This window comes from Heterocephalus glaber, unplaced genomic scaffold, assembly GCF_053883595.1.
Source record: "Heterocephalus glaber isolate CG9 unplaced genomic scaffold, H.glaber_assembly_v1.0 deba00001428, whole genome shotgun sequence".
NCBI classification, from domain to species: domain Eukaryota; kingdom Metazoa; phylum Chordata; class Mammalia; order Rodentia; family Bathyergidae; genus Heterocephalus; species Heterocephalus glaber.
Genome location: NW_028258293.1, coordinates 17528924 through 17635098, shown reverse-complemented (window position 1 = coordinate 17635098; position 106175 = coordinate 17528924). Strand labels below are relative to the sequence as shown.

Genomic DNA, 106175 nt, shown 5'->3' with positions numbered 1-106175 from the left:
CTTCAAAAGGGTGCCAAAAATACATAAAGGGGAAAAATAGTCTTCAACAAATGCTGTTGGGAAACTATGTGTCCACCTGCAAAAGGGTGAGTTTGGACCCTCTTCTTACAATGCTAACAAAAATTAACTCGAAACGGACTACTTAAGTATAAGACCTGAAACTATATAACTCCTAGAAGAAAACCTAAGAGAAAATCTCCTTGACATTGGTCTTGGAAAAGATACTTTTATATGATACCAAAAGCACAGTCAACAAAAACAAAAATAAACAGGACTACCTAAAACTAAAATGCAAGCAGACAATCAAAAAAATGAAAAAGTAATCTATGGAATGAGAAAAAACATTTTCAGACCATATATCTGATAAGGGGTAAACACCCAAAATATGTCTGTAAAGAGCACGTGTAACTGAATATCAAGATTCCTCAAATAATTGAATTTTAATGTACACAACGGTACCAAATACATATTTTTTCAAAAGAAGACATATGAATGGCCAACAGATACATAAAAAGGTGCTCAACATCACTAAACATCATAGAAATGCTAATGAAAACCATAATGAGATAGCACTTCACACTTGTGAGGATAACTCTTGCCAAAGAAGGAGTAAGAAGTAAGTGCTGATGACAGTGTGGAAGAAAAAGAACCTGGTATGTTGTTGCTGGGGATGTAAATTAATGCAGCCATTATGGAAAAGGGTAGAGAGATTCCCTTAAAAATTAAAAATAGGGCCGGGAATTTAGCTCAGTGGTTCCACCACTTGCCTTGCAAGCACAAGGTCCTGAGTCCAATCCCCGGTACAAAAAAAAAAATTAAAAATAGAACTACAATGTGATCCAGCCAGTCCACCTCTGACTTTATACCTAAAGGAGATGGAATCAGCATATTGATCAGGTATCTGTACACATATGTTCATTGCAGCACTATGCTAATAGCCAACACATGGAAACCATTCTAAACAATCCATCGGTGGATGAATAAAGAAAAATAGACTACTATTTACCCGTAAAAAAGAAAGAAATTCTGCTATTTGTGACAATGTGGAAGAAGCTGGAAGATATTATACTAAGCGAAAAGTCAGCCAGATGCAGAAAGACAAATACTGTGTGCTCTCACTTATATGTGGAGTCTAAAAACGTTGAACTCATAGAAACAGAGTGCAGAATGGTGATCACCAGGAGCTGGGGGAGATGGAAATGTTGACTGAAGAGTACCAACTTTCAGTTGCTGATGAGTAAGCTCTGGGGATGGAGTGGACAGCATGATGACTATAGCTAATAACAGTGTGTTGTGTATTTGAAAACCACTGACAGGTCTTATGTGTTCTTACTGCCCACACATGTGTGTACATGCACACAAATAATGGTAACTATGTGAGGTAATGGTTTATTAACTAACTCAATTGTGTTAATCACTTTGCAATGCATGTGCATGTCAGATCATTACATTTTACACCTTAAATATGTTCAATTTTACTTGTCAGTTATACCTAAATACAGGTGGAGGAAAAGAAAATACAATAAGCAACAAATGTTGCTATGGACCATTCTCCAAGAAATACAGGCAAATGGGGATATATACAAGATGCTGGTCATCCTGATTATCTCTGGGGAGGGGATTAGTAACAGAGAGACAAGGGAAGGAAAATTTCATTTTCATCACCTAATTTTTGAACACTTTCATTTTGGTGCTTTGTTTCACTCATATGCCCAATAATTAATTTTTCCATAAGTATATTTAGGATCTAATCTGAAGAAAAAAGATAGTCAAACTAGCCATATAAAGGAAACAATTATAAGCCGTTTCATGTGCTGAGCATTAATTTCTATTTGCCTCTATCATGCTGTTAGACACTTATTTAATCTGATTTTCTCCTCGGAGCAGCCCTATGAAGTAGACTTCACCATCTCCAATTAAGAAACAAGGACACTGTGACTCAAAGTGTCTAGGAAACTTGCCCGTGGTTACACAATCCACATCAGGGTACACTGGGATTCAAATCCAGGTCAGGCTAACTTTTTCCACGGGCCCCGGGGATCAAGCCCTCTCTGAGACTGTATCTTCTTTCTTCCTCTCTGCCTAGGGTCGGGTGGAATGCTGGGCCCATAGAAGGTGCCTAATGTATGCTGAACAAACAGTAAACAGAAAGCAAACTGGTGAGTGAGACTGGCCAATAACTCCCTTAAAGGATTTGGGGAGGGGGGTGTACTGGGGATCGAACTCAGGACCTTGTGCTTGTGAGGCAGGTGGTGGCACCACTGAGCTAAACTCCCAGCCCCCCTTAAAGGATCTGGACGTCCCTTGGAGCATCATGGAGGAAATGCCACAAGCCCACTGACATTACTTGGAGGGAACCCTTTCTTTGGAAGGCTGTATCCGATGTAGCTGCTTTAAAAAAATAATTAGTCCCATTGCTTTTAGTCACACCTCCCAAACCCTCATTACTTCAAACTGCCTTTCTGATGGAGGGCGACTTCATAATAAATCTGAGAATGTGGTTTTCATTCGGCTACCTTCAAATCAGAGTTGTTTTTCCAGATGGGATCATATGAATACATAAATACTTCTCCTTTGTTTTAATATCTGCTTTACTTCAGACTTGTTGGAAAAGTCCAACAAGCTTGGTGATCCCTCTCAGGGTGAGTTCGGGGTCCCAAAGAGTTAAGCAAAGCGGCCAACTTGGCCTGGTCGCAGCCTCCCAGCCAAGCAGATGAATGGAATGCACAGAGGTCGCCTGGCAGGCGGCCACATTCCTATGGGAACGTTGCAGCAGGGAGTGCTCTGGGACATTAAGAAGCAAATGTGTGGGAGTTTCCAAAGTCCTGGAAAAATGCATGGAGTCTCTCTGGCCCAGCAATACTCCTCAGAAACACCAGCGTTTCTGCCCTTGTTCAAATTCAGGTTAGGGATAGAAACTGGCACCTGCCGGGCCACTTCCAGAACGCTATGGCATGGAGTCCATCCGAAGCTGAGGACTCCTCTCCTTTGGGAGATCTTGCGCTCTTTCTTTTATGGAGCATACTCAGAGAAATTAGACAAACTGCCCAGTCCTCTTCCTTTCACCCTCCCTCCCTGGCACTTTCTCTGGCCTTCACCTGAAAAAGGACTTAGACCCACGGCACTTCCATTTTGAAAGACTTCCTCCTGTCCTGACAAAGTCACTCTAAAGCCTAGCGGAATGCACTGAAGTTCTTCATCGCCAAGTCCTTCTAACTTTTAGAAAAGGCTTTGAGGGTGCTGGGTACAGTGGCCCACAACTGTAATCCTAACTACTCAGGAGGCTGAGGCAAGAGGAAGGTAAGTTCGAGGTCAGCCTGGGAAACTTAGCAAGGCTCTGTCTCAACAGTTTTTTTAAAAAGAGAGAGAAAGTCTACGTGGCATTTGATGATAGTGTTAGAAGTTGGATTTTCAAATTAAATTAGAAGCTGTGAACTTCACATGTTTTCTCCCTAAGAGGAGCTCATAAGTTCCTTTGCCACCAATTTAAAAAAAGAAACTCAAGCCTAGAATTGTCCAACTAATCAGAGACCTCCAGGTCTACATCAGATATCCCTTGCGCCAGTCATCCTGGGAAACACTACCTGTTTGAGGAGGCATCCCTGTGCTCCAATTTACTTTCCCAGTAGGTGGCAAAGATGCCTGGGAATTCTAAGCACTCTGACAGTCTTTGTAACTCTGGCTGTAGCCACTTTCAACTAGCGCCATTAGGGTAGGATGCAGCAGAGTGGAGCCATTTGAAGCTCTGAAGTTTATTTTTCTCTGCTTCATGTTATCTGTGCTTGCAAAAAGACACACTTCCATCCCAAAGGCTAAGAAATGAATAAGTAGGTTGCTGGCTTTGTTCAAGGAGCCCTGACTGAGGGATACCCCATTGGAAAATGAGGAGCTTCTCCAAGGCCACCAAGCCAGGCCGAGAAGCCTACAAGGAAGCTAACATCTGGGGAGAAACTGTAGTTTCTTAGGGAGAGAAAGGATGTCCTGGTTTATTGGTACCACCGGGCATCAAAACCCTATGCACCTTTTGATCCAAAACAAAAATAAAGAGAATAACACAGTATGGAAATGACATCTGTGAACCACGAAGATGAAGTCCCTTGGCCAGCCCATAGTCCACCTTCCTGAGCAGCTGCATTCCTTTAGCCACAAAAGCAGCCCAGGAGCAATATCTGTACATAGACCCCACTCCCAGCCCAGCCAGTTGATCATGAGTGTACGCATAAGCCAAGGAGAACTCAGATTCTCCTCCCCACAGTTTAGATTTGGACCTAAAGATGTTGGTTGTCCCTGGGGGTCACTTGAGATAAAGAGCTGAGATTTGGCACAGTGTGTGGTCATCTTTTGTTCTAGGCAGAGAACCTGGAATCCCCTCTGCAGAGGGAGAAGAAGAGACATGAGCTGATCAGGTGAACAGAACACACATGGAGAAACCACATCAGGCCAGACACAGTTGAGCCCCTGTCCCTGGCTCCCAAGGGCAAACTTGTTCAGACGTGATCACAGAATAAGCCCTTAGGTTCTGCCATCACCAATTATTCTTATAATAAATTCCTCCACCAACCTTTTTTATTAACTTAATATAAATATTTTTCTGATACATGCAACAAAGAACATCAGCTAAGGCAGAAGCACAAGAAGGTCCACAGGCCAGGGTCTGAACAGAGGGAGTTCAGGCAAGGTTTGGAAGGGAGAATTATCTACCTGGGCCTCAGGATGGGACTCACTAGGCAGGGCTGCCCTCCTCCTCAAACCCTGAAGGGTTGGTTGTTGCTGTGTTGTACAAGTCATAGTGAAGTTTCAAACAATATGAAAGTACACAGAACAAATACAGAAGTGTCTCACCATTCTTAGGTAATCACAGATCCTACCTCCCAGATAACCCTTGCTATTGCCATGTGTTGTCCAATCTGAGACACCATGGATTGTAAGACCCATCCCACCTTTGGCAATAATGTAAGGTGAAAGGGGATGCAGTAGCCTGCTGGGTATCTGTCTGAATATCTTTCTTGGCATTCCACATGCCCATAGTTTTGGGCATAGCTACTCATTTTGATCATTAATAGACTCATTCTAGGCACATTGTTTTGCAACTGCTTCTTAACATTTCCTGGAGCATTTTCCTGTTCAGTAGAAGATTCTGTTCTATCCATCACTGCATCTCCAGCTCTAAAATAGGGCCTGACACATAGAAGACACTCAGTGAAGAAAGAGACCCATGAATGTATTATTCTTTTTAGTTCTCCTAATGCTTACATGGTCTTTAATTTACTTATTTAATTTCCCCATTTAAAGAAACTATTTTGATTATTTCCCCCACTGTACTCCTGGTACTGGGGATTGAACCCAGGGTCTTTACATGAGCCCTCTAAAATTTTTTTTTGAGACAGGGTCTCACTAAGTCACTAAGTTGCACAGGCTGGGTTTAAACTTGCAATCCTCCAGGGGCCAGGGATTTAGCTCAGTGGTTCTGCCACCTGCCTCGCAAGCTCAAGGTCCCAAGTTTGATCCCTAGTACCAAAAAACAACAACAACAACAACTTGCAATCCTTCAGCCTCAGTCTTTCAGAGTGCTGGAATTATAGGTGTGCGCCACCATACCTAGGTATTTTTTCATCCTTATAAACAATGCTGAAGTATGTCCAAGCTCCACTGTGTTTATGTAACAGAAAAGTTACCATCATTGAGCATTCATTGTGTTGCAGATGCTAATCGAAGTATTACATGTATGCATTTAATATTCCATCGGCCATCTGAGGTGAGTGCGGTTACCAACCCCACTTTTCAGATGACGAAACTGAGAAAGCAATTCAACACTTGCAATAGTGGGAAATAAATTCATTAGCAAGCATCCCTGCTCAAAGGCCAGCTGCACATGCTTGCACTCTTGTTTGGATGGATATCTTGACACTGAACTATATTATGGCAGTAGAAAAGAAAACAGAACTTCAAAAATGCTGCTTCCATTTCATTCATCTGTCAGTTTCAGGGAGTTCCTGCTTCCCAGTCCCCTTGCCAATAATGAATATTATCAGTTTTTAAATCATCTTAAAACATAGGCTAAGAATGATATTTCATTGCCCGTTTAATTTGTATCTACTGCTTATGTGGGACATTGAGCTTCTTTCCATTGATCATTTGTCTTTTTCCTATAAATGCCTGCTCACTTTCTTTGCTCATTTTTTTCTATTGGGTCTTTTAATTATTGATTTTTAGGAATACTGCATACTGTTCTAAATGTGGCAAAAAGTTTCATATAAGGTCTTTTATATAGTTTGTCATTCAACAGTTTAAAAATGTATTGTAATCAAATTCACCAATGTTCTCCTACATATGGTTTCTGAGTTTTGTGTCCTTTCCTACCCACAATGATAAAATGTTGCATTTTTTTCCTTCCATTCTTCTATTTGTATGTTTAACTCTATACTCTATTTGGAATCTACTTGGAGATGTAACCTGGGGTCTAACTTTTCAACAAAAACCCAGGGTTCTCACCACGATTCTTTGATAAACTATGTTTATCATAATATTACATTCCTACAAATACAAGGGTTGATTTCTAGACTTTTCATCATGTTTTATTGCCCCAATTGTTTACTCCTGTACCACAACAAGTACATAAAGCACCAGGGAGCTAAGCAGGGTGACCCAGACCTGTTATCCCAACACTCTGGGAGGTTGAAGCAAGGAGAATCATGAGTTTAAGTCCAGCTTAGATAATTTAGCAACCTAGCAAGATTATGTCACAAATTTTAAAAAAAATAAAAGGGGCTGGGGATGTAGCTCATTATAAAGGCCTTAGGTTCAACTCAGTCCCTGGTACCATCAAAGAAGAGAGACATTCAGAGAGAGAGACAAAGAGAGAGAGAGAGGGAGAAAGAAAGACAGAGAGAGAGAGAGAGCAGGAGCCAAAGTCAGCACATGATCAGTGTCAGCTTCCTCTATTCTTTTCCTTCCATAGTTTCAAACTACAGAATCGTGCTCGTGTTATCTTTTGCCTATTTAGAATCCTTCACCCTGAATTCTAGGGTACACATCCAAGTATCCTCATGTCTAATGAAATGAGAGGAGAAGGTCACTTGACTAAATCATTTCTATAGATTTTTAGCTATATGTAATATGGCTTCTTCCCAATCCTATTAAACCAGCCACTCTTGCTTATTGATTGGAATTAAGAAACAGTTGAATTTCTTCAGGTTGTTTGGAGATGAAATCATTCACAAAGCTGCTTGTCAATCATTCTGGTGTTAGCAGAGACCTGGGATTTGGGGAACAGGTCAGAAAAAAGCCTCCCCGTGGTGGCTATAGTTGCCACTTGTGCCTTTTCTTTGGGTCAGGGCAGGAGGGCATCATTCAGTATCTCTCACAGCTATGTGCCTGCCATCCCTACCCCATCTTATTAAACAAAGTGACTCTTCTGTCACATATCCCTGTCCAGTTCCAGTCTCCACGGGAGCAGCTAGATTCTCCTCAATAATGAGGAATCACCGCGATTTTTTTCCTGAAAGCTACCCATTTTCTACATGTGGATGTTTCATATTTGGAGCCATGATACTCTATCCAGATCTTGTCCCGACTGCTTCTCCATGTAACACATGTGGTTAAGAGCTTGTCGTTTGCAGTAACATTTATGGAACTGGAGAGTATCATTCTAATTGAAATATGTCAAGTGCAGAGAGACAAATGCAGCATATTCTCGCTTAGAGATGGAAGCTAAAATGTTGTTCTCATAGAAGTAGAGAGTAGAATAGTGGTCACCAGAGTTCAGGAAGGGTGTAGAGGAGAGGATGAACAGAGGAGGGGTCATGGGCCCAGGGATGTGTTTGGATAGGAGGAATAATTTCTAATGTTCTATACAGCATTGTAGGATAACTGGTTGACAACAATCACTGTAACTGGATATTTCAAAACAGCGAGTAGTGAGCCTTTTGAATGTTACCAGCACAAATAAATCCCAAATGTTTGAAGTGATAAATATGCCAATTACCCTTGTCAAATGAGTACACATTGTGTCATGTACTGAAATGTCACAATGTACTCCATACTCCATGAGTATGTGGAACTACCAGTGAGGAGATTTTATATATATGGAGAGCGAGAGAGAGACTGTCAAAAAATAGGTACACACTACTTCAGGAAAGAAAAAGAGTATGATATTTTCTCAATAGATGGTGTTACCCTCATATGGGGGACCCTAGAGGATGTCATATATCACGGAAAACCCACTACACTGCCAGCCCTTAGAGAAGAAATTGAAAATGCATATGCAGCAAACTCAATGAACAAGTTTACCCAAGCAGCAGCTTGCCATATTAATAAATGTCTGGAAGCTAATGGCCACCACTATGAGCACCTCTTGTGATTGTAGAGGTCAAGGATAACATATTAATTTTATGATGTATAAATATCTTAATAGCAAATTTATTGAGACAAGTTTTTCTTTTCCTGAAAGAATATACATTTTTGGCAGATTTGTGAGTGTGTGTGTGTGTGTGTGTGTGTGTGTGTGTGGAGAAAGAGAGAGAGAGAAATACTGGCCCTAAAACCAATCCCAATTTGTTGTGTCTGAATCCCAGCTCCTCCCCCAGCCCCAAACAAATCAGCTTTGCAAACTCAAGTCAATATCTACCTCAGTTCCTTCATTTGTAACATGGGGGTGAGGATGATATAATTATCTTATAATGTGTAATGATGATATAAGTATCTTATATGATTGTTGTGAGACTAAATGAGTACAGTGGTACCTTGGTTCATGAACTTAATTCTTTCCATGATTCTGATCGCAGAATTCATTCCATGATTCTGGTTGCAACTGAATTGTAGGCATATTCTTGAAAATATTCTTTAATAACTAAGTTCAGAAATATGCATTTTTTCCCATCTTCCATGAAACCCTACAGATTTCAATGAGATTGATGGTCTCATAGAAATAATAGTAGTTGAGGTAGTGAAATTATTATTAAAGGAATGTGCAGTATGAAGAAAACTTTTAAACTCTCCTGAAGGCTACAAAAAACAAACCACATTTGTAGGTAAAAAGACTTAACACTATAAATGTCAATTACTCCTGAATTCATTTGAAAATTAGCTTAAAAAACACCCAGACATTTTTCAGAATTAGTCAAGGTGATTCTGAAGTTTATGTGGAAGACAAGAACAAAAATATCCAAGAAAGTACATATCCCTGGCTCTAGCTATATATCTCCAGGAAAACTTTGAAAAATAAATGCAGAAGATTTGCAGATTTTATTTTTTTTTATAAAGCCTCCATAATTAAAGCACAGTAGTCCTGGTGTGTGAGTTCATAGACTGACAGTGGAACAGAATAGGAAGCTTTTAGGGTATGATGAACGCATCATTTCAAATCAGTGGGGAAAGATGGATTATTTAAGTGATTGTATCAGGGCAGCTAGATAACTATCTTTATGAAACATACACAGTGGCTTCTCATTATCAGTAGTAGTTCTTGAACAGAGAATTAGTAAATACCAAGCCATTGCTGCCAGGAGAAATGCAAGATTATGTTTCTTGAAGCCTCTGGTCACAATATTTTCATCAACTGATCAATACATAACCCTGTTTGATATGTGTTTCTGTTCAGTGACACCTTATTTTATATACATTATTGATTTGTGAACACTGAGCTCGTGCCAACAGCACTATAACTCATCCCTGAACAAAGCTTATCTAAGATATATTTTTCTATAAAGCACATTGTAGCTTTCTTCGGATTGAGGACACCTGATAGCATTCTAGCACCATTCTTGGGCATCAACAAACAGCATGAAAATGTGAGAAAAAAATATGGTACTAGATTAAGAGAAAGACATTTGTTTATAGCACTAGAGCTGGGACCAAAAGGCTTCTTCGTCCTTACTTGGGAACATGTACATGTTGGGCATCCCAAGTTCTTTGTCAATCCTTTTACAGCTGAGGATGACTGCAAAAGTGCTACAAAACATTGATTTGATTTAGGGGTAATAGATAAATGTTAGCAAATAAATCTGTAAATATAGAATCTGTGAATAATGAAGATGGGATAGACTATAGTTAGGTTCAAACCTTACTTGGTGAACCAGAATTGATTCCAAAGCATTCAATCTGGAAACATGAAATAAAATAATTATAAAGCAGTGAACTAGTGGAGAATTTTCTTTATGGCCTTGGAATGGGGAAGACTTTTACCTAAAACAAAATTGTTATGGGCGCTTGTTTGCATATACATATGAAATCAATGAAAATATTGCTAGGAAACTAAAAGCAGCAGTCACCTATTGCAAGGACTGAGCAAATATAAGAATGAGATGGGATGGAGATTGTTTTAGAATCCTTGATAGTTGACACCTGGGAATGTATCCCATATTCAAAAACTTAAATAGATTTTTTTGTATTTAAACATGGAAGCTGGATGTATTTGATTATAGCATAAAAGCACATTACCTGTTTACCAACACAAAAATAGAAAGGTAATTAGAAAGTATAGAAAGAGAGAGAAAGAAGGCATACACAAGAAAGTAGTGGTAATTTTAAAAAAAGAAAAGAAAGAAGAGGAGGAGGAAGAAGAAAGTGTTGGACCAAACTGGAAGCAAAGTAAAATTTACCGTGATTTCTGTAAATGGCATGTCACCACAAAGAGGGTCCACTGAATGTTGGTAGCCACTTGAGAGGGTTTCACTCAAGAGCCATCTGTTCCGAGTCCCAGAATCCTGAGTGGTGCAGTCAAGTGGGAGGGTTCCCTATAACCCCTGCTGCCCCCTTGATGAAACCAAGACCAAAGACATTTGAGGCAGCCAGTGGAAGTTGTTTTCTTTTTTTTTTTTGGTACCAGGGATCGAACTCCAGACCTCGCACTTGCAAGGCAGCCAGCAGCACCACTGAGCTAAATCCCAGGTCCAGGACATTTAAAAGGAAACATAATGCTGCAAAATCACTCTATGTTTCAGCTACCTTGTCTTTCTATAAAATAACTGCTAAACTACTAAAATGAAAATTAACCAAATACTATTTAAAATTTTTCTTTAAAACATCCACACTTCTCTGACATATAAACTTAACTTTTTTTTTTGGTCATTCTCCCAGCCCCACCAGGCTCTAGGAAGACAAGCACACTTCAGAAAGTCAATGAAACAGTCTAATTGTCTTAGGAAAAGCTAATGCCAACATTGCTTAGCTTTTCTTTGCATTCAGTCTGTGACAAGAAGTGGAGAGCTGTGTACCGGAGAGTTCCAACTCGTTTTCTCTACTCTCCTGGAGTTCCAAGAGTGGCTAGCCAGACTAGACTCTCTCTACCCGACACAATGACTGAGGCTTCCATGTGTACAAAGGAAGCCTTTGTTTATGGAGACGTCTGTATGATCATGGCATTTCATCACAGAATAGACTCAAAAGCGAGAGTCAGCAAACTCCAGCTCCCGGAACAAGTCTGTTCTAATAAACACAGTGTATTCAAACAGAGCCGCACCAATTCATCTACATACTGTTTATGGTCACTTTCATACTACAACAGCAGAGTTCAATAGCTGCAACACAGACCATACTGCCTGCAAAGCCAAAACTAGTTGCTATGCATCCCTTTACAGGAAAATGTTTGCTGAACTTAACCCTGCTCAACAGTGTCCTAACCAGAATCCAGCTAATTCCCACATCTGATATGGTGTCACATATAGCCTGAGTCCTCCTCACTAAAACCCTTTGAGGTATATACACATAGACATATCTAATGAGATATAGTATCCAATTCTTACCACAAAGTGACAGTAACTTCAAGAACAAAAAGTTCATTCAGAAAAAGACCATAATAATCTCACTTTCATTCTTTCTCTCAAGAATCCTATATGGGGGGCCAAGGATTTAGCTCAGTGGCTCTGCCGCCTGCCCGGGAAGTGCAAGGACCTGAGTTCGATCCCCAGTGGCAAAAAAAAAAAAAAAAAAAAGAATCCTATATGGTTTACACACCTGAGGGAGGGAGCATAATTTAATGGAAAGAACAAGCACTTCTAAATCAGATGGACCCAATTAAAGCCAACTCTCTCATATTCTGCTTGTGGAACCCTGAGTGAGTCATTTTAATAAACATAAAATATAAATGTTTTTATAATAATATAAAAATATATAAAGTGCATTTCCATGTTTTATATTTTATAAATATTTTAAATATATAGAAATCTTCCAGGCAACTACATCTTTTCCTCCTATACATATAAAAATGTACTTTTATATATAAAATCGTATATGTACACCTATGGAAACTGGCTCTGAAATTCCTACAGGAAGGGAAGAAAATGCGTTTCCATAATCTAGGGATTTGGGTGTCTACACCCAGGGGAGAACAGAAAAACCCTACGTAATACCACAAGTTGGAACTGAGACATCTACACAAAGCTTGGCACCTTCCCAGAGGTGAAAAAAAATTAACCATTGGTACCCAAGGATTGTGAGGAGATTCATCTATCTTTTCTTAGACTCTGGACTGAAAATGTCTCACTGGCCAGTTAGCAGGCTTGGGTTTAAACTCTGACTTTACACTCTACCTGTGATCTGAGAAATATCTAATGCTCACAACGATTGTTTCATGTATTTTGTGAGCTCATCTTCAATGGGCTTTATCTATGGGATTCTGTGCAATTGAGGAATTAACATAATCTGGTAGACAGAAAAATAAAACTACTCCTGAGGGACACGCCCTCAGGATGAACAGGATTCTGACAAGAAAAAAATGCAGATGATGAGCTAACAATAAAAATGATATTGTTAAGGCCCGGGGATTTAGCTCAGTGGCTTCACTGCCTGCTGCGCAAGCGCAAGGACCCGAGTTCAGTCCTCGGTACCAGAAAAAAAAGGGGGGGGGGATAATATCGTCAAACCTGTGACAAAATAATTTATCATGAGCAAAAACTTAACATACACCACATAGAACACAATGTAACCAGCAAGAATCTTCGATAGAGCCTGCATCCATAAAACTGATGCTTTACAGCCATTAAAGATAAAGACTTCTTCTTTGGGACAATATAGTATAACAAAGACTGGGTTTGCCTTCCCATCTAAAACAACCAAAAGCAGGATGAATGAATTGAAAAATTACTTTCAGATGGTGAACATCAGGCAGTTCCAGAGTGTTACCCCAACGTAACTGCCTCAGATTGATTATTGTTAGGGGGAGTTTCTGGCCATAACACAAAAAGGGAGAACCCAGGCAGAGGCTAACAGTCTCCTCGTGAGAGGAGAGAACACAGCACTGGGAGATGGGAGGCTGCTAATAGCAGTCAGACCTAGACACACACACACACTCACACACACATACACACCCCCAATATACAATATATATGTGATCAAAGATAACTCACCAGAGGGCCGGGGATTTAGCTCAGTGGTTCTAGTGCCTGCCTCGAAAGTGCAAGGTCCCAAGTTTGATCCCCAGTACCAAACAAACAAAAAAAAAGATAACTCACCAGAACCAATGCAAATAAGAATACAACAGACCGCATGTTTAAAATACTGAAAGAAGGGCTGGGGATTTAGCTCAGTGGTTCTGTCTCCTGTCCCACAAGCACAAGGACCAGAGTTCAATCCTCGGTACTAAAAAAAAAAAAAAAAAGAAAGAAAAAAAAAAGAAAATACTGAAAGAAAACAAGGTTTTGGCTGAGATTTCTATACCCAGCAAAAATATCTTTCAAAAACAAAAGAAAAAAAAAAAAAGGTGTGGGCTGGATATTTGGCTCAGGAGATGACTTGTTTAGCACATGCAAGGCCCTGAGTCTGATCTGCAATACCACATGCATACACACAAACAGAAACAAAAAGGTGAAATAGCTTTTTCAAATATACAAACATTGAAAGAATTCAACAAGCAAATCCACACTATAAGAAATATGGAGATGCAGAAGCCAAGAGACCTACACAAAGAAAGAAGGCACACTGGAAATGGAAATAGAGAGGTAAATATCTGAGTATTTTTGCTATATAAATGCCTATAAAGGTAATTTTTTGCAGTGCTGGGGATCAAACCCAGAGCCTTGTGCATGAAAGGTAAGTACTCTATCATTGAGCTATATACTCCCAGCCCTAAAATGGTTCTTTAAACAAAGCAATAACTAATGTGGGTTTCATAACACATGTAAAAGTAAATGTATGATACAACACAAAGCTTAGGAAGAAACACAAATTCACTATTGGAAGTATCCTATACTCTATATGAAGAGGTATAATATTACTGGAAGATAGAATGTGATAAGTTAAAGAAGTGCCTTATAAACCCTAAAGCAACTTCTAAAATAAAGTGTTACAGCTAATAATCCAACAGAAGATACAACAGAATCATTCGATTAGTGCAAAAGAAGTTAGGGAGGATAAAAGGAAGACTAGACAAGACCAGTTTTTTAAAATAGATGATAGATTTAAACCTAATCATATCAATATTCATATTAAATGTAAATAAATACATAAATGTAAGTGCTATAATTAAAAGGCAAGATTTGTCAGACTGTAAAAAAAGTATGAGGTCCAACTATGTACTGTCTGTAAGAAATGTCACTGAAATGTAATATACAAAGTAAAAGGTTGGGCAAATATATACCAGGTAAACATTAATTCACAGTCAGATAATTGGAATGGCTATAGTATCAGACAGAATGGAATATTTTTAGGAATAAATAAGGTTACTTTTCATAGTGGTTCTATGGATTACAGTATACATGACTAACCTTTCATGGCATCCTTAGAATAAATATTTTACCATAGTAGGTAAAATGAAGATGTCCTTCATAACATAGTTTCTCGACCCTTCTCGAGGGTCTTACATAGTTATACATATTATGTTCAGAATCAACAAAAATCCTACCAAATAATTTTATATTTGCTTTCAACAGTGAGACATATTTTAAAGAACTTAAGAAAAATAATCTGTTACATATATCCAGATGCCTGCCATTCTGTTACTCTTCTTTCATTCCTAAAATTTTGTCCTCTGGTGTCACTTTTCTCTGCAGAATTTTCTTTAACATTTCTTGAAAATGAAGTTTGTGGACGATTAATTCTTTTTGTTTTTCTTCATCTATAAGTGCCCTCATTATTTTGCCTGGGTATAGAATTCTGGAATAACAATTCTCCTTCTTTGAAGATTTTTATGCTACTGTCCTTTAGTCTCCAAGCTGCTAATAAGAAATCCACAGCCATAAATGTCACTGTCCCCCTCCATGCCATGTGCCATTTTTCTCTAGAGGCTTTCAATATTTATTCCCTTTGGGTTTTATAAGTTTTGCTGTGAGCATGGTGGTACATGCATGTAATCCCAGCACTCTGGGGGCTGGGGCAAGAGGGTTATCACAAGTTCGAGGCCAGCCTAGACTAGTAAGGCCAGCCTGAACTACATAGTGAGACCCTGTCTCAAAAATACAAAAAAAATTGATCCCCGGTACCAAAAAAAACATTTAAAGAAGTTTTGCTATGATGAACAAAATGGGGTTTGTTTTGTTTGGGGTTCAGAGATCTTAAAATATAAACTTATGCTTGCCTTTCAAGGCCATTATTGCTCTATTTTTTAAATCTATCTCTTTCCTGTCTGATTCTTGGACTCCAATGGCATCAATATCAGATCTTTCAATATTATCCTGTAGATCCCTGGATCCCTGGTCTCTTCCTTCTAGATACTGCATTTTCCAGTTTCAGAATTTCCAATTTATTCATCTTGTAATTTCCATTTCTATTTTGGAGACTTTTATCTTCTATTCACTTCAAGTTATCAATAGCTGTTATAAGTCTTCGGTAATTCTAACGTCTGGATCACTGTGGAATTAGCATTTATTATATGTCCTATTGAGAACTGACCACATTTTCCTGGTGCTTTGTATGCCAAGTGTCTTGGTTACTTTCCTCCTCCCTGACACACAATACCCAACACTCACAACTTAAAGGAGAAAAGGTTTGTTTTACCCTCACAGTTTCAGTTCATGGTTGGCTCTAAGGTGGAAATGGCAAGAGGACATAGTGGAAGAATGCTGCTCACATCATGGTGCCCAGGAAGCAGAGAGGAAAGAGAGAAGAGGGGCCAAGAATACACCCTACCAGGTCACACCCTCAGGGACCCACCTCCAACCAGGTCCTACCTCCTAACAGCACACTCAGCTGTTGAACTCCTTAGTGGATGAATCCACTGCTGAGTACAGCATAGTACCCCTGATCCAATCATCTAAAGGTCCCACTTCTGGACACATAAGCCTTGGGGGGGGCACTCTAGATCTAAACTATAACATCAAGTAAGATTGAATTACATCCTGGCCAATTTGAACGCTGTAATGAAACTCCAAGTGCTGTTATAATCCCACAGAGAAGGCTGATTTGGGCTGTAAACCTGTTTAGATTCAGGTTATAATTCAGCTTTGTTTTCTACATCTGTGTTTCTAATGTCAAGTGAATTTGTAAAGACTTTGCTACACTTCACTGGGTTTGCAAGCAACACTCATAAAGGCCAGATTTGGGATGTGGATTATATCCCAGTTCAGCCCTCAGAGCCCTTGTTATCCTTATTTGGGTCTGTTTGCCTCATGCCCTGCTGGGGAATGATCAGGGGATGATAATTAGAAGATTCCCTTCTGTAGTTCTCTTTCAGACTTCTTCCACAGCTTCCAGGTAGGAATTTCTTCCACACTTTCCAAACTTTCCAAATCTCCTCATTTCAGTAGTCAGAAATCTGTTACGTACATCCAACTACCTATCAATTTTCTTTCTGACTTTTAGCTTTCTGTGCTCTCACACAGTTTCCCGTGAGGGGGGCCACACCTAGAGTGAAGCCACTGGGTAAATCAGAGGGAGTTTTCCCAGCTCTCGAATCACAAGAACATTGTCTTCCAGTTCTTGTGGCCACAGAGATCGGTTTTCTCACAAGGTCTTAAGCACATGTGCCATCACCACCACTGATACTGCAGGGCAGCTTCTCAGGTGGGGTAGCCTTGGGCCGCCCTTTTCCAGCAGGTAAAAAAAGATAAAAAAACAACTAGGATTCTCCCCTGGCTTGCAGGGGTCTCCTCTTTAGCTTCAGGTCAGAAGGAACAGATTTTTTCTCAGTTTTTGCTTCTGTAAATATTCTGCACAACAGCTGCAGTAGGAGCTGCCCTTGAGTTAAAGCTGGGAGGCAAAGAAGGAAGCAAAACTAGGAAATTCATTCCCATACTGGTTATTCTTCAAGATTTGACTTCCTTCCCCAATGTAATTACTATTGGTTATTTTTCAGTCTTTTTTTTTTTTCATTCTATTCAGTTATTCATTGTAATCTGTGGGTAAGAAAGGCAGCTGTAGATTGTTGCCCAGCACCAGAAGTTACAAATAAATTGCTAAGGCAAGGAAAAGTTGTGAATATACATTTGACATGATAAACTCATGGAAATGCATTGACCTTCATTTATAATCAGGAAGTGGAAGTTAATGTGACAAAGTTTGACAAAATTTTATTATCTGAGAACATCAAGAGTAGAAGACAATGCAAGGAAACAGAGGTAAGGAAATATTTTTATATTTCAGGTGGAATTGTAAATTGGTATAGCTAATTCTAACCAAAGACATAATAGAGATTAAAAGAATTAAGAGAATATCACATTCAGTTCCATAGTCATAAATCTTAAACCCTATAGGAAATAATTTTCTAACAAAATTAAAATTATCAACATTAATCCAAGAAGCAGTATAAGGGTTCAATAAAGCAATTATAAAATCTGTTGTAGAATGACAAGAAATCTACTAATGAAAATGGCATAAAGTCCAAGTGGGTTTAGAATTGAGCTTTATCTAAACTATCAGATGAATTATTAGAATATTTGTATTACTTTAAGATGCATAAAAATATGGAAACCTCAACTAATTTGAGAATGAAACATTTAATTAACCAAATTGGCTGAAGATAATACAAAAACAGAAAATGAAGCTCATCCATGTACTTAACAAAGAAAAGTTCTAAGCAAAGTATTAGCAAAAAATTAAGCAGTATGCAAAATACTAAAACAATCTGACCAAATGTGGTTTGTTGCAAAGATTCAAGGATGGTACAATAATGAGATTGATCAACAATCTGTTATATAAAGAAGCCACAGGATAAAAACTGTAGCATTACTCACTTGTCATCATCTGTCAAGTTGTTCAAGATTAAAAAGCAGAGTTGAGAGACATTTTCTAATTATCATTTAAGTCCCTGAATTCTAGTTGTGTATGATTAGCACTTCATTTGTTCTTCTTAATTACGTAAACCAGCACAGTTTCTTATTTTCCTAAGCTAGCTTGAGTTGAAGTGCTGTTACTTGCAATTGAAAATATATAATATAAGCATCAACACAAAAACTACTAGGTAATACAACATTATCCTATTAAGTAGTCATGTATAAAATAAATATTTTTAAATCAATAAAGAGCCCCTATAGATTGCTGGTGGGAATGTAAAGTGCTAAGGGCACTTGGGAAAACAGTTTGGCAGTTTCTCAAAAGTTAACATCAAATTACCATACAACCCAATAATTCTACTAGGATCTACTCAAGAGAAATGAAAACATGTCTACAGAAAGACTTCATATGAGGGCATAAGCCTAGCGAGCATAAGACCTTAGGTTCAATTCCAAGCATCAGAAAAACAAAAGACTTCATATGAATGTTCATAGTAATATTATTCACAATGGTCCCAAACTGGAAATAAACTAAATGTCCATCATTAGTGAATGGATAGAAAAAATACAGTACAACCACTCAGTAGCATACTATTCAGCAGTAAAAAAAGCAAACTACTCTTACATGCTATCTTACAGGTGAAACTTGAAAAACATGCTAAGAAAGCCAAACACAGAGACTGCATATTACAAGATTTCATTTATATGGATTGTTCCAAAAAATTCATACAGACAAATGTAGAGTGGTATTGACCTGGGAAAAGATGAGGAATGGGATTAAGTATAAATAACTATGAAAGATCTTATCAGGGAATGAAAATACTCTAAAACTAGTTTATCATTACCATTACACGCCAGGGTTTTAGCTCAGTGGTTTCACCGCCTGCTGTGCAAGCACAAGGACCCAAGTTGATCCCCGGTACCAAAAAAAAAAAGACATTAAAATGAATTCAATACTATAAGACAGCTCTATAAAATTGTTAAAAATAAAGTAATAGCCAGGGATTTAGCTTAGTGGCACCGCGCCTGCCTTGCAAGCACGAGGTCCTGAGTTCGACCCCTGGTACTGTAAAAAAATAAAAAAAATTAAAAAGTAAAAGATTCCTGACATACAAACCCTAATCGAGTGAAATAATGATGGAAGAAAACATTTCATTCACAAATATAGAAATACATAAAACATGCACAAATAATATATCAAGAAATGTTTAGTGTTTATAGAAAACTATAAAATTATACTAATGAATATTAAATCTTGAATAAATGAAGAGAGACCTTGTTTTTAAAAATTATATTTCATTACTATAAATTTTTCCCACATTAAACCGTAAACTTGGGCCAGGGCTTTAGCTCAGAGGTTCCAGCACCTGCCTTGCAAGCGCAAGGTCCCGAGTTCGATCCCTGATACCAAAAAAAAAAACAAATCGTAAACTTATTGTATTCATAATAAAAATTCCAATAGGATCGTTTTTAGGAGAAAGAACTTGAAAGATGATTCTTAATTTCATCTAAAATTATCAATTTAAAGATAACCAAGAAAGTCCTTCAAAGAAAAGGAAGAGCAAGAAATGGAAACACGCCCTAAATACTTTATTATCATGAAGCGGTCACCCTTGCACTGTTACAACAGCATTTGCAGATCCATCAGTGGAACAGAAAAGTTAACAGATTAGCAAATAGATGTGTACACTTAATGTACTATAAATCAAATTTCAAAGCAAAAGGAGTACTATGAAGTTCTCAATCTGTGGTATTTGAACTGGTCTCAAGTCATTTGGAAAAACATAAAGCATGATTCTGACCTCACTTCTTACATCAAAATAAAATCCAGATGGATTCTATTTTTATAATAGCTGAGTGGGGAAGACTTCTCTAAGCATTTCACAAAGACCAGTGTCTGTAAGCCAAAAAAATATTTGAAACTGAATTGCCTTTCAGCTAATAGTATTTGAGAGCTTGCTCCACATGGGCCCTTTTCTAAGCATCTGATTCAATCTAAGATTTGATACAAAAAACATATGAAATTGATACCACAACCCCATGACACAAGCGCTGCGAGTAGCCTCATCAAGTGTCCCCTCTTCTGCACCTCCTTGGGTCTCTGGGCTTCACGTGGGCCCTGGATGCAGCCATTCGCTCTGCCTCGTCACCACCTCAGCCAAAGGACATGTGGCCCTGCTGCTCCACACTGATCAACCACTTAGCTGAACTCTCTGGCCCCTCCCACAACCTCCTCACTCACACGAAATGTCCTTTGCATGGTAGAGACAATGGCCAGGGTAGTATGGCTCTCCCCACATTCCTTCCCATAGTTCCCTGCCTCCCTTTCCTCTTCACTCATTCTTGCTGCCCTGGGGTTACATTTCTCACCTGAAGCATTAGTACTTACTCTTCATCCTAGCTGTCTGCTTATTATGGAATCTAGAGTAGGACATTCCTTTTTTCTGATCAGGACACTAATGCACAAAAAGATAAAGTTGCTAGTGATCATTCCACCCATTCATTCATGAAGCTAGTCTTTGAGTACAAAAAAAATATTAATCTTATATAGTTCAACTACAAAGATAAAAAGCCAATTATACCTACCTTATCATTGAATTACTAAACGCCATTTTTAGGATTGGGAGTATATTAGGTAGCTTTCCACCACTATGATAAAATGCCACAGGCAATTAACATAAAGAGAAAAGGTTTATTTTGGTTCATGGTTCTGGAAGTTCCAGTTCAAGAAGTAGTGGCTCGTTTGCTTTGGGCCATTCGAGAGGGCAGCACATCATGGTGGGAGTACACAGCAGAGCAGACTGCTCACCGCCTGAGGCAGGAAACAAAGAGCAAGAGACTATGGTTTTGCAGTCACCTCCAAAGGCACGCCCCCAATGACTGTCCAACAAATCCCTACCTCCTAAAACTTCCACTACCTCTCAATAGTGCCGCCTGGGCACCAGGCAGTTAACACATTGCTCAAAGCATAACGGCAAAACTGATATTATTGACAGATGTTATGCCTGAATATATAGAAAAAATTTAAATCTACAAGTAAACTGTTTGTAGTAATAAGCTTAAATAAATTGCTGGTGAGTACAAGGGCAATATATAAATCTCAGTTATTTTTTATATACAGTACTAGCAAATTAAACACAAAGATACAAATAGCTCTTTTCATACCCTAAACATATCCAGAAATGAGTCTTACAGAAAATATGCAAGAATTCACAAAATTATAAAATATTATCTAGAGAAATTAAGGAATCCAAAATGGAGACACAGATCACATTACTGGATTGAGACACAATATCATTATGATATCATTTCTCTTCAGATTGAATGCAATCCTAATCAAAGTCCTACCAATTTGGGGGGTTTTCTGAGGAGGAGAGGAGGGATTTTTGAGTTTGTAATAAATGTTTTCAAAGAGCCAATAAAAACCACAATGCCCTTGAAGAAAGACTTGCTATAGCAGATGTTAAGCTGCATGAAATTCAGTACAATACTGGTACCAAAGTTGACAAATAATGGAAAAGAAAGAAATAGGTCATAAGAAAAAATATGTTTTTTGATTATATCCCATATCTAAACTCAACTGAATCACACTGAAGATGAAATGAGAAGGGCAAAATTATATGAGTTTTAGGAAATAACATGTCATCATTTTCTCACAGCTGGGAAGGGCTTTAAGATGCACAAAAGAAAAAATCATAAAGAAATAAGTGGATAAGTCTGACTGAATTTAAACATCAATCAAAAGTAACTTTAAACAGAGGGAAAAGTCAAGCTACAAATTGATAGCAACTATTTGCAACACACATAACTAGAAAAGGTCTTTTACCTAGACTGTCATACTTTTTGTTTCCATAACCGTTTTCCACATTTTACTATAATGGAAATTGAGGTCCATACCATGATCAATAGCAGTTTATAACTTAATTGATAAAGATTTTTTCTTAACATAACAAAATAATGGTAGTTTTTAATCAATGAGATTTTAGATTTAAGGAGAAAACTGCATATAATGAACACTGGCGAATCATTAAACAAAAAATGACTCAAGACCAAAAGTGAACAAATGACTTGAATAGACACTTCACCAATGAGAAAACCAAAACTGTCACTATGTATATGAAGAAACTTAGTTTCCTTAGGAATTAGTAAATGCAAATTAAAATTCCAATGTTACAGAGAGGCAAAATGTTTTAATTCTGATGAAAAGTACTATTGGCAAAGATATGAAGAAGCAGGACCTCTCATCCACTGTGAATGGACAGCAAGTTGGTAAAACCACTTTGGAATATAATTTACATTACCTAGTACAATGAATGCATGCAAATCCTATGATCCCACCATCCTTTTCCTCATTACACATCATAGAAAAACTTACATTCTCACCAGAAGATAAGTGTACAATTATTTAAAATACTATTATTCAGAATATCAAAAAACTGGAAAAAACACAAAAAACCCATTAGTAGTTTAAGAGATAAACAAATAGATTTCTACCCATGCAACGGAATACTATATATCAATGAAAATGAATGAACAACAGTTACTTGCAGTAATATAAATATCATTAATGTTGAAGAAAATCACAGAAAATGAATTAACTATGATGTCTTTCATATAAAGTTCAAAATAGTCAAAACTAAACACAAGATTATTTAAGGATTAATAGATAGATGATGCAAGTACAAACAGAAGCCAGATTTTCACAAAAAATCAAGGTCACGGTTTCATATGGAAAAGAGAAATATTTGATTACGAAGCGGCACAGGCAACTTCTAAGATGCAGGCAACTTTTTGTGTGTTAACCTGAATAGAGAATACACCAGTGTCCAATTATAATTCATTAAAATGTACACCTCTATCTATATAATCTTCTATATTTTCACATATTACATCATTTAAAAATGAGCAAAAAAGCAGGTTATAGAGAAAAACTATCTCACTTAATTTTCATATTTATATATGTTAAGTGTAAATCAGTAGCAAAATTCTAGGATATGTAAAAGTGTTTTATGGGGTGTTACCTCAAGGTTTTAAGTTGTGAGTCATAAGATATTCACAGTCTATGCTATTTGAATTTTTACAATAAGCACATATACTTTGTAATTAATTAAAGCAAGTAAGACTTTATACAACCAGAAAAGATGTGCCAGGAAAAACACCAGATATTTAGGTTAGCCAACTCTGTCCAAATAATTCAAATGAAACATTTCCTTAAAATTTCATATTCTTTGCCATATTACCTTGTTGCTCAGAGTCAGATTTCAAAATTAATGCCTTTAATGAAAACCTATAAGCACAACCAAAATTCAGGTGTTGGCTGGAAGTCTAAGTACCATTCCACTATCACATTTTGTCACAATTAGCTCTTTACCTCTTAAAACAATTCTCAGCATCTTTAGACAACATTATAGACCCTCTGCAAAATTTTCACAAACATTTTGCAGTTTTCTGTAGCCACAGATGAAGCATAGTGGGGCAGGAGTAGGGTGCAACAAGTGTCAAATTTATAAACATTTATAAACCTCACACATCACTTCCAAGTTTAATTAGAACTAGAAGAAAACATAATGCCATCATCCCATCTGTAACTACTTAACATACTAACGGGATTTCCTATTCCCTAAAACCTTTTATCAATTGGATTTATAATACTGTATTACTACCTCATGACTACATTCTCACCAGCCTTTTTCTTTCCTTTTTTAACCAAAGGATACCCACCCTGAACTTGCACGTTTGCCAGGGGTTAAACAAGTGGGGGGCCGACAAATGTCCAGCGATCAGCTTTCACTAGAGCAGAGTGGTCTGCAGCACTTGCCCATTTCCGTGGTGTAAATGCTCCACCACAGCCAATGTCAAGCTGCTCATGTGATGTCATTAAACACAGAGTTGGAGAAGGTGCACAGAAGTGTACTGCTGTACAGTATTCTCACATCTCGAGAGCATAGAACGGTAAAATGTAATAAAAATAATTAAAAATAGTAAGTTCAGGGTATTGGTTACCATTGATTTTAATGCAATTTTAAGTTTATAAAATTTAATTTTCAATGACTGCACCCAATAATTGGCTACAAAATTCCTGAGTGTAAGTCAGGTCTTGTGAGTGGCACAGCACTAGATTCAACCTGACAAACTTTCTTAAGGTCCCAACTGGGACTTAACTTCCACTGCAACCTCCTGTGGCTCTGTGTAGCACACGGATGGATACACGGCTTGCTGGGACTCTTGGGGGGGGGGGGCTGCCACGCCCCTGCTTTGCTTACCTTTGTCCAGACGAGTACATTGCCTGAAGGGTTTCCACTATTCATGCTTTGGATCTTCTCTTTCTTTCTCCTTTAAGTTAGAAACAGAAAAAAAAAAAATGCTTACTAAATTTAACTTAACACTAGTGATTTACAAATTATAAAATTTAGTTACAGTGGACCCTCAAGTTATGACTGCTGACATATGAACAATTTGGGTTATGACCAGAATTTTAGTTTTTAACTTACGGACAAAGTCTTGAGTTACAACCTGAAAGCCTGCCACTTGTGCTTCCAGACACAGATTTAACCCTTAAAGAGTTCTGGAAGGAGCATTACAACACCCTTTCCTGTGTGGGGTTGAGAAATCCTGGGCCATTGTCTCTTTCAGGACACTCAGATCTGCCTGGTTACAGGAGAGAGATTTTGAAGGCTGTGCACAGGAGCTTAAGCCTTCAATTGACCAACTTGAGTTACAACCAGCCTTCGGGAACACAGTGAGTTCATAAGTTAAGGGCCCACAGTAGATTGGTAAACACAAAACTCCATTGGTCTCATCCTTGCTCTACTACATATGAGTTCCAAAGCATCATTCAACTTCTCTGAGTTTTAGGTCTTGGTTAGTAAAATGGGAGTAACAACCATTTGGTAGGTGATTATGAAGATTAAATAATGTCTTATAAAAGAGCACAGTGTCTGGCATGGGATGTGTTCAACAAATGGTGGCTGTTATTTTCTGTTTGTCAAGGCCACTTTTATGTAGTTCCACGTATGATATAGCTTATAAATATAATAATATCAACTCCTGATTGACCAGCTCTTTATCAAAGTAAATTACCCTCTTTTGCACCAAAATGCTAAATCACATTTTGTGTGCATGTATGTGTGTGGTTCTGGGCACTGAACTCAGGGCTACATCCCTGGCCTCTTTCATGGTTTTTTTTTAAATTTTTTATTAAATTCTTTTATTGATACATTGTAGGTATACAACACAATTAATTTCTCATTGGGTACATAATGCATCTTGGTTCTTATTTTTTCCCCATTCCTAGCCCTCCCTGCACCCCCTCCACCCTTCCCTATTTACAAAGACTTTATTTCCATTTTTTCCATTTCTCAGCATTTTTTCTTTCCCTTCTTTCCTTTCCCCTGCCCCTCCCACTACCCCTACCCCTTTGGAACTTTTCTTCCTATTTTACATTTTGATTATTCATTCTAATCATTGGTACATTTTAGGTATACAATATAATGACATTCATCATTGGAAATCTGCACCTTTACATAGTCTCTCTTGGTTCTTATTTTTCACCCTTGCCCAGCCCTCCCTTCAACCCCTCCAGTCCTCCCTATTTACAAAGATTTTGTTCCTATTTTTCCATTTTCTCATATTAATCCCATTCCCTTCTATCCTTTCCCCTAGCCCTCCCACTTCCTTCCCCTTTGCCCCTTTTCTTCCTATTTCACATTACCTATTATACATTTTAGTCCTTATTTACACTTTCAGTTTCTCACACCAGAGAAACTACTCAGTATTTATACATGTGTGTCCTATTTATTTCACTTAAGAATATCGCCTCAATGTGCATCCACTTAGCTATAAATGTCTCTAATTTCTCATTTTTTATGGCTGAGTAGTACTCCATTTTATTAAAAAACCACATTTTCTTTATCCAGTCTCCAGTTGATGGACATTTGGGCTGTTTCCAAGTTTTAGCTATTACAAACTGTGCTGCTATGAATATGGGTGCACATATATCACTGTGGTATGATTCTTTTAATTCTTTGGGGAAGATACCCAGCAGGGGAATAGTGGGGTCAAATGGGACTTCCAGTCCTAGTTCTTTGAGGTATCTCCATACTGATTTCCACAGTGGTTGCACCAGTCTACACTCCCACCAGCAGTGGAGCAGGGTTCCTCTTTCCCCACAGCCCCACCAGCATTGGTTATTGGTTGATTTCATGATAGCAGCCATTCTTTCTGGAGTGAAGTGGAATCTCAGCGTTGTTTTCATTTGCATCTCTCGAATGACCAGTGATGTTGAACATTTTTTCATGTATTTATTTGCTATTTCTAGTTCTCTGTCTGAGAAATGTCTGTTCATTTCAGATGCCCATTTTTGGATTGGGTCTTTAAATTTGGGAGGTCTGATCTTTTTAAGTTCTTTATAGATTGGAGATAGTAGACCTTTGTCTGAGGAAGAGCAGGTGAAGATTTTTTCCCACATTGTGGGTTGTCTCTTCACACTGCTGGTCGTTTCTCTTGCTGTGCAGAAGCTTTTTAATAAGAAGAGATCCCATTTGTTGATTGTTTGTGCTAGTTCACAGGCAACTGAGGTTTTGTTCATAAAATCTTTTCCTACACCGATGTCTTCAAGGGTTCTATCTAACCTCTGTTCCAACTGGTTCAGAGTTTCTATTTTAATATTTAGATCTTTAATCCATTTTGATTTTAGTTTAGTGCATGGTGAGAGATACAGGTCTAGTTTTAATCTTTGGCAAGTTGAAGCCCAATTTTTCCAGCACCATTTATTAAAGAGGCTATCTTTCCTCCAGTGAGGGGGTTTGGCTCTTTTGTCGAAGATGAGATGGCTGAGTGTATCTGGCGTTGTTTCTGCATCTTCTAATCTATTCCACTGGTCCTCAAGTCTGTGTTCTTTGCCAGTACCATGCTGTTTTTATCACAGTAGCTTTGTAGTAGAGTTGCAGGTTGGGGATTGTGATAGCCCCTGCCATGTCTCTGTTACCTAGAATTGCTTTTGCTATTCTGGGTCACTTCTTGTTCCAAATGAATTTTTGGATTGTTTTCTCAAGGTCCATGAAGTATGCTGCTGAGATCTAATTGCATTAAATCTATATAGCAGTTTTGGAAGTATGGCCATTTTCACTATATTAATCCTTCCTACCCAGGAGCAGGGGATGTCTGTCCATTTTCTGATATCATCTCCAATCTCTCTTTTCAGAGTGCCATAGTTTTCAGAGAAGAGGTCTTTGATTTCTTTCATTAGGTTGATTCCTAGGTATTTCAGTTTTTTGGATGCTATTGTGAAAGGAATTATTTGCCCTATTTCTCTCTCAGTGAGTCTGTCATTGGTGTAGAGGAAAGCTATTGATTTTTGTGTGTTGACCTTGGAACCAGCTACTTGACTGAATTTGGTTATTAAGTCTAGAAGGCTTTTGGTGGAGTTCTTGGGGTCTTCTATATAGAGTATCATGTCATCTGCAAATAATGACAATTTGACTTCTTCATTTCCTATCTTTATTCCTTTTCTTTCTCTTGTCTAATTGCCGTGGCTAATGTTTCCAAAACTATATTGAACAGGAGTGGTGATAGTGGACATCTTTGTCCTGTTCCTGATTTTAGTGTGAAGGATTTCAGTTTTTGACCATTTAGTATGATATTGGCTGTTGGTTTTTCATAGATGGCTTCTATCAGTTTGAGGTAGAGACCATCTATTCCAATTTTTTGTAGGGTTTTTATCATAAATGCATGTTGGATTTTGTCAAATGCTTTTTCTGTGTCTATGGAGATAATCATATGGTTTTTGTCCTTGGCTCTATTGATATAGTGTATTACATTGATTGATTTTCGTATATTGAACCATCCCTGCATCCCTGGGATGAATCCCACTTGATCAGGGTGTATGATCTTCTTGATGATCTTCTGCATTCTGTTTGCCACTATCTTATTAAGGATTTTTGCATCTATGTTCATTAGTGAGATTGGCCTATACTTCTCTTTTTCAGTTGGGTCTTTCTCTGCTTTGGGGATCAAGGTGATGCTTGCTTCCAGGAATGAATTTGGTAGTAGTGCTTCCCTTTCAATTTCATTGAAGAGTTTCAACAGTAGTGGCAGCAGTGCCTCTCTAAATGTCTTGTAGAATTCAGCAGTGAAGCCATCAGGGCCCGGGCTTTTCTTAGGTGATAAGTTTTTAATTACATTTTCAATTTCATTGGTTGATATTGGTTTGTTCAGAATTTTTAGGTCTTCTTCGTTCAACTTTGGTAATTCATATGTATCTAGGAATCTGTCCATTTCTTCTGTGTTGTCCATCTTATTGGCATATAGGTTCTGGAAGTAGGTATTGATGATCCTCTGGATTTCTGCTGGGTCTGTTGTAATTTCAGTCTTTTCGTTCCTAATTGCATGGATTTGGGCCTTTCCTTTCCTTTTTCTGACAAGGTTGGCTAAGGGTTTGTCAATTTTGTTGATTCTTTCAAAGAACCAACTCTTGGCTTCATTGATTTTTTTGTATCATTCTCTTAGTCTCCATTGCATTGATTTCTCCTCTGATATTTATAATTTCCTCCCTTGTTTGAGCTTTGGGGTTGTCCTGCTCTTCTTTTTCTAGAAGCTTGATGTTCAGCATCAGGTTGTTTAATTGGGCTCGTTCTGTTTTCCTAATATGCATATTCACTGCTATGAATTTCCCTCATAAGACTGCTTTCATTGTGTCCCATAGATTCCGATATGTTGTATTGTCATTATCATTTAATTGAAGGAACTGTCTGATTTCTTCTTTAATTTCCTCTGTGACCCACTGGTTATTCAGAAGTGTGTTGTTCAATTTCCATGTGTCAATGAAAATTTTTGAGTTTCTTTTGCTATGGATCTCCAATTTCATCGCATTATGGTCTGATAATATACAAGGGATAACTTCAATTCCTTTGCACTTCAACATGTTCTATGTGTGAGTATGTGGTCTATTTTGGAGAATGACCCTTGTGCAGCTGAGAAGAATGTGTATTCTGATTTTGTGGGGTGGAAGACTCTGTAAACATCTGTTAAGTTCATTTGTTCAAGAGTTCGATTGAGTTCTAGTATTTCATTACTTATTTTTTGTCTAGTTGATCTATCTATTTGTGACGTCCCCCACTACAATTGTATTAGTGCATATATGACTTTTCATGTCCATTAGTATTTGTTTTCTATAGTTGGGTGCACTAGTGTTTGGTGGATAGATATTTATGATTGTCATCTCTTCCTCTTGGATTCTTCCCTTTACAAGGATGTAGTGTCCTTCTTCATCTCTCTTAATCAGTATTGGTTTGAAATCTACTTGATCTGCAAAGAGGATAGCTACTCCTGCTTTTTTTCGGGTTCCTGTTGCATGGAGTATTGTTTTCCACCCTTTAACTTTCAGTCTATGAGTTTCCTTTTGAATTAAGTGTGTTTCTTGTATGCAGCATATTGTTGGATTTTGCTTCTTGACCCATTCTGCCAGTCTATTTCTTTTGATTGGTGAATTGAGACCATTAACATTGATGGTTATAACTGAAACGTATTGACTTGTCGTTGCCATGAGTTTTTCTTTTTGTTGGGTTCTCCCCCTTTACATTTAATTTCTTGTCATGCCAGATGTGTTCATTCTGTTTTGCTTCCTGGGGTTGTGATCCTCAATGTCTGTTCCTAGGATATTGTGTAAAATTCTTTGGAGTGCTGGTTTGGTATTCACAAAGTTCCTCAGGTGCTCTTTGTCATGAAAGTATCTTATTTCTCCTTCAATTTTGAAAGATACTTTTGCAGGGTACATCAATCTGGGTTGGAGGCTGTTTTCTTTTAGGGCTTGGAATATGTCACTCCAAGCTCTTCTTGCCTTGATGGTTTGTGTTGAGAAGTCTGCTGTGATTCTGATGGGCTTTCCTTTGTATGTGATTTGTTTCTTTTCTCTCACTGCTTGGAGAACTTTGTTCTTCTGTTGTGTTTCTGGAATCTTAACAATTATATGCCTATGTGTAGATTTTTTTTGATCAAGGCTATTTGGAGTCCTATATGGCTCACTTATCTGTATGTCAAGTTCTTTTCCCCTGCTTGGGAAGTTTTCTGCCATTATTTCTATGAAGAGATTTTTTATGTCATCTCCACTCTCCTGTTTCTTCATTGAGTCTAATCAGTCTTATGTTATTCTTCTTTGCATCATCTAGCAGCTGCTGGATTGATTTCTCATGGTCCCTTATAATTTTGAAGCAATTTTTCTTTTCCTGGTCACTAATTGTAATCTTATCTTCTATATCTGAAATTCTGTCCTCACATTGGCTCATTCTGCTATGTAGACTTTCAGTGGAATTTTTCATGTCCTGGAAATCTATTTGCATCTGTTTTATGGATTCCATTTGTTTCCTATGTTAGGATTCCATCATGTTCCTCAGCTCCTCTCTAGATTTATTAATCATGTCTTGCACTAGGGGCACAATTTCTCCTGTTATCTGAAAAATTATTTCTGATTTCATTTTTTCCAGATCGCCTTTTATTGCCAGTTCAGTGGATCCAGGTGGTTGAGTATCAGAGTGTTCCATCTCATTTCCCTTTGGGGTTGCTGTAGGTGATCTGGAAGTCTGGTTTTGAGACTTATTTATGTGTTTTCTCATTTCGACTGGGGCAGGGGGCTGTTAGCACCTGCACGGATTACCTCCTCTGAGCTGGGTGAGGTGGGACAGGGGCCACGAGGAGAGGTAGGGATGGTGGCCCCAAAGCCCTTTCCTGTGGGCTGGGAGCAGTGGGAGGGATGGTGGCCAGGAAGCCCCTTCCTCTGGACCAGGAGCAGTGTGATGGCAGCTCAGAAGCCCCTACCTCTGGGCCGGGAGTGGTGGGAGGGATGGTGGCCTGGAAGCCCCTTCCTCTGGGCCGGGAGCAGTGGGACTCAGTACCGTGGTCTGGTGGTCTGGTGTCCTCTGTGTCTTTGTAGTGTGGAACCAGGTGGCTGCCTGTCTGCAGTGGGGTGATTCGGCGTCTTCTGCGCAACTCGGGACCTCAGTAGGGCGTGCACAGACCTGCCTGTCTGCAGCGGGCTGCCTCTTTCATGTTTTATGTGAGGACAGTCTCCACAAGTTGCCCAGGCAGGACTCAAACTTGTGATTCTCCGGAAGCTGGGGTCAGTGAGGACACAGAGTGCATGGGAGAAGGCAGCTTCAGCTGCATTAATAGGAGAAACTTGCTAAAGATCAGAGGTTAGAAGGAGGGGAGAAGCCAGGATGTCAATCCTGCAGCACTCTACTTCTGCCCCTGGGTCTCCAGCAGCAGTTTTTTCTCTCTGGGATCTCAGATCTTACCAGGCAACCATTTCCTCCTCAGTCTCAGCCCCCATGTGGAAGTCCAGGCCATTTTGCTAGCTGCCACCACACAAGACTGACGTCTTCTCCCTGTGTTCCTTCAGCCTTATGGAAAGCTGTGGCTTCCTGCTCCTGCTCTTCTCTGGTTTCCCCAACCTACCCTCTTTCCTGACTATTCAAAAAGTGGCTCAGGGACCAGCGGCACTGGCTAGATCTGAGAACATCTTTAAAAATGCCAAATCTCTGACTCCACAACAAACCTACAGAATTTGAATCTGTATTTTTAAAAGATCCAGAATAGGTAGGCTGTAGCTCAATGGTAGAGTGATTGCCTAGCATTTGTAAAGCCCTGAGTTTGGGGCCCAACACCAAAAATAAAATAAAATGAAATAATGCCAGTTGCTTTGAATATGAAATTGAAACCCATTTTGTAAGTAATAAATACCCTGTATTAAATTCCCCATTTGAACTATCTGTTTTCTGACCTGTTTTTATGTTCACATGCTCACCTATCTACAGTACTTATCTATTCTATTGTATTTCAATGTAAGATTCTTGAATTTAGATTTTTCCCTCACTTCTCTGACCAATTTTTAATTCATATTTTCCTTCAAAACTATGCAGTACTTGGGCTATATTTTCAATGTTGCCAAGGAGAAATCTGACTTCTGTTCCTTCATAGATAATCTATTATTGTTGCTTTTGTTTTTGTGTTTTTTTAAAAAAAAAAAACACAGATTCTTACAAAATTCTTTTGTTCTCCTTAAAATTTTAAAACTGTCACCTAGAATAAATATTGCTACCTGGAACATACCAAACCATACTAATCTCCAAACACTGGCCTTTTGTTCCACAAAAGAAGTTTCTTTATTAAAACTTAAGTATTTATTTTTGTTTTGCTCTAATCTTCTCTTCAGGAACAATTCGGCTTCATAAAACCATGTCCAATGTTGACATTAATACTGGCCTTGCTTTTGGAGTCAGCTTGCGGGCTCCTTTTTCATCTCATGCCACCTTTGTCTGAGGCTCCCTTATCCTTTCTCAGGGAGATCATGACTTCTTCCATCTTACTGAAAACAACAGGCAAATGTCTTCCAAATAATTTTCTGACTTTTAGTACTGTTTAGGATTATGATTTTCCTCTGAGCCTAGAGGATAATTTTCCATTTCCTTTTTGTTATGGTAATTTTATAGGGCATTTGTTCTTTTTTTAACTGTTGACTTATCCTTGAATAAAACCCAATTTATGCCAACATATAGAGGTCATGGGATTTCCTTGGTTTCTCTTCCTGCCTCTGTGGGTGCTGAAATATTCTTTAAAAAGCTAGACAAGAGTAAGAGAGGAGGGGCATGGCCTAGGCCAGTGGTGGTGAACCTTTTAGAGCTTCAGTGATAACAAACAGCTGGCCACAACACATGCCATTGGTTTGCCACCACTGGTCTAAGCCTAGGCCTAGACTGGGCAGTGAATCATCTTGCTTGACTGAGCAGGGCTGAGGTGAACTATCCTCCTGCTGACTTTTGGGTCAGATGCACTTAGTAGCTCTTACATCAGATGAGGCATAAAAGACCACATCCTTTTCTCTTGTCTCTTCCTCTATTGCTACCCATCTCTACCACCACACTGTTCCCAGAACCCTACCTTCTGCCAAAATGTTTTTCCATGGATAGCTACTAATTTCAGGGTATAATGCAGCATATATCCCGATAACTGCAGTTTCTGAATATGTATGAAGTAGAATTTTTTGGAAATTAGGACCATTTCTATTGAGCTCAAAAAAGAATCCCCAGGTCTGGGGATTTAGCTCAGTGGTTCCGCTGCCTGCCTCACAAGCACAAGGACCTGAGTTCAATCCCTGGTACCAAAAAAAAGAAACCCCAAATGCAAAAGGGATGTAGCTAAAGTTTGTTGATTTTTGAGATCATTTTAAAGCCCTTCTTGTTGAAAGCAATTCTCTGATTTCTAAAGAACATCAGGTATCTTTATCAACACAACAGCTGGAAGAAATTCCTTCCGGGCATGTGAGCTTTTCTTTAGCATCCAGAGTTTGAACTTACAGAAATCTTCATGGATAATGGGAAGATATTAAACAACATATAGGAACCTGATGATCCGCTACTATAGCGTGCTTACTATGGCCAGATGCTGTGCCTCACATTTAATCTTAACAACTCTTTACTTTAGGTGTAGGAGGCAACGTTCCTCTTGGGCTTCATGTTTCCATGTGGAATGAAGGGTCTCTGCTACAATGCAACTCAGCCTCCTTCCTGCCTGCTGTTTTCCCTGGGGAGAGTCACTCATCCCACTGCTTACTTGGAAAGAAGAAACTAGACACACGTGGACCATTCTTTGGTCTGCCTTTCTAGAGAAGGCAGGCATGCTGGGCTGCTACCTGGTCTCACACTAGGCTCTGGGGAACAATGCAACTCCCACCCTCATTTCCATTTCTGCCTGGGCCTCCTGAGCACAGTGCTGGGATGCAGGATTAGAAAGCCCTTCATTTCTAAGCATCCACATTTTCCGTACAGCTTTATTTGCATTAAAATGACATTTTCACATTCACCCATCTAGGTTCTGTACTCTCAATTAGTTCCAAGCCTAAATGGGGATGATGAGAAATACTGTGTTGATCCCTTTAAAATCTCCAAAGTGCTTATCAACCGCTGGTGTTTATATTTAAGTTATGTAAACTAGTATTTTAAGTTAAGTAAGCACAAGCAATGAGCCAACCTATTCAACATTCTTCAGCTTATCAACCCACAGAGATGGCTTCTCCATTCTGTCTAGATAGAGAATACTTGACCAGTATCCCGCAGTAATCAGAACTTTCTACTTCCCACTACTGATATTCATAAAATCTCATCACATCATTTGTTTTTCAAGACAAAGTCTTGCTATGTTGGTTGGTCTTGAAATTTTTATGCAGCCCAGGCTTGCCTGGAATTCACAGTCCTCCTGCCTCAGCCTCCTGAGCATGCACCAGAATTACAGGCATGCACCACTATGCCTGGCTTTCTCACATCTTTGAGAGTTATTGTTAAGAACATTACAGGAAAACCTGAGCTATCCTTCAAGACTCTTCTGTGCATCCTTTCCTAATTCTGCCAGCAATCAGCGACTCCTCCTCAGGGTTCTTTATACGGTCTACTGTGGAAGAACAAAGATTCCCTCAGTACTGACTCATTCATTTATCTAAGCTTTGAACTTAACAAAGCCTAGGTGCCAGTTCAATTTTTGTGTAAGTCTAGTCACAGGAATAAATGAATACCAAATTGTCCAAAGCAATCCTTTTAAGCACAAGGTCTCCACCAATTCCAGCGGGGGTAAAGTCACCGTCCAGCAACATTTAAGTTACACAGCCTGCCTTTGTTTCATTGAAGGTTTTATTTCATTGTTCTTTCTGTGTGTGTGTTTTTTTTAACTTCCCTTGCTTTCAGAAGATGCTGTGTGGAAAGCAGTTGACTGCTGACATATCTACTATCTGTTAGCATAATCTACGGCATGCCCATGTCTCATTCAATCTTACCCTGAATTGCTACAGGAACCCATAATAATTACAACCTTAATAGAACATAACACCAACGATGCCTATCACATATCAAGCACCTGCCATGTACTCAACACCACGCCAACGGTCATACCTCGAAGATGCTCACCAGGTCAGCATCATTATTCCCACTTTACAAATGGGAAGACTGCGGCCCAGTGAAATGAAGACATTTGGCCACTTCCACACCCCAGAGCAAAAACTAAACCAGTGCAGCCTGGCTGGAGCTGGATCTCTTTCCTTCATTCAGTGCCCTCCGGAATATACAGCAGCTGTTGCGACGATTAGAAAAGATAATGGGTAGGAAAGTGCTTGGAAAACTCCACAGAGAACCAAGCATGTAAGAGATTATGAAGACTTGTTGAGAGCTTTGGCAAGGGCACTGTGATAATAGCTCCGGGGAGGGGAACAAATTGATCTGGCTGGAGTTTAGGGACATTGCCTATTATGTAAGCACTCTGAGTTCAGTATTTGTGGGATAGCGGAGCTTCGGCCCCTCTCTCTGTGTGCCGCAGTCCCCACCTCTGAGAACAAAGACAGGAGAGGCTAGCTTGGCTTCCGCTGGTTGTTTCCTCTCCAGACAAATGAGAGGGTGAGAGCTGACAGGCGGGTTATCCGCTCGCTTGCTCACTGTTGGGTCCTAGACACTGATTGATTCGGACCCTACTCGGAGTAAGAGCAGTAACTTACAACACATGCTGAACGCTTGCCACTTAAAATGAGCTTTAAAAAACACAATAGGCCTGCATGTTTATCCTCTGAAGTAGAGCACAACACAGCACTGGTGGTTACATATGTTCTGAATGTCTCACCAGACTCCAGGGGCAGAGAAAGCCCTTTGTTCTCTCACCACCCAACAAACATTTATGGATTGATTTCTGTATGGCAGGCATTGTGAAAGGCGCCAGGGGCATGGCAGGGCCCCTTCTGCCAAAAAACTAAGATGAACAAGGGCAGACCTACAAACTACTTATTTCCTTTATCATAATTCTTTATGTGCATGTTTACAGTACATGTTCACATTCCTCGTGAGGAGTTGGTACATGCACATCACACATCTCAATTCCTGTTTTTATCCCCTTCCCTCCCCTCACTCCTCTCTGCCCCCATTTCTTGACCCCCTTTCTATCTGAGAAAGAGCTATCTCCCTGCTTCCTAATGTCTTTTATTTTGCTCTTTATTTATACTTTGGGTTTCTCATGTAAGAGTGTGTCTGATTTATTTCACTTAATACTGTGATCTCAAGGTGCATCCATTTTCCTACAAATGACTCAAGTTTATCATTCTTTATGGCAGCATAATACTCCATTGTGTATAAATACATTTTCTTTATCCATTCATCTGTTGATGGACATACAGGCTGCTTCCAAGATGTAGCTATTATGAATTGTGCTCCTATAAACATGAGTATGCATGGATCATTACAAACTACTTTTTAAAATGTGATGCAACACAAGTGCCCCAACAAGAGTATGTATAAGATAAAGAAAATAGAATGAATGATAGGGAAAATTAGAATTAGTGTCTACTTACAGAGACTCCTTCCAAGAAGAGATGCTATCTAAGCTGGCTTCTGATGATCAATTAGAAATGTTACACTCAACTCTTCATAAGTGTACTGTGGTTTACTCTTCATATGGCTACATATACATATAAATACACATATACCTGGTATTTGCAAACAAACTAAATATTGTTTGTTATTTTAATAATTAAGCCACCTAGAACCTACAGAACACACTAATATTGTAGAGCATGAAAAGAAGGACAAGGCACAGTGCTCTTTCAGTTAACAAATCAGATTAGAGAAAACATGACCTGCTCCAAAATAATAAAAGAGTGAATAATAAGGAAAGCATTTAACATATCACCAGCTAGGAAAGATCAACAAGACAAAATGTCGATGGAAACGAGCTGAGAAGAAGGTCAACGATCTAAGTTTCCAGTTTAAAAACCTAGAAAAAGAACTAGGTATGGTGGCATAGACTTGTAATCCCAGCATCCTGAGAAGCTGAGGCAGGAGGATTGCAAGTCTGACCCTACCTGAACAACTTAGTGACTTAGTAAAACCCTGTTTCCAAATAAAAATTTTTTGAAGTGATGGAAATGTAGTTGAGTGTGAAAGCTAATTCAATGCCTACTACTGAACCAAACAAATAGAGGAAAAAAGGAATCTAGAAAAAGAAGTACAAATTATGTCCAAAATGTGAAGGAAAGAAATAACAAAGAAGAGAAAACTGTATTGTTTTGGTTTTTTTTGGTACCAGGGCTCAAACTCGAGTCCTTGTGCTTGAGCAGCAGGCAGCGAAACCACTGAGCTAAATCCCTGGCCCTTGCTATTCTTTATTTGCTTTTTAAAAACAGTTTTCTGGGCTGGGGATTTAGCTCAGTGGTTTTGCTGCCTGCTGCACAAGCGCAAGGACCCGAGTTCAATCCCCGGTACCAAAAAAAAAAAGAATAGGAAGCATCGAAAGCAAAATCTTCCTCTCTCTAAAATGAGAGAAACAAAATTAATAAAACTCTAGCTAGACTTCTCATAAATAAAACAGTAAACACAAATTGCTAATATCAGAAATGAGAGAGGGAAGATCACTATGGACACTTCAGATATTTAAAAGATAACAAAGAAATATGAACAAAAGAATGCCAACAACTTTTGAAGACTTTTTAAAAATCCCTTAAAATATAACTTCAAAATAACTCGAGAAGAAATAGAAAGCCAGGCACAATGTCGCACACCTATAAACCCAGCACCCCAAGAGGGGGCTGAGTCAGGAGGAGGACAAGTTCGAGCTCAACCTGACCAACTTAGTGAGACCCTGTCTCAAAATGCAAAGGGCTGGGGATGTAGCTCAGTGAAGAGGCCCTGGGTTCAACCCCCAGCACATCATGAACGAATGAACAAATGAACGAATGAATGAATGAGAGGAGAGAGAAAGGAAGGAGAGAAAGGAAAGAAAAAGAACCTGACCAGAACTATGTTTTATTAAAGAATCTGAATTTGTAATTAAACACCTTCACACACAAAAAAATCTCAGTAATGACTTCCTTGGTGAATTTTATATTCAATATTCAAAATTTCCAGAAGAAACAAATCCTACACAAGTTTTTTTAGAAAATAAAAGTTGAAGTCAGAATTCCCAGATAAAAAATCCTGACAAAGACATTACAAGAAAACTATAGACCACTGTCCTTTATGACCATAGATACAAAATCCTTTAAAAACAATTAGCAAATTTTATCCAGAATATTTTTAAAGGAAAGTAAATCATTATCAAGTAAATTTTTTTAAAAACTCCTGGAATGCAAGCTTGGCTTTATAGCCTAATTTATTGTTAATATGATAGATTAATTTATCATATTAACAGGATAAGAATATGGTGTATTTAAATAGAGGCAAGGAAAGTATCTGATAATATTCAACATCCATTCATGATTTAAATCTCACAGCAAATATGAAATAGAAAAGAACTTCTTCAGTATCTGCTAAAAATAAAACTACACCTCACATCATAATTCATGTGAAAGACAATTTTTCCTCATAAAATTTGGAAGAAGGAAATATACTGTAGGTCCTAGCCAACACATAAAAGAAAAACTAAAATACAAAGATGCACAGTTTAGGCATAGCTTTACTTCTTTCCAATTACCAATGACATGACACACCCAGAAGAGCCTTCACAGTCTCCCTACTACAAATAAGTGAGATTACATGATTGCAAGATACAAGATTAACATACAAAAATCAGTTACATCTTTATATATTGGCAACAAACATTTGGAAAAGGAACTAAAATGCCATTCATTAGCATATCAAAGAAGATGAACTCCTTAGGCATAAATTTAATAAGATCATTTAAAACTTGAAAAATGGAAAGGCATTTTGGGTATCTAGTAGGTTTGGGAATTACATCTCTTCCCCCTGTATCATTTTGGAGGTCTTCCACTGAGATTACTGCTCGGAGGAAAACAAAAATTCAAAGTATCCTGGAAAGAAGGTACCTGTGAAAGAAGCAAGGAGGTTCAATAAGGAGACTGGAGACCCCCAAGAGCCAGTCCCAGCACCCAGAAAGAAGCTCCCCCGCTGCCATCCCAAGCTCCTAGGGCAGAGAAGGTGAGCCACGTGAGTGCCAGAAGCACACACACACCCGCCCCCGTGGAAATGAGAAAACACATAAACAAGCCTCAAAAACAGACTTCTGGGTCACCTACAGCAACCCCAAAGGGAAACGAGATGGAACACTCTGATACTCAACCACCTGGACTCTGTGAACTGGCAACAAAAGAGGATCTGGGAAAAATGAAATCAGAAATAATTACTCAGATAACAGCAAAGATTTTGCTCATGGTGCAAGACATGATTAATAAATCTAGAGAGGACACAGATAAAAAAAATAGAGGAGCTGAGGAACAGGATGGAATCCCAACACAGGAAAAAAATGGAATCCATAAAACAGATACAAACAGATTTCCAAGAGATTAAAAACTCCATTGAAAGTCTGCACAGCAGAATGAACCAATGTGAGGATAGAATTTCACATACAGAGGATAAGGCTGCAATTAGTGACTAGGAAAAGAAAAATTGCTTTAAAATTGTAAGGGAACACAAGAAATCAATCCAGCAGCTGCTAGATGATGCAAAGAAGAATAACATAAGACTGATTAGAGTCAAGGAAGAAAGAGGAGAGAGAGCAGATGACATAAAAAAACTCTTCACAGAAGTGATGGCAGAAAACTTCCCAAGGAGGGGAAAAGAACTTGACATACAGATAAGTGAGGCATATAGGACTCCAGCTAGCCTTGATCAAAAAAAATCTACACATAGGCATATAATAGTTAGGATTCCAGAAATCCAACAGAAGAACAAAATTCTACAAGCAGTGAGAGAAAAGAAACAAATCACATACAAAGGAAAGCCCATCAGAATCCCAGAAGACTTCTCAATGCAAACCCTCAAGGCAAGAAGAGCTTGGAATGATGTACTGCAAGCCCTAAAGGAAAACAGCCTCCAACCCAGATTGATGTACCCTGCAAAACTATCTTTCAAAATTGATGGAGAAATAAGAGACTATCATGACAAAGAGCACATTAGGAACTTCATGAATACCAAACCGGCACTCCAAAAATTTTTAGACAATACCCTAGGAAAAGACAATGAGGATCACAACACCAGGAAACCCAGCAGAATAAATCCATTGGGTGTGACAAATTAAATGCAAAGGGGGAGAATCCAACAAAAAGAAAAAGTCATGACAAGGCTTTTAAAACTTTTGACTTCATCTCCCTAATGAGTGTATAATTCAATCTTGTTATTGTACTGATTAGTATTTTTCTGATTCTAGAGTTGCACACCTTTCCTTGTGCTATACTGGCTATTTATCATCTTCTTATGTCTACTTTTTAATTGGGTTGTCTATTAATGAGCTCTAAGAATTCTTTATATATTCTGGTCATAGGTTATATGCATTGTAAATATGGTCTGTTTAAGGACAACTTTTCATTTTAATGATGTCATTTAAAGTTCTAAGTTTTGATGGAATCTCATTTATCAATTTTTTTCTTTTATACATCATGTCTTTTGTATCCTAGGTAGTTCTTGCCTAACCTGAATTCATAAATATTTTCCCTTATAATTTCTTCTTAAAGTTTTATACTTTTAGGCTTTCTTATTTAGGTTCATAGATCCCTTCAAGTTATTTTCATGTATGGAAAAAAAGGGTTGAGGTTAATTTTTTATATATGGATACCAGGTGTTCCAGTGCCGTTTGCTGAAAACACTATCTCTTCCTCGGCTCTTGAATTGAGTTTATATTCTATAAAATGCTAATGTTAAATAATCTTTCAAAACTCAGTGGACCATATATGTATGGTTCTATTTCTAGATTCTCTGTTTTATTCAAATGACCTATATGTCTTTCCTTATACCAACACTGCCTTGATTGCTGTAGCTTTAGAAGAAGTCTTAAAATTGGGTGCTAAACGTCTTCCAACACTGTTTTTGTTTTTGTTTTAACTTTTCTCGGTCCTTTGTACTCCTACATAACTTTTAAATTTCAATATCCAATTCTTCATTTATAGCAAGTATACACAGACCTGAATTTTTATATATATCTTGTGTTTTCTAATCCTGCTAAATTCAAATACAAGTTCTAGGGGCTCCTAGAGATTTCTTCGTATTTTCTCTGTAGATGATTATTTCATCTACATATAAAGATTTTGTTTCTACCTTGCCAATCCTAACCTAATTGTATAATTTTATTGCCAGCCTATTTTTGGTGGGGCCTAGGTTTCAAAGTTTAATAAACAGATAAAGAGTAAACGTATCTGCCCTTGTTCCCCACCTTAAGGAGAAAGCATTGTATCTTCTCCATTCATATAAGGCGTTCTCACTGGAAGTATGGAGTACATGTCTTTAATCCGTTGAGAAGGTTCTGTTCTACTTCTAGTCTCCTGATAGCTTTCACCATGAACAGCTGTAGAATTTAGTCCAATACTTTTCCTCCAACTAGTAACAGGATCATATGGCTTTTGACTTTCCTCTGTTAAAATGATGACTTTTGGGGGTGGATCTTCCAATGCTGAACCAACACTGCCATCCCTATAACAAAATCACTTTCTACATACTGCCAGATCTGACTTCTAATTGTTTGTTTTGTTAAACAAATTTCTATCTATGTTCATACTTTTTTCTTCTATTATCTTTAGCCAGTTTTAGGATTAGCACAATGTTGAGTTCCTAAAATGAGGGGAGAAGTGTTCCTTCTTTTTTCTGCTTTAATTGTTTGATATAATTTATCAGTTAAAATGTTTATGAGCCTGCTGTTGTCATATAGGTAGGTTTTCAAGCTAGGAATATATTTTCTTTAATAGGTGCTATTCAAATTTTATATTTCCTCCAGAGTTAGCTTCATTAATTTGTCTTCCAAGGTACTTCTTAGAAGTTGTCAAATTTATTTCAAAACAGATTTTTGAAATATGCTTTCTATATCCTTTTAAATTCTGTAAAATCTGTGGTAATGTCTCCTAGATCTTAATATTGTAATTTAAAAAATGTATAACTGATATTCCATAACAGGAAGAAAAGGTCTAAAGGTGCAGGGGAATTGGGAGGGATAGGGCAAAGGAAAAAGGGAAAAGAAAAAATATGAGAAAATGAAAAAAATGGAAACAAAGTCTTTGCAAATAGGGAAGGGTGGAGGGGGTGAAGGGAGGGCAAGGGAAGGGGAAAAAATAAGAACCAAGATACTCATGTAAAGGTACAGGATCCCAATGATGAATGTAACTGTATTTTATACCTAAAATGTACCAATAAACTTAATGGGGAAAAAAAAAAGAAAAATGGAAAGTGCAAAATATTTTGGACAGAAATTATAGAAAATCTAAACAAATAGATGTCATGTTCATAGATTGGAAACTCAATATTGTCATATATAAAATTTCCCCAAATTAATTATATTTTTAATTCAATCCCTTTCAAACTCTCAGGTTATTTTTAGATATTGATAATCATATTCCAAAACTAACAAAGGATATAGAATAGCCAAAACAAGCTGAAAAATCACTAACTTGGAGGACTTATACTACTTTATTTCTAAATTTATTTTCAAGCTACAAAAGACAGTATGCTATTATAAAAAGCAGACCTATAAATCAAAGGAAAGGAATCAACAGCCCAGAAATAGACTCATATATAGTCAATTAATTTCTTAAAATGTTGCCAAGGAATTTCAATGAGGAAAGAATAGTCTTTTCAACAAATGGTGCTAAAATAACTGCATATCCATTGGAAATATATGACCTCAACTCTTACCTCAAATGTACACAAAAATTAACTCCAAAGTTATCAAAGATATAACAAAGACAAACTTCTAAATGTATGAGAAAACATTTACAAACTTGTATCATCAAAGATGTTTTTGATAGCTAAGACAAAAAAGTATTAAGCACAAAAGAACAAAATAATTGGACCCACTGAAAACTAGAGATTCCTGCTTTTTGAAAGACTCAATTCTTAAACATAAAAAGGCAAGTTTCACACACACATGCATACATATATAGAGATACCTACTCATTCTTACATGAGTGTATATATGTATATAGGACATATGAACCCACACATCTGAAAAGGATTTTTATCCAGAATATACAAAGAACTCATACAATTTTTTAAATGAGCAAAACAGCCACTTTGCAGAAAGCAGATATTTGCTTGATTTCCTGTGGTCAATAGTTTTCATTTAGCCAACTTTAAATTATTTCAATTTTCTTGTGGCCAATATAGACATAGATACTATGTTCCATATGAATAATATTCAGAGAAATGTCAGTTCAAATCGCGAGACAGCACTGCACATGAACCAAATGTCTGTGGAGAGGCTGCAGTGTAAAACACTGATAGCAATATTAAGTGTTGACATGGATGTAGAACAACTGAAACAGTGCCAGGAAGAGCACAGAATTATACCACTTGGAAAAATAGTGGGGCAATTTCTTAAAATATATACTTTGCCTACAATCCAGAAATTCCATCCATAGAAAATTAAATATATTTAAAAGAGATAAAAAAAGCAAATGTCTAAGTAAGTTCATTTGTTCAAACACAAAGGTTCATAGCAGCATTTTTCATAACAGTTCAAAACTAGAACCCATACCCGTGTCTATCAAGAGGAACAATGAGAGACAGAAATTGTTGCATTTGGACACAGTGGAATCCTACTCGGTAATTAAAAAGGAACACATCACCATGTGTACATGAAAAGTCAGGGTTAAATTCCAAGAGTATATACTGGGTGAAAGAGCCAGACCCAAAGTACACATGTTGTATTATCTCACTTATATGAAGTCCTAGAAAAGCCAAGTCTAACTGATAGTAGCAGAAAGCAGGTCAGTGGTTACCTGGGCCAGGGATGGTAGGTATGTGTGGAAATGCCCAGAGAGGCACAAGGGAACTTTTTAGGATAACGGAAATGTTTCATATTTTAATTGTGGTGATGGCTACCAGGATCTAAAATGGTACAGTTAATATGAGTACATTTTGTTGTCAATAAATATTATCTAGTTACAGCTGACATAACAAGAAAAAAACTTTTTTAAACAAGAAGAAAGCATAATGCAGGAGATAGATGATAGTCAGGCAAACTGGGTTTAAATCTCAGCTCTTGCATCCCAGGATTGCCAATTACTTCCTCTCTCAAATCTTAATTTTTTCTCTATCCTAAGAGTTTGCCTTTGCCAAATGACTATGATCAGGAGTCAATTTATAAATATTTGGAGTGGGCTGAAGATGAATACCAGAGGACTTGGATCTCAGCTAAAGGACAGTATTCCAATAACTGAACTTTCAGCAAGTGGGCTTTTTGAAAGTCATGATCTTCTGTGGAAAGGTTTTTCTTGTGTGAAAAATGAACTATTACCAAGTCATCCTCTTGAATTATCAGACAAAAATTTCCAGCTCATCCAAGATAAAATGAGTTTTTCCACACTAAGGAACATCCAGGGTCTCTTTGCTCCTCTAAAATTACAAATGGATTTCAAGGCAGTACAACAGGTTCAGCGTCTTCCATTTTTTTTCAAGCTCTAACCTTTCATTGGATATTTTGAGGGGCAATGATGAGACTATCGGATTTAAATCTATTCTCAATGATCCATCACAGAGTGAACTCATGGGGGAATCACACTTGATGGTGGACTATAAACTTGGTTTACTGTGATACATGTGCTGTTCATGAAGCAGAGGGGCTGCATCTTGTGATAGTTGTCTTTTGTTATAGTTTGATGTACACAACATTAAAAGTACTGACACAGGAGAATTTCTGCTTAATAATATCGGTGATGATTTGAAATTATTTGAGTCTTTGGATTGTGGCTCTGTGACAGTTGAAAGCACTAAAGGTAGATGATTTCGAAGCTCCTAATTTGTAGTAAAACAATAGCCTTCCTTATCTTTCAAAAACTGTTTCCGGTGAATATCAGAAAATTGTCCAGAGGTTCCAACTCACCTACTTTCTAGTTATTCTATCAATTTAATTTTAAATGACCATTATCAGTATTTGAGCCTACACATTTTGTGGTAGTATCAGAATAAACATATATACAGTAATACCTTGGTTCATGAATGCAAAAGTGTTTAGCAGAATTTTACTTCTGTTCACAAACTCCGCATTCGATGACAGACACAACCATGGCCCTGCAGAAACACAAATGCAGCTATCTTTTCCAAAATCATAAAACAAATTAAGTGCATAAACCAAGGTACCACTGTAATTGATTTCAGTGGCAGCACTTAAAATTGAGTATAGATGTTTATGTTTTTGTGTAGCTTATTAGAATAATGTTTGCTATATTGATTGTATTTACAATTATAGCTCTACTTTGATCCTGTCATGTTGAAAAGTTCAGAGGTTCTGATTTTGATCTTATCTTTAAAGTGAAAAAGCCACCAGCAGATGTAGACTTAACAGCTGTACTTCATAAACTTAATATGTACTTTATTTATTACCAGGCAACACTGTCAAAATAAAATTCACTTTTCCTTATTCTTAAAAAAATAATTTATAAATATTTAATAGGGGATACAATATAATATTGTATTGGTCAGCTTTCCTGTTGCTGAAACAAAATACCTGACACTCCCAGCTTGGAGGAGGAGAGGTTTCAGGGCTCTTGGTCTGTGGTCGCCACAAACATCATGGCGGAACAGCTCAGGGAGAGGAAGCAGTTCCACCACAGAGGTCAAGGAGGGGAGGAAATATGAGAGAGGGGACCAGAGACACCCTTGCAGGTCATATCTCACCAGGCCCCACCTCCTAACGGCACATTCAGCTATGAACTCTTGAGTGGATTAATCCCCTGATGAATATCTCACCCTCTCGATCCAATCACCTTCCAAAAGCCCTATCTCTGAACCCATGAGACTTTGCAGGGGACGTTTTTAGATCTAAACGGTAATGGTTCTAGAATTTACGTATATTAAGTATACATGATACTTCATAGAGCTCCCAGAATCTTACTTCTAAGTAGCTTCCATCAAAGACATGAAAGAACCAGAAAGTTTGGGATTTCTTGGAGACGGGTAACCAACCCTTGGGATCCAAACACTCCAGAAGTAATTACTGATCAGGCTAGCAGACACTTGAGAACTTTCTTCCGTGCATAATAAGAAAAAACACAGGAAACTGTGGCTTGGCAGTGGTTCTCAGATCAAAGGAAGGCTTGCAGGACAAACCGTAAGAAGGGAGGGGAGACAGAGATGGGAGACGCAAGGAAAGGAGATACAAGCAGAACTGTGGGTAATAAGGCTTTTCCCTTCTGCTGCGATTCCGAATTTTTCCCTCTTCGGTTCTATGATTGATGGTGTCTGCAGGTAACAGATAATTACTGTGTTTGGTGTAGGGTCGCCTGGTGGAAAGAAAACAGCCTTTGAAGTTCTGAGACGTGGAAAGCTTCAATGCCAACTTTTCCAAACCCTGTGCGTGTGATCCTTGGCAGGAGAGGCAGGATCTCTGAATCGCCATCTCCTCCTCCCTAAGACGAGGATAATGGAAGAATCGCGCTGTCAGGGTGTACTAGCTCTGCAGCGGCTTCCACCCAGCCTGTTAGAAACTGATCTGAGAGGATGGCATCGGCTGAGTGCGTGACCTGGATCAGGCACAGGCTGCACAGAGCAGGCCCAGTCTCCAGGGCCAGGGCCAGATTGGAGAGAATGTTCCCTCTGCCAAGTTGGCCAAGTACCTTGGCACTGTAACCCCAGTCAGAGGATGTGAGTGAGCTGTGTCAGAACAAGGGGGATCATAAAAGGCTCCAGCCTCCTTGTCCCATTCCCCCTGGAGGCCCTCAGCTTCGTTCCCACCGCTATTTCTCCTCTGGCCCCGGAATCCCCAGAGCGGCGCGCGCGTGAGTGCTGTCCCTCCAGAGGAGGGTTGCCTCAGGAGCTGGGTACATTCTGCGAAGTGTTTGTTCTGCTGGGGCGCCACGTGTTCCCAGCCCTCTCCTCGGGCGCCATGGCCTGTGGGCCCAGTTGGCACTGGTGTGTCTTGGCAGCCGCCACTAGGGGGAGTCTGAGCCGGAAGCTCGGGACCCTGGAAGACCGTGGAGGTCTCAGCTAGGGTAGGAAGTCTTGACAGTGTTAGATCAGCGCCCATGAGGCTCTCACTCTACATAGTCCAATGTCGGGACAATGTTTGAGGAAGGAAAATCGCCCAGCACCAAAAGAAAAAGAATTATAGAGTATCATATTATCTCCACACTCTCCCTGGCTGAGCATCTAGCCTTGGCCTTCCCTGACTGCCCTCTCCACAGTTAGAAGCTGTGGTAGCGGAGGGAACAAAGCGATGGTGAGTTTGAGGCCAGCCTGGCTACATACGGAGACCCTGTCTCAAAACAACAAACAAACAAACAAACAGTGATTCGAAACTGTTCTGGAACTCCCCAGATAGGCGAACTTGGCCATGTCTCAATGAACAAAGATTCATGAAAACAGCATTTGCTACCATTCTTTGGCTCTTCATCAAGTGTCATGCTGCCAAAAATCATTGCATTTAAATCTCACAACGATTACATGAAGGGGGTGTTTTTCATCTCCATTTTATATTAAAAACTGAGGCATGAGAAATAACTTCCAGAGATTTTTAATCTAGCACAGGTGTTGAGCTCTTTCTCCCTCCAGAGTTCGCTCTGAAGCCCACTCTATCTCCAAGACACTGTCTTATGTTCCAAATGAACTTTAATGATAATCATGTCTTTCTCATGAGTTTTTGTCTTGAGAACTTTATAGTTATTCAAATAATGATTTATAGGGCCGGGGATTTAGCTCAGTGGTTTCACTGCCTGCTACGCAAACACAAAGACCCGAATTTGATCCCCGGTACTAAAAAAAAAAAAAAAAACCAAAATAATGATTTAGATTCAAAGTTTCTTGCTGTATGTGTTTCAGGAGCTGCAATGGACTAAATATTTGTATCCCTCCAAAATTTACATGTTGAAATCCTAATGTGATAGTATTAGAAGGTAAGGATTGGGGGAGGTAATTATGTCATGAGGATGGAGTCCTCACAATTGGGATTTGTGCCCTTATAAAAGGAACCAGAGGGCTCTCTCAGCATCTTTCTGCCGTAGAAGGATACAACAAGACAACACTAATCTGTAACCTATGAGGACCCTCACAAAGTCCAGCCTGCTGGTACCCTTGTCTGAGACTTGAGCCTCCACAACTTTGAGAAGTAAATGTCTATTGTATTTAAACCACTCATTTTATGGTACTTCATTATAATAGCTAAACTGATAAAGACAGGGTCTAAAAGTCACCTTGGCAGAGGACTGTGACATGGTACAAGAGTAAAGAGAGAAGATACATGGAAAGGTACAAAGGCATGGCCCCGTAAGGTCATGGGCATCTCAGAGGTTGAGGAGGGCCAGCTCAGGAGCACCTGGGCAAGGTGACATCTTTACACCTCTGCTTCCACCCCTCCTATGGCTCTAGTGCCATGGCATGTGGGATAGCCCAGTGTCCTTCCTGGCCACTCCTTTGCCCTAGGGCAGAGGTCCCCAGGCTTCGAATGAGGTGTCCAACGAAACAGTCCCCTCCTCATGGCTTAGCCAGATTTCCTCAAAAATGAGACCTACCTGGAAAATAATCAATCTTGAAAACTAGAGATCAAAAATGCCTCCCCAATCAGCCTATCCTTGCCTTACCTGCCATCACTGTTCTCTTCCTCAGTGGCTACTCTGTAAGGTGGGTAAAACAGGGATAGGCTGACTGGGACTGGCATTTTTGATTTCCAGTTATTGAGGCTGATTATTTTCTGGTTAGGTCTTATTTTGGGGGGAAAGAGAGTATGCAGGCTCAAAGTGGCCCTATGTTGGTTTTCTCATTCTTTTGAAATTTTCTCCCACAAAACATGGGTCCAACATCTCCTTCCATTTCCCTCCCATCCACCAACCCCAGGGGCTGTATGACTAATAAAGCTAAAACCTGGAGCAACATACATGTCCATCCATGGAGGGACTGATTCAATAAATCATGCCATATGTCCACTCTGTTGATCAGGCACTTAAAATTCAGTTATAGTTGAAACAAATGTAACTCAAAATGCCTAAAGCCAAAGTAAGGACTTCTTGGCTCTTATAGGTAAAAAATTCAAGGATGTATGACTTCAGGTGCAGTTAGATCCAGGTGTTCAAACAATATTGTCAGTAAGCTGCCTTTCAAAAAAATCTTATATCCCAGCCTTCTTCTGTATCAGCTTCCTTCTCAGGCAGCAAAGATGACCATTATGGTTTGAATGTGTTTCATCCCCCAATGCTCATGAGTTGGGAAATAAGACCTCAGAGTGGTGGTATTAGGAGGTACCATGGGACCTTTAAGAGTTGGGGCCTAGTGAGAGGTCATAGGTCACTGGGAACATGTCTTGGGATTGTGGGAGCCCACACACTCTGGCTTCCTGCTCAGAGATACTATCTTCCTCCTCCCACCATTGCCATCTGCCATGAGGTAATGTGGCAGGGGTTGTGAGGCATTGCCAGAGGCTCAGCCATGGTGCCTAGACTTTAAGCTTCCAAAATTATGAGGTACATAATCTTGTTTTATTTATAAAGTTAGCCTGACTCTGTTATTTTGTTATAGTAATGAAGAGTGGACTAATGTAAAACCCACAGGCAATTCTGGGCTTTCATCTCACAACACACCCACACACTCAAGAAGGTAAAGAGCTTTTCATACACTATTTCAAGCAAAAATCCTGTGACTTCCCAGTTCTGGATTAGTCTCTTACTCAGATCAGGTTCCATGTTAATCAAGGGATTGACATAACTTAAACTAGACCATTACAGGAGAATTCTATAACTTAAAGACTAGACCATTACACTGCTAAAAGAAAACATACAATAGGCAAAGGCTCATTTTTTTCAAGACACAAAAAAGCAATAATAAAAGAAGGATAAGTTAGACTTGATCAAAGAAACTGACAGAGAACATTTAAAAATTAAAAAGGCAAGACAGACAAAATAGACATTTCTCATACTGTAAAATAGTTCTGTCACTTTTTTTAATGACATGAATCTATCTATGGCAACATGACAAGATCTTTAGAAAAGGGAATTCTGTTTTGTTCCCTAAAACTCTGTCATCTAAAATAGTGCACAAGAAATATTTACTGAATGAATCTCATGTATATATATAGATAGATAGATATACAGACACCTCTCTGTCTCTGTCCACAAACACACACATTTGCAAGCCTGGGACATCAAATGCAGGGCCTCACACATAATAGCCAAAGCTCTGTCACTGAGGTATACTCTCAGTCCCTCAAAATATACTATTAAATCTTTAAAAATGAGAGACGCAAACTGATCTCATTTATTATTAAGAATGTAGGGGCCTGGGATTCAGCTCAGTGGTTACACCACCTGTCTTGAAAATGCAAGGACCTGAGTTTGATCCCCGGTAGCAAAAAAAAAAAAGAATGTTTTATATATACGCACACACACACACACGCATAAAACCAAGGTTCAAAGGGATGGGAGAAAGATGGGTTTTTACTTCTTGTCCCTTGAAAAGGTTGAATTTTATGCTAAAATACATAGAAATAGAAAAAATAAAAAGCATCAGGCTATCTTAAGCCCTCCAGCCACACCCTGCCTGGAACAGAAGAGCATACCTAGTGGTTCTGGAAATTCCTCCAGATTCTTTCTCTTAACCTCACTTCAAAGTTCACTCATGATTGATTTTTCAAGTTTCAGTCCAACCTGCACAACTGAGCTTCTCACATTTGACAAACTGTCTCTTAATTTACCTTTTCTCCAAGATGCTGTGCCTCTAGTCTTTCCCTCAGACCACCCACTTCGCCTCTTGCATGGATGATATTCCAGTGATATCATCCCAAAGACCTTGTATGTCGTGGAGCTCCAGGTTTCCTGCACACATTTTTTACTCTCCAGCAGATGGGAGTGGGGAAGTAACCTGGCTGTCCACTGGGGTGAAAGTTTGAAAATGTTTTCAAGCCACTGGAATGATGTGAGATGGAAAAGTCTGAAGAAAACGGTGTTTTACATGTTACTATTACCAGAGTATGACTGACCATGGCTTATTTTCTTCCTTTTATACAAATGGAGAAACTGAACCTCCAAGTTTGAATAACACACCCTAGGTCATGCAGCTAGTGAGTGGCTCTGGCTCAACCTAAAGATTGTCTGACTATAAAGTTTATTCTCTCTTATTTAATTGCATCAAGGTACTAGTAGGGACCATGAAGAAATAGAAGGGTCCTGGTCACTCTCAGATTTCCCCAGGTAAATGTGAGACTAACAGAAACCACCTAAAATGAAGGAAGTTTCTATTTTGACCTTATTATTCTTGCACATCCAATAGATGAGGCTGTTTTGAGAAATCCCAGTTACTATCAATCCCTGAACAAATCTTGAATGTGTCCCAAGATGGCCTTCAGAAAAATTTTAGGTCCCTGTGGAGAAGTTGACTATCCAGGATAGCTTGATTATTTCCCATTCACCTAAGGCAAGAGGAGTGAGGTTCTATGGAAATATTTTAGAATTTTCAGAAGTGCTTCAAGTGAAACAAGTCAAGAAGTAGGAATGTGTTTTATGAAGTATACATCTATGATGTCTCCTTATTCAATACCCTCTTGGAAAAATATATCCACCTCAGAGCAAAAGTGGCAACTCTATGTACATATGACCAGGTTCTCTGATCACAGCTGATTGAACCACAGATGGATACCTAAAGTTGAGCTGGACACTCTGTACCCTAAACTTAGGGAGCAATTCAAGGAAATGGCAAAGCACTGGCTTCAGTACTGAAAAAAATCACTGAAAAGTCATCAAACTGAGTAGGACATTGGCAGCTAAGACTATACAAAAGAAAATAATGCACATATGTTGACATTTTGATCTCCCTCCCAGGAGATAATGAGATTATTTCTGATCCATGAAGTCTACTAACAGCACTTCTCTCCTCCCCTCCTCTTTTCTCTTTCCCCCTCCTCTTCCAATCAACATTTAGTGACTTGTCTTTAAAACATAATTTTAGGGAAAAAAAAAAAACTTATCAGACACTTGTGGAAAATCTTATAGCATAACAGTTTAAAGACAATGATGAAAGAGAGAGAAAATGAATTAGAAACAATTCAGGAAATAAGCAAACTTTTAAAAATGACAATATACTCAAGAAAATGGCAAATGAAGATGCTGAGTGACAGGATTGATAACAGAGCGACTTTTCCACTGAAAACATCTATAAAACTGAATTTTTAAAAAGTTTCAGCCAGGAATTGTTGTGCATGCTTGTGATTCCAGAACTCTGGAGACAGAGGTGGGAAGATTGTGAGTTCAAAATCATCCTATACATCATAGTGAGACCCTGTATAAATAAATAAATGAATAAATTTTTATACCTAAAGTGCTGAAGAGCAAAAAAAAAAAAAATACTTAAGAATTGTTGCACCAAGATGCACAAGAGGATATAAACACACTGGTAACATGGAATTAGAAACCCCTTTTACTTAGAGCCACTTAACAATTCCAGAATGAGTACCTGTGAGATTTAGTGGACTTTCAATTACAGGCCTAGGAATCAAGGACCTGACAAAAGATAGAAGCTCAAATTGTTATGCTTTCTGTTGGAATCCAAAAGGGCTTCAACCTATCAGTACAGATGAATCAGGTTCTTCACTTCCAGGAATGAAAGTCAAATTTCAAATTTTCTCCTTTGCTCAACTGAAGTTAATGCTATCCCAAATTTCTACTTGTTCCATAAACTTTTCAGAACCAAAATACAATCTTCTCTGGAGGAAGAGTACATCTACTACATCCTCACATAACTTTTAAAATAATTTTCAAGCATAAAGTCTGACACGATCTAAAAATAACTAGCCATACCACAAGGCAAGGCAACATAAAAGAAATCCAGCAGAAACAACATACAGTAGAAAAAGGCTTACAGAGAGTCCAGAGGTTGCATAATCAGATTGTCATAAAAGCAATTTGTATCAATCAAATAAAACATAAGTTTTAGTCAAAACTGAAAATAACTATTAGCTAATGGGTAAAGAGAAGCAAAACCAAAGGGTGAGAGATTAAGCAGAGTTTTTGGATGTCCACATCCAAAAGTTTAGTTTCTTGGGAGAAGGCTCCCCAGCCACCATAGTACTGCTCCCAGCGCAGAGGAGGTGAGCCAATTCCAGCACCCAGGAGGAGGGTCCCAGGCTTACTTAGCACCACTCCCAGCACAGAGGAGGTGAGCTACGTGGGCACCAGCAGCACCCCACCCCCAGGCCCCCACTCCCCCCGAGGAAATGAGAAGACACGTAAATGAACCTCAAAACCAGACTTCCAGATCACCTACAGCAACCCCAAAAGAAAACGAGATGGAACAATCTGATACTCAAACACCTAGACTCCCTCAAATGGCAACAAAAGAGGATCTGGGAAAAATCAAATCAGAAACAATTTCTCACATAACAGCAGAGATTATGCCCATACTGCAAGATATGATTAATAAATCTAGAGAGGAGCTGAGGAACATGATGGAATCCCAACATAAGAAACAAATGGAATCCATAAAATACATACAAACAGATTTCCAGGAGATTAAAAACTCCATTGAAAGTCTTCACAGCAGAATGAGCCAATGTGTGGACAGAATTTCAGATATAGAAGATAAGATTGCAATTAGTGACCAGGAAAAGAAAAATTGCTTTAAAATAGTCAGGGACCACAAGAAATCAACCCAGCAGCTGCTAGATGATGCAAAGAAGAATAACATAAGACTGATTGGAGTCAGTGAAGAAACAGGAGAGAGTGAAGGTGACATAAAAAACTTTTCACAGAAGTGATGGCAGAATACTTCCTAAGCAGGGGAAAAGAATTTGACATACAGATAAGTGAGGCATATAGGACTCCAAATACCCGTGATCAAAAAAAATCTACACATAGGCATATGATAGTTAGGATTCTTGAAACCCAACAGAAGAACAAAATGCTACAAGCATTTTGAGAAAAGAAACAAATCACATACAAAGGAAAGCCCATCAGAATCACAGCAGACTTAACGCAAACCCTCAAGGCAAGAAGACCTTGGAGTGACACATTTCAAGCCCTAAAAGAAAACAACCTCCAACCCAGATTGATGTACCCTGCAAAACTATCTTTCAAAATTGATGGAGAAATAAGAGACTATCATGACAAAGAGCACATTAGGAACTTCATAAATACCAAACCAGCACTACAAAAAATTTTAGACAATATCCTAGGAAAAGACAAGAAGGATCACAACTCCAGGAATCCCAGCCAAATGAATCCATTGGGTGCAACAAGAAATAAAATGCAAAGGGGGAGAATCCAACAAAAAGCAAAAGTCATGACAATGATAAGTCAATATGCATCAGTTATAACCATCAATGTTAATGGTCTCAATTCACCATTCAAAAGAAAGACTGGCAGAATGGGTCAAGAAGCAAGATCCAACAATATGCTACATAAAAGAAACACACTTAATTCAAAAAAAAACTATAGACTGAAAGTTAAAGGGTAGAAAACAATACTCCATGTGACAGGAACCCCCCAAAAAGCAGGAGTAGCTATCCTCTTTGCAGATCAAATTTCAAACCAAAATCCGAAACACTTCAGGTCCCAAGAATTTCAAATAAGGGATAGTCAACTTGTATGTACAAATCTATTGTGAACATGTGTTTTCATTCCTCTTAAGTAAAAACTTAACAACAGAAATGTTGGTTCTTAATAGTAATACAAGTAATTTCTATATTGTTTTCCAAAAGGGTTTTGTACAAACATTTTACATTCACATTAGCAGTATTATTAGAAAGTTCTAACTGGTTCACACCTAAGCTGACATTCGTTCTTGTAAAACTTTTAACTTCATTTCCCTAATGAGTGTATAATACGATCTTGTTATTGTACTGATTAGTATTTTTCTGATTCTAGTGTTGCACACCTTTCCTTGTGCTGTACTGGCTATTTATCATCTTCTTCTGTCTACTTTGTAATTGGGTGGTCTATTAATGAGCTGTAAGAGTTCTTTATATATTCTGGTCTTAGGTTATATGTATTATAAATATGGTCCATTTAAGGACTACTTTTCTTTTTCTTAGCAATGTCATTTAAAGTTCTAAATTTTGATGGAATCTCATTTATCAATTTCTTTCTTTTATATGTCATGTTTTTTGTATCCTAGGAAATTCTTGCTACCCTAAATTCATGAACATTTTCCCTTTTAATTTCTTCTTAAAGTTTTATGGTTTTAGTCTTTCATATTTAGGTTCATAGATCCTTTCAAGTTATTTTTATGTATGGAAATAAAGGGTTGAGGTTAATTTTGTACATACAGATACCAGGTGTTCTAGTACCATTGGCTGAAAACACTATCTTTTCCTCTACTCTTGAGTTGAGTTTATGTTCTATAAAATGTTAGTTAAATGATCTTTCAAAACTCAGTGGAACATATATGTGTGGTCCAATTTCCAGATTTTCTGTTTTATTCCAATGATCTATATGTCTTGCCTTATGCCAACACTGCCTTGATAACTGTAGCTTTAGAGGTAGTCTTAAAATTAGGTAATAAGGGCTGGGGATTTAGCTCAGTGGTTCTGCCACCTGCCTCGAAAGTGCAAGGTCCTGAGTTTGATCCCCAGTACCAAAAAAAAAATTAGGTAATAAATGTCTTCCAACACTGTTTATTTTTCTTTTTTTTTCTTTTCACTTTTCTAGGTCCTTTGTACTCCTACATAACTTTTAAATTTCAATATCTAATTTTTCATTTACAGCAAGTACACATAGACTTGAATTTTTATATATGCCTTGTATTTTCTAATCCTGCTAAATTCAAATACAAGTTCTAGGGGCTCCTAGACATGTCTTAGTATTTTCTCTGTAGATGATCATTTCATCTACATATAAAGATTTTACTTATACCTTGCCAGTCCTATGCTAATTGCTTCTTTTTATTGCCAGACTATTTTGGTTTGGGCCTATGTTTCAAAGTTTAACGGACAGATGAAGAGCAGACGTATCTGCCCTTGTTCCCCACCTTAGGGAGAAAGCATTGCATCTTTTCTATTCATATAAGGCATTTTCGCTGAAGTACGGAGTACATGTTGTATCCATTGAGAACATTCTGTTCTACTTCTAGTCTGATAGCTTTTACTATGAACAGCTGTAGAATTTAGTCCAATACTTTTTCTCCAACTAGTAACAGGATTATATGGCTTTTTCCTTTCCTCTGTTTAAATGGTGACTTATGGGAGTGGATGTTCCAATGCTGAACCAACACTGCCATCCCTATAATAAAACCACTTTCTACATAACTGCCATATCTGGCCTCTAATAGTTTGTTTTGTTAAACAAATTTTTATCTATGTTCATACTTTTTTCTTCTATTATCTTTATCCATTTTTAGGATTAGCACAATGTTGATTTCCTAAAATGAGGGGAGAAGTGTTCCTTTTTTCTGCTTTAAATGTTTGATATAATTCAACAGGTAAAATGTATATGAGCCTGTTGTTGTCATATAGGTAGGTTTTCAAGCTAGGAATATACTTTCTTTAATAGGTGCTATTCAAATTTTACATTTCCTCCAGAGTCAGTTTCATTAATTTGTCTTCCAAGGTACTTCTCAGAAGTTGTCAAATTTATTGCAAAAAGGAATTTTGCAATATGCTTTCTATATCCTTTTAAATTTTGTAAAATCTGTGGAAATGTAATCTATGGGACACAATGAAAGCAGTCTTATGAGCGAAATTCATAGCAGTGAATACTCATATTAGGAAAACAGAGCGAGCCCAATTAAACAATCTAATGCTGAACCTCAAGCTTCTAGAAAAAAAGCAGGACAAACTCAAAGTTCATACAAGGGAAGAAATTATAAAGATCCGAGCAGAAATCAGTGCAATGGAGACTAAGAGAACGATACAAAAAAGTCAATGAAGCAAAGAGTTCGTTCTTTGAAAAAATAAACAAAATTGACAAACCCTTAGCCAAACTTATCAGAAAAAGGGAAAGAAAAGGCCAAAATCGATGCAATTAGGAATGAAAAGGGTAAAATTACAACAGACCCAGCAGAAATCCAGAGGATCATCAATACTACTTCAAGATCCTATACCCCAATAAGATGGAAATCACAGAAGAAATGGACAGATTCCTAGATATGTATGAATTACCAAAGTTGAGCAAAGAAGATCGAAAACTTCTAAACAACCCAACATCAATCAATGAAATTGAAAATGTAATTTAAAACTTATCAACTAAGAAAACCCCAAGTCCTGATGGCTTCACCACTGAATTCTACAAGACATTTAGAGAGGAACTACTGCCACTACTGTTTAAACTCTTCAATGAAATTGAAAGGGAAGCAATACTCCCAAATTCATTCCTGGAAGCAAGCATCACCTTGATCCCCAAAGCAGAGAAAGACCCAACCGAAAAGGAGAACTATAGGCCAATCTCACTAATGAACATAGATGCAAAAATCCTTAATAAGATACTGGCAAATAGAATACAGAAGATCATCAAGAAGATCATACACCCTGATCAAGTGGGATTCATCCCAGGGATGCAGGGATGGTTCAATATACGAAAATCAATTAATGTAATACACTATATCAATAGAGCCAAGGACAAAAACCATGTGATCATCTCAATAGATGCAGAAAAAGCATTTGACAAAATCCAACATGCATTTATGATAAAAACCCTACGAAAAATTGGAATAGATGGTCTCTACCTCAAACTGATAGAAGCCATCTATGAAAATCCAACAGCCAATATCATACTAAATGGTCAAAAACTGAAATCCTTCACACTAAAATCAGGAACAAGACAAGGATGTCCACTATCATCACTCCTGTTCAATATACTTTTGGAAACATTAGCCATGGCAATTAGACAGAAAGAAATAAAAGGAATAAAGATAGGAAATGAAGAAGTCAAATTGTCATTATTTGCAGATAACATGATACTCTATATAGAAGACCCCAAGAACTCCATCAAAAGTCTTCTAGACTTAATAACCAAATTCAGTAGAGTAGCTAGCTACAAGGTCAACACACAAAATCAATAGCTTTCCACTACACGAACAATAGACTCACTGAGAGAGAAATAGGGCAAATGATTCCTTTCACAATAGCATCCAAAAAACTGAAATACCTAGGAATCAACCTAATGAAAGAAATCAAAGACTTCTTCTCCGAAAACTATAGTACTCTGAAAAGAGAGATTGAAGATGATATCAGAAAATGGAAATACATTTCCTGCTCTTGGGTATGAAGGATCAACATAGTGAAAATGGCCATACTTCCAAAACTGCTATATAGATTCATTGCAATCCCAATTGAAATCCCAGCAGCATACTTCATGGACCTTGAGAAAACAATCCAAAAATTCATTTGGAATAAGAAGAGACTCAGAATAGCAAAAACAATTCTAGGCAACAGAGACATGGCAAGGGGTATCACAACCCCCAACTTGAAACTATACTACAAAGCTACTGTGATAAAAACAGCATGGTACTGGCAAAGAAACAGACCTGAGGACCAGTGGAACAGATTAGAAGATGCAAAAACAACTTCACACACACTCAGCCACCTCATCTTCAACAAAGGAGCCAAACATCCTCACTGGAGGAAAGATAGCCTCTTTAATAAATGGTGCTGGGAAAATAGGGTTTCAACTTTCCAAAGATTCTAACTAGATCTATATCTCACCATGCTCTAAACTAAAATCGAAGTGGATTAAAGATCTAAATATTAAAATAGAAACGCTGAACCTGTTGGAACAGAGGTTAGGTAGAACTCTTGAAGACATTGGGGTAGGAAAAGACTTTATGAACAAAACCTCAGTTGCCTGTGAACTAGCACAAACAATCAACAAGTGGGATCTCTTCTTGTTAAAAACCTTCTACACAGCAAGAGAAACCACCAACAGTGTGAAGAGACAACCCACAGTGTGGGAAAAAATTTTCACCTGCTCTTCCTCAGACAAAGGTCTACTATCTTGAATCTATAAAGAACTTAAAAAGATCAGACCTCCCAAATTTAAAGACCCAATCTAAAAATGAGCATCTGAAATGAACAGACATTTCTCAAAGAAATAGAAACAGCAAATAAACATATGAAAAAATGTTCAACATCACTGGCCATTTGAGAGCTGCAAATGAAAACAACACTGAGATTCCACGTCACCCCAGAAAGAATGGCTGCTATCAAGAAATCAACCAATAACAAATGCTGGTGAGGCTGTGGGGAAAGAGGAACCCTGCTCCACTGCTGGTGGGAGTGTAGACTGGTGCAACCACTGTGGAAATCAGTATGGAGGTCCCTCAAAGAACTAGGACTGGAAGTCCCATTTGACCCCGCTATTCCACTGATGGGGATCTTCCCCAAAGAATTAAAAGAATCATACCACAGTGATATATGTGTGCCCGTGTTCATAGCAGCATAATTTGTAATAGCTAAAACTTGGAAGCAGCCCAAATGCCCATCAACTGGAGATTGGATAAAGAAAATGTGATTTTTTTTAAATGGAGTACTACTCAGCCATAAAAAATGAAAAACTTGAGACATTTATAGCTAAATGGTGCACAGTGAAGTGATACTCTTAAGTGAAATAAATAGGGCACACATGCGTAAATACCAAATAGTTTCTCCAGTGTGAGAAACTGAAAGTGTAAATAAGGACTAAAAGGTATAATAGATAATGTGAAATAGGAAGAAAAGGGGCAAAGGGGAGGAGGAAGTGGGAGGGGTAGGGGAAAGGAAAGAGGGGAATGGAATTAATATGAGAAAATGAAAAACTGGAAACAAAGTCTTTGTAAACTGGGAGGGATGGAGGGGTTGAAGGGAGGACAGGGAAAGGGGGAAAAATAAGAAGAGAGATTATGTAAAGGTACAAATTTCCAATGATGACTGTCATATTGTATAACTAAAATGTACAAATAAAATAAAATTTTTGTAAAAAATTTAGTTTTTTGGAAAACTAAATTGGAGTTTATGACCTAAAAAAATGTGTCCAGGTTTTCAAGGAGTAGTTCTTTTTATTTTTTGGTATCAGGGATCAAACTCGGGACCTTGCGCTTGCAAAGCAGGTGGCACAAGCACTGAGCTAAATCTCTAGCCCTCAAGGAGTACTTCTAAAGCACTACACCTTAGAGGTAAGGAAAGTCTTAGACCACCTCTCAAGAAAACTGAAACTCATTTGCAAATAGGCTGAATTCCCAAGTAGATTAAAAATTACAGGCACCTGAGAAAAGGATTAGCAACTGGAAGATAGGTCCATAAAATAGATTCACACCAGAAAGAGGGGAGAAGAAGTTACATAACACAGAATAATATATGAGACTGGTGGAACACAATAAAATGTGTTCTATGTGTGTACTTAGCATTCCAGAAAGAGAAAAAAATGAAGGATATACAATATTTGAAAAGATAAGGCTAACATTTTTATATAATTAGCAAAATGAATCAAACCACAAAAATCACACCAAAACTGGAAAGAAAATCAAATCCACAGTTAAGTATTCAAAGTGTTGGAAACTAAGGGACAGGCATGGTGTGCACACGTGTAATTCCAGCTCTTGGGCAACATGATTGTGCATTAGAGCCCAAGCTGGGCTAAATAGCAAGACATTGGCTCAAAAAAGAAAAAAAGTGTGGAAAACACAAACCAAAAAATTGAAACTGGAAAGACTAAGGCCAGGGATTTAGCTCAGTGTTTCCACTGACTGCCTCACAAGTGCAAGGACCCGAGTTTGATCCCCAGTACAAAAAAAAATTGAAACTGGTCAGATGGGGAGAGAATACAATATCCAATAAAAGTCCCATCACAACTACACTTAGATCTGTCTTCTCAGCAGAAGTTATGAAAGCAAGTAAAGTTTTAAAGAGCAAAAAAAAAAAAATGAAATTTTCTTAGAAACTGAGAAAATTTTTGCCAGAAAAAATAATTTAAATCAATAATATTGAAAACAAAAACAATAAGAATATGAAATAAAAACTGATTAGTTGAAAAGATCTCAATTATACCTGATAAACTGATTTTTAAAATTTTAAGAAAAGATCCACATTACCAACAGCAGGAAAGTTGTGAACTATGGTGCCCAATTTAGAAGAAATAGACAACATGAACAGTCCTGTATCTATCAAAGAAATTGAGAAGATAATTAAAACATCCCCAAAAAGAAAATACCAGGCCTGATAGAACTACTGGCAAATAATACCAAACATTTTAGGAAATAGTATCAATTCTACACAAAATCTTCCAGAATATACAAGGAGGACACTTCCCAACTCTTGTAAAGCCAAAATTTTTCTGATTCTGGAACTAGAAAAAATACAAAAAAAAATAAAATTGCACAATAATTTCCCTTATAAATATAGACACAAAAATGCTCAACAAAATAGTAGTAAAGTGATATCAGATGTGCATAGGGATTTGCTTCAGTGATAACAGAAGTTAAAACAGAGGCAACAGAGTACATGCCATTTTTTTCTTTGGTACCAGTGATTGAACTCAGGTCCTTGTGCTTGCGAGGCAGGCAGCAGAACCACTGAGCTAAATCCCCAGCCCTCGGCTACATGCTATTAAAACAGAGGCAAAAGCTTTAGTGCAGGCATAGGAAGATAAAGAGGAAGTGGGTGGTAGGGCTGATAGAGGGCAATAGGACTGTCCCCTCTAGCGAAGGAAAGGGTCCAATTTTTATCAAGTGCCAGGGTAGGCTAGGCATTGGTAACTTTCCATTGAGTCATAAGTATGAAATGAATTAGTGGTTACTTTACCCCTGGAGCCAACCTGGTGCCCCACCTCCCACTGTCACAGTATTTTAGCTTTCTGGCTGCTGGGAGCAAGTATCTGACACCCTCAAAGGACAAGAGGGGTTTTGTTGCTCACAATTTCAGAGGTTTTAGTCCATGGTTGGCTGGCTCCAAAGCAAAAAAATTATGACCAAAGGGCACCCTGGAACAAAGCTGCTCACCCCATGGCGGCCAGGAAGCAGGGCACTGGGGCAGAGTGCCAGCTAGAAATATACCCTCCAAAGGCCCCCAGTGACCCACCTCCAAACAGCACCTCTGGCTATGAACATCATTGGATTAAACCACTGATGAGCATAGCACCTCCACCATCCATCACCTCTGCAGGAGTCTCTTGATCCAGTCAGGTTGATAATTACAATGAACTGGTGCAATTGGTGTGCTTGGTCTTTACATATAGAGCAGCGGCTCAAGGGGAAGGATATACCATAAATTTTTGGCAAAGGAAGATGGAGGAAAAGTCCTATTTTCATTTTAATAGGTCATGAATTAATCAGAATCCCTGTGATTTTCTGTCTCCTGTCCCCACAAGGGTCCCTATTGTATTTCAGAACTCTAAGGCTATATATCATATACAGATATTCTTCATGTAATGACCTACCCATTTAATGACTGTTAGGACTTACAACCGAGGCACGCTGTTCAGACTTATGACTCATCTTTGTTTTGTACAGTTTTGTATAGTATCTTGTTGATAGAGCCTCAATGTTTTTTGTACAGTAAACTTTGTTTATACAGTACTATAATTTTTGCTTATTATACTGTTCAGTACTATAGTTTTACATTATACATTACAGTACTGCATGTGTTATGCAAATAAAAGCAAAGTCAACAAGAGTTTACTTTGAGCATTTCTTCTTTCTGAATCTTGTATATACCCCATACAATCTCTCATTTAGTGAGCAATTCATAACGACCTAGGGGCAGGAACTGACTTTGGTCATTAAATGAGTAATGCTTGTAGCTTTTTTTTTTTTAGGCACAGTCACTAGGGATGTTGTACAAATAAACAAAGCATTCATGAAAACACAAATGTCTTCAAAATATGTAGTATTTTTATAGTGTCTGATACCAGGGAAAAATAAGCTACCTGACATTTTTTGGATATTGAAGCAAAAAAACAACTTCAATATCCAAAAAAATACCTGTATATGATTTGCTTGTTTTGCTGCAGACAGAAGTGATTTGGAGCCCAGTTTTATGAGACCTGCTGATCACACATAACATAGGCAGAACAGCTGTGCCAAAGGGCCAGAAAAATTTATAAGTGCACTCTTTTTATTGGGCTCAGTTCTAAGTAGTACTTGCGTCCAACAGTTCCTCAGGTGATAATAAAACTGATTCATTTGGAGTTAAATAAATTCTCAGATATAAACAAATTCTTTAGAAGTGATGTTACCTTTGAAACTTGTGTTATGTAAAAATGTCTCATCTTATGAGTGCGCGTATTTTCTCAAGGGTTGTATGTACACTTCCGAACCACGGGAAATAATTAATTATCACTGTTATTCTTGGCTCTGTGATTATGTGTTTAATTTTTGTCTTACACTCCTGTCTAGTAAGCTCCTTTACTACATACTTCATCTTTTTATCCTCTAAGGTATTTACTGCAGAGACAGACAGAGCAAAGGCTCCATTAATGCCAGTTTCAGTGATAAGAATATTTGGCATTTCCAGTGATTTTTTTCATAGTTAAACAGGTTCATGGTTCTGTGACATCTTTTTAGTATGTCTTTCTTTCATTGGTCCTTTGGAATGACCTCAAAAGCTCCTTCATTAAAGAGCCAAAATTGCACATTCAAAACATAGCTTCCAGCAATATCAACTGTGTGATCCATGTAACCTTGAAGAATTCACAGAAGCTGCTAAGATGCCAGGAAATTCAAAAATAGACACTTTATTGATTTGTTAAAGATCATATCTGGATTGCATCTGTTTTGAAATCATGGTTATTGATGAGCACTTTCTATATCATTGCTATAAGATGTCCTTGATTTTCTGAGTAACTTTCATTCTTGCTTTTTCTAACATGTGAGAGATCTATATTGCCTGAACCCTGCTGATGAGATACTTAAAATGACAAATATTTGTTTTTTCATGATTCTAGAAGCCACAGTCCAAAATCAACTTCATTGCAGAAAATCAAATGTCAACAGGGCCAAATTCTCTCCAGAGAACATGGAGATAAGCCCTTCCAGGATTTTTTTTTTTTTGTACCAGGGATCGAACTTAGGACCTTGTGCTTGCAAGTAAGGCAAGGTGCCACTGAGCTAAATCCCCCACCCCTCTCCCAGTATTTTTATGGTTTGGATCTGGAATATTCTCCAAACACCTCATGTATTCAGAGGTGGGGCCACATCAGAGGTGGGGCCTTGTTGGAAGGGGTAGGTCACAGGGAACATGACTTGGAGGGATATATTCTTGTCCCTGCCTCCTCCCTTCCCTCTCTGCTTCCTGGTCACCATGCAATATACAGGTTTTTTTGCACCATGCCACTCACCATGTTTTTTCTGTTGTGGAGCCAGCCTACCATAGACTGAACCCACTAAAACTGTGAGCCAAAATAAACCTTTCTTCCTTTGAGTTGAAGATGTCCAGTATTTTATCCCAGAGATAGGAAAGCCAACTAACAAAGACATCTAAGGGCTGGTAGCACTCTTAGGATAGGGGTCAGTTCTCTCCAGGCCTCAAGGGCAACATCTTTTGCTGTATTTTCACATGACCCTCTGCCCTGTGTGTCTGTGTAAAACCTTGTTTGGCTTTTCTTTTAAGAACACCTAGAATGGCATTTAGGACTTACCCAGGTAATTCAGGAAAATGTTCTCACATTAAGATCCTTAACCTAATCACATCTGGGAAGATATTTTTTCCAAACGAGGTAACATTCATAGGTTTCAGAGATCAGGACTCAATAACATTGCAAGTAATTTTTCAGCCTACCACAAGTAGGTTTAAAAGCCATCAAGTATTCAGTAGTAAATCTAATGAAAGATATGCAAGACTTCTACATTGAAAACCTACAAAATTTATTAAGAGAAACTGAAAAATACTAACTAAATGGGGGGACATACTGTTTTCATGAATGGAAGACTTAAAGATTTAAAGGTTCTAATTTTCTCCAAATCCATGTATAAGTTATATGCAACCCTGATCATAATTCCAGTGATATTTTATTGATGACAACTGACAAATTAACTCTAAAATGTATATGACAATCCAAAAACCAAAAAGAACCAAAACAAACTTGAAAAAAGAATAAAGTTGAAGGAATTAACCCAATTTCAACACAAAGTCAAAAATATAAATAAATCAATATGGCAATTGAATCCTAAAGCAGGATTTAAAAACCTTAACATATATGAGGGGAACTGAATTAGGGTACCGCTCATATCATGTCATTGCCCATTTGCTGCCTCTCCCCATCTTCCAGAGAGCTACAGCCATTGTAGTGGTAATGAGTAGAGAAAGTGTGTCCTCAGGAAATATCTGCTGACTTGACTTTTATAACCCAATTCTATTTACAACTTTTAAAATAATAAATATTGCATCATCAATGATTCAGACATTCCCATACATGTTCATAGGTGATTTGGGGGAATAACTGAGTGCATACGAAATTTAATGGATATTGGATAAGTCATTTTTCTATGAAGGCTTTTGTCCCTTCATAAGGACATTTGTCAGACAGTGGAACTAATTCTGTACTTCACTGATACATAGGATGCACCTTCCTTACTCAGTAATTCTCTCAGGGTAGGTGTGTATTTAACATCAATACCTTTATCAACACAAATGGCCTTGGGACTTCATTTGATTCTGCAAATATTATAGCTACTGATCTGCAGTCTGCTGCCTCTACAAATAAAGACTCCATTGGACCTTATCTTTCCATTGTGATCCATGAAATTAGTATTTCTTTGTTATGGTGAAAAAAATCTACATTGACTACAAAAAGAAATGCCTGATATTAAAGCATGATTACTTTCAAAATAAATTGAATACATGATTGTCCAGTAACAATGATCATGTTCAAGACATTCTATAACATAGGAAGAAGTCCTATCAAAGATAATATCCAATAAACCAATAACCAAACTGTACTAATACATTAAACATAATTAGCCTTGAATTTTTTTTTTAAAAAGATCTATTTAAAAGTGAGGACAAATCATTGCCTGGTAAGATGCCATGATTACCAAGGGCAGTCATAAATCATCTCTGTATCTGAGACACATAGAAGCCCAGAAGAGAACACAGTGTTCAAGAACAAGCTTTAGGAGCTAGAACTGGTCATGCACACCTGTAATCCCAACACTCTAGGAGGCTGAAGCAGGAGGATTGCAAGTTTGAGCCCAGCCTGGGCAACTCAGTGACTCAATGAGACCCTGTCTCAAAATACAAAATGGCTAGAGATATAACTCAATGGGAAAGCCCTGGATTCAGTCCCCAGTATCACAAAAAAACAAAAGAATGGGGCTTAGGTGTGCTTTTCTTGTTGTTTTTTTTCTGTTGTTTTTTGTTTTTGGTACCAGGGATCAAACTCTGGTCCTTGTGCTTGCGCACCAGGTGGCGAAACCACTGAGCTAAATCCCTGGCCCCCAAGTGTGCTTTTCTTTATTGTCCTCTGCTCCCACTAGAGCAAGCCTAGTTCAGACCCTTGTTACTTAGCATATATTCTGACTTTCAGTTTACGCCACTACCCACCTATGCTGTGCCATTACCAATCTATGCTATACACCACAGTCAAATCATCCAAAATAATCCTAAACAGGTATCCTTTGCGGACCTGATATTCTTACATCAGTTAAAATTGGCTCATTGTGGTGCAGCAATAAATATTTCTAGGTCTTAATGGTTTGACATAAAAATCTCTTGCTTATGCTGTATATACAAATCTGATCAGACACAGGCTATATTCTTTGTAAACACTCAGGCCTAGGTAGAAGACAACTATAATGGGAAATGGTCCCCAGGGTTGAAGGAAGAAATGTGGCAAATTACAGACTGAAGCTAGAACTCACAGTCACGACAGCCTCTTGTGATGCTTCGGCCAAGGTGAGTCACATTATGTGTACATAGTCCAAATAAGTACTAGGAAAATTTGTATATGAGAAATATACAATCAAAAAATAGAGTAAGAACTGTTTAAATACCTTAGAAGTATTTTAAAACTTTCAACAAAAACAAATTTAGGACACCATATAGCATTAGTTTTTAAAACATATTAACTTATTATGATTTTCTCTCTGGAAATTTTTAAATTTCTCTTTTCAGTAATTTTGGCCCTAGCTGTATATTCCTTTTGCTTAGTAGAAAATAAAATACACATAAAATGTACATCTGCTTGAACAACACTTTAAGACATCCTTCCAGAAGAACTGTGTTCACCAAATGGATTTGGCCATGGGACCTCTTAAATGTTTTTTTTAATTGGACGATACTTATACTTACAATTATATAAATTATATAAATGAGTGTCTTTAGTTCCACTAGTGTGCCTTCCTCAATGTCCTGAATCAACTCAAAACATTTACCTTTCATGGTCATTTTGACTGTGGGAAGAGCTAGGTGTTACACAGTTCCAGATCTGGTGAATAAGGTGGATGAGGTTACACTGTAATGTTTTTACAAGCCCGCTTTTCCATTGAATGGCACTTGGCAGCAACATTCACTGTATTTTTTAATCACAGCTTATACAGACACTCACAAAAGAGGACTTCAAGAACTGTTTTAGAAAATGGCAAGAACAATGAGAAAGTGTGTTAAAAGTGTGTGGGAGAGGGCCAGGGATTTAGCTTAGTGGCACCATGCCCACCTCGCAAGTGCAAGTTCCTGAGTTCAATCCCCAGTATCAAAAAAAAAAGTGTGTGGCATGGAGTATTTTGAGGGGAATTAATGGAGATGTGTTTTTTACTTTTCTGTGTATGTGTGTTTTGTGTTTTTTACTTTTTAAACATTCATTATACACTTTGGTCATGCTTATACATCCCAGTGGTGTAATTGCTAAATCATAGCTTTATTTCTAACTTCTTGAAGAATCTTCACGCTATTTTCCATTATGGCTATACCATCTCACATTTCCAAAAAGAGGAACACTTTACTTCTTTTTCTTTCTTTTATGTCCTTCCTTTCTTCTTTCTTTCCTCAGTACTAGACATCAAACCATGGCCTTTGCACTGAGCTACATCCCCAGACCTTCTTTACTATTTTTAATTTTGAGACAGAGTCTCATTAAGTCACTAAATTTTCCAGGCTGAGGCAGGAGGATTGTTATGAGTTTAAGGCCACCCTGAACTATATAGTGAGACCCTGTCTCAAAAACTATATGTAATGAATTAAACACTCTAATTTAAAGGTAGAAACTAGACTTATTAGGGGGAAGAATGATGCAAATATGTGCTGTATATAAGCGACACACTATATGGTCAAGGTTAGAAATAGGTTCAAAGTAAAAGCATATATCAAACAGTAAACAGGATAGTTGGAGTGGTATATCAATAGCCAACAAAATAGACTTTAAGGTAAAAATAGTTATGAGAAATAAAAGACAAAATATAATAATGAAATGGTTACTCCATCAAGAATATAAAAAATTTGGACCAGGGATTTAGCTCAGTGGCACCATACCTGCCTCACAAGCTCAAGGTCATGAGTTCGATCCTGGGTACCAAAAACATCTCCCACAAAAAAAAAAAAAAAAAGGAATATAAAAAATTATAATACATGTACCAAACAACAGAACTCTAAAATATATGGAGAAATATTTCACAAATCTGAAGGGATTAGTAGACAATTTAATAGAGGAGGCAATACTTCTTAACTTGTTCTTTGAAATCAGCATTACACTGATTCCAAATCCAGACCAAAAAAATCACATCTATAACTCTTATTTTAAACATCTATAACGCTTATAAATACAGATTCAAAACTCCACAAGATGCTGGCAGTCCAAATCCAGGCCGAGATTTAGCTCAGTGGTTCTGCCACCTGCCTCACAAGTGCAAGGTTCCGAGTTTGATTCCTGATACAAAAAAAAAAAAATCCAATTGCATATAAAAAGGATTATATACCATGACAAAGTGGGCTTATCCCAGAAATGCAAGGTTGGTTCAATATCTGAAAAATCAATCAATATAACACATTGTATTGACAAAATAAAGAGCAAAACTGCATTATCTCAATAGATGCAGAGAAAGTATTGACAAAATCCAATACCTTTCATAATAACAACACTCAGCAAAGCAGAAGTAGAAGGGAACTTCCTCAATTTGATAAAGCACACGTAAAAAATCCACACACCCAACACCATACTTATTGGTGAAAGATACAGCTTAGGCCCTAAAGTCAAGAATAAGACTAGGACAACTATCTCACCACTTCTAATCAGCATTGTAGTGGAGGACCTAGTGAAGTAACAGGCAAGAAAAAGCAATATAATTCATCAAATTGAAAAAGAAGAAGTAAAATTATTTCTATCTGTAGATAGAATACTTAGGAAAATATTTAGGGAAGGACAACTTGTGCACTAAAAACTATAAAACCTTGTTGAGGGAAACAAAAGATATAAATAAATGAAAGAAATTCCATGTTTATGGATATACTGCCCAGTACAATATTAAAATGTCATTTTTCCCCAAATGAGCTATAGATTCAACATAAGCCTTCTCAAATATCACCTAGTATTTTTTCAGAGATTGAGAAGTTGATCCTAAAATTCATATAGGAACACAAATAATCTTGAAAAATAACCAAAATAATCTTGAAAAAGTAGGACAAAATAGGAAGACTAACACTCTCTAATTTCAAAACTTACTATAAGGTTTTTTTTAAATAATCAAAATGGTGTGATACTGGCTTAAGTAGAGAAACAGATCAAAGGAATAAAATTAAGAGTCCAGATAAACCCTCACATCTATGATCAACTGATTATGGACACTTGTGCCACGACCATTCAATGTGGAATAAAGAATCTCTTCAACAAATGGTGCTGGACAGCTGGATATTCATATGTGAAAAAAATGAAGTCAGCTTCTTCCCTCACGTGATATACAAAAACAAGAAATGGCAATATATTCTCTTTTGGGGGGGGCGGGGTATCGGAAATTGAACTCAGGACCTTGCACTTGCCAGGCAGGCATGGCACCACTGAGCTAAATCCCCAGCCCTAGCAATATATTCTTAATATGAAACCAAAAGCATCAGTAGCAAAAGAAAAATAAGTTAGACTTTATAAAAATTAATACATTTTGGCCTAGTATGATGGTGCATGCCTATAAGCTCAGCATTTGGGAGGCTGAGGCAGGAGGATTCCTGTGAGTTCAAGGCTAGCCTGGGCCATATAGTAAGTTCAAGGCCAGTCTGAATTACATGCAAAATTCTGTCTCAAAAACAACTAAAGGGCCAGAGATTTAGCTCAGTGGCACCATGCCTCCCTTGAAAGCACAAGGTCCTAAGTTTGATCCCTGGTACAAAAAAACCCACAAAAAACCTACAAAAAAGCATTAATATATTTTGCACATCAGAAGACACTATCAAGAAAGTATAAAAGGCCCACCCAAAGAATGGAAGAAAATACAACCCATACATCTGATAAACATCTAATATGTAGAACATATATTGAGTTTTACATCTCAACAATAAGAGAAGTAACTTAATTTTAAAGTGGGTAAAAGACATTTCTCCAAAAAAGTTTGTACATATGACCAACAACCATATGAAAAGATGTTCAATGTTATTTGTGTCTGAAGAAATGGAAATCAAAACCATACTTCACAGTCACTAAAATAACTATCATTGAAAAGATAAATAATAGGGCCAGGGATTTAGCTCAGTGGTTCTGGTGCCTGCCTTGCAAACTCAAGGTCCTGAGTTCGATCCCTGGTACAGAAAAAAGAAAGACTAATATATATGACCAAAGATGTGGAGAAATTTGAATCCTCATATATTGCTGTTAGAAATGCAAAAATGGCGCAGCCATTTTGGAAAACATTATGGTACTCCCTCAAAAAATGAAGAAAAAATTACCACATGCATCAACAAATATACTCCTAAATATATACCTAAGAGAACTGAAAATATATGTCCACACTAAAACAGGCACACAAATGTTTAGAACAGCTTTACTCCCGGCAGTCAAAATGAAGGAACCACCAAAACTTCCATCAACTAATGAACGAACAAAGTATACTATATCCATACAATAGAACATCACTGATCCATAAAATGGAATGAAATACTGTTTTATGCCACAATGTGGATGAATCTTGAAACATTATGCTAAGTCAAAGAACCCAGACACAAAAGGCCACATATTATATGACTCTATATGAAATGTGCAGAAAAGGCAAACCTATTGAAACAGAAAGCAGACTAGTGGTTGCAGGGACTGAGAGGGGAGAAGGGAGTAACTACTAATGAGGATGAAATTCCTTCTGGGGTAGTGAAAATATTCTGGAATTAGTTATACAGCAGTGACAGTAACACTTCTTTGTGAAAATTGTAATACCACTGAATTGGACACTTCCAAAGGTAAATGTTGTGCTATGTGAATAAAATAAATATAATAACAGAGATGCTATACCCACCCCTTGGAGATGAACCCAGGGACATGGTGTTGTGTAGGGTAGTCCTTTAGGGCATCACTTCTTCGTGTGCCATTAGAATTTCATCACCCACAAGCTCACTGTGCAACCAGTACAGGTGAAATTCTGGACTCAGAGTTCATCCACTTAGTTTGCAGAGTTGAATCTGAATTTTGTTTCTGTTATATAACGTTGCCCTCTACCTGAACTAGGCTCACCAAGGTTATTTGGGGTTCTACAGTTCGGTTTTTTATTGTCATTTTCTAATGCCCTCTCTGCTTCTTGAAACACTGGGCAGGGAAATAAAGTCGTACTTATTGAGGACCTGTCAACTGGTCTAAATCACATTTTATTTAGACCTTCAGACAATACTGCAGCCTAGATGTGTTTATTTCTGCTTTACAGGGAAGGAAACAGAAGTCTGGCTTCTAAAAATGCCCTCCACGTTCTGCCATTAAGAATACACACATTGGGCCTGTTGATTTGCTAGGAGAAGCTTGCTGTGTGGATAGTTTTCCTGATGCAAACTAGGATGTTTTCATTGGAGGAGGAGCTCGGGACCTCGCTGTTGCTGGGAATGGCTGCTGTTCTCATCAGGGGAGCCCTGATCTTCACCGTGAGCATCACTTCCTGGCTCCAATGTGGATCCCTCAGCTTGGTGGCACAAATCCTTCATCTCACCAGTGTAGATTTTCTGGCTTCCACTACTGGCCTTTGGGTCTTCCAGGTGCAGATCCTCAATACGGACAAGCATGACACATTGCCGTGGGCTCTAGGCCACTGGCTGGACTCGAGGAAGACACATTGCCTTGGACTCTAGGCCTTCGGCTGGACTTGTGTGGGAAACTGCTGGGACCTAGGTCCTCTGTTAAATCCTTTGGGCTTCTAGTGTGAAGTTAATTTCCTGCACTCCTTTGCATTTGACTCTTTGGGTAATTATCATAAAATAACCTATAAGTTATGTGTCCTGTATTTCATGTATTCCCTTGCCGAATCTTTCTGACTACAACATCCCCTATCTCTTTCATCCCTTCCTCCTCCTTCCAACTGTTGGTCCCCTTCCCATATGCAAAAGTTACATTTCTATTTATTCTTCAATTCTTTTTTATCCACACTTTTTCCCTCCCTTCCATCCCTTCTCACTCTATCTCTCGTTGCCCTTTCCATTTAAAAAAGATCTCCCTACTTCCTATTATCTTTTATTTTGCTCCTTATTTATATTTTGGATTTCTTGTATAAAAGAAACCATGAGCTATTAAAAAAAAAAAAATACACACATTGCCAGGGATTTAGCTCAGTGGTGCTGCCACCTGCCTCAAAAGCTCAAGGTCCTGAGCTCAATCCCCAGTACCAAAAAAAAAAAAAAAAAAAAAAAGAATATACACATTTAATTTAAATGGGCCTGAGTTCAAATCTTGTGACATTTCCCAATGCTCACCAAGCTTCTGAACTTCAGTTCCTCATCTGTAAAATGGGGACAATCAGAGACAAAACAGAGTTATAGAGTGGTTTTGAACATTGAATGAGACAGAGAATATACCCTTCACACAGATCCTAAAATATTACAATGTTCAATAAATTTAGTCATTATTACTCTTACATGGCACCAATCAGTGGCTGAATTTTAATTAGAAACTAGATTCGTGGTGTTTTAAAGCCCTCTCTCCCACTTCATGATGTCCCTTTCCTTCCTTCTCTTTCCCTACCCAGGCTACTCACTTCATCAACTGATGAGTGTGTTGGAATGTCAGTCAGCGTGAAAAAAGACTAAATAAATCATCATCATTAGATGTACATATTCAGTTTCCCTAAAATGTGTCAGTCACAGCCTTTTCTGCATGGATCACCTCTCACACACACACTTGCACATACATCCACGTGGACTCTCTCACACTCACACTGTCACACACACACACACACACACACACACACACGGTTTTCTTGCTGCTTTTTGGTACCAGTACTATACTTCATGGAAACTTGAGGCAGCTTGAGTTTCATGGAACATCCCTCAAAAGTCTCATTCCTTAACCTTCCTGGGCCAAGGATTTAGCTCAGTGGTTCCGCCGCCTGACTCACAAATGCAAGGACCCAAGTTTGAACCCTGGTACCAAAAAAAAAAAAAAAATCTTCCACAGAAACTCCAGGACGTGTTTCAGAAGCATGCACAAACCTCTCCTCTCCATAAACTGATCAGCTTCCAGTCTCTTCCAGCTTCATCCGGTCTCCATGGAATGTGCTTATCAATCTGACTCCAGGGGATGAGGCCAAACAGCCTGGTACCCTGAGGGCCAAGGAGGCTTGTACAAGCTTGCAACATGTCATGCACAAGTGGGTTGACACAGGATTTCAACTTATCTTCTGTTAACTTCCATCAGACTCAGATTACCTCCCCACCAGTGTGGCCCTTGCAGAGTCAGTGTCTTCTGTTGCAATCTCGCTTTCTTTTGTGATCAGTCCATTAGCATCAATAAAGCATGACCTCGTGCCATGCTCATTGTGACCCATGGGTATCACAGCTTACAGCAATTGCTGGTCCTGCTGGGCTCTCTGGTACAATTTGGCAATGGAGCTTACCATTCTCCGGGGCAACTCCACGGAGTGAGGGGCAGGCATGGTGTCCAATGGGCCTGGCTTTGGATCAAGCTTTCTTCTGCAAGAACTTGTTGTTCAGTGAGGTCTTAGAACCTGTTTGTTCATTAGTAAAAGGCATCTCTTTGTAGCTACCTAACTAGTAGGGCTGGGGTTAGGGAGAAATAAATGAAACAATATAATAGGCACCATAGTAGTTACTAATACTGCTGTTGTTCTTAGGATGCCTAGAACCTGACAGGAACACACTTCATATTGTGCTCTTTTTAATCTGTTACTTGACTGGTTAAAAAATTTACCATGGTGAAAGAAACCTCATATATGCATTCTTTATATCCACTCAACTTATAGGACTTGCGGATTTTTTTTTAAAAATCCTGAACGTAGGGTAAAGTTGAGCTGCAAAGATGACTGCCACATTATTATTTATAATGCTGAAAAGATTGGAAAAAACTTAAGAAAAATGAGTTCATAAATGATGGTGGTCCCAATGCAATGGTGACCAGCCGCCCTTTAAATGCCTAAAAGAACGTGAAGGACATGGAAAGGTGTTTACAATGTATATAGCGGACTATATATTGTTAAAAGGCAGTCACAGACAACATCTAGAGTTGGTCCTGATTTGACTTAGGGATTAGAGAAGCCCGTATCTGAACACATAGAGAAAATCAAAAGGACAATCAAGAAAATGCTCAAAGCCAGTAGTCTCACTGAATCTTTTTTTCTGTTCTATATTTTCTAAATTTTTGATACTGAAAATATTGACAAAAAAGACAAGTCCCCTCCTTTTTCAGTAATGGGGATTGAATTCAGGACCTTCTCACTGAGCTCCATTGCCAGCCCCTTTCTGAGAAAGGGTCTCACTAAGTTGCCTAGACTGGGCTCAAATTTGTGATGGTCCTGCCTCAGCCTCCCAGAGTGCTAGGGTTACAGGTGTGCACCATCTTGCCTGGCTTTGTGACATGCTTTTTAAAAGAACTTTGCTCATTTTTCTGTTGGGTTATCTGACTTGTAATAATGTATATGTGCTGATCCTCCAAAACAAATATAATTTTTATGTATCACCAACAGATACTAATAAAATAAAGAATCCAATTGGGGCTAAGCATAGTAGTTCATTCCACAATCCTAGTCACTAAGGTGAAAGAGACAGGAGGATTGCAAGCTCAAAGCCACCCTGGGCAACTTAGTGAGATCCTGTCTCAAAATAAAATTTAAAAAGGGGCTACGAGTACAGTTCAGTGGCAATCAATTTCCTATACTAGAAAGAATAATCTGCCTTGGAAGGTGAAAAAAGGCCAGTAGTATTAGTACCTTACTTGGTCCTTCTTCAAGACACATTTTTCTATATGTCTGAAGTCATAACAAATTTGTTTAAACAACTTGCAGTTTTTATCAGTATTTCACTAAGAATATGTTAGTCTGAGTTAAGAAATATTCGTATATTCTGTACACATGCTATATTAAGTTCATGGATTGCAAATATCTTTTCCTGTTATATGGACTTGATTTTTCAAGCTCTTAGCATTGTGTTTTGATGAAAGAGTATCTCAATGCTCTACAGTCCAACAGAATGCTGTGTCCCCCCAGCAAGAGTGAGCCCCGATCACAGGACTCACCATGCCAGCCAAAAGCAGGAAGGGCAAAGTCATCTTAGACTAGGTATGTGTCCCTGTAAGGATGACCTGCCAATCCTCTCAAGATGGAAAAGGGTCAATAGCACTCCTACTCCATTCACAAGACTACTTTTATCAGTCGGAGTCCTTGAGGAAAATGCCAAGATGGTATTAAATGTCCAAGCAAGGAAGGATTTGCAAAAACCTTAGAGAAACCACAAGTATAGGAGGCCCCAAGAGTTGTGCAATGCAGTGCTCTGAGGCCATCAGCGAGTCCTTGAGCTGAAGTCCATGTTTCCAGGAACCCATCTGTCCTGATATGTTCTGTAAGGCTTACACACTGCTGGGAGCAGCCCATGGGAAACACGGTCACAGGGCAAACTCAGTGATGGAATTCAGGGCACAGAAGCTGGTCTTTGGTTACTTGTACTCTGTAGTTGAAGTTCTGCTAGACACATTTTCATGGTCGCCATACCAAGATAGTCGCTGGAAGAGGAGGAGAAAGTAGTGGTGAATGGGAAAGATGACTGATGTGTTCACTTTGGAGACATCTTTTCTTCTTTGATACATCTTTTCTTCTTAGGTATTCCACAGCCAGTCAGATAGAAATTTGGAATTTAGCAAGAGGATCTGATTTGCTCAGGTAGGACATTAAGGAGTGACCTATAGAGACCTTATGACAAAAGGGGTCTAATATGTCTCCTTAAAGGGGATATGAAGCACTCAGAGGCCCCCAGATTTCAAGAACTTCTGGCTCTTTCTGCCCAATGAGTTAGCTGACCAGGTAAAGAGAGCAGAAAAAGATGAAAGAGAAAAAGAGGTCCTGCATCATAGGTGGTGAGGGGAGCCATTCCCAGACTTGAGGCCCCTCATTACTAAAACATTTCCCCAGTGGCTGAGGATATATCACCTGCCTAGCGTGAACAAGGACCTGGGTTATATCGCTGAACTGGAAAATAAACAAAACACCTCCCCCAAACATGGCAGCTCAAGTCTACAGACACATTTCAACTATACGTCTCTACAGCAAATTGGCTTTTCCCACCTGGAACCCAAACATAGCCAAAAGTAAGTTATACCCATATTTCAATAAGAATCTTAGAGGGACACCAATGTGCATTCATTATCCACAAGAGTACGTTTTCATGTATGCTTCTACTCACACCTGCACAGTGCCAAAGGTGTGAGCAGTCAGATGTGGTCATCTCGGCAGTCCTGCTGTCCAAGCTGGGAAAGAGCACGTGGGGCTAGGAGTTAGGATTAACACCACAGCGACCAAGGCACCAAAGCTTGCCAAGTCAGGAGATGATTTCTGTTTAATAAAGCTTTTAGGTCTCAATGACTGCTTTGAAATCCACACACATCAGTGTGCAGTTCTCATACCTGGGGAAGCCAGAAGTCCAAATACGAGGCTTGAACAGACAGCGCCATTCAAAATGGGAGAAGGGCCCATCCTTCTGCCTACCACTCAGCACCTGTGAACATCTGTCTGGGCTGGTCTGTCCAGTACCATACAGTCACCTCTACTCACTCCCATGAGTTCCTTGGCAGACTGGCCTGGGTTTGTGGACAAGGGCAAGATGTCACCCCTGTACCAAATTCTGCACTTACTTACATCTGCTACTGACCCATGCAGCCAACTAGAAAATGGTACCCCTTCAAGACACTTTTCTTCTATATGTCTAAAAATTATACTAATTGTGTTCGATTTACATGATCTCCTGTGATAACTGATAAATATGCAAATGTGATAAATATGCAAATTAGTGTCTACTTTATCAGTGATGCTGTCCTAGATGTATACTTAGTTTACAACCTAGATAACAACATGCAATGTCAACTTGAAAGGATTGAGAAACACATAGTGATTAGTGGAGCCCAGTTCTGGGTGTGTCTGTGGGTGATTGACATGTAGACAACAAACTGAGGAGGAAAGACCCACTCCTCAAGTGGGTGGCCCCACCTAATAGGCTTGTAACCTGAATGGAATAAGAGAAAGTAGTAGTAGTCTTCCCTTTTGCTTCTTTGGAGGAGCTCCCCTGTCTGCCATCACCTTTGGACATTTTTCTCCAATTTCTTCAGGCTTCCATCACAGACTCTTGAGTCTTCCATCTCAGGCTTTCCAACAGACTCACACCAGACTGCAGTGAGCTCCAGGCCTTTGAGCCTCTCAGCACACAGGCAGCCATTTTGTGCTCTGCCACCCGACTCTGCAGGCAGCCATTAGAAGGCTACTTTGCAGCTCTGTTCTTCTAGTGAACCCTAACTGATACACAGCACATGACAGCTATCTCAGCAGTACGTGGCAACATCTCAGCTCAGGATCCAGGAACTGTCCTTCCTTTGCCCTTTTACACTATTAAATTCAAGACTACTTTTTGAAAGGAAAACAGCTATCCCAATGAACTAGCACCCTGTGCTAGGAATTTCACGGCTTTAAGACTCAGGTTCTGCCTGGAATGGCAGACAAAGCCCTAGAGAGACAGAAGACAAAGACTTTCAGCCTGAGAGGCGTTCAAGAAACCAAGTGAGGCCTTCCAACTGAGGATGGGTTTCAGGCAGCCCAGAACACCAGGGTCCCAGTGTTTGCAGCCGAATCTGCTCTGTGCAGGGCTCTCCTCCTGGGTCTCTTTCTGGTGGCTCCCAACAACCCACTGTGCTTCTCATTCCCAAGGTCGCTCCTGCAGCAGCAGATGTGGCTGATCAACAGGCTGAGGTCTCTGGTTGGGAAGGGTGCCGGCCAGCACTGGGGAGCCACAGCATGCTCTGCTCTCCAAGGTCAGTCGGTGGGCAGAGGGAGAGGGCTGAGCCAGCCTCACCACAGATCCCAGGGACACTGCTCCTCACTCCACAGATCACTGCTCAGAAGCCCCACCCACAGCCCTGAAAAGGCCAATTGCAGTTTAAATTTTTTTGGTTTTATATTTAACAGTAAGAAAAATGAACAAGGAGGGTGGGGCGTGCCTATAGTCCCAGCATTAGGCCGGGCTGAGGCAAGGGCAATCCCTTGAGCCCAGGAGTTCCAAATGAGCCTGGGTAATATACTGGGACCCAAGCTCCAAATCAAAATACGAAAAGGCAACAGAAGAAGTATGAAAAAGAGAGTAGAGGGCTGGGGATTTAGCTCAGTGGTTCTGTCGCCTGCCTTGCAAGGTCCCGAGTTCGATCCCCGGTACCAAAAAAAAAGAAAAAGAGAGTAGAAAATTTCCTTTGATCTTATTAAACAAAATTAGTTATATGGTTTTATCTGATTATGGAAATATAAAAGTTGTAGAAAATCTGCAAGATAAACATAGTAAGGTAAACATTTTATTATTCAGTGTCATTTTGGTATGTTTGGTCTTTTTTCCATGGGTATTGCTGTAAACTAATAAACGGTTTACTATATTTATTTTTATGTTATAAGCATTTTTCAAGTAATTTTAAAATGCATTGCTATCTCCCTTTTTTCTCTCTCCTTTCTTGTTTTCCTTTTTCTGAGATGGGGTCTCACTATGTTGCCCAGCCTGACCCCAAACTCTTGGGCTCAAATGATTCTCCTGCCTCAGCCTTTAAAGTAGCTGGGACTACAGGCATATGCCACCATGTGGGCCTCTTTCTTTTTTGCTTTTGAAATCAATTTTTATTTTTTAATCAAATTGACTAGGCGCTCTGTCTCTATGGTACAAAATTTGAAAAATATTAAAATAACATTCCCCCAAGGGACCAGTAGTGTGAGCTTATGTCCTTCCTGAGATAGAATATAAGATTTACATACACACATATACACTAATATATTTAGGATATAGTTCCCCAACAGTACCAGAGCTAAGTGAACGACCTCATTCTCTAGCACCCCCCAAGGTGGCCCTGATAATCCTCACCAGGTGTATTCCTAACTCCTCCCCTCCCACACTGCATCAGGCCTGGTCTGTGTGACCCCCCCTAGGGCAGTGGCAAGGGTGTTTTGTAACTTCTGAGGCTAAATCACAAAAGGTATCATGACTGCCATCTGCCTCCTGGATCTCTCAGGAGAAAGCCAGTCGTCACCAGATAACCCAGGTCATCAATGGCCCCCGGGGAGCCCCCAGGAGAGACTGAGACCTTCCATCAGCCAGGTCACTCCGCCAGCCCGGTGAGTGAGCAGCAAGCTGAGCCTTCAGGGTAGACAACCTAAGGTCCTAGCTGGGCTGCTCCAGAACTCCTGACCTACGAGTAGCTCGAGAGAGAACAAGTGTTTATTGTTGTATAAAGCCACTAAATTTAACCCAGTGGCAACTCCTAACCTTAACAAAGGTTATCAAGCCTATTAGCCTTTTACTAGTAACTTTGGCATCTCATGCTCTTTTAATTTGTTTCTTTCTCTTGATTCAAGATCAGCACCTGTTTCATGTATTTAAGATCAGTATTTTATTTTCTGTGAGCTATGTACTTTTTCTAAATAAAATATGTGCTTTTTCATGGAGGTATAGTATTCCACCTATGAGTTTAACCTGACTTGTTTAACCATTTTTATTAGACACTGAATTTCCATATTCTGATAGTAATGACACTGAGATAAATATCACAAATATTTGTCTATATAGCTGATCATTTTCTGAAAGGAAATCACTATAAAGGGAATTACTAGGTGAAAGTGCATTATGGGACAGAATATATGTAAGAGGAGCTGCCTGAAATCTAACTTTGAGCCTCCTGTACAAACTAGCAACCTCCTTAATATGGAAGTTTCATTAATGAGGGGCTGGGGCTGTAGCTCGGTGTCAGAGCATTCTCTTAGCTATACTTGTAGTATTCATCTCTCTCCCCTTCACCAAAGTGAACATTATCATTTTTTAAAAAAAGATGTTGCTAACCTAAAGACCAAAACTGGCCCCATACTGTCAAAATTGTTTGGGAAGCACGTTCATCAAAAACCCTAACAAATTTGAGGTCACACCAAGTCAAGATTATAGAGGCTCCTATGAAGTCTGTCATTACCGATTCCTACTGTCACCTGCCTGTCACCTAAAATGAGCCCAGCTTGGATAACAACATAAGACAAAGGACAAAGCTGCTAGGCTTGAGCATCCCCTAGACACTGGGGTCCTTCTGCTGAAACTTTGGCCACAGTGGATTCCAGATTTCTGGGGCAGCTCTGATTATACGTGCTCTGGTCATAATCCCAGAAACATATGCATGCTTTGCCAGCCTTTGTGTCCCCAGATGGGGTGTGGAAAATGTGGGTGCAAATCTATTACTCATGCATCTCCTTGGCCCACACTCACCAAGCCTGGAAGCAGGGCAGGCCAGGAGGACAATCAGGATGTATGCAAGGGTGGTAGAGCCCAGGGCCTTGCCTACCAGTCAAGAGGAAATGGCTCCTACAAGGAGGCCATTCTCCAGAGCTGAGAGGGTCCTTTGATAAAAGCCCGAGGCCCAAAGAGGGTTCGTGCAATGATACTTCTACACTGCAGGCCTGCATCCTTTCCCATTCAGCGCCACCCCTGCGTCACTGAGCCCCTGTGACCTGTCTGCTTCTCCTGCCCTGGACATTCTCACAGGGGCTCTTTGCCTGCTGGCCCTGCTTCCAACACGTGACAGTCCAGAGGCCCTGCCTGCCTTTCTCACTGGGAACGTGGGTCACAGCCTGACTGTGGGGTATTAATAGGATGAGGAAACAGCCTGTTCCCCACACCCCTAGGCAACCTGGCCACTGTGGGCCACGGCACACCAGGACCCCTCAGCAAAGGCCCTGCTTTCCCTAGACAAAGGCTGGGAGGCTAAACCCTCCAAACTTATGCCCCTCATAAGGACCACACTTTCTAAACAAAGCCAGTCAGGATATTGAGTAAGATAGGGGTGTCCGATTGTACTATGGCAGAAGCTCCTCATAGAGCTAAGAAATGTAGCAGGCTTTTTTTCTGTGGAGAACATCACTTACAAATAAGACAGAGAAGGGAGAAATCTCCATGTGTTAGTCATTGTCTTTTTCCCCTGGAACCCCTGACCTCTTCCCTAACAAGCCAAGTCATCCATTTTGCCTGGAGAAATAGTGAAGGCCTTCCGGGGTAGCTTCACGGAGCTGTAGATTTGAACCATAGAGTGATGGCACTCAAAGAGTTAGGCTCCTTTCTGTAATCACATTTCATTTCTCTACTGAAGTCACTTGACTTAAAAGTCCTTGACACAAGTAAACTACCAACACTATTTTTACACTGAAGGGCAGTCTGCCCATTTGGAGGGTTAGGGACAAATAGAGCCAAGGTTGTTATTGAGGATAAAGGATGAAACAGTTTTCTAAGCACAGAAAAGGGGGTGAGGGAAGAAGAGAGTGTGGCATGTTAGAGGAACAGGTGGAGACCTTTCATGGCCATGGGAACATAACAAAGAAATTAGCTCAAAATGAAGCAAGAGAGGTAGGCTAGATTTTACAGGTTGGCCAGATTAAGACTTTTAGATGCTACTCTAAAAGCAATGGAGAAATCATTAAAGGCTTTATGTTTGAGAGGAAGAAAAGCTTCAGAGCAGAAAAATCATTACATTGGATTTCCATTTTCACAAAACTATCTTAGGGACAGGTCTTCCAAAATGGCAGAGTAAAGAACTCAGTGTCCTCAGGCCCAGTGAACCGCAATGGTTTTAAGAAAACAATGATTTAAAGTCTCCAGAAATTGTCTGAAGGGTATACAGCAAAAGGAGAAATATTCACTCAAAAAAATCTATTCAATCTTTGCAAGCCACTAACCACTTTTATCCACTCCCACCTCCATGGTTCTCCACTTCAGGTGGAAATAACAGTCAAGAAGCAATCAAGGGCCGGGGATTTAGCTCAGTGGTTCCACTGCCTGCCTCACAAGCACAAGGTCCCAAGTTCGATCCCCAGTACCAAAAAAACAAAACAAACAAAAAAACACCATATGGCTAGGGGCTGGGGGTTTAGCTCAGTGGTTCCACCGCCTGCCTCGCAAGCACAAGGTCCCAAGTTCGATTCCCAGTACCAAAAAAAAAAAGAAGCAATCAAGAAAATGAGACCCTTCTCCCTCCATCTCCCAGTTGGAGCTTGTGAGTTTAATCCACGAGAAGCTGTGAAGACTTTGAATCTACCACACTGCTCTCTCCACTGCTACCTACTTACATTGCAGGAGCTCCACTAGGCAGATTCAGCCACAGGACCAGGAGAGGGTTACTGCTCCTCCAGCCAACCCCGCCCCCTTGGAGGACAGCAACTCCTGCAGGCATAGCAGGCTGCAAATACTAGCAACCCAGCTGCCTCCACAACTACTCCATATGCCCTTGGGGCACAGTTTCCATGCCAGGAAGGTCAAGGCAGGAAAACAAGAGATGTCCACCCTCCTAACCCAACCTTCTTCCACTCACAGGGCAAGAGCTGATAACAGTGGTGTTCACCTCCAATTCTGGCACAGTGGCACCGAGGTTCCATCATGGGGCAAGCTGGGCCCGGAAATAAGGGCTCCGTGGTACTGCCCGAAGGGACCAGCTATTTGAAAGGGGTGGGAGAACTCCATGCCCAAGAAAGCTGAAAACCATGCACGTGCCTCGGAGAACAGCAAGAGGAGGTTGTTTGCTCTGTTACAGGAGCGAAATACAGTGGACCCTGAACAACTTGAGTTAGGACTAGAATTTGTTTTAACTTGAGTTATAGGTCTTGAGTTACAACCTGAATGCCAGCGGCTTATGCTTCCAGATGGTCTCAGATACAGATTAAACCCTTAAAGAGTTCTGGAAGGAACATTACAACATCCTTTCCTGCATGGGGTTGAGAAATCCTGGGCCAGGGTCTCTCTAAGGACACTGAGATCTGCCTGGATACAGGAGAGAGACTTTGAAGGCAGTATAGAGGAGGCTGAGCCTTCAATTGACCAATTTGAGTTACAACCTGCCCTCGGGAATGAATTGAGTTCGTAAGTCAAGGGTCCACTGTAGCAGTGGAGGCAGAAGTTTAACAGATTCAGGGCAAGAGATAGCCAAGGAGACACTTCACAGGATCAGAGTCAGTGCTGGGGTCAGGGCGGTAATGCACACGTTCACAGCTGCCCCCCGCAGCAATCAGAGATGTGGGGGTGGACTTGAAAGCATTCCCCAAGCCTGACATGGCCAGACAACACAAGGTGAAGGTTCGTCAAATAAAGAGTTTAAGCAGAGCATCTGACCACATACTCAGAGAGCAACAAGCTACTCTACCCCAGAGGCAACTCCTAAGAAGCTAAGCTTAACAATGAAGTCCCACTCCCCCAGGCAGTCGCATGCACCGAACTGCACCAGCCCAGGAGCAACCAGAGAGCAGACTTAAGTTATGCATCCTTGGTTGAATGTAGGGGCAAAAATGTAAACTTGCTGGTTTGTGATTGCAAACTACCCACCTATCCAACAGCAACAGGTAAAAATCGAACCGGCACTTTCCAGTTTGGCATGTAAGAAACTTGGAAGCCACTGCACCATCCTAATTGTAATACACAGTGGCACGAGCTGAAAGCTCAACAGTTCTTAACTCCAGTAGAGAAGTGGGATCACCATGAACCTCTCTCTGCCTTCCAAGCTGGAGAGACCAGCAGGTAAATGCAGAGAATCACAACTTACCGCTGGCAGAGTAAGGAAACTGCAATGGACAAGACACTGCAGGCTCGGGGTGGGCAAACTGTGAAATTAAAGTTCAAGGGGAGCCCAGTCACAGGGGCTCCGCACTTTGTGAGTTTTACCTCCTGGAGTTCTTGTAGGTTCTCACGATGACTACTAGAGAAAAACCCTATTGTGCTTCTGGCAGAGAGATGGGGAAAGGAACCATCTTGAAATACACTCGGGCATTCCATTCTTCTTAACAAGTTCTGCCCTCGGGAGACATTATTTAACTAAAACTGAACCAGCTGGAGTTTTATCAGAGCCCAGTTGACCTAGGGAAAGGAAAATACCCAACCCTGCTTGTTCTAGCTTTCCACGTGGAGGAAATAAAATACTTGGGTCCAGCCCCTCCCAGCCTTCCACAGGGCAAGGAGGAGACCCATCTCCAGCCCACTGACCTCATCCTGTACCCCCAGGCTGGGAGTGTGGGGCTCACAGCCCGAAGGCACAAGGCCACTGCCAGACTGGGGAAGTCATCATCGCCTGCAGGTTGCCTCCCTCCCTAACACCTGACAAAAGCATTGCTGAGGTCTGTACGGCAGGTCTGTGTGTGCTGGTGCCTCATGCCTGGCGAGCAAGAAAACACGAGAAGACATACTAAAGGCAAAGAACACAGTGTGAAGAAACAGAGCAAGCACCCGAACCAGACCCATTGATGACAAGGATGTTGGAATTATCAGGAAGGGAGGTCAAAACGATAATTATTAATATGCTGCAGGCGAAAATAGACAGCAAGTAGTGACAGATGGACAATCTAGAGTGAGAAACTCCAAGAAATAAAAAGAAATCTCTAGATTGAAAACATTGTAACATGAAGATTGCCTTTGATTGGCTCATTAAAAGACAGCACACAGCTGAGGAAATGCTCCATTAAAACCACAAAGGTAGGTGGGGCATGGTGGCACACGCCTGTAATCCCAGCGCTTAAGAGGATGAGCCTGAGGCAGGAGGATTGTTGCAAGTTTGAGGCCATCCTGGGCTCCATACTGAGTTCAAGGTCAGCCTGAACTACACAGTGAGACCCAGTCTCAAAAACAAAACAAAACTGCATAGCCAGGGATGTAGCTCAGTGCCACAGTGCCTGCCTGGCAAGTGCGAGGTCCTGAGTTCAACCCCAGGTACCAAAAAAAATATACTACAAAGAGGGCTGAGTTTGGTGATACACATCTGCATTTCCAGCACTCAGGAGGCTGAGTTAGGAGCATTGTGACTTCAAGGGCTACATAGCAAAACCCTGTCTCAATCTCCCTCCCTCAAAAAATAATGGAAGACAAAAATAGGAACACAGAACAAGGGCAAAAACTAAAAATTGCAAAGTATATAGTAGCTATTAATCCAACTATATTAATAATAACCTTTAAACCTGAATTCCAGCACTTGGGAGGCTGAAACAGGAGGATTGCCATGAGTTTGAGCTCAGCCTGGGCTACATAGTTAGTTCAAGTCCAGTCTGAACTATATAGGGAGAACTTCTTTCTCAAAAAAAGTATAAATAATGATAATGATGACTTTAAAAGAGGCTAAACCAATCAAGGAATAATCCCTAGATCATTAGGATAAAAGTTAAAAAGCAGGGGGAAACTTGAGGCTACACAATAATCACATAGAAAGTGAGCAGTAAGTACCCAAATTGCTACAATGATATCTAAAATGTCCACTAGTCACTAAAACAGGCAATGTGGAAAGAAGGAGAAAAATGTAACCCATATGCAGGAAAGAAAGCAGGTAATAAAAATTACTGTTGAAGGGGCCCAGATGGTGGAAATAAGCACAAAGATTTCAAAGCAGTTATTACAAATATGTCCAAGCAACTAAGGGAAACCAGGTTTCCAGAATCAAAGAAAGGTGTGGCAATATCTCATCAAATGGAGAAAATCAATATAAAATAGAAATTATTTAAAAGAAACCATAGCGCCAGGGAATTAGCTCAGTGGTGCCGCCACCTGCCTCGTGAGTGCAAGGACCCAAGTTCGACCCCTGGTACCAAAAAAAAAAGAAAGAAAATGAAGCAGGAAAACAGTGTTAAATGTGAAATATCATTAAGTACATGTAAGGGGAGTATCAGAAAGGAGAGAAAAGAACAGAAAGAATAATCAAAAATTCAATGGCGAAAACTTTTTGAAATTTGATGACAAGCAGAAATCTATGCCGTCAGGAAGTTTGATGAACTCTGGGGAGGCTGAACGCAGAGTGATCCAGATATGTCATAGTCAAGATGTTAACTACAAAGAGGAGAAGAATCTTGAAGGCAGCACAGGGAATTCTTATCAGAAACACTTGTCAGGTGTGGTGGTGCACGCCTGCAGTCTCAGCACTTGGGAGGCTGAGGCAGGAGGATTGCCATGATTTCGAGACCACCCTGGGCTGCATAGTGAGTTTAAGGTCAGCCTGAACTACATAACAAGATCCTGCCTCAAAAACAAAACAGAACAAGGGCCGAGGAATTAGCTCAGTGGTGTCATGCCTGCCTTGCAAGCACAAGGTCCTGAGTTTGATCCCTGGTACCAAAAAAAAAAGAAAAAAGGAAAGAAAAACCAAACAAACAACAGAGTCCCTAAAATTAAACACATAAAACAGAGTGGACTGCCCAAAGATCATAGTAATTACCATCAAAGGAGAATTACTAAATTAGAAGACAAATCTAAAGATTTTACAAGAAATAGAGTAATGAAAATATTAGTGGGAGGATAAAGATAGAGGACACAATGAGATGCTCCAATATCTTTAGTATTTAATTCCAGAACAAGGAACAGAGAGGATGCAAGAAAGGTGATATTCAATGGAATTGAATTTTCCAGAACTGATAATATCAGTCTTCATATTATATGACCTTAATGAGTGAAATAGTAAAAATAAAAGTATAAATGCTATACTATTGTAAAATAGAAAACACTAAAGAAAGAAAAATATCAAAAAGGTAGCCAGTAAGAAAAGACATAACTTACACAGAACAGCAATAAACTGATAGTTTGTCAGCAACAAGTAGAAAACAGAAAACAATGGAATTTGATAGTACAGAATTTTTAAAAGCTGTAGCACAATATAGTGAACAACACTATGTCAGTAAAGCTTCAATGAAATTAACAATCTATCAAACTGTGTTATCAAAATTGACTCAAAAAAACCTGAATAAGCCAGCAACTACTTGAATTAATAGCCAAATATCCTTCCCCCAAAAAAGAACAAGGATCAGTATTATGAAGTTTCCCAAATCTTTTAAAAAAAGAGAGCAATGATCTTCTTTTATATAAACTTTCAAAAGAAGATAAAAAGATAGTAATGGGCAGGCGATTTAGCTCAGTGGTTTCGGCGCCTGCTTTGCAACCACAAGGTCCCAAGTTCGATCCCTGGTACCAAAAAAAAAAAAAAGATGATAAGATGCTCAGTTTGTTCTGAATCTAATAAGACATTGATACCAAAACTAAAAAAAAGGACAATACAGAAAACTATAGAAAATACAATACAGAAAAATATAAGAAAATTATAGATAAATCTCTCAACTAAACCTAGAATTAAAAATCTTAAATAAAATATCAACAAATTAAATACAATTGTACCTTAAAAAGAACACATCATACTTAAATTCATTCAAGAATCCATGGGTAGGGCCAGGAATTTAGCTCAGTGGTTTCGCCACTTGCTGCACAAGCGCAAGGACCCAAGTTCAATCCGATCCCCAGTACCAAAAAAAAAAAAAAGAATGCATGGGTAATTTCACGTTAAAATGCCTATCACTTTACCACATTGGTGGACTTTGAAAACTACGTTATCACCTTTCAGTTTCGTGCTTGCTAAAACCTTCTACTGAAAGCTCACCTTTGTTGTAACAAATATACTAAATAATAATTTAATATTTATTTTGGCTTTTAAAATTATTTTCAATTGTGGTAAAATGCATAAAACAAAATTTACCCTTAGCCATTTAAAAATATAGTTTAATGTCAAATATACCCACGATATTGTACAACTCATCTCCAGAATTTTTTCAACTTGCAGGACTGAAACTCTATGATCCATTCAATAACATCTTCCATTGCCCCCATTTCCAACTTCAGACCACCATCATTCCACTTCCTTCATCTATGGATAATATTCCATTGTACATACTATGTTTTGTTTATTCATCTCAGTTCTTGACTGTAGTGCATAATGCTGCTATGGACATGGGTGCACAAATATCTGAGACTCTGTCTTCAATTTTTTGGATGCATGTTCAGAAGTAGAATAGTTGGATCCTGTGATACTTAACTGTTACGTCAACTTGTGTAAGAAATGCCCAACTGACTGGGTTTGCTTAGTTCTGGGTGTGACTGAGTGGACTTACTGAAGATGGAAGACCCACCCTGGGTCTGAGTGGCACCAGCCAATAGGCTTGTAGCCTGAGTGGTATAAAAAGGGAAAGAAGGAAAGCTTGCTTTGGTTTCAGAGCAGCTCCATCATTCGCCATTGCCTTGGGACAGCCATCTCCTGGCTTCCATTGCAGACTCTCCAGCTTCCTAACTCAGATATATTAATGTATTTCTCTAGTGAGCACTGACCAATACAGATCCTAATATAACTCTATTTTTTGTTCTTTGTTTTTTGGTACTGGGGATCAAACTCGGGACCTTGTGCTTAGGCAGATGGTGGAACCACTGAGCTAAATCCCCAACCCAAGATAACTCTATTTTTGATTTGTTGAAAAACAGCCACAGTGGCTTCCACAATAGCTGTACCATTCCCACAAACCGTACAATATTCCAAATTTCTCCACATTCTCAGCAACACTTGCTGTTGTCTGCTGTTTTGCAAGCAGCCATGAATGGGGGTGAGGGGCAATTTCATTGGAGTCCTGATTTGCATTTTCTTTCTTTTTCTTTTTTTGACATCAGGGATCGAACTTAGGACCTTGCTTTTGCCAGGCAGGTGCAGTGCCCCTGAGCTACATCCCTGGCCCTGATTTGTGTTTTCCTCAGGATCCATGCTGTTGCATATCACTTCATGAGTTTTTGAGGATGTATGTAATATTTTTGAGAAATAACTATTCAGTCTTCCAAAATGATTGTGTTGTGTGTGTATGTGTGTGTTTTTTGAGTAGTAGAAGTTCTTTATATATACTGTCTATTATAGAGATGGTTTGTAAATATTTTCTCCCCTTCTTCAGGTTGGCATTCTGCTGATGATGTCCTTTGATGCACAAAAGTTTTAAATTTTGAGATAGTCCATTTATCTCTTTTTATATTTGTTGCCTGTATTTTGGTTTCATAGTCAACAATACTTTTTGAATGTAGATATCAGTTAGGCAATGTCAGTGCTGTAGAAGTTGAGGTCTCCTTTCTAATACCTGCTACATAGAAAAATTTATGCAGATTGTATTTATCAGACAGGCATTTAAAATTTTTCTTTTTTTATTAATGCTTCTTAATTTTTTATTTTTATTTTTTGGTATCAGGGATCGAACTCAGGACCTTGTGCTTGTAAGGCAGGCGCAGGAACCACTGGGCTAAATCCCTGGCCTTAATGCGTCTTAATTTTATAAAATACTGCTGAGGGTTGTTTCTGTTCTTGGTTTTTTTGAGACAGGTTTCACTATGTAGTTCAAGCAATCCTCCTGCCTCAGCCTCCTGAGGGCTGAGATTACAGGTATGTGCCACCACGCCTGGCACAATACTGGGTTTTAATGCTGATAATACATTTTGATCATATCTGTCGTCCCAATTTCCTTCCCTTGTACTTCCTCCCAACCCTCCTTATTACCTTCCATTTACCTAATAATAGTCTCCCATCTATTTCCATGTCATCTTTTCTAGATTTCACATATTAGGAAGAACAGGTCATACTTGTCTTTCTGAGTTTGGCTTCTTTTGCTCAACACGATGATCTCCATTTCCAAACATTTGCTTGTAAATGGCAGAATTTTGTGTATATATACCACATTTTTATACATTCATCCAGTGGCAGGCACTTAGGCCTGTTCCATATCTTGACTATTATGAATTGTGACACAAGAAAAATGGATATTCAAGTATCCCCATAATAAGCTGACTTTAATTCCTTCCGCTGTAGACCAAGGAGTGGTACAGCTAGATCAACTGAAAGGTTAATTTTTAGTTTCTAGAGGAGCCACCATACTGAGTTCCATAATGGCTGTACTAATTTACATACCTGTCACACTGTACAGTGTGCAGTGTGACCCTGCCATACCTTTGCCAGCATTTATTATTTTTTGTGTTCTTTGGTTTTTTTCCCATTAACTTTATTGGTACATTTTAGGTATACAATACAGTTACATTCATACATTCATCATTGGGATCTTGTACCATTACAGGAGTCTCTTGGTTCTTATTTTTTTTCCCCCTTCCCTTGTCCTCCCTACACCCCCTCCACCCTTCCCTATTTGCAAAGACTTTGTTTCCATTTTTTTCCTTTTCTCATATTTTTTCCTTTCCCTTTTTTCCCTTCCCCTACCCCTCCCAATTCCCCTGCTCTTTTAGACCTTTTCTTCCTGTTACACAATATCAGTTATACATTTTTTAAATTACAATATTAAGATCTAGGAGACATTACCACAGATTTTACAGAATTTAAAAGGTTATAGAAAGCATATTACAAAAGTCTTTTTTGAAATAAATTTGACAACTTCTAAGAAGTAATTCAGAAGACAAATTAATGAAACTAACTCTGGAGGAAATATAAAATTTGAATAGCACCTCTTGAAGAAAGTATATTCCTAGCTTGAAAACCTACCTATATGACAACAGCAGGCTCATAAACATTTTAACTGATAAATTATATCAAACAATTAAAGCAGAAAAAAGAAGGAACACTTCTCCCCTCATTTTAGGAACTCAACATTGTGCTAATCCTAAAACTGGATAAAGATAATAGAAGACAAAAGTATGAACATAGATAGAAGTTTGTTTAACAAAACAAACTATTAGAAGTCAGATCTGGAAGTATGTAGAAAGTGGTTTTGTTATAGGGATGGCAGTGTTGGTTCAGCTTTGGAAGATCCACCCCCAGAAGTCATCATTTTAACAGAAGAAAGGAAAAAGCCCTATGATCCTGTCACTAGTTGGAGAAAAAGTATTGGACTAAATTCTACAGCTGTTCGTGGTAGAAGCTATCAGGAGACTAGAAGTAGAACAGAACCTTCTCAACAGATTAAAGACATGTACTCCATATTTCCAGTGAGAATGCCTTTTATAAATGGAGAAGATACAATGCTTTCTCCTTAAGGTGGGGAACAAGGGCAGATATGCTTACTCTTTATCTGTCCACTAAACTTTGAAAACTAGTCCCCACCAAAATAGTCTGGCAATAAAATGACACAACTAGGATAGGATTGGCATGGCAGAAGCAAAATCTTTATATGTAGATGAAATGATCATCTACGGAGAAAATACTAAGAAATCTCTAGGAGCCCCTAGAACGTGTACTTGAATTTAGTAGGATTAGAAAACACATGGAATATATAAAAATTCAGGTCTGTGTATACTTGCTATAAATGAAGAATTGGATATTGAAATTTAAAAATTATGTAGGAGTACAAAGGACTCAGAAAAGCCAAAAACAAAAACAGTGTTGGAAGACGTTTAGCACCCAATTTTACGACTTCTTCTAAAGCTACAGTAATCAAGGCAGTGTTGGTGTAAGGAAAGACATATAGATCATTGGAATAAAACAGAGAATCTAGAAATAGAACCACACATATATGGTCCACTAGAGTTTTGAAAGATTATTTAACATTAGCATTTTATAGAATATAAACTCAATTCAAGAGCCGAGGAAGAGATAGTGTTTTCAGCAAACGACACTGGAACACCTGGTATCCATATGTAAAAAATTAACCTCAACCCTTTTTTTCCATACATGAAAATAACTTGAAGGGATCTATGAACCTAAATAAGAAAGCCTAAAAGTATGAAACTTTCAGAAGAAATTATAAGGGAAAATATTTATGAATTCAGGTTAGGCAAAAACTACCTAGGATACAAAAGACACGATGTATAAAAAAAAAATTGATAAATGAGATTCCATCAAAATTTAGAACTTTAAATGACATCATTAAAATGAAAAGTCGTCCTTAAACAGACCATATTTACAATGCATATAACCTATGACCAGAATATATAAAGAATTCTTAGAGCTCATTAATAGACAACCCAATTAAAAAGTAGACATAAGAAGATGATAAATAGCCAGTATAGCACAAGGAAAGGTGTGCAACTCTAGAATCAGAAAAATACTAATCAGTACAATAACAAGATTGAATTATACACTCATTAGGGAGATGAAGTCAAAAGTTTTAAAAGCCTTGTCATGACTTTTTCTTTTTGTTGGATTCTCCCCCTTTGCATTTAATTTGTCACACCCAATGGATTTATTCTGCTAGGTTTCCTGGGGTTGTGATCCTCATTGTCTTTTCCTAGGGTATTGTCTAAAATTTTTTGGAGTGCTGGTTTGGTATTCATGAAGTTCCTGAGGTGCTCTTTATCATCAAAGTATCTTATTTCTCCATCAATTTTGAAAGATAGTTTTGCAGGGTACATCAATCTGGGTTGGAGGCTGTTTTCCTTTAGGGCTTGCAGTACATCATTCCAAGCTCTTCTTGCCTTGAGGGTTTGCATTGAGAAGTCTTCTGGGATTCTGATGGGCTTTCCTTTGTATGTGATTTGTTTCTTTTCTCTCACTGCTTGTAGAATTTTGTTCTTCTGTTGGATTTCTGGAATCCTAACTATTATATGCCTATGTGTAGATTTTTTTTGATCAAGGCTAGCTGGAGTCCTATATGCCTCACTTATCTGTATGTCAAGTTCTTTTCCCGTCCTTGGGAAGTTTTCTGCCATCACTTCTGTGAAGAGTTTTTTTATGTCATTTGCACTCTCTCCTCTTTCTTCATTGACTCCAATCAGTCTTATGTTATTCTTCTTTGCATCGTCTAGCAGCTGCTGGATTGATTTCTCGTGTTCCCTTACAATTTTAAAGCAATTTTTCTTTTCCTAGTCACTAATTGCAGTCTTATCTTCTATATGTGAAATTCTATCCTCACATTGGTTCATTCTGCTGTGCAGACTTTCAATGGAGTTTTTAATCTCTTGGAAATCTGTTTGTATCTGTTTTATGGATTCCACTTTTTTCCTATGTTGGGATTCCATCCTGTTCCTCAGCTCCTCTATTTTTTTATCTGTGTCCTCTCTAGATTTATTAATCATGTCTTGCACCATGAGCAAAATCTTTGCTGTTATCTGAGTAATTATTTCTGATTTCATTTTTCCCAGATCCTCTTTTGTTGCCAGTTCACAGAGTCCAGGTGGTTGAATATCAGAGTGTTCCATCTTGTTTCCCTTTGGGGTTGCTGTAGGTGATCCAGAAGTCTGTTTTTGAGGCTTGTTTATGTGTTTTCTCATTTCCACGGCGGGGGGGGGGGTGCTTCTGGCGCTCAAGTGGCTCACCTTCTCTGCCCTAGGAGCTTGGGATGGCAGTGGGGGAGCTTCCTTCTGGGTGCTGGGACCAGCTCAGCTTCTCTGCCCTAGGAGCCTGTTTTTTGTGTTCTTGATGATAGCCATTTTGACTAGGGTGAGTGTAGTTTTGATTTGCATTTCTCTAATGCCTAAATATGTAGAACATTTTTTCATATAGTTATTGGCCATGTATTTTTTTTTTCTCGTGAGATGTGTCAGATTCATTTTCCTATTTATTGACTCAGCTATTTGATTTGGTGGTGTTATGTTTTTTGAGTTCTTTATATACTCTAGATATTAACCCTCTGTTGGAAGAGTAGCTGGCGAAGATTTTCTCCTATTCTGTAGGCTGTCTCTCACTCTGTTGGTTGTTTCTCTGGCTGTGCAGAAACTTTTTCATTTGATGTAGTCTCATTTGTTGATTCTTGCTATTATTTCCTGCCTGTACTCATGGCTTCAAGTGTTTCTTCTATGTTTTCTTTTAGCAGTTTCCAAGTTTCAAGACTTAAATGTAGGTCCTTGATCCATTTTGAATCAATTTTTTTACAGGGTGAGAGACAAGGGTCTAGTGTCAATTTTCTACATATGGATGCCTAGTTTTACCAGCCCCACTTGTTAAAGATTCTCTTCTCTAAAGTATACTTTTGGCTCCTTTGTCAAGAATCAGATGGTTGTAGTTGCCTGGGTTTGTTTCTGTCTATTCTATTCTATTCTATTCTATTCTATTCTATTCTATTCTATTCTGATCTATATGTCTATTTTTATTCCAGTACTATGCTATTTTTTAATTACAGTTTCTTTTTTAAGTACAACTTGAAATCAGTTCATTGTAATGCCTCCTGTCTTCCTCTTTTTGCTTAGGATTGCTTTGACTATTCTTGATCTTTTCTGTTTCCATATGAATTTTGAGATTGTTTTTTCTATTTCCATGAACAATTTCTTTGAATTTGGATGGTAATTACATTGAATCTGTAGATTGCTTTTGGTTATATAATCATTTTAACAATATTAATTCTGCCAATCCATGAACATAGGTGCTCTTCCCATTTTCTAGTGTCTTCCTCAGTTTCTTTCTTCAGTGCTCTGTAATTTTCATTGTAGAAGATGTTCACTTCCTTGTTTATGTTGACTCATAAGTATTTATTTAATTTTTTGAAGCTATTGTGAATGGAATTGTTTTCATGCTTTCTCAGCTTGTTCATTATTGGTGTATAGAAAAGCTATTAATTTTTAAATGTTATTTTATGGCCTGAAGACAGTCTTTCTAAATATGATCAACATGATAAATTTTAACAGAGAACCAGAAATTATAAAGAAAAGTCAAATGTAAATTCTAGAAATGAAAAAATAATTCTGGCTGAAATTAAAACTTCAACTGATGAGCTTAAATGAATAAGAAATTAAAATAAACCAGGCATAGTGACACACACCTGTAACCTCTCAGCATTCTGGAAAGCTGAGCAGGAAGATCATGAGCTAGAGCCCAGGCTACTTAGCAACTGAGTGAGACTCTATATCAAAATAAAAGATTTTTTAATGGCCAGGGATTTAGCTCAGTGGAGCTGCCTGCCCCACAAGCTCAAGGTCCTGAGTTCAATCCCCAGTACCAAAAAAAAACAAGGTTTTTTTTTAAGGGCTGGAGATATATCTCAGTGCAAAGGCTAATCCCAAGTACTCGAAAAAAAAAAAAAAAGAAAGAAATGAAAGTACACAACATGAAACTGGAGTAGAAAAATGGTTATAGCCAGGCATGGTGGCACATTCCTGTAATCCCAGCGCTCGGAAGACAGAAGCAGGAGGATCATCATGAGTTTGAGGCCAGCCTGGACTACATAGTGAGCTCAAGGCCAGCCTGAACTGCATAATGAGATCTTGTCTCAAAAAAAAAAGTTAAAATTTTGAAGAAGAGTATATGGGAAAAATAGGATACAATATAAAGTTCAATCCATTTAGAATCAGAAGGTTTCTTTTGACTCAAAGATTCAGAAGTTTCAGGGCCGGGGATGTAGCTTAGTGGTTTTGCCGCCTGTTGCACAAGCGCAAGGACCAGAGTTCAATCCCCAGTACCAAAAAAAGAAAAAAAAAAAAAAATTCAGAAGTTTCAGTCCATGGTTGATTTTGAGCTGGTTACCTTTCCTGTGGCCTCAGTCTGTCATGGCAGGAACACATGGTGAAGGAAGCCCCCTCACCTCAGGGCAGACAGAAAGCAAAGAAAGAGGAGGAGCCAAGGTCCCCACCTCCTTTCCAAGGACACACTCCCAGTGAGCTATCTGCCTTCTTTTAGGACACACCTCCTGAAGGATCCTCCACTGCCCAGTGGTGCCATAGGCTGGTGGCCAAGCCTTTTGCACACGGGCACTTGGCAGACACTTTTCCAAGATATAAGGACTAGCAAAGTTTTGTTTGTTTTTCACATTTCAACTTGCACCTATATGCAGATTTTTTTTTTTTTTTTAGAACTAGCAAAGTTTTATCTGCTTGTTCTCTCATCTCCTGAAAGAGACTAATTAAAATTTCCAACCTGGCCAACTTAGCTATTTAGTAAGACCCAGACTCAAAATTTAACTCAGTACAAAAGTTCTGGGTTCAAACTCCAGTACTCAAAAAAAATAAAAGAAAGAAAGAAGGAAGGAAAGAAAGAAAGAAAGAAGAAAAGAGTACTAGAAAATCTCTAGGGATTTTGACATTAAGCACTCATTTTTCAATAGTCCATGGATAAGACAAATAATCATAATGAGTATTAGAAAATATCTCAAAGTGAATAAATACATATTTCTTATCAGAATGTATAGGAAGAAGATAAAGCAGTGGCTAGAGAGGTATTTACAATGTTAAATCTATGTATTAGGAAAAATGATTGAAAATAAATTAGGAAATTTTTGACTTATGAAGCGTGAAAAAGAACAAGAAATCAATCCAAATTAATTATGATAGATAAGAATAGGCATCAATAAAACAGTAAGCAAACACACGATGGAGAAACTTAACAAAGCCTAAGGTGGTTCTTTGAAAAGATTATTAAAATTGGCTGGGGATGTAGCTCAGTAGCACAGTGCCTGCCTGGCAAGCGCGAGGTCCTGAGTTCGATCCCTGATACCAAAAAAAAAAAAGATTATTAAAATCAATAAATCCTTAAAAAGATAAAATAAGAGAGTACAGCAAATTATGAATTTCAAGACTTCTACATATAGAAAGATTAAAGTTATTATTAAATAGTTTATGGTAATTAACTTGACAATGAGGATAAAATAAATATTTTATTGCACAAACAAAAGTTACCAAAGTTGAAATAAGAAGACATAGAAATAGGAAACAGAGAGACCAATCTTTTGCAAATGGGAAGAAGACCAAAAGATAGAGGGAGGGGAAGGGGAAGTAAAAAGAATTAAGATGCGCTATGGGGCCAGGGATTTAGCTCAGTGGTTCAGGTGCCTGCCTTGCAAGCACAAGGTCCCAAGTTCAAGCCCCCGTACCAAAAAAAAAAAAAAAAAAGTGCTATGTACATGTACCAACTCCCCATGGTGAATTTAAAATTATGTACTGCAGACATGTACTAATAAAAACATTCAAAAAAGAGAAGACATAGAAACTTTAAATAGTCTTATAGCCATAAAAGAAATTCTGTTCGTCATTTATAAACTGTCTCTATAGAAAACCCAGGTTTAGATGTTTTTTTCTTCTTGTATTCATCTAAATATGTAAGAAAGAAATGTTAATAATTTTATAAAATCTCGTTGAGATCACTGGGCATAGTGGTGCACGCCTGTATTCCCAGCACTTATGAGGCAGAGGCAGGAGGATTGCCACAAGTTTGAGGCCAGCCTGAACTTCATAGTGAATTCAAGAATAGCCTGCACTACACACCGAGATCCTGTCTCGAAAGACTAAAAAAGAAAAACTCTTTGAGATCATAAATATATAACAACACTTCCAAACTCATTTTATAAACCAGCATTGTGTGTGCAGGTGTGTATGTGTGTGTGTGTGTGTGTGTGTGTGTACACATGTGTACTTTTGGGGACTGAACCGAGGGCCTCCGCAGTGTTAAATATGCACTCTGCCACTGAGCTACATCCTCAGCCCAAGCCAATATAATCTTGTTACTAAAACTTCAAAATGACATTATAAGAAAGGAAAATTATAGGTCACTAGCTCTTATGAATCTACAATAATTCTATATAAAATAAGGGCAAATTGAATCCAGAGATATGTAAAAAGAATAATATATAAAGACCAATTGGGCTTATTCCAGCAGTGCAAGTGTATTAGTTATCTATTGCTGCATAATAAATTACCCCAGTTCTAATGGTTTAAACAAAAAGTATTTATTATCTCATGGTTTCCATGGATCGAACATTGGGTAGTTACTCACATACGGAGCATTGGTTCTCACATTCTCTTGAGAGGTTGCAGTAAAGATGTTGGGTGGGGCTGTAGACATCAGAAAGTTGGAAGGGGACAAGATGATCCACTTCCAAGATGGTTTACTTACATGGTTACCGGCAGGCACAGTTTCTTGACATGTAAGAAAAGACACATAATTTATGATTCCATTTATACAAATGACACAATTATCCAGACAGAAAACATTTGAGAGGTTGCTGGGGATTGTAAAAGCAATAGTGATGAATTCTAAATGGGAGTGAGGAAAGGTTTGGGGTGATAGCCTTGACAGTGATTGCATGAGAGTATAAACTTACAAGAACTCATCAAACTGTGCACTGAAAATTGGTGAATTTAAGGTATGTAAATTATGCCCCATAAATTTGTTAGAACATCAATCACTATAACTCATTACATTAACAAAATCAATGAGAATTATACAAGTGTCTCAATAGATGAAGAAAAAGTAAGTTTAACTCCCATAAATGATGACCCATCACATCAGATTAACTTCCTTAATCTGATGGAAAAGTTATTACCAGAAAAAAGCTAAAATTTAAATAGATGAACACCAAATGCTGTGGAGGATATGGGACATTTGGTGCTCATATATCCCTAGTGGTAATACAAAACAGCACTATTCCTATAATAAACTTTTAAAGTCTTTTATAAAGTTAAGCACAGACTTAATCTATGACTCAACAGTTCCCATCCTAGAGATTAACTCAACAAAAATAAAACTTTAGGTTCCCAAAGGGATTTGTATAGAAATAGTTATGGCAGCTTCATTTATACTAGCCAAAAACTAGAAACAATGTAAATGTTCACCAAACAGGAGAATAAGTAAAAATTTATGTTATGATAAAAAGAATTTTTGCTGAGAAAATTAGCCAAACACAAAAGAATTCATGGTCTCTGATTCTAAGTATTGGGATTTTAAAATAGGAAAAACTAAACAGTGACAGAAATTAAAATAATGGTTGTCAGTGGGGTGTAAGTAGTGACTGAAAGGAGGCAAGATAAAATTTAGGGGGAGAACAGAGAAAAGATATATATATTCCAGAGCCTTACACACACTAGGAAAATGTTCCACCACTGAACTACAGCCTCAGTCTGAAAAGGTTTATATTTTTATTGGAGTTCTATTTATATGGGAATATCAAAATTCATAAGCTCTGTATGTTTCTATATGTAAATTTTAAACACTTTATAATTTTAAAACCCCTTAAAATTTAAATTTGTTTAAACATTTCCTATATTCTCAATTATAATCAAAAGTAGATTGTTTTACTTGTTATCTCTTGGTTATAGTTACCCTTGAGTTTACAGGGTCAGATTATGTGGGCTAAAGAAAATTTTAAAACAGATTCTGGATTTTCCACATGTAAAAAAACCAAAAGAAAACCCTCAAAAAGTGTGTAGCCCAGATCTTACTCTGACTTAAAATACTTAATAATTTCCCACATTTTCAAAAATTACAAAAAAGTCCACAGTTGCCACTCTTACTGATGTTTGTTTGTTTATTTCCCAGTACCAGGGATCAAACTCAGGACCTTGTGCTTGCCAGGCAGGCATGGTGCCACTGAGTTACATCCCTGGCCCCCACTTTTACTGTTTTGTACTAGAGATCCTAGCCAGTGTAACAAAAAAAGAAAAACAAAAATAAAGAATAAAAAAGAAGAAAGAACTAAAACTGCTCTTATTTGCAGAAATAATATTGAGTACATAGGAAAGAAGAAATAATCTAAATAAAAACTATTAGAAACATTAAATAAATTAGCAAGCTTCTGAATACAAAGTCAATATGTAAACAAATTTATTTCTGTATACTAATAATAAACATTTAGAAAATGATATTAAAGAAATAATTCCATTTACCAAGAAAAAATATCAAATACATAGAAGTATTTGGTGAAAGTTTCATGAAAAGATATTGATCTTTATGTTGAAAAATATAAAACATTGCTGAGAAAAGCTAAGACATAAATAAATGGATTCAATATTCAAAAATCAATCAGTGTAATCCACCATGTTGACAGGTCAAAGAAGAGAAACCACATTATCATCAATTGATGTAAAAAATTTTAAAAATCACTTGACAAAATTCATTTCCTGCTTGTGATTAAAAACCCCAGCAAACTAGAATAGAGGGGACCTTCCTCTTTAAAAAATTTTTTAAAATAAATGTATAACTTTATTATCATTCAGTAAACACACATATATACAAAATTTAAAATCAAACAAAAGCAATGCAAGGGAAAAAACTATAATAATACTCAAATATAATAGAACTCAACCAAAGCAAAACTGAAAAGTACATAAACATTTTTCCATATAATTTAAAAAAACAGGGCCGGGGATTTAGCTCAGTGGTTTCGCCGCCTGCTGCGCAAGTGCAAGAACCCAAGTTTGATCCCTGGTACCAAAAAAAAAACAACCACATCTCAAGCATTAGCAAGACATCAAAGGATGTCATTTGTTTTAGAAAGATTTTCAAAACTGATATTGAACAAATAGTGGTCTGGAAAAAAATTCTAATTAGCTAGTAGACTCCACATAGGCCAAGTTTTTTAAATTTAAATTTCAATACAGTCATGTGACAAGTAATGGAAATATAATCTGAGAAATATGTTATTAGGTAATTTCATCCGTGTGTATCACAAAGTACCACACAGAGTGCCAAGTTCTAAGTGCAAACTGAAAAAGTATACGTCAATCATCTGTGATGGTCCCTTGATGTTATCCAAATACACAGTTAAACACGAGATACATTAGGGCCGGGGATTTAGCTCAGTGGTTTTGTCGCCTGCTGAGCAAGCGCAAGGACCCGAGTTCAATCCCTGGTACCAAAAAAAAAAAAAAAACACGAGATACATGAGGCTACCATTGGCATAGCAGCACACTGTTTTACAGTAAACTCTTTTATGTAAGTAGGATTATGCTCTAAAGGATGAAAAACACAGCATGTTATGATAAGTACCTAAAATAGTAACAGTCATTTATCACACTATTGAGTACTGTGTACTGTATGTACATAGTTGTATGTGCTTCTTCTGGAAACACACCCTTCCCTCCTTTGATCTCAGTGACTCTTCCTTCCCAATCCACTGATGAGCTCCAGCCTAGTCTCTATCTACATCTCTTCCTTTAGTTTTAAGCACAATCTATATATGGATTCTTTCCAGATTCCAGCCTGTAACTCGATCTCTCCCCTTCCCCTCCTGCCACCCCTACGCCTTTGAAACTTTTCTTCCTGTTTCAAATTATCAATTATTCATTTTAATCATTTCAATCCTTATTTACACTTTCAGTTTCTCACACTAGAGAAACTATTTGGCATTTACACGTGTGTCCTATTTATTTCACTTAAGAAGATGGCCTCAATATGCATCCATTTAGCTATAAATGTCTCTAGTTTTTCACTCTTTATGGTTGAGTAGTATTCCATTTTATTAAAAAACCACATCTTCTTTACCCAGTTTCCAGTTGATGGATGCTTGGGCTGTTTCCAGGCTTTAGCTACTAGGACCTTCCTCTTTTTGATGAAGAGTATCCACAAAAATTTCATACAATTGACATTGTATGGTGAAAGACTCAGAGTTCTCCTCCAAATTCTGGAATGAGACAAAAACAGTCACCACTTTCAAAAAAAAAAAAAAAAGAAAAGAAAAAGTCCTAGAAGAGCTAGCCAGTGCTGTAAGACAATAAAAGAAAACAAAAGACATAGACACTGGAAAAGAAAAAATAAAACTGCCCCAATTTTCAGATGACATTATTATCTACTTAAAAATCCCAAAGACTTTAAAATAACACTGGACAAGAGTGTAGCTCAAGGGTAGAATCCTGCCTAACATGCATGAGACTGCAGATTCACTTCCCAGCACTGGAAAACAGCAACGATGAAGCTTCCTAAAATTAATGAATGAACTCAGCAAGGACACAGGATATAAGACCAATACGCAAAAATATGGGGTTTTTCCCTCTATATTAGGAATGAGCAAGTAGAAGCCGAAGTCAAAAATACAGTATCAGTTACAATCCACCCAAAATAATACAAATACACCAAAAGTAATCCATATGTTATATATAATATAATAACATATGACAGAATATATTGTATAACATGTAATATTCTAGCTGTCATGTAGCTGAAACTCTGCATGATTATGGTGGCTTCTGAGGAGGTGGACAGGAGAATGACATCAGAAGGACAGATCAAAGAGGTTTCTGATTTGATCATAGTCTTTTCTTTCCTTCATTTAGAAGACTACACAGCCTTAGACCTAGGAAATCATTGTCTCTCCTCAGCCCTGAACATTAAGCTTTCTCAGAGAATCACAAGCACGCAAAAATGTGTGTATTTAAAAACCACTTACACAACTCTTTCCCTTGGTGTTCATACTCGCTGTCAGAGCCAACATGCTCGATGCATGGCAACAATTCTTTGCATGATTATATGAACATGAGATGTTATTAGACAGTAGCATCATCTAAACTAATAGTAACTAATACAATGAATTAAAAATATTAAATTTTGTGATAATGATTTTTCTCACATAGTCATGTTGCTATGAACAAAGTATACAAATCCACTGTTTTATTTCTGAAATTAAGAATTGTTTTACAAATTTTACTGATAATTTCAGATGCTGTTGTCTTAGACGAAAGTTATCTGAACTAAAATCAACAACAAAAAATTATATGAGAACCACAGGTACTGAAGGAAATCATCTAAAAAGAGGTTGGCATTATGATCAATAGTGTTTTAGTCTGTTTTCCTTCACTATGACAATACCTGGGATAATTAACTTTTAAAGAGAAAAGATTTATTTCAGCTCACGATTCAGAGCTTCCAGCCCATGACAGGTTGGTCCTGATGCTTTTAGACCTGTGTCAAGGTAGCATATTGCAGGGTGTGTGTGTGTGTGTGTGTGTGTGTGTGTGTGTGTGTGTGGTTGGGCAGAGCAAAATGGCTCATTTCATGGTGGGGGACAGTAGCAGAAAAAGGAAGAGGCTTGGGTCTCATTGTGCTCTTCCCTGGTGGGCTCTCTATAGACCCCAAATCCCACCACCTCTCAGCACCGAGGTGGGGATCACGCCTTTCCCACTTGGAGCTTTAGAGGATACTTAGATCCAAACTAAAGCACAAAGTATTTGAAAATCTGGTTGATAATAGTGTTATTAGTGATTTTACTAAACTGGAGGCAAAGCTGGGGATTTGCCTCAGGGGCACTGCCCTGCCTTGCAAGCACAAGGTCCTGAGTTTGATCCCTGGTACCGCTAAATAAATAAATAAATAAATAAATAAATAAATAAATAAATAAATTTTTTAAACAGAGGCAAAGATAAATAATGTGGAAAATATGCAATTATCCATAACTTAGTTGATTAATCATCTAACTATTGCAAATCCATCAACAAAATTCACACATACTCATATAATTAAAGTTTAGTCGTCTTGCTATTTATATTTTTTCTTTTCTTTTCCTTTGGAGGGATACTGGAGAATAAATGCAGAGCCTTCTTTCTGAGCTCGATCCCCAGCCCTTTTTATTTATTTTGAGACAGGGTCTTACCAAGTTGCTAACTTGCCCAGCATGGATTCAAACTTGTGATTCTCCTGCCTCAGCCTCCCAGAGTACTGGGATGACAGGGCTATGCCACTATGCCCAGCCTTTAACTTTTTAGTCTTAAAAATTATTGCTTTATAATTTTTTGGTCATGCAAACATATTTTCAATACAAGAAGGCAGGAAATACTTCAACAGACCTCATTTTAATCAAGAAAAATTAGTCATAAAAAATGCTGGCCTTCATTCGTACTTTCTAGTAGGCTCTGAAAATGTAAGTAACTGTCTAGAAGTAAATATGACAAAATACTACCAATTTTCTGTCTTGAGTGGTGGAAACACAGTTCTTTGTTACAGTTATCTATTTGTTGTGTTTTATGGACAGTTTAAATTTTTCAATTATTGAGTGGTCATTTTGTGATGGTGGAATTTTTTCTTTATGCTTTTCTCAATTTTCTAAATCTTAATGTAATTAATGTTTCTTTTTTTTTTAATAAGAAAAAGGAGAAGAAAGTCACTTGAAGAAGTCAGAGCTCTATGTTGGAATGAGGAAGATTTTAAGAACCTGATCTTTGCATGGACCTGTTCAAGCTTTCTAGTATTTACAGAAAAACTGACCAAACAGGACTTGTCAGTCCCTTACAGGCCTCTGCCAGCCCCAGGAGAGGATAGGGGGGTGGAATGTAGGAATTAGAGGCAGAAGGTTAGAGTGTATCCAATCAAGTCAGTGCAGAACAAATTCCAGCCCAATCTGGAAGGCTGTGTTGCTCTTTGGAGCCAGCAACCACAGACCCTGGGACACGTGGACGCCCCCCCACCCCTTCTACAGTGTTTTGATTCTATCCATTGTTCCTCTACAAATTAGACGTGGTTTATAGAAGTTATTGTATGATGTTTATTTAGAGTTAAGGGCATACTCACACCTATCTTTGTTCATCATAGCATCATTTCCATATGGGTTTATTCTCCTTCTGGCTAAAGTACATCCATGACAATTCCCTTTACTGAAGGTCTGTGGCTAGTATAATCTTTCATTAATGTCTGTCTCACATTTTTCATTTCTAAACCACGCTGGAAATATATGCGTGTGTCTGTGTGTGTTCACGTGGTTTGAAATTGTGGTCATTGTCTCTCAGCACATTGAAGATGTTATCCTACTGTCTCCTAGCTACTCTCCTTGCTGATGAGAAGTCAAACAGTGTCAACATGCCTTTATGGGTGATCAGTTTTGTTTCTAGGTGCTTTTAAAATCTTTACCTTTTCTTTCTGTTCTTCAGTGACCTGATGATGTGCCTAGATTTCAGTTTCATTTCTACTTTTCCTGTTTTGGATCACTGGAATTCCTGCCTTTAAAAGTGTTTTTTATTATTTTTTCCTTCTTGATTTTTTTTTGGTTTGGGGTTTGTTTGTTTGTTTGTTTGTTTTCTGCTAGTTGTGGTGGTTCCCCCTTGTGATCCTAGCACCCTGGGAAGAGGCTGAGGCAGTAGAATCACAACCCTAGGCAGCTTAGTGGCTTAGCAAGACCCTGTCTCAAAATTTAAAAATATTAAAAAGGCTAGGGAAAGACGTCAGTGTAAAGGCCCTGGATTCAATCCTCAGTTCTGAAAAAAAAGTATATTTTTTGTTTTGTTTTTATTGGGTGGGGTACTGGGAATCAAACTCAGACCCTTGTACTTGCCAGGCAGGCACGGCACCATTGAGCTATATCCCTAGCCCCCAAAAAGTATGTTTTTAATAGTCCTGGAAAATTATCGGTCATTGTGAGTTTGAATATTGACTCTTCCCTATTTTCTCTATTAATCTTTTCAAAAGTTGTATTCATATAGAATTTACAAAGTTCAGTGGTTAGGTTTTTAGTATATTTGGGTTGGACAAAATCACTGAAATTAAAGTTTACGTGTTAGGGCCAGGGATTTAGCTCAGTGGTTCTGCCGCCTGCCTCCCAAGCACAAAGACCCAAGTTGGATACCTGGTACCAAAAAGAAAAAATTTACATTTTATATAATTTTATTTTTGACTGATACATGAAATCTAGTTTTATAATACTTTTACCACCCCGAAAAGAATGCTGGTATCTGATAACAGCCATTCCCCACACCCAGTCTTCAGCCAATCTCCTTTCTTTTGCCATACATTTGCCTATTGTGAACACTTCAGAGATTTGCTTACTGTGGAAATTTTGTATAAATAGAAAGCTATAATATGTGATCCATTTAGGGCTGGGGATTTAGCTCAGTGGTTTCACTGCCTGCTTCGCAAGCGTAAGGACCCAAGTTTGATCCCCGGTACCAAAAATAAAAAATAAAAATAAAAATATGTGATCCTTTGTGACTGGCTTCTCCCACTTATAATGTTTCATTCATTCTTTATTATGAATCCAGATATAATTCCTTTTAATTAACAAAAATGTTCTATTATATGGACATGTCATATTTTATTTACTTGAGTTACATTAGCTATTGTGACTGTCCTAATATTATTTTGTGCATGGGGGGTTATGATTTCATTTTTCTTGTATAAATACTAAGGGGTGGAATTTCCAGGTCTTTTGTTAACTGTATATTTAATATTTGAGGAACCTCCCCAGC

At 38.5% G+C, this 106175-nt stretch overlaps 1 long non-coding RNA gene and 1 pseudogene across 1 annotated transcript; one reads left to right on the top strand and one right to left on the bottom strand.

Moving 5' to 3' along the window:
* Positions 1-20812: 20812 nt before the first annotated feature.
* On the bottom strand, positions 20813-84404 carry LOC147827988 (uncharacterized). The gene is made up of 3 exons (XR_015451446.1): positions 84154-84404; positions 24404-24473; positions 20813-20952 (listed from the first exon to the last, which is right to left on the bottom strand). It is a non-coding gene; the product is annotated as an uncharacterized LOC147827988 (long non-coding RNA).
* LOC101715232 (proteasome maturation protein pseudogene) lies at positions 44254-44729 on the top strand (annotated as a pseudogene).
* Positions 84405-106175: the final 21771 nt, after the last annotated feature.